Raw genomic sequence first — 127,371 nt, forward strand, 5'->3', positions numbered from 1 at the left:
AACTCAGGAAGCTCTGTACAGACCCAGCATACATGTCACTGTGCCATTCTGTCACTTACACCCAATAGAAGCTGACTGTTAAAACCCAACTATGTTAAAACCCAAGTCAGAACATGGCCAGATATTTTAGGAAGCTTTTCTGCCAACTGATAACCATGTGTCTTAGTTTGATTACTATAGAATAAATATATAAACATGATTATGAAATCAAATCACTGCAGTCCTGAAGCTTATGGATACATTTAGTTATAATTCAAGCTGTCACAGAAGCCTGGAGTCGCCCCCTGCTGTTCACACGTGGGAGTACCGCGCTGCCCTCTGCCAGGCCTATGGTGACGTTTGCACGTCTGTGTCCCTGCAGGCCTTGCCGGTATGCCCCATTCAAGCCACCTGCGACGCGGCAGCCAAGGAGGAGAACAAGGAGAAGAACAGATACGTCAACATCCTGCCTTGTAGGTGCCGCCTGTCCTCCTCCTCCTCCTCCTCATGTCCCTCCCTCTCTTTTCGCTTCCATTTCCCTTGGCTCTCTTTTCAAGCGTAGAGCTCTGCGTTTTGTTTGGCCAGATAAACGCACCAGCCTACGTTTGGCTGTCTCCCACCGCCGCGCGCTCGAACGAATCATCGCTGAGCCGGCCTGTGACTTTCGCACCCCCAGTGACTCCCATGCAGTTCAGCCAGTCCGTTCATTCGTCTGAAAATTGTTTGCTTCACCCTTGTGAATTAGCGGAATGTCTTGAATATACCTTCTGTCCTAACTGTTGCTATTTTGTGTGTTCGTGTGGAGTCCACGCATTTCATGTGATGTCACCGGAGCAGCCTATGGCTGCCTCAGGAGTGAGAGCCACATGACTGCCTTCTGCTGATTAGTTCCACCTGTGCTTCTCCCTGCAGAAATTTTCGTTTTTGTTTTCCTAAACAAATGCTCTATATGCTGCTTTCTCTTTTCCTCCTTAGGCTTGTGCTTTTCTCTCTCGCCCACCAGAATGTCTCCGTATTTTCCTGGTTTGCTCTGTGTGTTGTTTCGCCTGCTTCTGCCTGCATCCCATTCCCTCCGAAGGGGAAAGTCCAGGCCCATCCCATAAGCCCACCCCTTCCTGTGTGGTTCCTGTGTTCCTGTGTCATGTGATTCTTTTGGCTGTCATGACCGGACAATTGGTATAGAAGCCCCCCCCCCCCCCCCCTCGGAATGACAGGACGTGATTTAATTGCAAATTGATTTCATTTCAGCTCACTTCTTTGTAGATTTTTTTCCCCTCATTGCTAAAGTTTGTCTTCTTTTGGCAGCAATGAAAATAATTACTACTTATTAGTTTTGATTTTTTTTTCCTGCCTGCTGGGGCAGAGTTACTGTTGGAGACTGGATCTTATTCTCGTTAGAAGTACAAGTTTTTTTTTAAAAATGTTGCTCGCGTTTGAGCAGATCGGAGTCACTCTGCACAGAACCGTACTGCCTCCATGTGCCGCTTTTGCATGATACTCTGTGCCACTAGCGCTAAACATCTGTTAGTACTATCAGGGCAGCAGCCAAGAGAAACATATCGGGATCTTAATTTATTGCTTCTTGTTTAATGGTATTTCCAGACCGAATCTGCCATACAAAGCCCAAAAGTGTCAGAATTTAAGCTGTACAAATAAGAATACTTAATACATCGGCCCAAGTATTCAGGAGTTAAATCATGCCTGCAAAGTGTAGTTTTATCTGCTTTCTCTGGGTGATTTATTCCTTACTCTTCCTCTTTCTAGACGATCACTCCCGAGTTCACCTGTCCCTGCTGGAAGGTGTCCCAGACTCAGACTTCATCAATGCCTCCTACATCAACGTGAGTTCCTCAGGAAATGTGGGGTGGGGGGATGATCTGTGGGCCTGCTGACTGGTTGTCACTGTGGGCTGCATGCTCTTTTCCTGTCATTCATCAGCTCACTGCGTTAATGTGTGTTTACGTTTCTTCAGTGATGAGCAGGTACATCGCTCACAGATACTACATCTAAGTCCCTCTGCTTGGAATGCCTTTGACCTTTTAGGATGTGTGTCCTTAACGGCCATGGTACCTGCTTTGATACCCCTTGATCTACATAAAAACCCGATCATTAATAGTCCTTGATTTTCACTTGATTTACTTCTCGCCACATTGTGTTAGGCAAAATTTATAACCTTATTCCTGAATTGACTACAGGTCCTTGGAAAAGAAGATATAATTTTATTCTTCCTTAATACTGTCTGGTGGATATGCTGAATTCTGGTTGGGAGGTTATGGGTTTATGCTCGTGCTTCTCGACCGCCGCTGCGTGCTAAGGGATTGCATATCGGGTTTTTATACTGAAAATTAGAGCTTCGAATAACAGGAAAAACAGCCGGAGTTCCAGGTCGACTAAGTAAAGCAAAGAATTATATGTTATTGAAGCTGGCTTCTTGTTTTGTGGTTTTACTGCTATGGTTTTTATTTTACTAAAATTTCTCCGCAAATCTCCACCAATTTGTGTTTGATTCACTTGATGCTGAAGTATGGAATTTGACATCTTAATTCGTGGGTTTTTCCTTATATAATTTCTGTTTTTGAAACTTCAGGACTAACGGGCTCACTGAATAACACTTTATAAGAGTTTCCTTTTATTTTTTTAGATAGATACTTTCTTAAACCCAAATGAAACGGCAATTTTAGGCCAACGTCCAACTTATGTAACTGCCTGAGGCCAGACCGCTCTTATTATGCTTCTGTCTGATAGCTGGGTGCTTTTTCACCTCTCCCTGTCCTCTCTCTTGCTTGTACAGGGATATCAGGAAAAGAACAAGTTCATCGCTGCTCAGGGTAAGTATGCAGAGCAGTCATGCTCAGCTCGCCCTCAGATGTGCTCATCCAGGGTGATGTTGCTTCTTAAAGGTTAACGAGGACAGCACTGTACCATGCATTAAAAATGACCGTGCATATGATTTATTAATACAAGTGCTTAAGTAAATTTGTCTTTTGGGGGATACATGTTATCCCAGTTAAACCTGAGGTTTGGAAGTCTCTTCATTTTGATTCTTGATGTAACTGAGCAGAGATTACTAAGTAACATCTAAAACCCCATTATTCAAATCACGGTCCTTCGAGGTCCAAGCACTGCTGATTTTCCAGCCTTCCTTTACCTGTGAGCCAGGTGTGAATCCTCCAGCCAATCAGAATCAGTAGTTATTAAACTAACTACCTAGGAGACCTGAAATCAAGGCCTGGATTTGGAATCAAGGTCCAGATTTGAAAAACCCTGATCTAAAGTGACACACTACACTTGTGAGTTTATATGGCTGAGCACAGCCTGGGACTGCAGACTCGCTGTGTTCCAGGCTGTCATAGTAATTCAGCTGCATTGTTCAGGTTATGGGGCTCACTGGCCAACCAGCCGTCTGTCTGTGGTTTTTTTTTTTTCTATTTTAAAAACGATGTCTCTGTGACCCAGGACCAAAAGAGGAGACAGTGAATGACTTCTGGAGGATGATTTGGGAGCAGAACACTGCAACCATCGTCATGGTGACCAATCTGAAGGAGAGGAAGGAAGTAAGCTAAAATGTGTTTTAAGTAAATGAAAGTAAATTTACACATTTAAAAAACTGCAAATGTCCTAAACAAAAATGTATGTCCTCTGTTTACTTAGAAATAATCATACGAGACAGAAAATATACTTTTTTCTTCTTTTTGGGTAATAAAGTAAAACAAAATAATTTCTTATTTTTCTATTACGCAAAAAACAATTTTGAATATCTTGGAAAGCTTCGTATAGCCAGTATAATGCCAGCACACTTGCTGGGCTTTTCAGAAACCATGACTTTTTAAATATATAGCACAGTGTCAGCAATGACTCTTAATGAATAATGGCAAACATACTTTATCTTCAAATAAACATTTAGCTAACTGTAGTTTGGCTGTGAATAGCGGTCCCTCAGATTTTGAGTGACCTGTTGATGGTTAAGCGGCACATGGTCTACTAGCGATGCTTCTCCATCTCTCCCAGTGTAAATGTGCCCAGTACTGGCCTGACCAGGGCTGCTGGACATACGGAAGCGTCCGGGTCTCCGTGGAGGACGTGACAGTGCTGGTTGACTACACCATCCGCAAGTTCTGCATCCAGCAGGTGCTGTATGGCCGGACCGGGCTCACTACGCTACATCCTGCCCTCTGCCATTCCAGTTTGTAAAGCCGCCCCTCCCCAGTGTGCCAGAGCTAGCCACATAGCGGCTATGCTGTCTAACCTGCCGGTATAAAATAAGATGCCCCCCCTTAGTGAGCCAGAGCTAGCCACATAGCGGCTACGTGGTCTGTAACCTGCAGACACCGGGGGTGGGTGTGACTTCGGACTACCTCTGCCCCAGGTGGGAGACGTTTCCGGAAAGAAATCGCAGCGTCCTGTCACTCAGTTCCACTTCACCAGCTGGCCGGATTTTGGGGTGCCCTTCACTCCCATCGGCATGCTGAAGTTCCTGAAAAAGGTGAAGGCCTGCAATCCTCAGTATGCTGGGGCCATCGTGGTCCACTGCAGGTGAGACTGTGTGCAGTGCATGACTTTGAGCTCATGTGCAGCAACTATGTGCCAAAATATAATTTGATTTTAGATTTTTTTTTTTTATAAAATTGATTTTTTTTTTTAGCCTTTACATCAGTGTAATTTTAGCTTTTATTGTTACTGTTAGCTGTCCGCGTGTGAGCATCGAATGGTCTTTGCATCAATTGAACTTAATATCGCTGTTGTATGTATGTGTGTATGCGTGTGTATGTGCATGTGCTTCCCGCCTGCTTATCTGTCTGTGCCGTGGATCCGTGTTCTTCAGTGCTGGTGTTGGACGAACTGGGACCTTCATCGTGATCGACGCCATGCTGGACATGATGGCAGCCGAGCGGAAAGTGGACGTCTTTGGTTTCGTCACCCGCATCCGAGCGCAGCGCTGCCAGATGGTCCAGACCGACGTGAGTGTTGCACTGGAGCGCAGATCAAAGACCATCCCAAACTCAGACCCATAATCCAATTTGTAGACTACATGCAAGGTTAAGAAACAAACTCTCAGTGAATTTAAATCTCAAGTATCCTCCCATCGGAAGTGGGTTTCCCAAACTTGTGAACTCTCATGAGTTTTCCCCCTCCCTTCCTGTTCCCATCCCTCTGTCCCCCCGCAGATGCAGTACGTCTTTATCTTCCAAGCCCTGCTGGAGCACTACCTGTACGGTGACACAGAGCTGGAGGTCACATCTCTGGAGTCCCACTTGGCCAAGCTGTATGCCCCTTGCCCCGGCGCGGGCTGTGGGGGCATGGAAGCTGAATTTAAGGTCCGTGCTTCTCCTAGCATCCATGTCTGTCACTGCTGACGTCTGTGTGTCATGTGGGTCACATAATTTCTTCTCGGGACAGTCGAGTGTAAAGCTGTCACCTGTCGGCACCTGTGCGCGTGTGGAAAAGCATCATTGTAGCAGCTGCATCACTAACACCTGAACGCTGTCCTGCCTCGCAGAAGCTCACCTCCGTTAAGATCCAGAACGACAAGATGAGGACAGGGAACCTTCCGGCGAACATGAAGAAGAATCGAGTCCTGCAGATCATCCCATGTGAGTCAGCCAGTGGGCGGGGCCTAGTGCGGCCTGGTATGTCAGAGCATATGCGTTTCGGTCATCACCTCCGCTGACCACGTCCTCGCCATCTGCTTCCCCTGCAGACGAGTTCAACCGTGTCATCATCCCCGTCAAGAGAGGTGACGAGAACACGGACTACATCAATGCCTCTTTCATCGATGTGCGTGAGCTCCTCTACCTTGGCAATGGCGTGTCGTACGTCGGCCCGATTCTGGAATTGTGGTGTTCATTTGTCGTTTGTTTTTTAAAGTATCCAGTGTGCACCTGTTGCCGTTCATTTAACCCAGCAGAGACGAGCTAAACTATGACCTTGTAGCGTTCAAGTGAACCTCTATTCATCATGATTAGACGCCTTTGACCATCGCTGGTTCGGAGGCAGCAGCCTTCCACAACTGTTGCATCTTGAATGGTCAAGTTAACTTTCCCAGGGCTGAGTTTATCTCCTCATTTATGTGTGGATTTTTGTATACTCTGGAATAGACTTAATCAATAGTACATTTATAAGCGTTCGAATGGTGGGTGGTTGTGGTGGCGATGGGGGTTTGAGGCATATAGGTGTCGAGGTTTGAATGGGTTTCGATCCCCCAGGGCTACAGACAGAAGGACGCCTACATGGCGTGCCAGGGCCCCCTGCAACACACGCTGGAGGACTTCTGGAGGATGATCTGGGAGTGGAGGAGCTGTTCTATCGTAATGCTAACTGAGCTGGAGGAGAGAGGACAGGTAGGAGGAGGAAGAGCTGGATTTCGGGCAGAGACGGACTAGCTCCCTGCTTTTACGAGTGCCGACCCTCATCCAATCATTCTCCTTGCAGGAGAAGTGCACGCAGTACTGGCCCACTGAGGGCACCCTGGTTTGTGGGGACATGGCGATCGAGCTGAAGCGCGAGGAGGTGTGCGAGAACTACACTGTGAGAGACCTGCTGGTCACCAACAGCAGGGTGAGTGCTCAGCCTGGACGTCTCGTGTGGCAGCACACATAGCGCTCCTGCTGACACGTCCCCCCATCCCCCAGGAGAACCGGTCTCGTGCCGTCAGGCAGTTCCACTTCCACGGCTGGCCGGAGGTGGGCATCCCAGCGGATGGGAAAGGCATGATCAGCATCATTGCGGCGGTGCAGAAGCAGCAGCAGCAGTCGGGAAACCACCCCATCACCGTGCATTGCAGGTAGCCCCTGGTAGGAATGTGGAGGGAGGCGGCAGCAGGTGCTTCTAGATCCTCTCCTGTTACAGGACCCTTAATAGGGCTCATGCTGTCTTTCACCTGATCCTGAGCCAGGTCCCAGGGGGTCTGGTGACTGTCCCAGACAGCAAGGGATACCCTGGACTGGGCTGTCTTCTCATATAGACACACGTCGCATATTATAGGTAGCTTTCTAAATGCTGCTTAGCTGCTTGTGTTTGGGCTGGGAGAGGAACCTGGAAGTACCCCAGAGGAAATCCGTGTGAACATGGGGAAATTCTGCACAGACAGACCAGAGGCAGGGTTCGAACCCCTAGCACGTGTGAGGCAGCAGTTCTGCCCCCTGGGCCCTGTATCTTACATGTTGACTTATGTGTCTGCTAGTGCCGGGGCGGGCAGAACCGGAACCTTCTGTGCTCTAAGCACGGTCCTGGAGAGGGTGAAGGCTGAGGGCATCCTAGATGTCTTCCAGACGGTCAAGAGCCTGAGACTGCAGAGGCCGCACATGGTCCAAACACTGGTGAGTCTGTGTTGATCTCATGTGGCGCAGACACTGGTGAGCCTGTGTTGATCTCATGTGGCGCAGACACTGGTGAGCCTGTGTTGACCTCAGGTGGCGCAGACACTGGTGAGCCTGTGTTGACCTCACGTGGCGCAGACACTGGTGAGCCTGTGTTGACCTCAGGTGGCGCAGACACTGGTGAGCCTGTGTTGACCTCAGGTGGCGCAGACACTGGTGAGCCTGTGTTGACCTCAGGTGGCGCAGACACTGGTGAGCCTGTGTTGACCTCAGGTGGCGCAGACACTGGTGAGCCTGTGTTGACCTCAGGTGGCGCAGACGCTGGTGAGCCTGTGTTGACCTCACAGGACTGTAATCCAAGCTTCTCCCTCATTCTGTATATTGCTCCGTAGTCGCAATGATTCCCATGAAAAAGCCTTCACTGTTTCATGCTTGATATTTTAAGTAATATCTGCAGTTTGACCTGAATAATATATGAAGTTGCAAATATGAACTTGTCTATATACTGATTTTCTGTTTCTGTATGACATCACTAACTACTGACTAAAAATGTTTTGCGTTCCAGTGTGAACATTTAATAGTTATGAAGTTTTTCTCTTTGTGGTTCTTCAGTCTGTTTTAATACCAGTATCCTCTTGCCATGAAAATAAGATAGATCTTTATTGTCACTATTACAGAAACAGCGTAGCAGCATAAGTTGCATGGCGTTAATTCGACAGATTAAATTTGCTAAGAATTATCTAGCATAAATTTCTAATATAAATAATTAGTGAAGTGAGGATAGTGCAGCTGTTTAACACCTACTGGGTGACGCCTTATCCTGCATTAATTTCAGGAAAAATTAGTCATGATGTGTGTATGAGATTTAAATTTCTTCACGGTAAAGTAAGCTGACGCTCTGCTACTTTTTGGGTGTATTAATATACGTTTAAAAACGAGTCAGCCTGTTATATCCAGACACCACCACATAAAGCATTACACCAGGAACTGAACTCCAGCGCACGGAATGATTAATGGAGACTGCCGTTCTCCAAACATACATGCCGTTAGGTAGCGATGGAGTTAGATGCGACAGAGTGGGTGGTGTGGTGCCCCCCTGCATATCACCGTCCTTCTCTCTTTGTGTCGCTGGTCTGCAGGAGCAGTATGAGTTCTGTTACAAAGTGGTCCAGGAGTACATCGATGCCTTTTCCGACTATGCCAACTTCAAGTAGGACGCGGAGCTCACAGACGGCCAGGTGGACCCCATGGACACTGGCTGCACACGACCTCGACGCACCGGCTTACCGCAGGGGGGCGTTTGTCTGGAACAGAGACTGAGCTGTTGGTGTTGGCTTGGGGAGGCAGGTGGAGCTTGTCCGCCTTGGCGAAGCTATGCTGGTTAGTGTGGACACACTAACCCGCCACGTTTGCTGTACATAAGGCTGGCTCTGCGTTTCATGTTTATTTAGTTTTGGACAGTCTGTGCAGTCAGACTGCAGTTTTACCCATTCGAGCATCTGTTTTTACTGTGTCTTGTTCATTTGTGTGTGTGTGTGTGTGTGTGTGTGTGTGTGTGTGTGTGTGTGTGGGTCACTGAGTGGCTGTGAGATGGGGTATTTGTCGTTAATGTGCCAAAAATAAGACCAAACGAAGCAAGCTGCCCCTTTTTAAGGGGTTTATATCTATGTTCAGTTGTCCACAGGTAAAAAAAGAAAACACACACAGGATTCCATATGAATAAGTGAATCCACTGGACCAGCAACTGTCAGTTTTGCCAACCATTGTCATCACCTTAATAAATATGCTCTTTAATGGAAATCATAACTTTTTCCGACACTTTCCAAAAAATAGGAAATAAGTCTTTCTTGAAGTGGGAGTTCTGGTGTGGCTCTGCAACCAGTTTACTAACAGCAGCTTGGATGCTTTTGGACATGGAAAGGAAGTAGGTATTGATAGTCATTCTTGGGGGGGGGCATTCAGATTAGTTTTGTGGCTGACGTATACCTTTTGGCAGGGTAGCTGTGCTGTTGTGGAAAAAACAAAAGATTTATGAGTGTCAGGTTTTTATGTCATCAGTTTGGGGTGGGGTGGTGTTTATCTCCAGGGTTGGACAATGGAGGGGGGGGGGGGGCATCTGGACCGATGTTTTTCAGGCTGCTGTCAGTCCTAAAGGCTGTTCGTGGGGCATATTGTCTTTCCTTGTATATGCGTGAGAGACTGTGGTAGGTGCATCGTGGGTTAAAGGCCGTAATGACTCACAGCCCCACACCTGCCGAAGTCACCACCCAACACACAGTGGCCCTCAGAAGAGGAGCAGCTCAAGGCCACGGCGTGTTCTGCACATGCAAGGCGTCTCCGCCTCTGTGCAGGCTAAGGCCGCCCAGCCCACGGGGTGCAGATACTGCGCGCCGGTCTCATTGCTGCATTCACAACTGTGTGTTTCTTTGCCCATGTTACCATTTCATTGTTTTATATCCTGTGATATTGCAAGGGATCAACATTAATCATAAAATAATTGTGTGTTGGGGGGAGGGTTAGGAAAATGCTAAAATTCCATTGTATGAATGAAACATAATTACTCTTCTGCATTAGTTTACTGCTCATATTTTTTCCAGTATGTCAGTTTCACATGATGTATGATCATATTCCCTTATAACCAGTACTAGTCTAGTGTGTTACAAACTCCCAGGTCAAATGGGCTCTGATCTTCTGCATTCCGGATTGGGCCTGTAATCGTCAGCCCCAGCATGTGGCCCATTCAGACCGGGGCTCTGTATCTCTCCACACACACAGCACCCATGTGTAGACCTTTTGTCATCGTCGCCGTGTGATGATGTCACAGATTCAGTCACCTTGTGTCGTTTTTTCAGTGCGGCTCACGTAATCACATGGGATACGGCGCTATGGGTCCCATAGCGACAAGTGAGAAAAATATTTGTGAAAATTTTATTTATTTTTTTTTGCCCTCCGTCGTTATAGATGTTTACTTAGCTAGCCTAGCTATACTAGTCAGTGCCGCTCATGCGTTTTCAGGTCTAAAAGACAAATCCAAAATGCTGTAAAACACCAGTACAGTATGTTCAGAGAAAAGGGTTCAAAATAACCAGAACGGGCGCTGCACTATGTGGACATTTAATGTTTTGAGTGTTATTTGTCTAAAACAAATGAGCAGCTCAGCACAGCTCTGACTCTTGCATATTAAGCTTTTTAAATCATTAACGTAGCTGTCATGATAAGCAAGTTTTATGCAAGTTCAACGTTAATTTAATAGCTTAACACATTGAGATTAGTCAGGTGAGTTTTGTCCATAAAATGACTTTTAACGTTTTTGTTTGCATTTAACTTTAGTGTTAAACACTTTATCTTAATAATATGCACTATAGTTCATACCCCCCAGAACTGTACAATTAATTTAAGAATGGAAACATTAACATTAACGGTAACTATGCTGAATCCTTTGCAGGCTAATTATTAGCCTGTTTGTAACATTGGCACACCAATGCAGAAGACGAATTCAGCATGAGTAAGTTATTATTAAGTGTAATTTGAGTATTATACTGCAAACCATTTAAAATATATATTGGTTTTATTAAAATCAGACAATACTAAATAAAGAAGGAATAAATATATATATAAATATATATACACAGCAGAAGTTTATACCGACTACTGTGGACCATAATCTGAGGGGATCCAGTTTATTTTTCAACCTGCTTGCTGCATGGTGAAATGAAAATGTAATTTTGTTAAAGTGTGCAAAGTTGCAACCCTGTTTGGTTCAACCATATACACATACATACATACATACACACACACCCTGGCCTACCTAGCTCTATTTATTTGAGGATTGATACTGATTAAAAAGGGGGAAGACTAAAGATGAAGTTCGGTACGTACACAGCTCCCTAAGCACCCTGCCAGAAGAGGGGGAAGTACTGATTGGTTCATTGAGAGATGATGGGGCTTAATCAGAGTGATTCCAGTCTGCCACCATTCCGCTCCAAATGCAGCTATTACGCCTCCAGCCTCTTTCAGTGGTCTGTTCCATTTCTGTCTCTCTCAAGCTTGTTCCGGACACCCCCCGTGTCCACATCGGGAGTGGTTTCGCCGTGCCGTTTTCGGTGTGGGATCCGTGGGAGGTGCTGAAGGGCGCCTGCACAAATCCGAGAGCGTAAGAGTGACGTCTGCAGGGGAGCCGTCATTGTCGTCCTCTCAGAGGTTGCCCTTCTTTTATGTGTGTATATAAATTCCTCCAAAAGCTTTATTTTTTATTTGCCCTCTTTTTGTTCTTGGTTTTGCATTTGTTTTTAATGCAGAATATATAAAGAATGTCAATTGGTCTTTCTAAGTGGCATACTGTCCATTATAAAATTGCATAATAAAAGATTTTATAACTGCTTTGAGTTATTTTACTGTGTGTGATCGTCAGCGTGTCTATGATGTGAGCCATTGTGAGTATCGAGAGAAGATGGGGAGGGGTTTCGCTTACTAAAAGGGCAATACTTTTACACCATAATCACTACACTTAAGGTCAAATCACTGGTGGAAGGCAGTGGTGCTGAGAGCCTGGGAGGATTTACCCAGCTACTATTGCTGTTTCTCCAGTTACTACTGTGTTTCAGTCCTCTTGTATCCCTGCCGGCCCCTGGAGGATGGGCTCCCCCTTTGAGTCTGGTCCCTCCCAAGGTTTCTTCCTTCTTGGGAGTTTTTCCTTGCCACTGTCACCTTTGTCTTGCTCACTGGGGGCTTTGGGTGCGGATGCTGTAAAGCGCTTTGAGACAATGTAATGTTGTGATAATGCGCTATACAAAAATAAATTTGCTTGTTTGTTTGTTGTAGGGAGAGCAACCGTATAATTCTCCTAACCTTTGCTTTAAAGTATAACCATGTTTCACATTTTACACAGCTGATGTTTTTTCACATCAATTCGAAGTTACCGCTGGGCAAAAAAAAAAAAACACTAAGCATTGGCCTTTGACAGGAATCCGACACACAAGAGTATCGCCATGATCATGCAGCAGCTCTTCAGTATTGCGATAGAGGAATGGATTTTTTAAATAGCACTGAGGGTATTCAGCCACCAGATGGCGACATTAGCTTTTTTTTTTTCTTTCATAGTGTGATTTTCATACTTGCCACAAGACGACCATCTGCTGTATATTAGTAAGCAATAGCTAAGGTCAATATACTATTTCAAGGGATTTATACCCCTTAACAGGAGTTCAAAGCTAGACAAAATAAAGTATTTATTTTTCATTGTCAAAGAAATTGGTATCCTTTGTGGTCGTGGAATTCCCTTGGCTTAACGTTGACTCCGCTTATGTTCCAAAGTCGTTATGATGTTTGGAGGGTGTCCGTGGTCTGATAATGAAGGTTTCAGCTTCTTCTCACAAGATAATGTGATATTTGCTATCTGGCTGATTTGTGAGTCACTGGCAAAGTTCCTCAAAAAAAAATCATGGAAATTATGTCAAAAACATTTAGTCTTGCAAAAACAAATGAGTCTGAGCGGTTATTACTCTATAGTATGAAGAATAAAAATAATGAAGGAGATATTGATTGGGTTTATATAACCCTGAATCTGATGTGCTTTGAAGAAGGTTTGACTAACATCATGATCCTGTTTAGAAGCAATTAGATTTTTTTTTCGGTCTGTCGCATATATTTCAATGGTAATTAGCCATTCATTCAGTTGTAGTATTTTATCTGTTTATGGGTTGCTGTGATCTGAACTTAGAGTGACGTTTAAGGTGTGGAAACCCAAGCAAACTCTTCAGATAAGAGCAGTTGCTGTTGGAAACTCCACTTCTAGAATTATCGAGTTGTAGCTTCAGTCACTGTGCTGCTGTCTTCATCTATTAACGGCAATTGCTTCCTTTAATTACTCATCAGCAACGGTAAATGTTACAATCTTAAAGTAAATTTAACGGTCATGTAGTATAAGCTTCAGTGCACAAACGTGCTGTAGCAAGTCAGTGAGAAATGCAAATTAGAAAAACTTACTTTATTCTTTAGCACTGACTTGGAATATAAGCCAGTCTACTAAGTGGGCCTTCAGTACTCGAATGAACAAAATAGTGCTTGAAGACAGTTTACCATTGAAGCATTAGCTATATTTGTAAAAGAAAATAATAGCGGCATTTTCATGTACCAACAGGCAGTTGAGGTGGTTCGGGCATCTATCTGATGCCTCCAGGATGGCTTCCTGGGGAGGTGGTTGAGCATGTCCAACTGGGAGGGGGCCCCGGGACAGACCCCGGATATGCTGGAGAAATTATATCTCTCGCTGGCCTCGGAACACCTTGGTATTCTCCTGGAGGAGCTGGTGGAGGTGACTGGGGAGAGGGAGGTCTGGGCATCCCTGCTTAGACTGCTGCCCCCTAAGCCTAACCTGGATAGACGGGGGTGGGTGGGTGGATGGATGGATCTAAAAGGAATACAAGACAAAAAAAGCTGTTTCAGGTCCATATCCAAGTCCACTCACATCAGGTCAGTCCAAATCTTCTAGAAAGCAGACATTGGTTTGTCAGACATTTGATGAATCTGAAAGAAATTTGCAATTTTCTCAATCACTGACTAAGGTTATGTCCTTTAATAGACTAAATCTTTATATAAAATATGCACTCAAAGCATAACATTTATGATCACATACACAAACAAGCAACACAAAGTGGTACATGTGTGAAATCTTGAAAGCCCAGTCCCCTTTCTGTGTCCTGGTACTGTAGGTAGAGTTTTCAGGTTAAGGGAGTGCAGTAGTGGTGAGTTATGGTGAGGGCAAGTGTCTGTCAGGGATAATCACATGTTGCACCTTGGCAACCTCTAATGTGTTTATGTCTGTTTATTTACTCTGCCCTAACCTGAACTGACTCGCTGTGGGTGGCAGCTCTGCGCATCCTTTGAGCTTCAGCCAAACTCCAAACAGCTAGATATTTCCAAAGCATGTTTCTAAATCCCTGCCTCTTTTAGTGTATGTGCCTTTTGGGGTGTTTGTTCCTTTTTGTGACTTATCTTTTGTGGGTTGGCCTGAGCCCATCCGAACCAGCCAGAACCAATGGGGGTTGCTGATGATCCTCCTTCTGCCTTTATTTTCCGTCCTATTATTGATAGATCGAATTTTTAAGCCGGATATTACCTTCCTATTGCCCTGCTGTTCAGGCAGCTGTTCGGTTGAAGCTGATCAATATTTTATAATTGAATATGAAGTTCTAGATGCTCCTCATCACCAAGCTGAAAAGGAGATGGTGAGTCTGAGGACTGAGGTTCAGAATATATTCTGATGCAGCCCATACATTTCCATCCATCCATCGTTCAAAACACTTATCCAACGCAGACAGGGTTCTCGCAGGTTCCTGCACTACATTAGAAAACAAAGACATATCTCAGTCACCCAAGAATTATGTGAGGGTACAATGAATTCATATGAGCCACAGTTTAATGTAAAAGAGCTTTAAAAACACCAGGTGTTATTTGCATACAGATTTTCTGAAAACTGAGAACAAAGGCAGCACAAGGAATAATATCCCCATTTATTTCCTTATTTACTAATTAATTTATTGTACCAGAAATAATCAGTCCTAAATTATACTACATAATGATGTACTTTGATGGAGTTTTTTTTACATTCTTTCCCCAGGGTATTTTTTCCCTGAATCTCCCCTTTGTCATTTTACTTACAATATCAGCTTACAGCCTCCTTGACATTTTCCTCTGTTGCTTCCTGCTCTGTGTCCTGCCGTTAGTAAGCAGGCATATGACTTTCCTTTGAAAGAGATAAAATCACCCAGGTGGAATCTTATTTTCCCCACTCCATCAAAGAAATCTTTTTCCCTCCCTCTGCCAGTGTTGCCTGAGAAGCGTGCCTAGACACAAATCCAGAAGTAAACCCCATAGATCTTTTAGGACTTCTCCCCGCACCTCTCCTCCTGTCCTTTGTGGTCGACCTTAACCATCCACGTGGTTCGTCAATATTCTTCAAATTCTTCAATTCAGGTCCAGAGATCCTACAGTAGCCAGCTGTCAACCACCAGACCAGGTCAAACAAAGTGAAGTGAAGCATTTTGCCTTTGTTCCAAACACCTTTACTGTTCGCTTCTCCATAGCTGAGGATTTAATTTAGTACTAAGGTACCAAAAAGAATTGCAACTGCGGGAAGGTTTACATGGTATTTAGTCAGACATTAATCAGTATGTTTTACTCGTTATGTATTTGTTATGTAAGTGGACTGAAGTGTTTAATTTACAGACATTCAAAGGATTACAGAATATAAAAGAACACATCCACCTGTACTTAGAATAAGTGTATTTGACAGCATACTGCGACCTCGTAATGCAGGGCTGGGGAACCTGCTCCATGGAGGGCTGGTGTGGGTGCAGGTTTTTGGGATGATCTCTCAGTCAGCCAATAATAAATCCATGGTTCTCAACTCCAGTCCTGATTGAGAGGCCATCCCAAAACCTCACACCAGCCCTTCATGGAACAGGTTCCCCACCCCTGTCGTAATGGATAAGCAATTGGAAGATGAAGATACATTTATGGAAATTTCACAGGAAAACCTGGGTTTCATTATTGATCACAATCATGTTACTGAAGTATTGGAATTCTTCGATCTTTTTGAACACTTTTCACTTGCGTGTCCCCAGATCGAATCTCCCTGCAAGGCTAACAGTGCCAGAGGGTTGCCTTTTTCGAGTGCCATCCCCCAATTTCATGGGGGCGGGACCTACCGACCCTCCATCCAATCAAGTTTCTGCCCGGGTTATCAGGGCTCATGCCACGCATGTTTAAATGATTTTATACTGTCGCTAACACCACGGTGATGTCTCAAAGGCTTAAATAATCCATCCGTCTTCCACCCTCATAACCCACTCAGCGTTGGGGGCACTTGGGCCTGGAGCCTATCCCAGACAGTATAAGGATCAAGGCTCCATACTCCCTGGATGGGGTGAGGTTGAAAAAATGTAATTTACTGACACAAACTGGCATTAGAGTGCTCACGCTCGCTAAAGAAAGCCATCTATAGGGAGAAAGCGAACAGACATTTCAAAGCTCATGATCCCTAACTTATGCTGTTGTGTATTGAATGTTTGCTCTGGCTGGCACTAAAACTTTCATGTGTGCTCGGTGGGGGGGGTGCCCCCAGACGGACGCAAGGGTCCGATGCTGTGTTTTCGGGCCATAGAATGCACCGTCTCCACGTAGCTTTCACCGCTGCATGTGGTGGAATTCTTTTGCCTCCATGTTTATCCATTCAAAGTGCTGCGGCCACATGTGGGAGCCCTTAAATCCCTTCTTAAGCTTAAATACTGGATCGGGCCATGCCTAAGATTTAAGATGGAAGTATAGTGTGCTCTGTAATTTCATTCCAGCTTCTCTGAGACTTCGGTAACTTTACTGCAGCACTTGTAGCCATTTGCTCAAATTGCATTTCCCTTCTCAAGCTAGATTATATAGATGTCATTGTAGGTTAGCGCAGACTGTATGCACGGCGACGGAAAACTCCCAGCCATCTTTAGACGACTTCAAGCGGACGTGTCTTCATCAGCCTCGCCAATAAATGCAACTCACTCTCTGCTTCCAATGCCAGCCCACAGCGTCCTGGAACTGCACTTGTGTATGGTGGCGTTCAAGCCAGGGCCGGCCCGCCCTATATGACGACATAGGCAACCACCTAGAGCGCAATTTGATTAGGGGGCGCAGAAGAGCGAGTGAAAAAAAAATCAGAAGAAACACCTCTGGTTGCATTCTGTGACATTACAGTTATTTACACTAGTTTTAATATTTCACTAGGAGGTACTTTAACAGCCAGATACCATGTGCTATTGGAATGCTTTCAATATAAATGAACTAACAAAACTTCTGCTGGCCTTTTCTGTTGCTCAGGGGGGCAAGGGGGAAGTCAACTGAATCTCGTCGAGTAGCAACCCGACTGATGGGGCAGGGGACGTGGAGGCTAAGGGAGGGGGTTCTCAAAGCCTTAAGCACATCCAGATGATGGCCCAGTGTGTGTGGCGTTGAGAAAGGTATGGCCCGCGTTAAACGCACCGCTCGGAGGAGAAGAGTGGCGTGGACAGGGCGGACGTGCACAGATAAGGCGGCTCACGCTTTGCCGGACTGAAAGACGCACTCTGGGCCCTTGTACTCTCATTGCATCATCTGCAAAGCAGACGGCAAGAATTTCCTCAAGGCAGGGAAAATGTTTTTTTTTTTTTTCTTTCGCTAGGTCACCCGCCAAAACCACAGATAGGTTGAAATAACAACTGAAGAGGCTGATATCACGTCCTTCGGAGCAGCAGATGTCAGGCTTTGTCGGAGTTCTGTTCACCGGGGGGATTTGGCGACGTAATGAGACGAAACACAGAAAACGTCTCGTGATCCATTTACGTGATGAAAGAAAGGGATTCACTTGGGAATGATAATCTGTAATCTTAAAGAGGCCAGTTCTCAGCTGTGATGTGAATTGTCTCTTCCCCGTAGAGTAGATCTGATAATTTACTTTTAAGTGCATTTTGTTATCCTCAATGGTGATAAGTTACCATGATCTGGCTAAACCTCTATCGACATCTGGCAGAAAGAGATCTTCGATATAGATATAGATGGTTATACACAGGCAGTTCATATAGGCCATGTGGATGTAGATCTCTCAGTACCGCGGTAAGGTAAGAACCTTTGTAAGGTGGAATGTTTAGCCATGTAAATAGGAAGCTGTGGAATATTTTGAAGAAAGACACTGTAGCGGGAGACAGCTGGATTCCTGGAGGAGATGCAAGTCGATGATGGCAGCAGGATGAAAGGGTGAAGGAGGTTTAGAGTGTCACCAGCTGTCAGCTCAGCCCTGGGGAGGATCCCACAGGAACTCACCCTGTCTCCCCAACCCCCCCTGGAGAAGCGGAAAAGTTATAGGAATGCGGGTTACAGGTGAACATGTGCCCCCCAGGTGGACTTTGAATGACTGATAGGTGGGGGTGGGGTGACACTGCAGAGCACGACCTCTGCTGCCACATAGAGGGGGCTCTGTGTGTGGGATGGGGGGTCTCTGTGTGAGGTGCGCTCAACAGGGATTCTTTCTCTAGTCATAAACGCCCCCCCCCCCCGGAGGACATCATCATAAACCCTGGGCCTAATCTATTTTAATACATTACTTTTGTGCTCATAAACCAGTTGGAAAACATTATGGGATGTGGTACAATATGTTTTGTTTTTGTTTTTTTTTTTTTCCGTATTTCAACTGTTTTAAAAGGGAAATTGGTTTAACAGAGTTTCCCAACTTTTAATGGCAAAAGCCACATTTAGTACCGGCAATAAAGAGAGAGTTTTACACTAAAGGGTGTGAGCAATAGTCCCTATTTTGGAGTAACTGAACTCCTTTTTTCCACATCAGAGTCCATGCCAGGTGCCTCGTCCAGTTATTTGAAGGTACAATTTTAGTGGTTCCCCCAGGGCCCGACACCAAAGGCTTATTTTCTACACACAGAGCCTGCAAAACTGCTTGTCTTTCCTTTGGCTGTTAAAATTATTATTCCATCCCACCCACAGTTAAAGTGCATTAGCATATTTTTCATTTGCATAGCCATTCATTGTGATTACTGTTGCTCTATGAATTGTAATCCTAAGAAACTTTCCCTTTCAAAATTTCCCCCAACACTCATTTTGCCCTTAGGGCAATAAGGAATTACATTTTTCATGCAGGTTAATTAACAATGTAAGAGAAAAAACCTTCAAAGGATTGCACTTATACAGATAACTTAATGCTCACTGACAGCTTCACACGGGGGTGTGTTTGTTTTTAATTTGGAACAACAATATATTATATTGCATGAGGTCATGCATCCTTGCCGTAAGGCTCCGTATCTGCTCAAATTCTCAGAACACCTGGCAAGATACATTTATGCAATATGTATTAATCTCCTCAAATAATTTGAGTGTTAATTAAGCAGATGTTTCTCTTGAACTTGGCATAATAAGCTAATGGAAGCGACAAGAAAATGCATTACATCATGTCATAACATTCCAAAAACACATAAGAACATAAGAAATTTACAAACTAGAGGAGGCCATTCGGCCCATCAAGCTCGTTTGGGGAGAACTTAACTAATAGTTCAGAGTTAAAATCTTATCTAGCTCTGATTTAAAGGAACCCAGGGTTTTAGCTTGTGCTACACTAGCAGGAAGACTATTCCATACTCCAACTGCACATTCTGTAAAGAAGTACTTCCTCAAATTCATTTTAAAATGTTCTCCCGCTAATTTCCACTTATGGCCACGAGATCTAGTTTTTAAATTAATATTAAAGTAGCCATTTGGCTGAACAGCATCCAGACCTGTTAGAATCTTATATACCTGGATCATGTCCCCCCTTAGTCTCCTTTGCTTGAGGCTAAACAGCTCAGCTAACCTCTCCTCCTAAGACATTCTCCTAAGACCAGGAATCATTTTCGTTGCCCTGCATTACATGCATTCCAAGGCAGCAATGTCCTTCTTAAGGTATGGTGACCAAACCTGCACACAATATTCTAGATGGGGTCTTACCAAGGAATTATATAATCGTAGCATCACCTCCCTTGACTTAAACTTCACACACCTAGAGATGTAACCCAACATCCTATTGGCCTTTTTTACACTGGTGAGAGTGGGACATGGAAGCATCAACATACAATCTGAGGTCTTTCTCATAATCAGCTAACTTTATTTCAGTGGAACCCATAAAATATCTGTACTTTATATTTCTGCTCCTTGCATGGATTACATTGCATTTATCTATGTTAAATTTCATCTGCCAGGTATTAAACACCACAGCAATGCGTGGAACAAAAACTTCCCATCCCTTCAAAATCGTACATGTTAATTTTATATATTTTTTTCTTAAACTAGAGCAATGAAGAATCTTCTCAACGTAAAAAACTGTATTAATGTCATATCCAAAGTGAAGGAGATGGATCTGACCCCTTTTCCTCTTTTGTGCTTGACATTATGAGAATGATCATAGTAGACAGATAGGTACAAGTTTTGTTTTTTTTTCCCCCTTTTTGATCTTAAAGATTATATACGCTTATAGGTTCAGGTTACACAGAGATGGTTTGGCTGATAGGAGCTCCTGGATCAATTGAGCACCTGGTATGTGATCACAAACGATGGGCTGACTGAAGGTTCGTGCACAGCGGCCGCAGAGAAAATGTTAATATTATCATTTTCGCAGCGGAGGCACGCAGCTCCTGCCAGAGAGAGGAGAACAGCAGGTGTCCCAAATGGGATTAAGGTTTGGGAGACCGCAAATGGCACGAGCCAGTGACCAGAGCCGAGTCTAAGACAGTCTTTTGGTTGGGGACCAGCTGTGCACAGAGCCAAACATCTGGCAGAGGAGTGCTAACATCTGGCAGGAAGGGTCAGTGGCCTGTCTCAGTTAACACCCATCATCATGACTGACAGTTAGATAAATAACTTTCAAAACCAAGATCAATCAATAAGTCCCCCCTACCTTCCTTCTGACTTGCCTGTTTACAGGAATACATGTGGTTTATGGATTTTTGGCTCTAGGAATTACTGTGGTTTATGGATTTAAAACTTGTTCTTTTTCAGTATCCTGCTTTTTTATGAAGCGGTCATCCCATGAACGGCTGGATATGCCATGACTAGACTTCCTTGTATTGCCGTCACCCCAGTCTGATTCCAGATGAGTCTCATGTTCTGTGTTTTTCAAATCTGTGCATGCGTCTGCGTCTGTGTGTTTGTGAGCCACAGTGAAAATCCCAAAAGCCTTTTTTTTCCAGTAAGGACTGCGATTCTCTCTTGCGTACCGGGTGTGTGAGGTTTGAGTGCTGAACCATCGCTTTACATGGGTCTGAAACCCAGACGTGTACATGCATTTAAATAACAGCCTCTTAAATTTCGAAGGGTTGGAATGGAATGTCTGAAGTATTGTCAAAATATTCTTCAAATCCCCAGTCCATCATTAAGTGAACTGGACCCAAGGGACATTTGTCCGAGATATTTTTTTCTTTTTCTTTGTTTATCTAACTATTCTATTAGTGAGTTTGAGCCTCTTCCTGGGAAAACTACATTTTTACATAGGTTTCACCTCAAAAGCGACTCTGAACACTGCCATGGGGAATGTTCAGACGCTGTTGATTTTGTCAAGGCTCTCAGAATGATTAGCACCTAAGGTAAAGTACGCTGGTCTTACCTCCACCTCAGTGTGCAACCACAGAATCAAGGGCCCTCCCAGCGGACCCCACCTCCGCGCACTGCACGCTTTCCCCGCCTTCTTAAGGAAATGCTATTATGCTGCACTAACTTTGACCGAATTCTCCGCCACAGAGTAGACCCTGTTTTCAATTACTTTCGTGAAGCAAATCGGAACATTATGCTTCCATAGTGCCAGCTCACTACCTCCAGGAAGCATAACAGACATGACTGGGCCACGAGGAAAAATAATATAAACATTGAAGATTACAGTTATTCTGCGACGCCATAACGATCTAGTGGCATTCTATGGCGTCCTATGGTTGGAAAGGGAGTTCTGTAAATGTACTTCGCATTATGATGAAATTAAGCCTTTGCTGAAGGTGATGAAAGGAAAGCGTGAAATTAATGGCCAAAAAACTGATACAAGTTGATTTTCCCTTAATGTTTCCACCTGGATCTCCTGTCTGTTTTTTTCTCCAAAACTCCTGATTGTGCAGCTTAATGTGAAAAGTATGTCTGGTACATAAGTTGAAAAGCAGCAAAAATGTGAAACGAGCGATTTCTGCCAATATTTCACTGCAACTCTCCAAGCGAATTGGCTGGCTTTAAGTTGTCGCTCACATGCATGATGTAAGGTTTAATAAACACAAAAGGGAAAAAAAAAATAGCTGTGCACCACACTGCAGTCGATTTAGGGAATGTGTGGGGAGGAAGATCAGAGGAGGTGTGTGAGTTCATGCTAGTGGCTGTTATGCTGGCAGGTGTTCTGGTGACTAGATTTCCTACTTCATAATAATTAAATGGAATGTGAGTAACCAATTCAAACCTCATGCTAAACGTAAGGAGTCCAAAATGTTGTGGCCCTATTGAAAATGTTTTTGAAAAGGAAATAGAAAGACTTTATGTTTGGTATGGGCCTTTTGTTGTTTTATTTTTGTTTTATTTTTTTGTCCCAATTGCTCCTGATCAGAAATGAACAATTGGCCCAATCAGAGGTCTCCCTCTCATCACATGACCCCCATGCAAACTTGGGTGTCATATGGACCAGTGCTGCTCTGCAGGCCTCATCAAGCAGTGTAACACCCATGGTGTTTAGTCCTGTGAAGCTCCATTCCACTCATAGCTCCGTAGGCATTCAGCCTACCTACAGCAGAAACTGAGAGGCCTTTCAAGGGGATCCTGTCTAACTGTACAATATGGGAGCCTGTAGCTGCAAACTGTTGATTTCTGAGCCTCCTCATCACAGACAGCTGCTGTGGTGAAGCAGGAATCCATGCCAGGCTCTCACTGCAGGAGACGTCTTATTTTGACTGGTGAAGTCCTGAAGGCCTTTTTGCAATATATAAGAATTTCTTATATTTCAGCACAAAACTGTAGAGGTTGTTGCCTTATAACGCTTTCTTGTGTAGTTAAAAAAAGTCATTGATTTATGGGTGGCCAGTACTTAGTGCTCTTTCCTTACACCAATAGGGTTGTGGTTTGAATCCCAACCCTGCTTTGTGTATGTAACTGGTGTCTCTACATTGCGATAGTGTTTCTGCCCAGTGATGGCATCCTGCCCATGTGGTACCCTGCCTAATGCCGCCTAGAATCTGCTCCAGTGACCCTGACCAGGATATGCAGAGATGCCAGTTAAATATGTACATTTTGATGTTTTGGGGCTGTTTAAAAAGTTCTCCGTTGCTGCATTTCAGAGCAAAATGAATGGTCCCTTGACCCTGAGCAGCGTAAGAGGTTGGAAAATGGCAGCCGGAATTTAGCTTAGCAGGTCAAAGTGACACGTAGCTCAGAATTGTGTAGGTTTAACAGTGTCCTTGGTCTGGGCAGATTATAGACAAATCTTCCACTGGAACGTTATTGGTATGGCCATATTTGGGTATAATGTGAGATAAGGCGGGGTTAGACTGTGCTCTTTGGCGAAATTCGGCGAATTCTCAATCATTAAAACATTTCAGTTCATGTTGACTGCTAAAAAGCTGTACCATGCTTACAAAATCAATTTTGACACTCTCTCTCCTCATATTTTTGAATTTGTCCAGGAGATAAAAAAAAAACTGAAGTGGATCTGAAAGGCAGCACAAATTTGAGAGGCAGTGTCAGTTTTATTTTTCCAAAATGGCCATGAGATTTTCCACCACTAAACGCCCGTCTTTATGTTTGAGGGACACATAGCCTTGTTTCCCAGATACTGTCATAGCGACCTCGATGGAGAATATATGAGATAAAAAGTGAAGGACTTAATCTATGATGATAAATGTCACAGAGGAAGGACAGCATTGTGATACTTATATAAAAGTAATATATTCATTATGTATGCATCCATCCATACATCCATATTCCAGTTGCTTATACGGGTCAGGGTGGTGGGGATGGTGTAACTTGGTTAAAGTTACATAGACTCCATGAGGTGGGATCATTGTTTAATTATAAATTAGACAAATAGTTTGCATCATGTCCTGGGTGCATCTCTGCCATGTGCTGTGTGTCTAGTAGAGCCGCCCCCCACCCCCCAGGCTCAAGGATAATCAGTTATAAATTGGATGGATGGACACATAGCTTGCCTCATCGCCTTTTACTTTGGACCGTGTAACTATTCCTTTGCTGTCTATGACATGCATTGTGGTTACGGATCCTGTGGCAAATTGCACCACTTTTCCCGTTAGAATTCTGTAGAAAAATGTACCCATTCAATTTGGCTTTTTTTTTTTACTTACCAGAATTTACTCGCTCGAGAAAGTGCACAATCAATTATTACTTTATACAGCACAATGACTAAGCTTGAAAAACTCCAGTGTTACATCAACAAATTGAGGTTTTATATGATACCGATTATCAGATCCATAGGGAAAAGTTGAAGGAAATGAGCCCTTTTTCTTCCCTTACATTGTAATGCGGCCCTGGCATACACTCCCTCATACTCTATTGTGTGTCTACGAACCTTTCACAACTTTTCCAGTGTTGTTTCCATTCAAACATCATTGACAACAATGACTAATCACTAAATTCTATTTCTCTCTGACCAGACACAAACAAACCTTCCCTATATTTTCCTCTATGCCACAGATGACAGAGTAATTTTTATAATTTCTTGTAATCTCTGAAGAAATGATCTCAGAAAAAAACACTGCTCCAAAAAATTATCCGAAGAATGTAGGCGGGTGATGGGGGGGAAGCATATTTATGGTCTAGTTTGAGAGGATCTGTAATGAAGACTGTGTCTGCTCACACATGCTGGGAAGGCAGCCTGAAATAAATTGCTTTTGGCTACAATTTAAGACATTAGTAATGTTTTTCCAGAGCAATTCTTGATATTTTTTTGGAATTTTCACTTTTCCTTAAACTGTAATACATAAGATGTAACACATTTACTGGGGTCTCTTTTACTACGAAAGTCACATGTGGATTTGCGGTTTGAAGCTGCATCTTTGGAGTCTGGAGCTCTGGCATGACTAATGGCGTGCGATGCTGTGCGTGTCGTTTATATCCAACCTCGACTTCAGACATCAGGAGAACACGTAGTACTTTGTCAAACTGAACAAATAACGTGTGTAATGTCATTACTAATAATCTCATGCATAAATAAATGCACCCCAGCTATGTAATGATCTTTCGGGATAGCAGAAATAACCCCTTGCAGCGGGTGGGGGGCAGGGGGGGTTGAAGATATCTACTATAAGCGCCATTTTAAAGAGAACAGGCTGTAGAATCAGCTTGTTTAAATATGTATGTAAGTGGGAGGAGCTAAATGGCCAAAGTGACACCAGTCCTGTTCTTTATCAGGGTTTTTCTTGGTGGCTTTTTCTCACAGCAACAGTGTCAGATTTCATCTGCCAAATGACAAATACCCAGCTTTTGGCGAACTGGCTCACCTGTAATTCAGTACCTGTTACGCTCTGCCTTTAAAGGGACACAGCGGTTATTCGGGTATTGCCTGGCGTATAATTGGCTGGATCTTTTCTTTCGCTATTTCTTTTGGCAAACAAGACGTTGTTGGAAATGCTGCAAGACAACTGTTGGCTAAGAAGCTGCAAAAAATATTAAATATTAAACTATAAACACGGTAGTGGGCTAAACCTGTACGCATGTGATCGAAAGATTGGTGATTCGAGCCTTGGCCTCAGGAGAAAAGTTACGGCTATGTCTGTGGACCCTTGAGCGAGGCCCATAACCCCCTGCTATATGCTGGCTGACCCCCAAGCTTGCTCTCACCTGCATATGTGTCTGTGTGTCTCATGGAGAGCAAGATGGGATAAGCGAAGAGAAGCATTCCAATGTACCCGTACTTGAGCAAATGGCAAATAAAGCATCATTTCATTTCCTTTTAAGGCCACAGGCCCCACAGACCCACTGCCCATAAAGCCATCTTGTTGTCTTCTCCTCTCTTCAGGCATCTCTGTCCCTGTCCAAGGTCTCAGAAAACTAACGGAGAAGGACAAAATGGGAGAAACATTATCTAATGTTAATGGACATATTCGGTCACTTTTGAATGGCCTCAGTCTCAAAGCATCCTTTTTCATTGGGGGGGGGGGGTCCTATCCCAGAGGCTACAGGCACAAGGCAGGGATCATCTTCTGTAGTATGTATTTCTTTGACTTTGAGTTGTCATGTATGTCTATAATTTAATTATGTAAATACGTGGCCAATTTAGGTTGATTTCTGTGTCTTGTTTTTGATTGTGATTGGTGTAGGTTGTTTTTACCCAGTGTTCTGATTACTTCTTGCTTGTCTGAAACTGCTAACTTCAGTACATTCCATGGGGGTGGTGTATCAGCATTCCTGGCTGGGACTAAGTACACACTAGACCATGAGGTAATAATGTAGCGCATTGCGACAGAACGACTTTAGTTTCCTGATCCATCATTTGGCTCAGGTAAATTGGAGTTTCAGTAGTTATGGTACATCATGTAGTGAGAAACTGCTGTGCAGCCTCTGAGTCAAGTCAGTTGGAAACCCTACGGCCCCTGACCTCGAGTGATCAGATAAGCTGAGTCTGTGTAGACTCTGGCCTGAGCCTCTGAGTCAAGTCAGTTGGAAACCCTATGGCCCCTGACCTCAAGTGATCAGATAAGCTGAGTCTGTGTAGACTCTGGCCTGAGCCTCTGAGGCGAGTCAGTTGGAAACCCTACGGCCCCTGACCTCGAGTGATCAGATAAGCTGAGTCTGTGTAGAGTCTGGCCTGAGCCTCTGAGGCGAGTCAGTTGGAAACCCTACGGCCCCTGACCTCGAGTGATCAGATAAGCTGAGTCTGTGTAGACTCTGGCCTGAGCCTCTGAGGCGAGTCAGTTGGAAACCCTACGGCCCCTGACCTCGAGTGATCACATAAGCTGAGTCTGCATTCTTATTTTAAAATATTTCCTCATACGTTGTATCCATTCTTATTTATGTATTATGGAATTATTCCTTTACCATCATCATTGTTCTTGCTGTATATTACAAGTGTGGTGTGTTAGGGCACTGTGCCTGTGATCGAACCAGGTTAACAGACTAGATTGCTTACTTTAAAACATAAGATTAAAGGTTAAAAAGTTATGCAACACACTTTAAGTCCACAACACACTGAGTCCAGTCACCCCAGTCAAGGCCTTTAATGCAAACACCAGAAAATAAGCAATTTTCCCCCACCCTTCCTGCCTCAATCAGAAACAATCCTCACGTCTGTAATTGTTCATTATCACAACTAATGTGGGTTGAATTTACCAATTCTTAATTATAAACATTGTGAAGCATTTAATCTCATCCTTTAATGATTAGCCATAAATCATTTCAGAGCTTGGTGGGGTAGAATGCTGAAAGACCCAGAAATAGCTGTGGAAAAAAACCTTCTTGGATAGTCTGCCTCACATAATTCCTATTAGTTCTTAAGAAATGGTATGAAACAGAGTGCAAACTAAAGTAAACTCTCACTCGAGAGGCAGGAATAAATCAGAAAGGGAGAGCGCTGAAAGAGATTAGAATGTAAATCTAATTGTTCTAACTGAGAACTTCAAATCTGGCAGAAACTAGAAACCATAAATAAGGGAGGCATGGTTTTCCATCCAAATGTAGATGCAGAATGGAGAAATAATTGAAATTACAAATAAAGTCGCTGAACGTCTGCGAGCAATATAAGAGCTTTCATCTTCTCTGACTCAATTGTTTCATAGCTCACTCCAGATCTGTCATAATTCATATATTTGCAATTACGATGACAACATCTCAAAAAAAAAAAAAAAAACAGCCCTGAGGCCACCTGCTTGTCTGGAGAAATATTTATTCTTTTCTAATTCAGAGCAAAATGTCTGTTTTCACTTTTTAATAAAATATTTCATGTAAAAAGTAAGCAGGACATGTGGAATTCAGGGCTGGCGTGGGTCCTTGGGTGACGTTAAGCACACGCTGGATTCTGGCTGGCCTGCATATCCCAACTTATCGGGAAAGTGAAACATTTTCAGACTAAGGCATGAGCTCCACATTTATACACATTGTATTCCACTGATGTATTTGCATAAATATTAGTTATGGCTACAATTAATCACACCTTCCGGCTTCTCAAAAGGCTCAGTGTTATACCTCCTAGGCCAGATCTTTCTGGTGCTAAAGTGTCTGACAAAAGATGCTTCCTGTAGGGTAGATGATTTAGGAAGACACTACTTCTCTGTGCTGCGAGTCTCAGGTGGTATAGTGGGTGGAAGAAAAACTGGATTCCTGAAAGGCTAAATGTTTAAACGGGAACTGCTGTTGTACCTGTAGCCCAGTACATGACCAAGATAGTTAAACATTGCGGACATGTTGGTGATTAAATATAGTGCTTTTCTTTGTTGAATTCCCTGCCACCCTCGGGATAAGTTGCTGGATGAATGGGTGTTTATTATACATCGCATTAAATATGGACCTCCACTGAAAGTGGTTATTGGGGTGTGCAGTACAGAAGGAAAACCCAGTTTACAGATGTTGAAGATTGCCTTGTGAAAACTCCTGCAGTATCAGCCTTAATAAACACTCTCAGGCAAGATGTCAGCAGAGATAAGGCGGCAGGTTAACACAGACTGACATGTAGGAATGCAGAAATATTTCACAGCCAAGCGCACATTTCAGTCTCTTTCTGCTGTTCCTGTTGGCGCAGGATCGCCTCGCACGGGCAACACAGTGATTAAATAACACCCCTGTGATGCTGTCGCCCCTTTTCCCTCCTCTTCATGTGGAGGAAAGAAGAACAGCTGTGCTGTCATGGCAGCCATCCCAGGTGGATGGGGGAGTGGCTGAGGAGGGGGTCTAGTCCATTCTCCAGCAGCATGGGCTCCCACACTAATGTGAGGTCGGAGGTCAGGAACTCATTGGATTTGATCTCTCACCTCCCTCTGCCCACCCACCTGAATGAATGACAACTGAGAAACACGTTATTAATGGTGCTGTGTATATTAGCATTATCGGTAAATGCAACATACTTATTAGCATTACTGATGTCTACAGTATATGTAAGGTTTGCGGTTTCCCAGCCTGTTAGCACACCACTGCTTTCAGATAATATGGCTGTATTTTCCTATTTCAGGCTTGGTATGTTGCTTTTTATTAAATATTTAATAAATATTTTATTTAAAGATTCAAAATCTTTTAGTGACATATTTAACACAGTGGAAAGTCTGCCTTTCCCTGACATAAGCATGTGTGAAACTGTGATCAGCTCTACGCCTTCTGCTGTGATTTGTGACTGCTACAGTACATGTAATTTATCAATTGAAAAAGTAAAATACTTATATAGGCTTAAATAAAATCTCTCTCTTATTTTCCTCATGTTAAAACTCACTCATTTATATCAGATAGGCACCGCATCACAATATTTTTATTTCATGTATATCACAATGCTTCATACTTCTGTAAACTAATATGTACAAATTATTGTCATTCTAATTCAGCACAGTGGTTCAGTGGGTAGAATTATCGCCACAAATCTCCTGCTTCAGACCCCCGTAATCCTGACAGGGATCCTGAATTTTCATTCTTTTGTGAAATATTTGCTTTTCGAGCATCTTTTCGGTTACTATAATCTTATAATGCCGTTCATTAATCGTCAACACTCCTATAATACTGTCAAGTACTCGTCAGCAATGTCTCAGTGTATCTCCAAATAGGGAACTCGTGTCTCGTGAGCATCGTGTCTGCTACTGTGCTTGCTCGGTTTGCGTGTGCAGTGATGTTCAGAGATGTTCCCCTTCCGCTCTTCCTTACACTCGCTTGGAACGTCTCCCACCGCCTGGGGGAGCTTCACCATTGTTCTCTGACACCTCGATGTGTTGCTCGACTTACGATGGGCGAGATGGCGAGATATCCAACGGGACTCGGCATGTTTGACAGCTTCACCCGTCAAAATAAATAAATAAATCAATTTTAATAATAAAAAAGACATATCCTCAAGGCAGAGAAAGTTTGTCGATGGACCACCCCAAAATTTCGGACGCAAAGCACTTGCAAAAATGTCCAGAGACAGCAGGGCAATACCAGCTGATTTCGGTGCAACCAGAGAGTGATTGTCACCTTCAGATTGTGTTACCGCGCAATGTGTTCAAGTTCTTCGCATGTTATGTTGATGCCAAAGTAATGCATCATTTCTCTCGCAGCTGTTTCCCCCGCTTTTATCTATTGCTTAATTCAGATAACTCTCCCCCAGGGGAACCACGTACGTTTAACGATGCTTTTCGTTTTTGTCCGCAAGGGTTGTTCTTGGTTCTCCACATACGCAGCCTGCGTACGTCGCCTCCATATTTGCGTTAAGTATTGCTCCACCAGAAAAATCGTCTCTTTTCACTATATTGCATGAACCATTACATTACATCAGTGGTTTAACCACTTAAGAACAGCAGAATGTTTCGGCAGACTATGAAAGTTAACTAGAAACTGATGTGGTCCCCCGAGACGTACGTGTAAATGCCATAAGCAATTCCGAATCAAGGCCGAGCTGCCTCTAGAGTCACTATCGATAGGACTATTTTGAAGCAAATCATTGGCCCACAATATAGAAGTATTTTTCAAATAGATGTATTAAAATCATCTTCGCGTCTAGTTTAAAAACACATTTTATTAATAAAAAACACGACTATGAAAAAAAAACGTGGTGAATTTGTCTTCGAATAAACTAATAAAATTCACAAGCGGGTCTGCAATAACATAGATAAAATCTATACCAGTCATATCTTAAAAAATATTACATAAAATCACGTCTTGGGCTGTATATCCTAGAGCTTTTATATTAAAATAGAACCTGATTATTTGTTATATGTTCACAAGACTTTCTGTAGAATGTATAGATTGTCAATGTGTACTAAATGGCATTAACCAGTGTAAACTTCAAAGTGCAGCTATTTAAAAAAATGAAGAAGGAACTTATGAATGGATGGATTGATATTGTCACCTCCAATCGTTTCCAGATACCGTCAACAAAGATGTCAAAGGAAGAAGTTCACTCGGTTCGTTGTCGAATGGGGGCTGTCATGGGGGATTTCTCCCCCAAGCACTGAAACCTCAGATGAATGAAGCTCGCCCACTCCGTGAGCTGGGTAGTTGATTTAATTCTCAAATCATCGTCTGTTTTTCTACAATGCTTTAAATTACAAGCCAGTCCCTGGCATGAATAGATGCGGTCACGGGGTGTTTTCGTCTCTTTCATCTCGCTTTAAAGGACCGTGAGATATTCTTGTCCCTGACTTGTTGTTAGATTTGACAGCAGACCCATTCAGTGTGGAATTGGCCGCAATTAGAGCAATTATGCTGATTCGCACTTGTGTTAGTGATGGAACAGAGTTTTAGCTGTGTGTTAGTGTGTGTGTGTGTTCCATATTGGGCCTGCTTTAGGGTTACTACAGGCAACAGGAGAAAAAAACACACAGTCAATTTATGAACGAAACGAACACATGCAGACTAACATGATGGCTAATATATTATTACAGCGGTAGTTTCACTTATTTAGACTACCGGCGAGAGTAAAAATCAGCACTAGTAGGATATTTTGACTAACTGCAGCTGTCTGCAGTTGGATGGCAGATGCTTTATACCCATAGAGCTATTCCGGTTTGTTTATTAATTCATCAAGTCGTATAAAAGTAATTTAACACGTCGTCTTTGAAAGTCTAATTTTATATATAGAAGGCTTTGCACAAATAACTCATCTGCAGATAAATCGGATGACACAAAAATACACACTGAAAGGACATAAAAGGTAATCGACTTACATTAACACCAGCAACAATAATCGACTACGATTTTCTTCAAAGCTTCTATAAGCATACAATCGGCAAAATATTACATTTATTACGCCTCCTATGTTATTTGTAGCGTATATCTATGGCATTTTGTGTTTTCAGCACGAAAAACAGCTTACAAATGAACATATATGAAAATATAAATAAAATGCCACATGTAAACAATTGCAGTGAATGGCCAATGTATATGAAATCCGCATTTCTTTTTTGACCTCTGAACTGGATTTTAACGTAATTATTCATTCAAAAAAGCCATGCATGTGAATACAAATTCTGCTATATTTTACATCAGTTAATTCACTAACGAAAGTTAATCTGATATAAGCAGCGGAAGGATTTTAACAACACTGATTGTTTACAAGGATGCAGAGGTCATGTTTTTGAAACGCGTCGCCTTGTTTTTCACCCAAACATCAATCGCAAACTTCGCTGTCATTGAAGAATCCGGTGGCCGAAAAGCCGAAGAGCGCGGCACCTTAGAGCTCCGGTGGAACAGGTATGTCTCTAAGACCCTGCGGAGCCCCGCGGAACTCCGCCGTTAGTTGTCTATACTCTCCTGAGTGTTGCTAGTTATTTGGGAGGAGGCGCTGTAGCCATTTCATCACTTTAAAGGGAAAGAGAGCAAGGATCAGAGTCCCGGAGAAACAGTGTAACCAGAGAGCTGCAAACATTCCCACCACTCTCCGCTGAAACTGAGCACGGCTGAGGCGAAGGATAACTTCCAGCAGTCCATGCGGGGCTCCCTAAAAACGCAGAACAAGAAGCGTCTAACGGCGGTTTACTATTGCATTTTGTGCTTTTTTGTCAATGTGTAACGACCGGAGAACAGGTCTATGAGATTCTTGATCTGCCGTGAGAAGTTTGGTTGTTTGCCTAACTGGAGGTGGAAGAGAGAGGTTTGTTAGGGGGAGAACCTCAAAGCTCTGCAAAAGATGGTGTGGAGCATTGCTTTGAACAGAGTGTTTATGTGCGTTATCGCGCTATGGCTGGGATTTATATCGCCCCTGTGCAAAGCTCGGATTTACACCAACCATTGGGCTGTGAGGATAACTGGGGGTCCTGGCTTTGCAGATAGGATAGCGGACAAATATGGCTATAAAAACATGGGACAGGTACGTCTTTTCCGATTTAAGAATTAAGTTCTTTGAACGTGTTGCTTGCTTTGACGTTTTACTGTGGCTGCATTTTAAGTTTGCCCCCCCATTGTCAGACTTTATACTTTATGCTTGCCAGTGCGATTCACTTTTGAGTGCTTTCCAAAGAATATGAATGATGTACTTCCCAGCTGTGCATATCTCACTGCTCTTCGTCTTCTGTACGCATGTACGCATTTCTTTTTTTTTTTTTGCTCGAGTTTAGCTCTTATATATAATTATTGATCATTGTGTCGGTAGCGTGGAAAACAAGTAAATGCCAGGTACATGCACAACAGGTGTTAGTCTACAGAATTAAGTTATTCAGTATGCTCTTCCAGTGCCAGGTATGACTTTGAAATTAACGTCATCTGATATCGGCGGTCAACCTGTAGCCTAACGAATAATCGCACATCGAAGTTGCGCTAATCCGACGTGAGTCGCCTTGTTCTGAGATGTTGCATTATTATTGGGTTTAAATGATAATCTCTAAATTGGCTAGTGTGTTTTCATGTCACGTATCATAATAGCGATTAATGGTTGCAATACTCGCAGTGTCTTGCAGGTTGTTGGTGGGGATCCGGGTCTCTCTTCTGGATGTTTGTGTAATTGTCAGCAGTCCTCTTATAAATATGCACGCCTATCTAAAACTGTCCCCAGGGTAGTGGAGAGTATGTCCCGCTGAAGGAGGTCATCGTCTCTTAATGCAGTCTGTCAACTTCCTTTTTTGTGTCCGTGAAATGATTATCCTACATAGACGCCACAGTGGCTTACTACAAACTCCCCGTTTCAAAAATAAGTTCAGTTTTTAGCATGCCCTTTTCTCTTTGCCCCCTTCATATTATTTTTGACAAAGTTATTTTGTTTTTATGTCAGAAAGTTGACCCCTTCTGTAGATCTGTTGATATGTTTTATTTGAGGCATCTGATGTAGTGTAAATTACCTTTCCTTTCTACCCATTAAGTCGGTGCCAGATAATGTCTGCAAAGCCAGACCTAGGTTGTTTTTTGTGATATCATATTAAATGGCTGGGGATTTTTTTTCAAATGTGTTTTGTCATAATTTATGGCTGCTGCCTTGACTTCATCAGACTGGTCTCCTACATCTCCTGCTTTTGTCAAGCCACAAAGGGCTATTTTTCATGCTACACTAGGAACGGAACAATAGATGACTTTTGAAGTTTTTCTATTCCCAGGGCTTGGCTCCTGTTTTGGTTCTTGGCCTGTTGGTAGATGTAATGTGGTCAGGCGAAGGCGGGGTAGCCAGAAGTCACGCTGGATGACACTTCTGCACCTTGCCCAGGAGAAGGGAATTGAAGTTGGGACCCAAAGCTGTTTTCTGCCGGTCTGCTTGCGTGTGGTACCTGGAATGGCATATACCCAGCGGGCTCTATAGAGTTACTCTGCACGGACTGTGGTTGATGGCCGGCACCTCGTCACTGATGAGAAAGCCCATAATTAATACATGCACGTTTCTCATGACTGAGCTCAGACTCCACACCCTCCAGTAATACCAGTCTTCGGCATCCGGTGCATTTCCGCGTCTTCCCTCAAAAGGGGCAAGAAGTGAGAGAGGCAAGGTGTGAGAGTCCCCCAGAGCCTCCGTGTCCCTCCTGGTACTGTTATACTCCCAGGTCCAATGCAGATCTGTCACCGAACCTAAATTAGTAAAAAAATAAAAAGGTTGTTTTCCTCGAGCTTTGAAATGTAGATGCTCCCTGAAGACTGTCAGCAGTTCTATTTTAATGGGGGCGATGGGAAGCAATTAAGGAACAAAGGGTTGAGAGAGCTTTTGTTTTTATAATAGTTGTACCAGTGGTGATATTATTTTGTTGTTGTTTTATGTGTTAACTTAATAACTGAACAATGACTGTGGGTTTTGGGCTGTTCTATTTAACACTCTAGCCCATGTTGATTGTGATGATTTAATTAAAGGAAATGTGCATATTTCTGCATAATTTGCCTGATGTCAGCTTCTGCTAACAGTATGTTGCTATATGTGGCCAAAGGGAGAGAAACGTTGAACATTTAAATATCTCCCAGTAATATTTTGTAAATGACAATTCTAATTGTTTTGATTAGCTTTTAATGTGTGAATTTCAGAACAGTGTAATCTATTCCAAGCAGCCCCCCCTCTCTGTACTCTGCCGCATTGTTTAGAAAGATTTGAGCAATTCTGCCGCACATTGAAATTTGAAATGTGGACCTCCACTGAGTCCAATTGAGCGAATCCCGGGCCTTTTATGAGGTTAAGTGCTAAACCCCGGTGTGATTTGCATCTGAATGTTTGTGCTCGTTGTACTTTGACACTTAATGGGGAAGGGATTCCTTCACTTCCTGCTTGTGTCAACTTGTTCAGAGTGTTTTCCCTGGGGGTGATGGCTCCCTGTCACCCTCTCTGACCTTTGACCCCCTTGCCAAGTGTTTGCTGTTGGGGGGAAAACAATAAGTATGAATCACATTGATAAAATGGACGGTTTTCATGGTCGCCCGGTGTCTGAGTATGACTAGAAAAGGAAATGTATGAAATGTTGTCACGTCAGTCGGTCCATGGGGGTTAGGGATTTTCTCATACTTTTTGATGATTATTTATTGTGTGAGATGAGATGTGCTTCTTCTTATGGATCTGCAACCACAATCAATACGTGGCTCGGCGGTCTGGCACTGGAGGAAGCTCCTGGCCTTCTGGGATGAAAGGGCTGCTTTAGCTAGCTCCCTGGGGATCCTTCCCCCGATAGCGATTGCTGCTTTAATGTGTGGGCCGGGGCTGATCTCTGACGATAAAGTGAGCCGGAGGGGGGGGTTAGCTTCAGGAGCACGCTTTCATCTGGGGATAGCTTCATTGGAAGGTCTCTGCAGCTGTGCTGGGCCATGAGACCTTGAGGGTGGCATTCCTCACCTCCTCGGAGATGCCCCCTCCACTGGCTCTGGCAGGGCGCAGAAAGGGCTTGGGCCATGTTTGCCCGATTGACCAGATGGGGGCTTGGAGACTAAATTTATATCATTACGCCTTATAGGAGTTCTATACACAGGCCAGTTTGACCTCTTTTAAAACAGTGATTGATATTCAAAATTTTTTTAAAGTTGGGTGTGAAGGGATGTCGATAAAATGCCATTGGGAGGGGGGAGGAACTCTGGGTCGTATGCAAATAGGCTTTGAGTAGGATGATAGTTGGGGGCCCTTTTCTGCAAGCTGGGAGGAACGTCTGACCAGGTTGGAAGCCTAGTGCAAAAACATCGCACGTGTCTCGCAGTTTGTTGGGAATCTTCTCTTGTAAAGCCTAGAGCCTGCTTTGTAGGGCAGACCTCTCATTTCTCTCTGAAATAAAATGCCACTGATCATAACCCATTTGGCTCAACGTATCTGGTTCTTTCCAGTCTAGTCTTTTTCTTCCCCCGCTTTTAGTCTTTGCCAGAACTAAATGCTACTGTGTACTGACTCAAGGAATGTAATGAAATTTAAAATCCCTGCCTGCCTCTTTAAATTTCAGGTTTCATACTGTGACCTCAGCGTCATAAAGCCCAACAAGTGGCTGTACAGTAGCTGCTGTACGGTTTCAAAAGGTGCTTGAGTGACATTAGACCCATAGACACGCTTAATCACTCTTATTATCCGCAGTTGGTAATGATCAGACCAGCGTGTCTTCTGTATGGTCACATCCATCAGAGATCTTCCTTTGTGCTGATAAAACTATGGAACATTGAATATACCCCCCAAAACAGTATAAATATTGCTCAAAAATTAAGAAGCACAATCGCAATTTCGAAAACATTCCAGATCTGTATGAAGCAAATTTTTAAGCCAGTTTTGTTGCCGAATGACAGTTTCTTTGGCTGCACGCTTTGACATATTTATAGCGGTGATGTGTGAGCTGGAGTTTGTCCTGGAACTGGCTTGTTTTTTTGTCGTCAGGCTCTGCTTGCTCGGTAAAAAGAGCTGAGGCGCAGGATTGGTTAATTATCCAATGAGTCGGCTTCTCGTGTTTCGCCTGCTTGAAAAATGATCAGGATTCTAATGTGGCATCTTCAATGGCTTGCTTCAGTGGCGGATACATAATTTATGCAGCCTCATCAGAGACTTAACGTCTTCACAAAGTCTTATTACGTGATAGTTTGATAACCATCAAAGTATAAGGAAGTCAGAGGGCAGAATGTAGAGAAATGTGTTCCAGTTTGTTGTCAATGCAGAAGTTTTATTAAAATATGCTTTTCCCCGTTTTCTTTTTGTAGATCGGCGATTTGAAGGACTACTACCACTTTTTCCATAGCAGGACAATAAAAAGGTCAACACTGTCTAGCCGTGGTCGCCATAGCTTCATCTCAATGGAACCACAGGTAAGGAGATCCAGTCGGCCTGGCTGGTGAGATCTGCATTATTGATATGATATAGGACACTCTAGAAGGCTGCATGGAACTAAATAATCTCTATCCCAGTCTCTATGTTCCCATGTCCCTACTTGAGTAGAGCCCTCAACTTGATTAGACGACTGACAATCCCCCCCTATGCATCTTCACCTTTCCCTCAAAAGTATGGGCAGAGTGGCCTATATCCCACATCTGCATGCCGGTGTGGCATGGTGAGGATGGAGCTCTGCTTTCTCTCTGGGCAGAGCGGCCTATATCCCACATCCTCATGCCGGTCTGACATGATGAGGATGGAGATCTGCTTTCTCTCTGGGCAGAGCGGCCTATATCCCACATCTGCATGCCGTTGTGGCATGATGAGGATGGAGCTCTGCTTTCTCTCTGGGCAGAGCGGCCTATATCCCACATCTGCATGCCGGTCTGGCATGGTGAGGATGGAGATCTGCTTTCTCTCTGGGCAGAGCGGGCTATATCCCACATCTGCATGCCGGTCTGGCATGGTGAGGATGGAGATCTGCTTTCTCTCTGGGCAGAGCGGCCTATATCCCACATCTGCATGCCGGTGTGGCATGATGAGGATGGAGCTCTGCTTTCTCTCTGGGCAGAGCGGCCTATATCCCACATCTGCATGCCGGTGTGGCATGATGAGGATGGAGCTCTGCTTTCTCTCTGGGCAGAGAGGCCTATATCCCACATCTGCATGCCGGTGTGGCATGATGAGGATGGAGCTCTGCTTTCTCTCTGCGCAGAGCGGCCTATATCCCACATCTGCATGCCGGTCTGGCATGATGAGGATGGAGCTCTGCTTTCTCTCTGGGCAGAGCGGCCTATATCCCGCATCTGCATGCCGGTCTGGCATGGTGAGGATGGAGATCTGCTTTTTCTCTGGGCAGAGAGGCCTATATCCCACATCTGCATGCCGGTCTGGCATGGTGAGGATGGAGATCTGCTTTCTCTCTGGGCAGAGTGGCCTATATCCCACATCTGCATGCCGGTGTGGCATGATGAGGAAGGAGCTCTGCTTTCTCTCTGGGCAGAGTGGCCTATATCCCACATCTGCATGATGAGGATGGAGCTCTGCTTTCTCTCTGCTACTCGAAGATAGCTGCTGCTTTGTTCGCCTTTTCCTGGCCTGATACTCCTCCCATGCCAGGGAGATTACAGTATCGTGCTTCAGTCTTCCGAAATAATATCCAGCTGGAGTGACGACCCGGTTTTTGGATTTTAGCATGGAATGTGCGCAAGAAGTTAATAAAGATTGCCAGCTTCAGCTTTAGTTCCTGCAGCCTTTCCCTTCCCAGACCAACCCACCTTGGTTGGCTGTCAGTGTGTGTGGTTGATTTTAGAGACCTTTCTTTTGTTTGCTTTTATGATCATGGCTCATACCCTGCCTTAAGTACTGTCTGCCCATTTATCTGAGTTAGCGGATTTTAGTCCTCTCTATTGAACCTGATTCTAGATTTGTAACTGGGAGAGAACATTAATTTAATTGCCATCAACAAACAAGGTTTTTTTTTTTCTTTGCTAAACAGATTACGTCAAGACGCGCAGCATGATTCATCGGTAATCTTGACCCACCCAGAATTCCTCTTGTTTTAACGAGCTGATAGTTTTGCAGAGGGCAGGCTTCGGAAGTCGTCCTTTGACCTTGGTGATACCGCATTGTCACACTTCAGCATTTTTTCCCCTGTTTCCTTGGACCTACTGCATTGACCTGCTGGCTGTAAATTTTGTTCATACAGTGCAAACTATTTTGAATAAAAACGTTGTCGCTAGGGAGGCTGTTAGTCACGCTTTATGGATCTTTATGACTGTCCTGGACAAGGGTTCAGGGCTGGGCTGGGTTCACAAGGAAGGCCTCTATTACAGGTGAACCGGTGATATCATCACCCGTGGTCTAGAGAAGCAGAGGGGTGCCAATTGTGACACGATGGTTAGAGTGGTGGAGTAACGACGGTTCAGGGTTTTAGCATGAGGTACGCTTAGCATTTGTTCTGTGTTGGGGTTCGTCTCCTGATATCGGGATCAAAGCCCGTAACTTGCAGTGTCATAAATAGCAGCTGAGAGACTCTGTCACCTTGACTGCTCTCATGCTTATTCTATTCGGAGCCCCCCTGCACTCACGGGACATGGAGTGTTTATAAGGCAGGAAGGGGAAGGGGTGTCTCTTCATAGGGGAAGTTCTCGAAATATCACAATATTGCAACTTGTTAGAGCAAGTTCATTGCTTTGACTTGGTGGGGGGGGGGGGGGTGTGACTGGACTGTTTGTAGCTGGTATTTATTTTGAGATCTGAAGCTAATTCTGCTCTCTATAAGCCAGTGTGCACTCTCTATAAATGATTTTAGTGGTAAGTAATTTCGAAAGGTTACTTTCACTTTGATGTGATGATAATCACAATGTGTGCTTTTTCACAAGGTTAATTACAATGTTTTTGATCTGGCCGCATATGGAAGTATATCATTAGGAATCGAATAAAGTCTCGCTTTTGAATGGAACATAATCCAGGAATAGTTCCCAGAAAATCAGCCATATTAATAGAAAACTCAGAAATAACAATTTTAAATAGTTTAGGGGAATGAGCAAGCGCTAAGAAAATATAACAAATGTTAAAAGATAACAACATACTTTTGTTAATCCTCCTTCTTCTGGTTCACCTACCCAGCTGGTAGAGTCAGGTGTGTGATATCACACGTCCTCTTTATTGGTACGAGCTTAGCGTCAGCAGCATGTAGCAACTAGTAGCATAACCATTCTTGCATGCAGTAACTCCTGATTGTGTTCTTCCTAAAAGCATTAGCTGTCGGAGAGGCTAACATACTGCTGGTTTGCGGAGTGTGGGCTCTTCGTGGAAGGAGACTGTGGTTTGTCTTGGAGCAGGACCTGTGTTTGTGGACCATTTTCTAAACCCTCTATTGGATAGATAGGACAGTATTCTGTTCATAAACTCTGACGGCCTGTTTGAAGCAGGTTCAGCTAGTAATGACATGCCTCCGACATTCTCAGATACTAACCTATTTGCGTGGTTTTCCTTTGTTTGTTGTCAACGCGACGACAAACCACACCCTTATACTTGAGTGGGATATGATGTGCGGTGTGATTTCATACGACTCCTTGGTAACTCTGTCCACGTCGGTGTAAGCTGAGGGAGTTCTTGCGGAAAGAAACGCTCTGCTATAGGTCACTACCATGCAGAAAATGGCATGCAAACTCAGCCAATGAAATCAGGTGTTACAGATCACAGGTTTTCAACATTTCTGAAGCAAAATGAAAACAGACCAAAGCTTGTGACCCCCTACCACTAATACACGATTACATAAATCAGAGCTGGGAAAGCTTCAATATTTCTTCAGAATTGCTTTCAAGGGTGTACCTTGCTCTGAAACGTTTTTTTTGGTTTTCCTTGAATATTGAACGTTAATTGAACGAAAACGCTGACATTTGACACATCTCTGTGGACCTCCTGCAACTGCTCTGCAGCCCAGGCTGAAAATCCCTGTTATAGATCAACGAGATAATCATTACCAGAAACACTTCTGATATGCAGAAGTGGCGTTTTTCATGCAGCACAGAAAGTAGAATTTTGCATCCTCCTCTGCTAGATGGTAACCCCAAGTCCTTCCAACAAAGTTACTTAAAGCAGAGATGATAAATGACCGTTTTCCCATCAAAGACCATGTTAATACTTTAAGAAGTGAACCTGAACCTGAGCCTGGAATTAATTAGGTGTTAATAATCCAATTAATGTCAGTTCTGTATTTTTCAAGTACCGGTAATGGCTGAGATGAAGTGATGGCCTACGGCGGGTCAGTGGAGATGGATCATAATCTCATGGTCCGCGACTCGCACGCTCAGCCCCCATAGGAGTGCTGGATAAACTCGCCTTATCTCCCTCCATCCCACCCCTCGCCCCCCACACCAGCACAGGCTAACCTTTGAAGACTGTCATTCACTTCGCTCCAGCCAGTCTCTGCTGTGTGGCAAATGGCGGCCAAATTAAGCGGCGTGAGTGACAGGTGGAAATGCCTCTTGTTCCTGTATGGCATTAAACTGAGTGTGAGATCGTACACCATGGTGTCCATTCTTCACTGGCCTCTGGCGGGGCGCGCTCAGCATTGTGATTTAACTCGGCACTCCGTCTCCGTTCCTCAGGAGACGATCCGGTAGCAGTTGTGCACTGGGAGGTTTGAGGTCTGTAATTTGGAGTCTGGGTGAGCTTGGCCCAGGTGACGTATAAATGACACTAACAAGAGCCCTCAAGGCAGCATCTGAGGGTCCCTACCTCCACCAGGCGTTACCCTGCTACCCCCCTGCCCTGAGGCACATGTCAGGCTGAAAGCCTCAGTACCTACTGTTTGCAGCGTTTCCTTCTATGAGAGCGGGGGTGGGCTGGGTGGACATTGAGAGCTATGGTGATGACTAGTTTATTCTCTTTTGATTGTAATGGATTCCTACGCCTGAAGGCAGCATTGTCCTATAAATTTAGCAAATGTGCATTTTCTCGTGCATCCATGCTAGAGGATCATGAGATCTGGCATGAAAAACAAATGAAAAACAAAAAGCAGGCACCTCAGGTTTGCTTCAATATATTTGGTTTTCCTCCCAAACTTGGGTTTGTTTTTTTTAATTTGTTTATTTTTAAAAGCCGCATCATTTTTTTGGGGCGGGGGGGTGCATGAGTGTGTGTTTGTAGGCTCATGATTATTTTGTGTAGCTTAATTCCTTGGAATGGAATGGCATGTTAATTACTGCTGTAGCCTTAAATTAAGTAGTCTGGTTTGTCAATGAACCTGAAGTATTTTTAAGGAGGGATTTAAAAAAATGACACTCTGCATCTCAAAGTGTCGTGTCCCTTTTGTTGAGTGTCATCTCTTTTGCTAGTTGGATTCTTTTCAGATTGCTAAGACCTCCTTTTATGTAGACCATGGCTAAAAGAATGGGGGCGGGAGATTTCCTGGGTATATTCTGGCCATGAGTCAATATGCTCTAAGCTTGATTCAAAAGCCATGAAACTCGCCGGGGTTTTTGAGCGCCGCACGATTAATGTATTCATTGTTGTAACGGCATGCTGTCAAGCTTGCGTTGTGTGGCACAGATAAGGAGTGAATCTCGCCATGCTCCCTTCTCCATTTGTGAACTCGGTTGTAAAACGTTCTGCGGAGACCTTTTGAGGTGTAATGGGCCTTTTCGCTGGTCCCTGTTTTGTTCTGCTGTCCCATTGTGACTCAGAAGGTTCGTTTTTGCATTGTTACATATAAAAATTTGAATTCTTCTGATAATTCCTGCCGAGTCTGCAGGACAGATATAACTGTGAACTGAACTTGTGTTCTTTAGGAAATGGACGCAGGAAGCTCCACACCGATGGCTGTCAGGGCCTTTGCGGACTCGTGATTCCTGCGCTATGGTGTCTTGCTCGTGGTTGACCTCGTAGCGGGTAGTGCAGGCTGGTTTAAAGAGCACGCAGCATGTCGTGTGTGGCTGCTTGGGCAGAGTGACAGGTGATCGTCGGCCCTTTTTCACCCAGGATTCTTCTTCCCGATGAACGCTGATCTTCCATCACTGATTCTGAGGGCAGAGGTGAGGTAGGACGAGGCAGCAAGCTGAAGGGCAAGTTCTGTATTGATGTATTTGCATATTCATTATTCACAAACAGATTATTGTGTTATCCAACACGCTGCACTCTAAGGTTTTATAAATGAGGAAATGTGAACTTTGCCGTAGCTATTGCATACAACAGTAACCGTAAGAAATATAGTATCTCTGTTGTCTCCTGTATGCAAGAGTGCTGGGGAGAGTTCGATAAGGGATGGGGGGGGGACAGCTTAATTTAAATGTAAAGGGCTATTATCTAGGGGGAACAAATTAATTCAAAATAAATATTTGGGGGTACACTTCTCCCCCCGTCACCCAGGTTCCTACGCCCCTGCCTGTATGAACTCTATTTCTGTTTTAATTTAGTAAATTCAACACCTAAAATGCTGTGCTGCTCTTCATTCTTATGCCTAAAACGTGTGGCTTTGTAGCTGTAATCGTAATGCATGTTAGACACCAGAAAATCATGCTGAACGTGCGTCACTAGTTTGACTCTTAGAAGCTGCTTTGAAATGAAATAACTGGCTTTCCAGTCCCCTTCATGTCATTCGTTTCCTTATTTGAGGATCCGTGTTCCTGAAATTGATGGCAATTAATGCCTTCATTTTGTTTCATTCCCTTTTCCCTAACTTGTCTTATCTCTAATGCAGACAGAGCTGTTTATGGCCCCCTAAATTAAGGGCCAGTAATCACAGTACAAGTTTACAAAGCTAGTTTGTGTGTGTGTGTGTGTGTGTGTGTGTGTGTGTGTGTGTGTGTGTTTAGCAATATTTCTACACCCTTGATTGTGAAATGCCGCAGTTTGACCACAGGTCTCTGAGTTGAAAAGACATCAGTGCCCAGGGTTTGTGTGGCCTGACGTCGGACTGGGCACGTCTGTGGCCGGCTCTTTAAAAAAATCTGTGCCGAATCCGAATTTCCTCACAAGAGGGTAGGAAACCACAACCGCACTATTGTCATTCCATTTGGAGACAATGGTCCAGAAAGTCAGTTTCCATAGTTTTTGTTCCGAACAAAAACTCGTTCATTATTTTTGTTCCTTGTGTTTCATAGACTCATTAATTTCATGATTCGGGGGCTTGTAAAACCACACTGCTCAGCTCGTCCTTAGAAGAGAATAGTATCTTAAACTTAATGCCTGTGATGTAAAACTATTGTGATTGATCCCCACAATTCAGCACAGTTTGTACATCCCAAATCACCCTTTTATAGTCTTTTTAGTAATAAGCCCGCAGTACAGTGCGTTTCACACTAAAACATTATTATCGTTTTTTTATTGCCTTGTTGTACGTAGCATTGTTCTTGACATGACCAGGCTCTGCACATCTCTGATTTGTGTGTTTGAAAAATTTGGTATCCTCACCTTTTTTGTCAGTTTCCTTTGCATTGCATTTCGAATAATTTGCATTAAATAGATGCAGACAACCTGGGCTTTCCCAGTGTTTGCTAATGCGACAGTAATCACTCTGAGCTCAAAACCGATCGCATTTAGCAAAGGGTTATGACAGCTTAAAAAATACCAGCGTCTGGGTAAAACAATTATAGCATCAATGCCAGTAAAATGCTAAAAAAAGGGCCCTTCATTCTCTCATGCCTGCACCCTCTGAGCTTATGTTTTTAAGTTGGAAACCAGCCACGACAGAGACACACTCTGTGCCAGGTTTTATAAATTCACAGGCATGAGACAATGACCGTCAGCTCCTGGGAATCACAATCCATGTCTGCGGTGTGAGGTCTGATTTTGGGAGGCTGGCTGACCACAGCATGCAATCTCAGTAATCTCTGGGGGTTTGCCTGTGATCAGCTTGCCCCTGGCACTAAAGTATGGTCACTGCATCGCTAACTCATCCAGGCTCTTGCCTCTTTTTGGCGGCTCCTAAGACAGACTGTCACCTTTTATAGCAGTGAGACCTGCTCCTGCTCATGCTGATTGGTTCTGACTCGGAGGTTGAACGGTGACACAAATCTTACGCTACAGTGTATTGTCCTCACGGCTGGGAGATTTTGAACAGCTTTTGTTAACGAACTGCAAAAGTGCGTATCATCACTTCCTAGAGAGTGTCCAGGTCGGGTCCAGCCGCTCTGATGGCCGCGTCGTCTCGGGCCATCGTCCTCACGGGAGCGAGGCATGGAGATGGGATGGTGCAGCAGCTGACGAGATGAGCTTCATTTCCGGGGTGTCCGGAGGGACCCGTGAACTTGGGTTTTAAAAACACATCAGATATCGTCAATGTTTGCCATGGTAAAATGCATCCTGACATCCGGGAACAAATGGGAAGTCCCAGTTGCTTAAAAATCACAATGTGCAATGAGTAATTTTAATGTCTGAATTTATTTTTTATTATCTTAACAGAAGCTGCAGGTACTGCAAGCTTATTATCTGAGTAAGAACACTAACTCCATGCTCTGGTTGTGGACGCTGACCCCCCGGCCCCACTACTAATCCGACAGATAATGAGTTTCCCGTTTATTTTTGAGATTGCTCCTTTTCGCATTACCGTACTCGCTCTTTGGGTGACTAGAGGCCTCTGCCCTCGCTTTGTTTTTGTCTCTGCTGAGCTGTGATTGTCAGGTTTTTGAATCGGTCACCAACTGAAGGTAAAGTGATAACTTTTTAAAACGGCTGGATGTTCCGTAGTTCAGCACTCGGCTCTGGTGACCCAGCACCCATCAGATTACCAGTTAAATGGCCTTAATCTCTGCTCTACCCCTTTCCCCTGTTCCAAATGCTTTTTTTATATTAACAGCCTGTGTGTGTTGTAAGAGTTTCAGTAAAGCACTGACTGACTGGCGAGATATGTGCTTGATAACAGAACCGCATGGATAAGGCTGCCATTAAGCTGCCATGGAAGGCGTTGCAATGTTGGCTCTGACAGCACCATTACTGTAGGAACATATTGCTAGCCGGACTGTTCTAATTGCTCTCTAGTGAAATTTCAAGCCGGATATTCCAGTAGAATTCATCTGCCATTTATTGATGTACTGGACAGGCATCACTGATCTGTCGGTGTGGGCTCCTATTGGTAACTGTAAAGTTGTAATGGTGGTAAAGGCAGTCTTCTGGTGAGAAATATCTGTTCTGTTCCTTTTGGAACCCAGGAAGTACAGCATTTTTCATCTTGTCTGCGCATTTGAAAGCGGAACCCATTACCCACCATTGAAAGGGTTTACCTGGAACCATTGTGCACCTCTTTGTGTGCAGTCGCGCCCAGCAGAACCAAGTAACGCTCTTCTTGTCTCCCCCAGCACAGCTCCCACTCTCGCAGTGAGAGCCGGAGTCCCGTTCCGTACAGTGTGGCACTTTTCTGTTGTCTTTCCCCTTATTTAACGAGATGCTGTACAGAGTGGCCGAGTGGGAATGTGGTGCGGTGCAGGCTGGTGAATCTGCCCGACTAGCTGGTGATCTTCAGTCCCAGGAGTGGAGTCCAGTTTGCCTTCGTTTTTTTCTTGGCAAAGCCAGTCTACCTGATCCTCGGTTTTAGGACTCGGACGAAGTTCTAAACAGGCTTCTGACCCCTTCCCGGCTTCCGAGTCCTTTTGCGGGTGCGTGGCCGCTGGCAGCCCTCGCGCTGGTCCTGGAGTCACGCGACTCTTTCTGGTTTCTCTTGGCAGGTGGAGTGGATCCAGCAGCAGGTGGTGAAGCGCAGAGTAAAACGGGATTACAAAGCTGGCCCTTCCCAGTCCATCTACTTCAACGATGCCAAGTGGACCAGCATGTGGTACATCGTAAGTGTCTCTCCTCCACCTGGACCGCGTGTGCATGCGTGGTGACAGGGGCTTCGGCAATGTCTTCGTTCTCGGGGGGGAGCAGAAAAAACGACGAGTTGGTTTCCTTGCGTCGTCCAAGCTGTGCGCTGCTTTCTGCGAAAGAGAGGCTGTAATTTCTTCTGGGCTGCGGGAGATCCTCCTGGAATGAGTTTTCAATTTTCTTGCTCGGACTATGTGGACGGACTTGCGAAGAGGTGGTGCTTGTATGTGCACAGCTGAAATTTTTGTGTGTGTGTGTTTTTTTTTTTTTTAATTATATATAAAAAGAGGCCAGGGCAGTCAGTAATGGGAATTCCTGGGATCATTCTGGGTCAATTGTGCCACAGACCTCTGTGTTTTTTTTTTTTTTTTTTTTTTAAAGTGGTATAAGGAAGTTTGGGGTCATGATCCTTTAATGGGGCGGTAAGGTTGTCCCAGACGTGGGAGCAGCCTCCTCCTGGATCTCTCAATTCCTGAGATGGTTCACGCATTCCTCTGTAACGAAGACATTGCCGGTCGCTCATTTGCCTCACTGCCCTCATTCATGTGCTCGCTGTCCCTCACTCTTTCGCTTCACTCCTTTCTTTGGCCTCCTCATTTACTGATGCATCTGTCATTGGTCTTATCCTTGATGTGGATAGATGCACACGTTACTTCTGCTCTAGTGGGGAGCTGTAGGTGGGGGTAGGGGGGGAGAGGGAGGGATCTCCTTCGAAGGGGATTTGTCTCCCAGTGAAGGGCACGGCTATTCATAAGGCACAAAGTCAGCCCCAATCAAAATGAGGATGGGCTGCTGAAATCACTCTGAGCCAAAACCTTCACCTTTAAAATCAGACGGCGGAATGTGAAATAAATGTAGCAGCTTCCGACAGCACTGTTTATTAGTGTTATTGGGGCACAGTGATAGGTAATGAAATAGGAAATTGGTTTTTAGTGACTGTGAATCTGCAGTGCTGCCCTCTCCAGTTGAAATCAAAGGGTTGCTTTCCCCTGACAGTCTGTACAATCTGAACAATCATTAACGCACACATTCCGGTCAAAGTATGAACCTCATGTTAAACGTACAAGGTGAACAAACTGCTTGTTGTGTTTTAGGATTTGGACTCTGAACATGTCTGTTGGTTATGTACACAGTGAGGCGGCCGGACACATTGGATGGATCCTGACATTTCAGTTCGGGAAGCAAAAGTTCAGTAACTCTGTAATGACTGAGCATTACTAGAAATGACCGGGCTTCCAAAGCAGCCAGAATGTGCCGGAGATGGTCTGTCGGGCGCCCTGGTTATCGCAGGCTTAGATGTGGACCCTTTAATGTGATTTCTGTTTTTCAAAGGAAGAGTAGAAATGAATATTGAATCTTTTTTTTTTTTAACAAGTATGCAATGTATCATCTGACATTTTGAGAACGGTCATCTTGTCAGACTTTGGGTAAGAGTCTAAAGAATGTTCTGCCTCAGCTATAAATCTCAGTCCCAGAACTAATGGAAATAAACCACTGTGGTAATTAGATTTATAGGCTGAGCTGCTTCGCTTCTTACTCAAGTCAAGAGAAGCACAAACACACGGATTCTTGGCTACGTGTGGGAACAGAAACACTTTTTATTTTTATTATTTTTTTATTAAACTAAAAAAATGTATAAAGCGCAACATGAAGCGCACAAACACATCCTAGTGGGGGTGGGGGGGCAGTGTCCTCTCATACATCAGACTTGAGAGGTTCTCCAGTACCTGAACCTGTGTGGCTCAACCCAATGTGTCACATTGACAAATGGGAAGAATTATGGACATGGAATGACAGGGTGTGAATCAAACAGTTTAATTGTGTCCAGCCCTATTAATGTGATGCAACCATGACTGTATGACAGATGCCACATAGCATGTTATTCCTTTCACTATCTTTCTGGTTCCTCACATAAGGTACTTTCACGCACGCAGGAACTTTTGTCAGGCGCCAGAGGAAAATGTTCCACGAGAAGTAGAAGTCTGATTTATAAAACCTTGCGTAAACCACGGTATGAGACGTATGGATTATAAATCTCATGCATCAGACAAACATTTGCATATCTGCTTGACTTAGAGGCTGGAGCGTTCCCGCCCACTAATCACCCCACATTAACAATGCAAATTAGCCACGTGTACATATAAACACGCACATCCTACATGTGCGATGCCATTTCAGAGACAACGGAGCTCCAAGCAAATGGATTTCTCACCAAAAAAAAACAAAGCCCGATAGCAGCATGTAACTGCGGATGTAAATGCGCGGTCAGTTCAACCAGCCGAATAAAGACGAAAAATGGATTTAATATCAGTTGAACCAGTGTTCCTCTGTTCTATGAGGCTGGTGAAATGGGGGTGATGTATGGATGGCTACAGACGTTTTGGTGCTGATAATTCGACTTTTCAGTACATACATATCCAACCTAGGCCTAGATTTCATGCAAGAAAAGTATTTGTATAAAATTCATTCATTAAAAAAACTAATGCTGAATGTTAATTGTGTATCAGATATAGTAAAAATGTTTTTGCATTTATGAATGTGCTTTCCACCAAACACTAAAACTAACTGTGAATGCTACTAATTTCTATCTGACCTCTAAATGTCATTCTTTTGTTTCCTCCAAAATGTTCTTACAACTGCTCCGGACCATTTGTATATGTGAGAACTTTTTCAGGGTTCCGTTTGCTTATGTTGTGCCTTTATAAATCCAAAAATCTGCGTATCCAAAATGTGCGTAATATTTTATTGGCACAAAGCCAATTATTAATGAAGCCCCATAAACTTTTTCAGAAACTTCTATTCCCACTACAGGAACTTGACCTAATTTGTAGTTCCTCAGTTGCAGTGAAGAACCTTGTTTTAGTATCTAGAGTAGATACTTTTCTCTGACCAAGAACTTTTGTGTGGGTCTTATAGCTATAAACTGTGCTGATAGTGCTGATGCTTGTGGTCAACCAAACTTGGAAGTTACGTGGGAAAAAGAGGTGGAAGTAGTGGAGCAAAAATTGTTGTACCTTATTCACATTTAATGCATTAAACCTAATTAATGCAATTCTTATTCTGTGGAAAGCAAAAGATCGATCTGTTGGCCAGATTTAATAATGAAATTTTCTTTGTTTTTGGGTGGTGGTATAGTTTTTGTTTGAAATTACGAGTGACTTAACTTATGAGCTTTTTGCATCTCCCATGCACATTAAGCAAGGTCACAGTTCCTGTTGTCCAGTGGGAAAGCAACACAAGAAAGTGGTCAGGAACTACAAAAGTCGAGTTGACCCAGGAACTAGGAACCAGAAATCTGAACTTCAGTGGGAAAGTGCCTACAGGTTCTTAGACCCAATGCTGTAGTACAAACATCTATTTGAGTGTTTTGCTTTAACATATATATCTTTACCTTTTTATTGCATGCAGTGTGCTAATAATATGTGTTCAGCTTTGGGTACAAAACCATCGTCCATAGATGTTTTATGTAGATAGTTCCAAGAATGACCCTCATGTGTCTCTCAAGTGCCACAAACACAGCTGATTTTCAGTCTTGGATAACGGATAATCCAACACAATCTGAACTTTTATCTTGGATAAAACATTGCTGAGCCAGTTATCTTTATAAAGCATCTGAATCCCCCCATAGAAGTCCCAGGACCGTGCAGGTAAGAGATCTGCCCAGAGATGGCCCACTTTGCCAGTCTAGGGTATCTCTTCAGAGATGGCTCTAAGGCATTCTCCTGCTTTGATTCGTGTCTCTGAAATCTCTTGGTCTGCTTCCAGCTTCATTCCTCTGATAGGCTAGCTGTGTGATCTGCTAATGTGTATGCATTTAATCCTTTAGTGCTTTTGTGGTACATGTCTGCTTCTCATTAAGCATTGTCCCCGCATTCCCCCCTCTGCACCCACAGCACTGCAACGACGACATCCACAACTGCCAGTCGGACATGAACATCATGGGGGCCTGGAAGAGGGGCTATACTGGAAAGAATGTGGTCGTCACCATTCTGGATGATGGCATTGAAAGAAACCATCCTGACCTTGTGCAGAACTACGTAAGTCTCGAGCTGCCATGTCGGAGAATATTTTATAATTTTTTTTTGCAAAAAAACACTAACTAAATGGGGAGCTGCTGCACGCTCCACCTTTATTAAATTACTTTATTTTTTGGGTCCTATCATTTGGGACCCTATATCATTGCACCTGCTTTTGCTCAGCCTGCTCTGATAGATTTTCTGTGACTTTGTGCTTCCCCCCCGTTATCCGCTTTTGCTTCTCTGCTGCGTCAGCCAATCAGGAGCGGCACACGGCAGCCCTGAATCCACTAAGCACCTTGCGGTGCGGCTCTTCCCATTTTTCATTTTTGTGTCTTCGTGCTCCAGCCTCCCTCTCACGAGGCCTAAGTTAAGTGCACACGAAGCTGATTATTATCCTAGCTGTCCGCGCACCTCCCACTCGGCTCTGTATGTTCCCAGCTCGTTTTCTACCATAGCCTATCCAAGGCTTGTAGTGAGGAAGACTCCGCCCCCCAGTTTGGGTACACGGGGAATTTTGATATCGGCTTTTGCATCCCTCAGAAAATGCCGCCTGCAGTTCAGTTCTTTTAAGTCCCCCGAAGATGCACTTAAGGTTTTAGGACTTTAGGACTTTGCGTTCTGGAAGAGTTTGGTACTGAGGAGTAGGAATGTGCTGCTTGCTGTGAATCTAATGGTAGCTTTTAATTGTGATTTATGAGGGCTTTATGCTTTATTTTTGAAAGGTGTTAAGATGTAGCATTTTGAGTTATTACATGCTGCTTCAGTGCTTAAATAATATAGTTTCGGAGACTTGAGACCTAAAATGTTTTTCAGTCTGTAACAATGAGAAGTATTCAGCAATTTATGTGTTGAAAATTGATTTAAGTCCGTGCAGTTGCTGGCTGCGGGTCTCCTTTTGAAAGCCCTGCTTCAGCAAGCGAGGGACCTCTTCAGAATTTCTTCATTCATGATACTGCTGCTTAAAAGGTGTGAAAGGGGAGTTTTTTGTGCTGCATAGAAGTCCTTGCTGGAGGCTCAGCGGGTGAAGGGATTCCTTCTGACAGCTTACTGATTCCTGTGCCTAATACTGCAGCTGTGAGTCTGGGGGGGGGGGGGGTTCATCAGGCCACCAGCCCTCCAGGTTATCTTGGCCAAACCGAAGGCCACATTTAGGCACCTCTGAGTGGACTTTGATTCTACAGTTAGAAGCTTTCCAGTCTGTCTGCTCGGACTCAAATAGCCCCTGCCTGATGGGCACAGCCACATATGCCGACTGTAGTGTTTCCAGTACATTTTAAGGTGATTCATACATATTCATAAATCACATTTGAGTCATTTGAGAATAATAATGGGGAAAAATGTGAACGCATTACAAATTAAATTTTCTGTGTTGAAAGAGTTTCAGATCCTACCCCCTTTCCAAATAGGGCTAGGGGTCTTTGGGCTATATTATTGGCTGGAGTGCGCCCTTCCCCCCCCCCCCCCCCCCCCATCCCTCCTCTCCTCTGCCCCTCCCATTATAACCTTCCATGTGTTTCTCTGTTTCAGGACACACAGGCCAGCTATGATGTCAACGGGAACGACCTGGATCCAATGCCCCGATACGATGCCAGTAACGAGAACAAGTGAGTCCTGCCAGAGGAACGATCGCAGGCTTTCTAGAACGTTACGTAATGGCCACCGGCCGGCTCCCCCACTGCAGCGCACTGGACTCCGCTACCCTACCTGTCCGGCCAGCGCTGTCCTCTGCTGCGGATCGCCAGGGTTTGTGGGAGAAGCGGCCGGCCTCTGACCCATTGCGTAACTCGGTCGTCTCTGTGTGAGGCGTATCCGTGAAGCTGACCGGATCGTTTAACCTGATGCATTTTGCAAGTCTTTCTCTGAATGCGCTTTTCCCTGAATGTGTTTTTATTACGGGAACATAGCATAAGTTGTGACTGCAGCTTCGTCCGTTTCTCTGCTGTGTAAATGTGGCCAACTCTCGCCTTGTGAGCCTCTGCCAGTTTGGCTGTTACACTGTTTTTTGGACGGTTAGGGCTGAAATGCTTTGGCACGCGTTTCATCCCTAATAGCGCTATGTTTTCTTAAAGAGACAGGCCTTTTATAAATATGCCATGTTGGAGATGGATTGTGGGCAGCCCCCCCCCCAGTTCCCCCTCTGCCTTTCTCTTGCTGCTGGTATTTATCCTCCGTCACGGTCCTATCATCTGAGGTTCCTGCAGTCGGGCTTCTTCTTACCCAGGCATTTCTGTCACATTTATCAGTCGCATGATTATCGTGGTGGATTTTACGTTTGACAGCCCCCCCCATCACACACACACACACACACACACACAAGGTTCATATCTCAGCGATTTAGCTCCTGTTCATTTATTTCTCTTGTTTCATCTGACAATGTTTTTTTTTTTATTTTCCCCCTGAAGTTAATTGGATGATATTTTCAAAGTGCTTCTTTCCTTTTTACATTGGATTTGTCCCTGAATTTGTACAATTTCTGCTAATTAGATTTTGTTTAGGGTTCTAGTTCAGTGCATTATCGTTCCTACTGCGTCCCGCTGAAGTATAGGGTTGTAAAATAATGTCTCTTATCTGTAGCTACTTTTTATTTATTTTTTTTATTTTTTAACGAAGTACAGATTTCGAGTTTCTTGTGTTTTTCCTGGCGAGAGAATTTCCGGCATTTGCTTGAAGGTGAGCTGTGGATGAAGTAATCTCCCACAGTGAAATGTGCTTACCCCCCCAAACTCTGTCGCTTCAGCCTAATTTTTAGAAACTGCTCTCTGGGGTGGGGAGGGGGTGGGGAGGGGAGGGCTTCTAATTCCTTTCATGGCTCAAATATGCAGTGGCCTTTGCTGATTAGATATTATAATTCGGCTAATCCTTTCATATTCAGACAGGACAATTAACGATAAACGTGTTTAAAGAGCCCAGCTGTAAGATCATGTTATATATTGTACAGATTACAAAATGGTACATTACATCTTCATTCCTTTTTAGTCTACGTTTCATGGAGACATTGCGTATAATACCATTATTATATTATTATTATAATAACGTTATATATATAATAACAGGGCAGCATGGTGGTGCAGTGGTTAGCACTGTTGCCTCACACCTCTGGGACCCGGGTTCGTGTCTCCACCTGGGTTACATGTGTGTGGAGTTTGCATGTTCTCCCCATGTCGTCGTGGGGTTTCCTCTGGGTACTCCGGTTTCCCCCCACAGTCCAAAAACATGCTGAGGCTAATTGGAGTTACTAAATTGCCCATAGGTGTGCATGTGTGAGTGAATGGTGTGTGGGAGACCGGAGTACCCAGAGGAAACCCCACGACGACATGGGGAGAACATGCAAACTCCACACACATGTGACCCAGGCAGAGACTCGAACCCGGGTCCCAGAGGTGTGAGGCGACAATGCTAACGGTGTTATTATTATAACATTATTATATGCTAATTAGACACCCCCACCCCCCCCCCCAAAAAGAACAGAATGTACTTTCTGGCATTGTGACTATTTCTGTTGTTGGCTTGTTAATGTTTGAGTGACCACAGTAGATCACACTATTAATGTTATAGTATTGCGTCTGTCGGTTGACCTTCTATATGTCAGGTGCTTTAGAGCTTTGATTTGGGGGGGGGGGGGGTCGTCGAATCATTACAGCCAGCCTGCACAACCACCCCCTCATTCACAGATCCCTCTGCAGGCTGCAGGAGGAGGAATGGGGGCACAGGGAGAGCTTGTGAGGGGGGAATTGGACCTGCTTGGCCATCATGCTCGAGGTGTGAAGCTGACACCATCACCGCGGTGACCTCTGTGCGGTCTTCTATCATTCTGACATCTCTGTGCCAGAACTTTGCCAACCTGGCTGCTGATTTGGATAAGGAAGACCCTGGAAAGGCTGTAGAGGGGAATTTGAAACACATTGCCAACTCAGTCATGCCACAGAGTTTCTCAGCCTTCCCCAAATGGAAAATGCCTGCTGACTTGTACAGTATTGTGCTTATCCATTTCGAAACCTCTCCTAAAGTCTCCCTAGCAATTGCCCAGTACATCAAAATATTTTTTGACTAGCTACTTAGTTGTTTAGCTAATTAAGTTAATTGATTGAGCTAGTGGTGAAATTTAACAAATACATGGAATGCCTAAGGTACCCCTGAGGAGAGGTTTGGTAACCAAAGCAGTGTTCATCTAATCATCCAACAATATTATCGGTGACTTTTTGGAGAACAAAAGAATTTTTTTCCCTCTTCCTGTACATTTGCATATGTTCTAATCTTAAATTCTGTGCAAAGATGCACTTCCTTCCCAGATAAATAACCGTAAACATTTTCTTTAACTGTTCAGTCAGCTTTACTTGCCATATGAAGTACAGTACAAAGTGTCTTGTGCAGCCACTTTGTTAATGAGCAGGCTTTGAGTCTCACTTCAGCGTAGTGTGTGTGTGTGTGTGTGTGTGTGTGTGTGTGTGTGTGTGTGTGTGTGTGTGTGTGTGTGTGTGTGTGTGTGTGTGTGTGTGTGTGTGTGTGTGTGTGTGTGTGTGTGTGTGTGTGTGTGTGTGTGGTATAACGTTCTGGTTGGTGTCGCTGTCCCCCACGGGCTTTTGGAAAGACTCCCGAAATCGACTTCCTGGGGATACAAATGTTGACGTGTTTTCCCACTTGAACTGTTGTGAGGGAGCTCCATGTGTCTACTCCCCTCTCCCATGTCGTATTAAACGATTCCCGAGCTGTCATTTCGGGGGGACTGAAACAGCAGGGGGCCGTGACGAGAAGAGAAAGGGTGGATTTGGCCCATGGTGGACGTGCGGGATGGGGAGGCCAGCGGGATGCCGGGGCTACAGCAGCCGCCCAGTGTTTCCAGTGATCATAATCGAGCAGGAACCTTGGAAGTGCCTGCATGAAAGCGTATTATCCTCTGCTGGAGATCGAGTTGAAGAATACACACAGTTACGGTCATTATGTATTATCTAGGACAAAAAGCGTACTCCTGGCTCCGGAATTCAATTGAGGGTTGTGAAATAACCTCTGGCCACTTGGCGGGACCTACTCAGCCCGTCTGTGTTTGTGTTCGAAGGAAGATTGCTGGTTGTCACGGCAACGTTGACAGTCGTCACATACGCCAGGTCGTCTCAGCTGCTCGCTGTCGGAGGCTGTGGTTTGCCGTCGTCTGGCCCGCTCTCCCCGACTCTGAATATCTCAGCGGATATGTTTAACCGCTAACGTGGCGAGGCCGCCGCGTGCAGCCCCTTGTAGATATGGATGTTTTCCTTCATTTTCAAAATATTTATGCGAGTGTTTCATTTTTGCCGCAGCTGTTTTCATCTGCCCCAGGATAGGCCTCTGCAGACTTTCCCCAAGCACCCTCAAGTATCCTTCCAAAGGATCTTTTTACGTGAGAAGTTTGTACTACAGAGCGGTAAAGCAGAAAATATGGTGTTCTGTGAGGAAAATACTTAACTTGGATTAATTCAGTAAATATCTGGTTGTGTAACACCGACAGCGCAAATAGTATGGACTGTAACTTGTCCAAACTGCTTCAGATAGACAACATTCACTAAGCAAATAATGTAACAATTATTTTCTGTGCAGCGAATGATGTGTATTTTGCAATACTGTTACTATGTTGATTTAATCTTTCTTGTGATTTCCGATTCGCGACTGTTTGTTCGTTCTCGAGTGAGATGCGAGCCTTGTAGCCGTGGACCATGGTGACGGTCTCGTGTCAGGCTCTCGCATGTACCCTCAGATGTCCCGGGAACACAGTAAAATACTTTATGGCTGCTTTCTGACGACAGTGTGAAACCGAGCCGAAGGCCAGATTCACAGGTTCTAGTGCAGGCCTTCAAAATGGATCACCAGCCTGTTAATACCTGTGACTATCCTGGGAACGCAGAATTTCCCATAGACTTTCAGCAGTTGTGACTTTAAACAGCCCCATCCTCATTATTAAGCATGTTTCAGTTCACTGTAGTCCTGAGTTAAATAAGCAGTTGCGGGAAATGGATGCTTTAATATTTGGGGTTCGTACTCTGACTTGTGAAAAGGTTCCCCGTTCTGCAGTAATTGTCCCGTCTCACATTACTGGGCATAGATGTGTTCATGATTTGATATTCCAAACAACCTAGGCGAGTAACGTGTTTGCAGATCAGAGCACAGCTGCTCTGCGAAGGTGAGCGTTTCCTTCAGTCAGGCAGGAGCTTTATGCGGGTTGGTGAGTTTCACCAACGGAGATGGTGATGGATGTGCACGCAGCAGACTAGCAGGGAGCAGTCTGCAGGGAGGTGCGCAGGTCTGCAGGGAGGTGCGCAGGTCTGCAGGGAGGTGCGCAGGTCTGCAGGGAGGTGCGCAGGTCTGCAGGGAGGTGCGCAGGTCTGCCGCGCTGAATCTAAATGCATGTGTTGAGGCATGACGTGATTTTGTAGCAGCTTATTGTAGATTATCTTAGTTGTGGTAGCAACTTTAATCTAGTTCTTTTAATATTTATTATTTAGCTTTCCTTGCATTTTCAGGGATTGTTATACAGCTTTTAAATCTGCATATATTTAAAGAAGCATAATGGATAAATGTGTAAGAATCTGCAAGATTAGAAGAAATTGATTTTTTATTTTTAACTAATACTGTAATCTTGTTTGTTTGTTTATTGAGGGAAGTGGTGCTGGTCCCCACTTCCTGAAATCCCCACTGCGTTACAGTTAGCATTTTGAGTTCACATTCTACATGTTGGCAGTCTGCATCGGCAATGTTGATAACCTGGTGGAATTAAAATGGGGTGACAGTGACAAAGTGATTGGGTGTAGGTTTATATTAATCACTTGCAAACTGCTTACCGAACAGTAGTTTTGGTGAAATGTGACGTGGCCGCTTAGCCGTAAAAGACTGCAGGAGGTATTATGGCTACCTGCACCATGGGGCAGGCCGAATGTGCACTGTATTATATCTTCGGAATCGCCCCCCCCCCCCCCCCCCCCCCCCCCACATGTTGATATGAATGCCCTCTAACGAGAGCATAATGTCTTTGGAAAGGGGTAATGAGGCCCCATGACAGGTGCTAGTATGGCGGTGGATGGGCCTGGAGGGGGTGCTCACAATGAGGGTAATGCCATTGCAAATGACGGACTCTCTTGTTCGTCCTCAATGGGCAACCTCTGAATAGCCCGTCAGGCCACCCAGTACACATACATACGCACACACACACACACACACACACACGCACACGCACACACACACACAGAGATCCACATGGGTGCTCCAGAGCTGCTGAAGCTTAGCACCGGAGCTGCGTCGCTGAGATCAAAGTGTCTCCTGGAATCCTTGGAGTGTGGTGCCAAAAAAAAAAAAAATTTTAAAAAACCCACTGGAACGGAGCTCGTACTGTGTGGTCTGGAAAGTCTTCAGGCTTCGGCCTTGTCTCCAGCAACCCCAGTGGGGGTTTCCCATCAGTCAGTGGTCTAACCCAGCCCTCCCCTCCCATTGGGTGGATGTCTCATAATCGTGTAAAAGCTTTGCCAACCTTTGACCTCATTAAGGAAGCTTTTCTCCAGAGTCCCCCATAGTTTTAAAGAGTATTAACCCCTTGTTAAGCAATGTCTGTTAACGAAAACCGCCGTTTTATTGAAGGAGATCTGAAAAGGGCCACTCACACTTTATATTTTTAACTAGCGCTGAAGTGGGAGTATTATCCTTTACTGTCGTGTAATGTCTAAAGCAGGGAGATGATGGCTGCACAAAGCTTTCAGGGCAGGTGGCTGATTGACTGAAATTTGCTCTCTGTCTGTCTCCTTACACCAAAATAACTGCTGTTTAAATCCCCTTATAGTCACCTGCGCTGCTTCTCTTGTGAAATTATCACATTATGCTAAGATGGTTGCAATATGTTCTTTGTTCTGTCACATGATACTGGCACGGTCAGTCCACCCACTTCTCCCCTCGACTACCATATCACCTTCCTTGTCGCCCACCAGGCACGGCACTCGGTGTGCTGGGGAAGTGGCCGCTTCAGCGAACAACTCGCACTGCACCGTGGGAATTGCTTACAACGCGAAGATCGGTGGTGAGTGTTTTTGTACTGCAGTACCCTCCCTGCTCTCCAGGGGGAGCCTGCTGCTACTTGTTGTCATTGAGAACCAGGCAGCGGGTATCTGTCTTGATGGAAACGGATCCCTGGGAATGGAGAGTGACCTCGCTGACCGTGTCCTCCTCGCGTAGGTGTGCGCATGCTGGACGGCGACGTGACCGACATGGTGGAGGCCAAGTCCCTCAGCCTTCAGCCCCAGCACATCGACATCTACAGTGCCAGCTGGGGCCCAGACGACGACGGCAAGACCGTGGACGGCCCCGCCTCCCTCGCCCGCCAGGCTTTCGAGAACGGCATCCGTATGGTACCTGTTTGTTCGCCGTTCTCGTTTTTCTTTCCGACCGTCTGTGTCCAGCGTGCTTCCCGACGTGCAGTGATCCGTCAGACACCCAGAGAATGCTTAGTGTGAAAAGTAAACCAAGCTGCTTGGAGTCCTTTCTTCTGCATTCCTTCAAGTGGTCGTGTCTGGGAGGAGGTTCTGTGAATTTTATGAGGTTATATATTGATCTCTCAAGGTTCAGCAGAGTCTGATATTGTTCCTCTTTAATACTTCGGCAATATGTCCAGAATCACATGTGAGCGAGTACAGAAACGTCTCCAGAGAGGTGAGTTCAGCCAAAGGCAGGACTGTATGTAGCAGCACATCTTCGTTGCTCTTCATTAGCAGACAGGCTAGACCGATTAACATTTTATTACGCTGTATTTTAAATGACAGAAGGTTCGAATTGACCCAAGAAAATGGTTGGGTACTTCAAAAGCGTGCATGTGTCTTTAATGAGAGGAGGTGTGAAGCTGGAAAAGGTGAATTCTTTCGGGGCTGTGTCAGACTGTTGTCCCGAGGGTGCAGGTAGCGTGGCGGTTTCTGTGGAGGTGGAGGATGTTGAGGAAGCCATACATTGCTGTTTATGTTCATATGTCCACATGCTGCTCCGGTGGCTGCAGAGGTGAGACCCCGGCTGAGGTGACTGGGTTTGACGAGGTCAAACGGTGGAATTCGGTGTAACCAGGTATCTTGAATCCTGATATCATCACCGGTTTCACAGCCTTGTTTTTTTTTTTGGCCTTTGGTCATCTGTGGTGTCTGATACAAAGACGATGACATGCACTGTCCATGCTAATTAAGCTAATGTGAAATGTCACTTGATCCCAAAGGCATTGTGGGATTTTAAACTGCATTGTGAAAGTGCAGTTGCCCTTGTGATCTTTTTCTTTTTTTATGCCTTTAAAACTGCTTTCAGCACAACTTCTGCATTTCGCGTGAGCATAACGTAGATGATTTAGGGTAATGTACGTACATTTATAGGGAAAACATAAATGTTCTGCCCCCGCTGTTGAGAGCTCAGGATTCAGTTGTTGTACAGTCACATCTGGGAACCACATGGTCTAGAGCTTCGCCTGAGGTTCCGAAATACTGCAGAGTACAGCAGCACCATGTTTGGTGTGTGTGACTGTAGGTACGCAAACGTGTTTACTATAGATATTATGCTCACGCGTGGCTCGGCTTGAGATACACAAGTGCGAATGAAATACTGTTGAGTGTCGTTCTTTGACATGGGCAACATTTGTTTGTCAAAGCTTTCTTTTAGCAATTATTCACACTGCAGTTGGAAAGCAAGACGTAGAGTACAGAAAGTGGAAATCACTCGCCATCTTTGACAGTGCGTGTCAATAGAAAGTCTATTTAGTCAAGGCTGATTTCGTGTGATCTGTTATACAAGCAAGGTGTTGCAAAGCACTTTGAAATGAATTTTGCCAGGAAGTATTAAAACTGGGATCCAAGATGGAAATAAAAATTATATAGAACAGTGAAAATTGTCCCCCAGAATTGAAGAAGGTAGGTTAACAGTGTGTAAAATTAGCAAACAAGTCTAGACGGTATATAAAATAGAGGTGATCCATGTGTTTATGTGGACAGCTGGAGCCGGGGGTCCGTGGCTGCTGGAGGCAGCGTTCTGTGCACAAGACGGTCAGTACTGGATTGTGCCAGAATGTGGATCCCTTCCATGGACGCTGTTGCAAGCCGGATGTCTGGGTCCAGTTGATGATATGTTAGCTCGGCCAGATGGCCCCAAGGGGGAGACAGAAGGGAAAGTGGAGAAATGGCCCAAGTATTTTTTTTTTTTCTTTTTAAAAAAGTTTTTTGATGAATAGGTTATACTGAAGCTGACCATGTGCAATAATGAATAACCCCAATGAAATATGTTATGGTAGAGTAATAAAGAGTGGTAGGCGATGTTCCGTCCTTTGCATGAGATGTAAAACCGTGGTCCTGACTCTCTGAGGTCATAAAAGATCTCTGGGCACTGTGGCCCTATCAGATCTGACCTCCTAATCGTCATATAATCCAATTGGTGAATTCTCTCCTGCTGCTTCACCACCTTAGCTACTGTGTGGTGAGCTTACTGGTGCAGAATGACTGGTGTCACATCTTCGCATCATCTGGTTGGGTACTACACAGTGGGGGTGGTTGAAGTGGCTCCCCATTGGCTCAGTAAAGCGATTTTGTGTCATGAAAAGCACTATATAAATCATTCATTCATGTGTGTGACCACAAGGGAGACTTGAGACGGTCATCACCAAAACGGGCCGTGGAATAGCCAATAGGATTAGATCGTGCAGCAGTGGAAGGGTGTCGTCCTGCTGTGGCCTGTGCTCAGCGCCCGTAACTATAGGAGGCTTAACCAAACAGGCCTTTATTCTACATTTTAATGTAGACAGTGTTTGATTCTGAGGCATGAGCAGGTAGATCATTCTGTATAATCGGACCTCTATATTACAGGGCTTTGCTGACTTTAAAGTAACGAGAAATAATTTGAAGTAAGTTCCACGTCGTCTTGGTAGAAGACCTTTCAAGGCTTTTGAAGTGAGAGGTAATATTTTATACTTTTCCTCTCAATTTGAAAAGCAGCAGGAGTTGGGAGGTCAGTATGGACTAATGTTCACATTTTCAGTTAAACAAGCTCTCGCAGCTGCTTCCTGAACCCTCTGGGGACTGTTCCGGAAAACACCTGGAACGGCATGGACCGGTGTGTCTGAATCACTCAGGGATGGTATATTTCTAAGGAGGCTTGCAAAATGAGAAGGACGTAAAGAATTTCTTATTTATGAATGGGAGGTTCTTCTCGGTTGTCGAACCGAAGTCTCCTGACTTTGTATCCAAACAGGCTCAGCTTAAGATTCGGCTTAATCGGACAGTGTGCCAGAATAATTTGATGTGCATGTTGTTCTGCAGATGCAGTAACAGCCGTCTTGTCATATCGGAGTTTGGCAGAAGGAAGTTCTGCTTCATCCGGTCCCTGATGTCCTTTACTCGGGTGTCGGCTTACCTTAGTTCCTACCTTTGCCACATTGTCAAGAGACCATTGAGGAGCTTGCCTTTGTAAGATGCGTTTCCTCACACACTACCTGGGAAATGTCATTCCTGTCATGTAGAAAGCTTAGCTTGAAAAATGGCTGCATGGTGTTCGATTTCAGGATATACCAGCAGTGTGTTCTTCAGCTCTCATTGATGTTTAACTTCTAAAATGTAGCCTGTATTTTCTTGAAAGAGTCTGTTACTCAATTTGTATTATGATATAATCAGATACCTTAGGATCCTGTTACCAAGGAGGATTTATACGGGTGGAAAGAAGGGATGAGATAAAAGGAAACTGTTCCAGAAAGGAAACTTCATTTTATGCACTTTTTTAAAAATTAATTAAACATCCACAGTGGTGTGTTTCTCTCTTTTCTTGCTCTTTGTTTTGAGAACATTTCCTAAGAGGGCGGCATGCAGCAGTGTCTCCTGTAGCAGTCGCCGTCGCAGGTCCAATCACGCCTATAACCGTAAGCTCAGGGGTCCATAATAACCTTCCGCTGTCTCCCCTGGTCATAACAGAAGTTTATCATCACCCCACAGGTTACTTTCACATTATGAGGAAATTTTGAAGCAAGATTAAAAGATGGAAGGAAAGCCGTGAACTTGTGAGATGATAATAAGCAGCGACTCTCGCGTCAGCGGGGCGGCTAAACGCGGCTTCTGCGTTCGGCTGCCTAATTTGCGAGAGTCGCGTACGCTGTGACCTTCCCCTGCAGTCAGGCTCGTGATGCGCCTGTTTGAAGATGGGAGGGTCTCTTGCGATGATCCCCAGAATTGATGGCAGGGGGCTTTTTCCGTCTTTGTTCAGCTGGTTAGCCAGTCCCTGCGAGCCTCCCCTAACGCCACGTGCGGTCGCACAGGCGTGTTAAACCGGCAGCGTTTACATTAGCATAATATATTTTTAAAGAGCTTCTGAATAAGCGACCCGGAGCCAGCTCACGACAAGCCTGCCTCAAGGATCCGCATACATTATTGTCTGAGAGTGCCAGGCAGCCAGCACTCAAGGACGGAGATGACAAAGATCACATTCAGCCAGCGTCCGCATAAAACCTGGAATGAATCGCACTTTGAGGCCTTTGTGAGGGACGTGTTGTGCGAGGCACGGAGGGATCCATCACTGGCCGGAGGAAGGCCTCACCAAGCCATCCCTGTCAGCCATGTTGGCTACATAACTGCGTCGGAAAGGTCTTCATAGGCATCTCCCACCAATAAACAATGAAGATGATATGTTCATGTCTTACTGAGCTTCTGGATTGGTAGGTCTGCTCTTAAAGTTTCTCACAAGCGAATGGCAAAAGGGAAATAGTCCTTTTGGGTGATTGAACGATTACTTCACAGCTGTTTATATTCAGTGACCCGAACAGAGTTGCAGCTTCGGAAGTTTTCAAGGTCCGGATCCTCGGTGATCTGAAATATTGAAGCACTAATTGTTTTACCGTTTTTGTGTGTGTCATCTTGAACATTCAAGGCTGTTACTGGTTCTGTCAGCCTCTTTCATTGTATATATCTGTTATCACATCTCTGAGAAGTTAAAATTTCTCTCTTGCTCTCTCCCATTGAAAAATGATTTCTACCACAAATAATTATTGTGAAAATTTTGATTTGGGTTCAATTTGTGTGTTTCAGTTAAAATGTTTAATGTAAATTGCCTCTAGGGAGCAGAATACGACCGTTCACCATTTTGGCCAGGAGTTACAGATGGCAGCTCAAGTCAGACTTCGCACTTTTATTGTAAACAAGCAAATATTTGTAAATCAGGTAAAATTTACTGAAAAATGAAATGAAGTTAGAATTTGGCATAAATTCAGTGCTAATGTGCAGGGATAGGTTTACATATTTTTAAATATGTGCCCAAAAAGAGGTTGGGTAAGTGTAGAGAGACTTGTACAAGTGGGCAAATGTCAAACCTTTATCTTAATGGCACTTTTGTGGTACTTTTAATGGTACGTCTGGCATTGGGACCAAATTGCCTATAGTACTGGTTGCATCTTTAAAGAGGTTAATGTGTTTTCTGTCCCCAAGAAGAGACTACCGCTTTGATTTTCATTCGCTATAATTATGAGGAACATGGTTGAATTGTTATAAAAAATACTTCAGGAAATAGGCATAGGAACTTCATGTTTATACATGAATTATCCTGATCATCTAAGAATGCAGCTCGTAAACTGTGTTGCAGGGCGTTTGCACAAGATAGCAATGCTCTTGTGTGCATTCAAATTCTGTGGGATCTAAGGGTTTTGACAATAGGCGGAGAAAATTGCTTTTATTGAGGAGTTGTCATCGCCAGCTGTTTCCAGATCTTAGTCATAAGGCACGTCTGCAGTTGATGTCAGTCTCCTGTAGAAACTCAAAGGGGTTTCTTGTGCAAGGTGTGTGTGTGTGTGTGCGCGTGTGTGCGCGTGTGTGCGCGTGTGTGCGCGTGTGTGTGCATCCCGTTTGGATCGAGGTTGTGTGTGTGTGTATGTGTATCGGCACCCCATCTGGGCTTTACCCCTGCTCTGTGCCCTACACTGCATGGGATTGTCTCCAAGCCCAGTGAACTACAATGAAAACACTGAGACCCATGGGAAAAAAAAACCTGTACAATGTGGAGAAAACAGTGAGCCATCAAAATAAAAGTGGGGTCACCTTAAATTTATCAATGGAGGGAGTGGGGTTGGTGGCAACGGTTTAAAACTGTCAAATTTCACTACACTGAAATTTTGGTCCAGGCTCATGAGATGGTAACATGCACTAAAAGAAAATTTTTAGTCTCACGGGTTCAACCCTGAGTTTCTCTCCTCAAGTCTCTTTCTTTATTGGGAATTAGTTCTTATCTCCAGTTGCAGCTTAGTTGGGTTTGAATCCGGCTTTCATTGCTGGTTTCTTGGGACCGTACCCCCGAACGCATGTGCTTTTATTTAGCCTGGAAGTGGATCCCTGTGTGTTCGGGTGACAGATGGCTTTTATGTATGGATAGTTAGGGCAGGCTGGCTGTAGGCACCTCCTAGGCTCTCATGGCACTGACATGTACAGTTCAACACCGCAAACCTGGTGCTGTCGTCTGCTGACAGGGACGGAAAGGCCGTGGCTCAGTCTTCGTATGGGCATCCGGAAATGGAGGGCGGAGTCGAGACCACTGCTCCTGTGACGGCTACACCAACAGCATCTACACCATCTCCATCAGCAGCACAGCAGAGAGTGGGAAGAAGCCCTGGTACCTGGAAGAATGTGCCTCCACCCTCACCACCACCTACAGCAGCGGCGAGAACTACGACCGGAAGATCGTGAGTTTTCCAAAGTGATGCTTCTTTTGCGAAGTGGATTCAACCAAGTCCCGTTAAAAAGAAAAGAAAAAAAAAAACGAAAAGAGAGCCTCAAGGTAAATCCTGTTTAGGCTTAAGGAAATGACATCAGCACCCAGAGGTTGTAACTGCTCATATGACAGCTGTTGTCTTACGACATGGTAAGAATTTGAAGTTTTTAAATTGGTTTCAGACGATGGCAGCTCAAGGGTGAAAGCCAGCAGTGGGGAACTTCACAGCTCGTAGTTCAAGTTCCCGCAGACGTCTCTGCCTGGATTATAAGATTCTTGCATATTCTTGTAGTCCATGACCATTTTAAAGGCATTTTGTATTCGCCTTTCACCGAATCTGTCCTCGCATTATTAATGTATCACATCATAACATCATAACGGATTCCTGCTTTCATGACGTGCTGCGAAATTTTGTAGGAGTGGCACTGATTTCCTTCATGTATTTAACTGGTGGAAATTTATGCGTCTTCAGATGCGAGTCGGTTCTTCCAAAATCAAAATACTCGTCCTGAAGGTGGACGGACAGACCTGGCCCTCAGTCCCTTTGGCCCTGATGCTGGAATGGGCATTGCGATGTAATGGAATGACAGACAGTTTCACAAACGCTGTTGTCTGGTGCTGGAATACAACTATTAGAGCTAAATTCGCTAGGCAGGAACAATTAGCTTCTCCGATATTATCATTCTACTGTAATCGCTTTGAACTAGCAGAGCATTTTCCGTGTATTTTAGTAAAATCCCAAGCATTTACTTCCCCGGTCATTTAGCTGTGTGAACGGACGACCTATGCTGGCAGTGGCTCATATCCGCTGTTTTTTTTATGACTCATTTAATGTCGTTGAACTGGCCAAACCCTGAGACCCCCCCCCCCCGCCCCCCCCCCCCGCTTTAGGTCTGTTAGTAAATGGCAGACTGCCCTATGAGTGCCATCTCCCCCATCCAAGGCATCCTGACAGCTAGCCCCCACTCATGTCTCTGACTAGGACACCAAATTCCACATGAAGGATGAAAAACTAGCTGTTCCTTTTGTATTTTTGTGGAGGGGGGGCGGGGGGAAAACCTCCAGGGACCCCCCCCCCCCCTGCCTCGTTTCGAGTTTTTGGAAGTTCATCTCATCTTTTAAGGTTGTTCTTGACACACGTGAAATTGTACTTCTCCGATTTTATATGGAACGGTGGTGCTGAACTCAACATTGTGAGGGGGGGGGGTGGCGGCAAAAAGCAAGTTGGCACGTGCTGCCAGCTCTGTTTATCTGAAACGGCGGTGAGAGCTCGCGGGCAGTCAGGGCTCCCCCAGTCTCCCCCAACCGCAGGTGCCCTACAGCTGCATTTGCCGCCTCACCTGAGAAATGCTAGTTGCTTCCCTGCACCACTTTCATACGACCCCCAGCATGATTAAAAATGAGTTGCCCGTTTTTTAAATAGTTTGTTTTTGTTATTAGCTACGTGAACAGTTCATTTTTGACCCTTTTTTAAACGTATATTTAGTAGTATAGAAGCACAAGTGTTTATAGATTTATAGATTTAAATTATGTATGTTAATGCAACTCTTCTGCTGGTGATATCCTAGTGTAAAAACGGCCTGACGTTTGGCTTTTTCCCCCCAAAGGATTTGATGGTCCCAGCAAGAGGCCTCTCTCTTTGTTCTCACCCCTGTACGCTTCGTCTGCCTCCACCTGCAGATCACGACGGACTTGCGGCAGCGCTGCACGGACAGTCACACGGGAACGTCGGCCTCAGCCCCCATGGCAGCTGGAATCATCGCCCTAGCCCTGGAAGCGAAGTGAGCCCCCCTGCCCCGCCGGGTCTCCTCAGGGCGCCCGCGGATATCGCAGGCTCCGGAAGCCGCTCGCTTCAGGCCTGGGCAGCCGATACTGTGGCACCTGGTGACAGACCACTGCAATGCAGTTCTTTGGACCTCGTCCTCCTCCTGCTTATTAAACAGGATCCTCATTTGGCAGTGCTGTTACATCGGGGATATAGAGAAAGGTCGTGACTGTTGAGAAACCATCCATTAGCATTTCATATTGGAAGTATCGTCCAGCATAAGTGGACCTCACACTTTAATATCCTAAATGTGACAAGTTTCACTTTTTTATTGGAGTCTTTTCCCGAAAAAAAACAAAGCAAAACCCTAGGAGGTTTTTGGACCCCTATTAAATCCCTGCCCTTGTACCAAAAATTAATCTTTTTTTTGTCACTAATCTTTAAGACCCATGAACAGGAGTTGGAATCACATGAACAATGTCAGCATCGTTTGGTGAAACGGTCTGTTTTTGTGGCTAGCCTGCTGTCTGTGACCATGTGGATAGGAGCGTGGGGCTTCTGTCTGAGGAGACCAATGACATGCCTGTCAGGCTGCTGAAATGATACCAGCTCTTTTCTCCCAGGAAGTGGGGGCTGGGAGAGCTGGGAGGGGGGGGATATTGAGACAGAACACATGGTGTCCCCCATATCCAGCACTCTGCAGCTGAGCGGATGTCACGCTCTTAAAAGTGGCCGCCGGCTGAATCCCCGCAAGAATTTTTATTAACCGATTCTGGTGTGACAGTGGTGCGTGAGGCCAGATATGGGCGACCGGCTCTGCTTCCGAACCGCAGCTTCCAGACACGCCAGTGAGGCTTATATGCCGACCTGCATTTGCGGCTGAGATCTAAAGTACGTAGAATCCAAACACTTCCTGGAGTCCTTGCTGTAATTTTCATGGGTACAGCGCATGCCTTGGATTTCTCTATATATAGGGGCAAGGAGTTTTTAGACTAAAAATATCGGCTGTCTGAATAAACATGCGCAAACGCACAAACACTGCGCACAGCATGACATGATGGTTTATTGTGTAGTAGCTCTCAGAGGGAAAAACCCGTCGGCCTTCAGAAAATAATAAATTAGTGTGCATATTAAGAAGGTGGGAGCCCGTTTTTGTTTAGTTTGTTTTTAGAGTTTTTGCGACACCGAGCGGGAAACTAAGAAGATGGACGTGGTCCTGTGTGAGGGGGAGGGAAGAAGGGGAATCCGGGCCCAGGGTCTGGATTATCACAGCTTCCTGAGTGCAGGCCGTATATATTCAGTGAGGCCGGCTGCTGTGGCAGCCGAGCTCGTATCCACACGTTACTCCCGCCTGACAGGCTGTGTGCCCATGGTCCAGGGCGGGGTGGGGGGTGGGGGTGGGGGGGCGCAAATAACACACAGCCTGTGCCATCTGCCCAGGACCGAGCCAGCATGCAGCGGCAGGACCAAGCAGAACATGAGGCTCTCTGTCAAGGCACTCACTCACACACACACACACACACACACACACACACACCCCAGTCTCTCACTGGTCAACAGTGGCCAAACCATGCAGATTAACAGACACACATGCATAGTGATGATTGCACAGACACACACACACGCATGTCTTTGTGGGAACTCTTCATTTCTACAGGAAAAACACTAATCCCAACATGACAACTTAACCCCTACTCAACCCTAACATTAACCATAAGTAACCAAACAAAACATGAGACTTTTGAACCTGAAAAATAGTCCCCACAACATCAGAATAACAAGTGTTTATCACATCGTGGGGGGCATTGTCCCCAGAATGTAATATAAACATAATACTCACTCACATTTTATAAGTATGCATCTGCCCCCCTCACTCAAAAGTCTTATTCCAGGTCTGCCCATACTGAATTATATTGAACAGGAGATCTTTCTAGCTTTCACTGATTAATTTTGCCAGCAATAATGCCCTTTAATATTACAGATTGCTTGGGTATGCTTGGGGGAAAAAAAGAGCCTTTGTATAACTTGAATAATCAGTATGCACAAATTCACTCCATATGTTGTTTCTCAGAACTGGAAAGAGGTTGATTACTCCCGTAAAATGTGGAAGTAAGACTAAAGAAATTTTCTTTTGAGTCTCTTATCTTAGGCATATTCTGGATTAAACAGTAACTGCGAAATTTGTCTGGATTCATTAGACCATCTCTCTTCAGAGCTGACTTGTAATCCAAGTTTATCCTGCCTGCATATCTGCTTTTCTCCTAATAACCCCTGGAATACGCAGATTGCCGTCTGAGAAGCTCTTAACTCTGCATCTGCTTTCACAGTTAAAGGGTCTTTTTATTTTTTATTTTTGATGTTGGAGCGGCGTGTTCCTGCTGATACTCCGGAGCTTTACTTGGCACTGATCAGTCCCCGTTATTTCAGTGAGGGAGCAGCAGTCTGCCGACTGTTCAGAACTGCCCTAGAACAAGGTCTATCTCCCTTTTTATTAGAACCGTTTGATGTCGACGACCAAACGGTTCACAGTTTTGAGAGCAGTTTTGAGAACTTTCCGGAACTCAGTAATCGATAATGGGACATACTCATACCTGCACTCCTGGGATTCTGCTCACTATTCCCTGGTTGGCTCATTGTTTTAAACTAATAATATGGTACTTAGTTGGAGGAGCTGCAAAATGCGCAGCGTACCTCGGTTCCCGGGTTAGCTGTTTTTTTTACTATTTATTTGACCTCTTCTTCCCCTTTCTTCCCCCGTCTATCACAGTCCCCTTCTAAGTTGGAGAGATGTTCAGCACATCATCGTGAAGACCTCTCGCGCTGGCCACCTGAGCGCACCTGACTGGAAGACCAATGCTGCTGGGTACAATGGTAGGTTCTTCTAAACCAGGGGTGGCCGATCATATCCACAAAGCGCCAGTGTGAATGCGGGTTTTCACTGCAACTCCACAATTAAGTTACTAATTTGAGGACCAATTGGCTGAGGAGCCCTCACACCTGGGTTTGAACAGCGGATATATAGGTTATCCCAAAAACCTGCACACACGCCAGCCTATTGTGGATAAGACTGCAAAACCCTGTTATAAACGCTTGATGTCGTTTGATGTTGACATCTCTTAACCTTCTGATATGTGTGTTCTGCTACGTGCTGGATGCTTCGCCCAGGTTAGGTCCTGGGCCTCTGGTTTCTCTTTCTGCTCCGTGTGGTGCCGCTGCCAGCTGGGATGGATCCAGTGCTGCCTCTGTGTGAACACAGGGCAGGTTAGCGAGACGAGCTGGAGAGCACTGTAGGGACTAACTGCTGCACTAACTGCTGGACTTTACGGGCCTGTGTTAGCGTAGCCTCAAAGGAAGGGTGGCGCTACTGCTCCGAAAGCCTCGCGTGAGGGGGGTGCAGCTACTACCCCCGACCCCCCCTCCCGCTGCTGGCCGGCTCTGTCGGTCTTCCCCCGCGACTCTCCTTCTGAGGAAGCGGCTCGCTGCTGGCACTGGGCTGTGGTGTGTGGACTGGGCGGCAGCCAAGCCGCACTTCAGACCTGTCTGGACCTGATCCAGCAGCCTCCACTTTCGAGGGATAGAGAAAGAGAGAGAGATTAAGCGGGAGGTATTTGGGGGCTGGGTGTTCATGCAGGGCCTCTGACAGGCACAGCAGAGAATGCCTCGCTTAATTACACTGGGAGTAAGACCTTTCACTCCATTATGCTTCTGTTGCGTGTGGAAGAGGCCTTTTGGTGCCGCTGTACCTGACGGAGAACTTCCCATGGCCTCCGTCTCGGTCCTCCTCAAGATCTGACATTTGTTCCATTTGTGGTCGTTTCATTTCCTAACAGACCTCGTCCTTAGATAAACCAAAAACTTTGTAGAGGTTCTGTCACAGATGTGCTTTTCCTGTTTTTACTTTTAAGATATTTGTGTGTGCGTGCATGTGTGTGTGGGGGGGGGGGTTCCTGCTATGTGGAGCCCATACTCAACACCTGGAGCAGCTCTTTGAAGTGTAAACTACACAGGCAGGCAGCTAAAAAAACGGTCCTCTGGAATCCCTCCATATGGGGAGCAGAGCTGCAGCCTGTTCCTCCTGGAGAGTAGTCAGTCTGCCGCATTCCCTCTCTGCTCCCCCCCCTGCCTGCACCTCTGCTCTTCGTAACCCTTCACTTGCGGACCCCCTGCCACAGTCAGACGTCCATCTCTGCTCATGCTCCTCAGGTGCCTCAGCTTGCTGGGGAGCATCTGCGTTCAGTGCCTCGTATTTCTGCTTCTCTACTTAATATAGTGCCGGTTCCGTAATAGCATTTGGCAAGTGACTGAAATCTATTGGCAGTTTGTGGAAAATGGTGTTAAAACCATCAACAGCTTTTGAGAAATCACAGCAGAATTCTACTTAATCAGATGACCCAGAACTTACGGTGTGTAGGAATGACGGCATGCATATTACTGGTGATGGGTACTGAAGAAGACTTGAGTTAAATCGCATGAAGCTGGTGTACAAGTTATGAGAAGGCATTTGTACCAGACTACAGGGGATCGTTTCCCTTTGCCGGGTAACGCTCAGTAAATATCTGCTGCTAAAACTGTGTCCTTTAGGTCGTCCTTAGCTGGGTGGTCGGGCCCTGAGGACGTGTTAGGTGGTGCTCGGGTGGAGCTTGCTGACCTTTACCTTCTCCTGCTCCCAGTCAGCCACCTGTACGGGTTCGGGCTCATGGATGCCGAGGCCATGGTGAAGGAGGCCGAGCGCTGGAGACAGGTTCCCCCTCAACACGTGTGTGTGGAGAGTGCCGACCGCCAGTTCAGGTATTCCCGCCGCCCCGAGGAAGAGCCTCCCAGAACCTTCCCTGAAACCTGTCAACGGTTTATTAAATTTTCTGTCATCCCACCATGCTGTTAATAAATCTAGAGTTTGTGATGCGCGTTCCATCGTGGGTCAGTTTCGGCTTTGTCCTTTACCATCCCCTGCACCTGAAGCATTCCAAGACACACACTCCTGCTCTAGCTGTTGTATTTCCTTTCCAAACAACTAGTTTCAAATTCAGACATACATTTAAGACTGGATGGTGGCGATTACTGTGTCCATGTTTATATCGCATTGCATGTCTGCAAAGATTGTTGTCTGGCGTTTTAAAGGGTAAAATACAGGCATGTTTGCCTCTGCTCAGGAACAGGTAATATTTTACGGTGAATTGCCTTTGTACTTTCAGATGCAAGTGTTTTTTTTTTTTCTCGAGTAAGTTGATCTGTAAGTTGGACATGAAAACAAAGTGAGTTTTACCCCAGGTGGGGCTAAAAAAACAAGCATCTGAAATCTAAAGGTGTTTACCGCGCTCAGTGCAAGGTTTTCTGCATTGCAGGGCTGCCAATTAGGAGGACTGAATTGAAGCAGGAAACCATTTTTTTTACATTTCTGTGAGAAAATGTGCTACAATTAACATGAGCCGAAATCTCTTATGATGGGTTACATTTGGGTGCCATTTTGACTGATCATTTCAAATGCAAAATTCAATGCCATTTTAATTTTACAGTGGTGTCTGACTAGTTCTCTTTGTTACGGAAATGAACTTTGGTGAAGCGGTTTTGTTTTGAATTCTTTGCTTACCTTTTTTGTCTCTAGGTGCAGTTGACATTGTGTGTTGTTTGAAAGGACATTTTAATTTAAATTGTCACACCAGTGGACCCTGACTCTTAAAGCGCAAGCAGCTTCTGTAGCGAGACGAAGGGTAATTTATAGCTGGGGATATAAATCATGGTGGAATGAAAATGTACACAAACACAGGTACAGGACGGTGGGCCCTTGGTGTCACATACACACAGGTACAGGACGGTGGGCCCTTGCTGTCACATACATACACACAGGTACAGGACGGTGGGCCCTTGGTGTCTCACACACACACACACACACACACACACACACACACACACACACACAGGTATAGGATGGCGTGTCCTTGGTGTCAAACTGGGTTTGGAATGTCTTGCAGTACCATGTTCTGTCCACTTGGAGTATCGTGGTTCATTGGGATGACTGGTTCAAGCCAGTTCCACATGCACAGGTCTATAGGTGCACCAGAGCCTATAGTTTGGATGCCGGAATGTTCTTGCAGTCTTGCTGCTATGGGGGATCCCATCAGCCGTGTCGTTCCCAGGACCATCCGGCCGGAGCACGTGGTGAGGTCGGTGTACAAAGCCACCGGCTGCTCTGACAACCCCAACCACCACGTCATCTACCTGGAGCACGTGGTGGTACGAATCACCATAACCCACCCGCGCCGTGGGGACCTGTCAATCAACCTCACCTCCCCCTCCGGCACCAAGTCCCAGCTGCTGGCTAACAGGTAATGTTTACCCGCTTTGTCTCCCTCCTCCATCCAGGCTGCATGTGACGTAGCCCTCCCCCTCTCCCTCCCCTCTGATGAGGGCCAGTGGGCGCTGTTGGTCACAGCAGCTCCTGGCTTAAGAAGTCCCGCCTGCACTGGTCAGTGTCGGTCCTCCGCCACCCTAATTGGTTCTCAACTAAATGTTTCTGGGGGCTGTGAAAGTCAGGAGGATATGTGGTGAAATGCAGAGAGCGCCTGCCTCTGCTCTAATTGGCTGGACCAATGCGCTGTGTTGGCATGTGGGCCACGGCATTCATGTGTTTTTTGTTTTTTTTTAATTGGAAGCTCTGCAGCTAGTGTTGGGGAGGAGTCTGAGGTACATATCAACCCTTCAGTGCACAGGCGTGCCTGGCCTTTCACACATGCATGTGGAAATGTGGAAGGATGCCAGGACTAAAGGAGGCCGCTCTACATACTGTGCCACTTCCCTGGGGCTTGACTGCCTTTATCCTCACGGAAAGGGGTTATGGTTTTGTTTTTTGGGGGGGTGGGGTGGGGGTGGTTAATTTAAAAAAACCTCCTTTATCAGTATTATCATGAGCTCCTCAAAATTCCCAGAACTTATCGTTCTCGCTGGAGTCTTGCCTGGTGCTTATGGGGCAGCTGGCAAATTTGGACGACTGTAGCGTGATGATATACATATTTTTTTTTTTTTCATTTTCCCCAGGATCCCGAAAAGACAAAACTCCACCTTTTCACACAAAAGACAGTGCACACCCTGCTCTCACTCTGAGTAATCACAGCCAGATAGATCTCAGACCGGAGGTGTGATGACATCCTCAGTGGGCGATTGGTCGAAGCTGTGTGGATATTCTCCATACTTCTCTGGCTTCCCTTGGAAAAGCTTCTTTCTGTCTCAGTTGCCTAGAATGCTGGGAATTGTGTGTTTTCCCTTCAGCTGTGCTGTGTAGGCCTGTTTGGTGCCTTGAGGGCACAGAGCTCCACGGCTGCCCTTGATATTTTTTAAAGTCAACACCCAGGCCAAACCACGTGTGAAAAGAATTACGTGCGGTGTACTGGTCGGCCATTTTGTGTAGCTGGGAGGCTGATAAACACGCGGGACGTCTCATGAATAACGGTGGCGAATGAACGGTGTAGGTCATTGGGCCTTACGTGTTATAAAAGTGCACTTTCCCAAGTTTCGTGTTCCTGTCTTACCATCTATGAATCAGGTTCGCTCCGTTTTTTTTCCTCGCTCTCTCCTCTCCTGGCTTAGTTTGTTCATGTGTCCCTTTGCAGGTTGTTTGATCACTCCATGGAAGGCTTCAAGAACTGGGAATTCATGACCACTCATTGCTGGGGTGAGAAGGCAGCTGGGGATTGGGTGCTGGAGATTTATGACTCACCATCCCAGCTGAGGAGCCAGAAAGTACCAGGTACTAAACCATTTTTTTATATATATATAAAACACTACAGAATACAAACTCAAATCAGTACTTCAGCAGTAGCCAATACCTCATATTGCATTGATTGCAGTGATCATTAAATTCATTTTGCTTTTTGCTGTATTTACAAAAGTACAGGCAGGTAAGTGGTGTATCATTTTCAACCCAGTACTCCAATGACCCAGAATCACCCACCACGCAAAGTACTACACCACAGTATTGATGCAGAAATGGCAGTATAATACAAAACAGCCTCCTGCAGCTCTTGGCTGGTACCAAGAAGGGTTAGTGGTACCAGCTTGGAGTGGGATAGGGACTAACTTATACATTTAATTAAAACGAGAGTCAGAAGGTAGAGATCAACAGTTAACCCACCAGCGGGATATCTGAAGACCATTCCCCTGCAAATTCATATGCCAATGCACTGCAGCCTGCTTAGCGAATCATATTAGGCTTAAGAATAGTAAAAGAACAGTAATGCATCTAGCACGTTGCATGCTGCGTATTCTGCTTCTTGCCATGTCATCAGATTCATTCTTCCCAAGACTAATGGTCATTTCTACGGCAATATTCTCATCATCTGTAGGCAAACTAAAGGAGTGGTCTCTGGTCCTCTACGGGACATCCGTCCACCCCTATTCCTCCCTCCGTTACGAGAAGACCCGCTCTGCCGAGCCCCCAACTGACTACGACCTGCCGGAAGAGTACAACGGTGAGCTGGTGTCATGGGCCGGTAGGCACCTCTTTCTTGGTGTTCCTCTTGTCTCGTAGGTTAAGCGTGTGCCAGCCACTGTCTTGGCTCTTCGTGCTCCTCTTAAATCTACGTTAAGGACTCTGTGTCCTACAGCAACAGAACCGAGTATCGTTCTCATGCTGGGAGTGATTTGCCATATTTAGTCATTTTCGGTAAAATCGCTCGCCATCTGCTAATTTTGCTGTGCATCGGTTTCTGCCAGGACTCTGTCACCCGGAGTGTAATGAGAATGGTTGCGAGGGTCCTGGACCTCATCAGTGCATCAACTGCTTGCACTACTTCCTTAAATTCAAGAACAACACCAGGTGAGAGGCAGCTTTACGTTACTCTGCTAACACGTGTGTCTGTAGGGCAGGGCTGCCCAGTCGGGCTCCTGGAGAGCTACCACCCTGCAGAGATTAGGTACAGCCCTAATTTAACACACCTGATTCTGATAATCAGGCACTTCAGTATCACCTCAGTATTAGTGTCAGCTATGTTGAAGCTAAGCTGGTTCTGCTGTACCTAAGCTCTGCAGGGTGGTTGCTCTCCAGGGGCCCGACTGGGCAACCCTACTGTAGGGTTATGACACAACACTCTTGTGGAAATCTTTGAACATTTAACTGTAGTTAGTGTGTAGCTAGAGTATGGAATAGTCTTCCTGCTAGTGTAGTGCAAGCTAAAACCCTGGATTCCTTTAAGTCAGAACTAGATAAGATTTTAACAACTCTGAGCTATTAGTTAAGTTCTCCCGAAACAAGCTTGATGGGTCGAATGGCCTCCTCTTGTTTGTAAATATTTTTATGTTCTTATGTTGTTCTTATGTAGCAAACCAGTTTTAAGATTTTTGTATAAGGGTGAGGGTTTATATTTTAAGAAGCAACAGTGCACATCACAGACAGAGGTGTTGTGACTATTGTTATTGCCGTTGCTTTTCTTTGATGTCCCACTGGGAGTTTGACCCTGCGACTGGCCTGGCTGTGAGATGTGGAGTCAGGGAAGCAGAGCTCATTCTGTTACCCATTAGACCCGGATTCCCCTTAGGCTAAAGCCCACATTTCCACACGGCTGTCTCCTTTCACCTGTTGACTGAGGGAATGTTGTCTTGTCAGTCGCAACGTGCGTCTTCAAAGTCTGACCCCCTTTCAGGGCCCGAGCGTGGGACTCATACGCGTGACTTGCTTCCAAAGCCCAGCCGCCAGGATCAAAGGCTGCAGTCACGAACGGATGTGAAAAGCCGGTCTCTCCCATCTCTGTAACGGTGTAAATGCTTGAATCATGACCCCGAGTAGTGTGGACAGCAGGAAACAGGCTTGCGCATTTCCAAACCTCGAAAGTCATTCCCTGGCCTGCCTGTTAAATCGTGGACGTGTGCCATAAGAACCGTTGAAAAAAGCCGTGCGCGAGTCCCCAGCTTGGGTGTTTTTTGGGAACCTTGCTGATTTTTATGGCTCTCCTTTAAAGCAAAAAATATAATAAAACCCAAAGTCACAAAATTGAAGTTAAACTTCCAGCAATGATCCATTAACCTCAGTCACAGTTGAACCCCTTTGCCCAGATCTCCAAGCGTGCGTTCAGTCCGGCTCTTCACGGGTGCCGGCGCAGGAGTTGCTGCGTGACAGGTGTAGAGGCTCGGCGACGGGGCGCTCAGCACAGAGACCTCGCCGATAGACCCGCATCTCTGCTGTAATGATGCCAGCTTGGCCCTGGGGCTCCGAACGTGAGGTCGGCCTGTCAGAAGGCTTCCATGCGGCTGTCGGGGCCCGTCACTCGCAGCCGTGCTCCTCCGCCAAGGGGACAGATGGGAGGGTGACATCCAAGAGGCTCTGGCCCGAGGCAGGGGCGGAAGCTCTGTGAAGGGAGGAGGGAGGGAGGGAGGAAGCAGAGGGGAGCCTGGCAAGCGGGAGGTCAGCCAAGGGAGCAGCGGGAGGATCCGGTCCTCACGAGGCGTCTAGGGCAGACCGCTGTCCGTGGTGCACACTTAAACTGCACTCCGTAACAGGCCAGTAGTAGGTACCGCGGTGAGGAGGGGAACAGGCTAGGAGGGGTCACCTGGAAGGTCAGATGGGGGGGCATACTTCATTATATGGATGTTGGATGATGCTACTGTTTGCATGTTAACTTCCCCTTGGGGAATAGTAATAATGTTTATTAGGGCTGTGAATCGATTGAAAAAATTTACTAGCTAATTGCATGTTTTCTGTGATTAATCGCAATTAATTGCACCTAATGTAAACATTCATTCGTGTTAACTGAATGTTTTAATTTTATCTCTGAATTCTGGGTCACAACCTAAACTCTCCCATTCTTTACAACCAGCACTGATTATTATAGATCTGTGCTCCTGCTGTTCTCCCATTTGGGTAACGAAGTACCTCATGCATTAACGCGATCAAATTAATAACATATTATGGCTTTAAAATTAACGCACTGCATCGATATGATACATTTCCCTGCCCTGATTTTTATATTCCTGCACGATGTGCACATTACAAGACCTGCCATTTTCCTGCAGGATGTGCGTGTCAGAGTGTCCGTCCGGCTTCTTCCGCGACGATAAGCGGCGCTGTAAGAAGTGCTACTCGCTGTGTGAGAAGTGTATGGGCGGCCGCAGTGACCAGTGCACGTCCTGCAAACCTGGGTACCACTTGAATGAGGGAACCAACAGCTGCGTATCCAGCTGTGCGGACGGATACTACCTCGATGACGGTAAGTGGATCCTTCCCCTTTACTACCCACCCATGGTCATGTGACATGGAGCGCAATAACTGCTGTCATCATCTTATTATTATTATTATCCATCCATCCATTTTCCAAACCGCTTATCCTACTAGGTCACAGGGGGTCCGGAGCCGTGCTGGGGCACGAGTCAGGGAACAACCCAGGATGGGGGGCCAGCCCATCGCAGGGCACACTCTCACACCATTCACTCACACACCATTCACTCACACATGCACACCTAGGGGCAATTTAGCAAGTCCAATTAGCCTCAGCATGTTTTTGGACTATGGGGGGAAACCCCACGACGACATGGGGAGAACATGCAAACTCCACACACATGTGACCCAGGTGGAGACTCGAACCCAGGTCCCAGAGGTGTAAGGCAACAGTTCTAACCACTGCACCACCATACCGCCCCCATTATTATTATTATTATTATTATTTTTTTTTTATTATTATTATTATTGTTATTGTTATCATTGTTATGATATGTGGTGCTTTTTCCTGTCAGTATGTAATATATAGATCTTTTGTTGTGTATGAAATTAAATATATGCAACTGGATGAAAAATGCGTTCCAGTATTGCCATGCGTCTCACTTTGACGACGCCTCCTCTTGGGTTACAGATGCAAACGTTTGCCGAAGGTGCAGCGAGAACTGTAGACGTTGCACTACTCCCAGCATCTGCATAGAATGCAAAGCAGGCTTGAGGTAAGGAGCCCGGCGGCCTTTTAAAGAGCCCCAACGACGCACTGAGACGTTCGGAGAGAGGACGTCCATGAAATCGGGGCTCATGTGTCAGGCAGAAGGGAGCTCAGAGGCTCTGACCAAGATGGGTGACTGGATTGAGCCGTTTTCTGAGGAAGGTGTAGAAATCAAAAAAATATGCTCATTTAAAAAAATATGCTCATTTTCGAGAGACTTTTGACAAGAGAAGAACTGCTGCCTGTGCGAAAGCAGGCCGGCGCTGCCGGGCGGCTGGAAGCACAAGCTGCAACTGTTGCAGCTCTCCCAGCTGCATCCCGCTAGCTGCTTACTGATCTCACCGACAAGCCGGAGGACCTGCCTCGTCCCTCCATTTTGGTTTTTGAAAGTTGAGTCCCGGTAGTAATTAATTAAAATATTTACGTTTGAAAACAATAACCCCCCTAATGAAAAGGAGTAAAAATAGTAACGTGTCTCACGCACCCTGCTGTAAATAATTAACGAGTCGCCTTTGGTCATCGCTGACACTGCGCTGATCTTTCCGCACTCTGTCCTGCATTCTGTCCTCTAGGATGTGGCCATTTTCAGCCTTCATTTGTCATCCTTCCCAACTCCCCCTCCCCTCTCCCATGATTCTAAATGTCACAACATACAGAAATTGACATTTATATTCCATCAACGTGTGCACCTGGCTTGTGAGAATTACCCACCCCCCCCTACTATGATCTTTCTCACTCTTTTCCTGGGGTGTCCATCTTCACATGTGTAATCTGTGTTTACTGACTGCATACTTTCACTAGCCCCTCCCCCCTCCAGTGCTCCAGTGCAGCACACGCTCCTCCACTGCCCACTCCCGCTGCCTCAGAGGCACATTTTTGGCAGACAGCCTCTGCTCAGCTGCTGTTGCTTATGTGGCTCGTGCCGCTGGTGTATGGCGTCCACGTGCTCCGGGTTCCCAGCCCGTCTGTTTGACATCAGCATTTCCGGAGTTTTACCTGCTCCCTAACAGTTCCGCTCCGGTTTTCCAGCTCCCAAACCGCAGCTGGTGCAGTGACCCTTCGCACGGAATGAGAATGGCCACTGAGATCAGCTGCAGGAGCTGCAGAATTGCCCCAGCAGTTGAGGAAATGATTGTGGGCTTAACGTGATTTAATTCTGCATGGATTAAGTGGATTCCTAGTGGACGGTTCAGATGAGGATGCGGGTTGCGCATGAAATCGTAAAACGGTTCTAAATGGAAGGAGCTGAGAGGAGCCCGATTTTCATATTTAATTAATGTGATGGTTTTGTGTTTACGAGACTGCAATGTTCCAGGAAGATAGAATGTAGTCTAGAATAGGAACATCTGAATGAAACTGATAGTGATCACCTGAGAGTGACTGGGTTACCTCGTTTATCAGTATTTGCTCTGTACTTTTCTGTTTTGTTTTCACTAGTCATTTATACAGAACATTTTTGAAAATTCTCAGAATTAATGGTCGGTAAAATTACATTGTTGGAGTTTATTTTTCGTCTCTTAGTACTGACTCTCTCTTCTCTCTCTCCCTCTCTCTCTCAGCCTTCAGGGTAATAGGTGCCTAATGAGCTGTGAAGCTGGCAGTTACTATAACGGCCACCGGAGGACGTGTGAACCCTGCCACCGAGCCTGTGCTACCTGTGCAGGTGAGCTGGGGCTGCAGGCTTATCTGGGAGGGCGGAGCCCCAATTCCCGAATCGCCCCTGCCGTTAGTTAGCCAAGCTCTTTGCCTGGCAGATGATGTGTCCATATGGCATAGAGGCTTGGTCTCCTCTCACAGGTCTGGCTTAGGAGAGCGTGGCATCGATCCGATCTCAATTAGGGCCAGTTCATTCATGTATGTGCACATGTCCGTCAATCTGCCACAGGTACCGGCATAGAGGCGTGCACCAAGTGTGCCAGTAACTACTTCGTCGAAGAGTGGAGATGCGTGTCCGCCTGCAGCATCGGCTTCTACCTGGCTGAGCAGACCTCGGAAAACGTCGAGACGCAGAAGGCCTGCAAGAAGTGCGTGAGACTGCATCGGTACCCACAGGAGCGTTAGATTTGAAGGGCTCCAGGGGCTGCACAAACTGCCGCATGCTGCGCGAATTCTCCAGGCAGGCCGGTGCACTTGTAACTTGACCCGAAAGACTTAGATTATGTCCATGCGGGCAGGCCGCTTGCGGAGCGGTGCCATAAATTGAGTCCAGATGGACGGTCCCAGATGATGCTGACGTCAGTGATGGAATCTAGCGATGTGTGAATGTTTCATGCGGCCTAGAGCAGGACCACACAGATTGCGTAGCGCTCATGTTTGCACACTGTAGACACCGACTTGCTGTCCTGGTCTTAAAAGACACAGACTTGCAGCATAACTGATGTTAGCCCCGTCTGGCAGTTGGCCCGGTATACAGAACCAGTGTGGCCAAGGTGTCCAGCCCATTAAAAAAAAAAAAAAAAACCCAAGTTCATGCAGTAGAAATGCGCTGCTGAACTGCTGAAGAAATCATTGTACATGATGAAAGAACATCTGCATTCCAGAGATTCAGGCAAGAATTACAGTGTAAGGGAATTGAAAATACTTAAAGTGATTCATTTATGCATCCATTTGATCCCCAGACTGATCCCCTGACTTATCATTCCCCCCCCCCCCTTACATGTTCCCCGTCCAGGTGTGACTCTAGCTGCTACACCTGCTCCGGCCCGGGGGACAGGAACTGCACGTCCTGTGTCAACGGCTACAACCTGGAGAGGGGAGTCTGTGCCGTCAGCACCATCTGCAAAGATGGTGAGTGTGACCCTCGCCGGCTCCAGGTTGCTCTGGCCCCCAGATCGGCATTATGGAGGAGAAGTGATTAACTCGTACCGCACGCGAGCTGGCTTTTCAGTGTTCTTCAGAGGTTGCCTGCGGTCAAATTGGATGTGAGGTTTTGGCACACGGGTGTGATATAGAGAACTGACTCAATGATATCCCAGTTAATTAATCAATATCAAGATAAAGACTGAATGAGTATGTAGCTTTGGCTCTTTTACTGCGTCTCAACCCAGATACCTTTACAGGTTGAGGGGAAGGTCAAAGAGCGCAGGGTGATTTGTTCCTTTCTCATCTCAACCCAGCATATCTCAACAATGGTGGAGGCCTTGGATTATATTCTTATTATGCTTATTTTAGTTATTTCTGACAATCTGGGCTTTAGCTGGCTTACAGACTTCAGAAAACCGAGGGCAGCTGCATCAATGCAGCATGGATGTAGGATTGGATCATTCCTTTATACTGCTGGGATTCCTACTTGCGTTTCCTGTTCTCTGTGTCATTCTTCAAAGTATTTGTACAACTTACATATTTACTGTCATGGTTCACATTTTTCAGATGAAATATTTCCTTTTTGTCTCTCAAATATTTTGCCACCCCCCTCCTTTTCCAGTAACAAAATTATGAATTGGTATAAATGATTCTTGAATGTTATAATGTTTTTTATCCAGTTGCACTTGTACAGTTTCTAATTTCTGATGTTTTTCTCTTTTTTTCCCCCAAAATTTGTTCTGTCTGTCAATGTTGGATTCCAATCACTTCCTGCTGGACCACAAAATCCCTTCCTGTCGACAACTGTTACTGTGATGGATCAAAACCTCTTTGCTGTCACCTGACCTGGTCACCTGACTCCCCCTATCTGCCTGTCTGACCAATCAACTTCTTCTCCTTCGATTCCACTGTCTCTTATTGCCTGATCTGTGGAAAGCAAATGAAGAATCTTGGGCAGAAGGAAGCTTCTGCGTGTTGGTCAAAAAGAACAATCTGTGTCAGCGGAAGGTCCTGCAGCAGCTGTGTTGTAGAACGTGTTCTCTAAAAGGGTGACCGGACGTCCGGGGGGGTGCTGTGCTTCTGTATGCATTTATAGTGATAATTTATATGAAAATCTCTGCCTCCTCCACTCCAACTTTTCTAAGGGAACATGTCAGAGACTCAGTGACAGGACTACAACAAACCTACCTTTTTCTGTACTGCGACGTGTCGTCAGCGTGGAGCGTGTGGAGTTTTTGTCAGCGTGTCGTTATTTTGTGACCAAAGCATCAATGCCAAATTGATTATTACCTGTTCAGAGTAGGATTCGCAGTTTCCTGGGGGGGCCATCCTTACAGTGTTTTACTATCACTGTCCCCCCCACCCCCACCCCCACCCCCCTTCTCCTCCCTTTCATGATTGTGGCGCAAAGATGAAAAGCTGTTGAATGTTTCCCATGTACTGTAAATAAATACGAAAAACTTGCTGATTAACATGAATGTTTTGAAGCGGGTGCATTTCAACGTGTTTGTTTATAATCCGCAGCTGTGAGTGCGTATCTAGTGAACTCCGCTACCCCACCAGCATCCCTGTTCCTCGGCTTAGAAATGTCTCCCTTCTCGTTGAGTGTGGGGACTCGGACTTATCGTTTCAGATGGAAATGTTTTATTTTAGGGGCTTTGACTTGTGTGGGCTGGGCAAGGGTTAGGGTTGTTTTTTTATTTTATTTTATTTTTAATTTTTTTGCTGCTCTTGTTTTAACCTTGATGTTGGAGGCCTGGGTCATGCACCGCGAGGGCTGGTGTTAATTTTGTCCCTTGCACATTCACACTAGAAAAACGGACATTTTGAAAACGTGACACCCCCCTCAACGCTAATGAGTGACCCGATCCTTGCTCTTTGTTCATTGATTGACACAGCGCACGTGTACACACACACACACACACACACACTCACGCACCCAAGTTTGCCTGCCGTGCAGCTCTGGGTCTCACAAAGCCGCTCTGTGCGGAATCCTCGCCCGGCAGAAACAATTCCAGTACTGTGCGATTCTCGCAGGTTACAAACCGCAGAGTCTTGTTTCGCTTCTGAACATGCTGGAATAGTCTCATCAGTATCGGCTTTTCTTGCCCATATGTTCAAACATTGATTTGTGCTCCTCATAACCATCAAGTTTTTATACGGTTATTAATAAAATGTAAGGTTTTAAAATTCATGGGGCTGCATGGGAATGACAAAAAAATTTTCAATGTACATTTGAAGTTTATAGGACAACGATTGGTTAACCTGAACAGTCCTGGGTCACCGACAGGTCAGGAAACCTTCATTGGCCAATGGCATAATCGGGTGCTAAAAAAAATCTTTCACATGCGGATCTCACTCTCGTTTTTGTCTCTGCTTCTGAGCCTTCATTTAATGTATTTAATAAATATTTAGTAAAAAATAGAAAAAGATTTAAGTTCAGTATATGATCTTCAAAGATAACTTGCTTTGCTTTTTAAATGTTAGTATTGCTGTCTGTTAGTGATCACGGAGTGTAACTAGTCGGTGTAGCTTTCATTGAGGCTGATACCATTCTGCTTCGTCAGCCCACAAAGCCTAGCTAGTCCAGCACAGGCTAAAGAGAAAACGATATCGAAAGATCCAAGTAAGGAAGCAAATGCATAACTCTGTCATTCAGCCTGTCATCTCAGAGTGTAGGCATGAGAAGTTCTGGAGAAGCTGAAGGAGGCTTTGCTCCTCTTGGTCACTGTTGGGTATGAGAGTGCAGGTCATGCTGCCAAACGATGCTTCCCTTGCTGTGCTTCACGGTTGAAGCTTGACTTCATTCTATGTAATCTCACAGTTGCTGTGTTAATGCACATAGTTCCTCCTTCAGGGCCTCTGAAAGCTTATGTTTGCAAGCAGGGGTGTCTTTGGGCCTGTTTTAGAGGGGATACATGTTTTTTAGCTCCCCCCCCCAATGAGTTTTATTAGCTTGAATGAATAGTTTGACATCAGCCCGCCACCCCCAGTAAAGACTCAGCCGCCCCTATTCATTCATCTCTAACGATTCCTGTTAGGAACCTACTCTACTCCCTTATTTTTAATTGAGAACCCTTCAGTGTGAATTTATGCTTGGTGGAAAGTTCCTAGTTTTACTCTGGTACTCTACTATGGTGTAATCGCAATAAAACATTGGAAGTTTAGTCAAAACCAGATAGAACCATGTGGGGAAAAAAAGAAGCAGATACTACAACGTAAAAGGGGAAAAAAGATGGGTGGGGAGGGGGGCTTTACATTCAGGCTTTTACCAGAAAGACAGTGTGGTCTGCAGCTTTGTAATACTTTATAATAACTGTCAGCTTTGAAAGTTTTTTTTTGTTTTTATTGTTTTGTAATAACACCTGAGTTTTGTTATCGGTCACAGCGAAGTAGTGTAGCTAGAAACAAATGTTTTCTCCAAACCATTCTTTGCATGAAGTTCATAGAATTATTGGCATAGTTAATAGCAATAATTGGGTTCGCTTGACTTGTTTGTGTGTCTCGAAACGGTGTGGGAAATGTAATGAAACCTTGGCAGAGGTTCGTATCAGTTTATCGTCATCGAGCATTTGGAATCGGTGTGTAGAAGGGGCAGAGCTATAGCCAAGATGCTAAATAAACTATTTTGTCATTGTTACAGTGTTAGGGCATTTTGTCTATTTTTAAAGCATTCAGAGAAATCCACACATCTGTTATGTACAAGCACAGCACCCTGCCCTTTTCACAGTGGTCCCGGTGACACGCGCGGCTCGCTCCGTTTCGGCGCGTTCCTCAGCGGCCACAGCATGCGGCCGTTTACGGGCTGCGCGGCCCGCTTGTCTTTGGAGAGGCCGTCCCAGACAACGGGCATTCTAGACCTTTGACAGGTGCTAATCAGAGTCTGAAAACGCTGCTCCAGCATTACCTCATGTACTCGCCGTCTGTTTCTATGAAGCCACACGCACACGCGGACACGTCACTCGGAGGTGGGACGGTACGGAAACATATCATGGGTTCGCTTGACTTGTCTCTCAGAATCCACTTCATCAAAAGGCTGGAATTGTCGTCTTTTCCTTACTTTTTTTTTTAATTATATATTTCATGAATCTTGGACACATGATCATTAAATCACAGTTTTCACATTTTCATTCCAGTTGTAGGAATTAAAATTAAATCTTTTCTTAAAGGATGTGAGTGCTAGAAGCCATTTTTATTTATACAGGAGATTTATGATGTGTGATCTGTTCTTACAGAAGGTTCTGAAATTGTGTGGTACCATTTGAGTATATTGCTGCCTCATTTTATATCAGTTTTAATTATATATTCATGATTAAAATATTATGGTTTGTAAAGATTATGTGCAAATACATGCAAAGTCACAAAACTAATATGTAACTAATTATATACATTTATCATTTGCTTTAGGGAAAAAATGTTTGTCTTTCTGTCAAATTAATGTACATTTGTAAAAATCAGTCTACATGTAAGATATTTGAATCCAGTTGTAATTGATAATGGCCAAAAATTGGTGTTTCATATGGGGAAAAAAACACTTAATTACTTTTTAACTATTCAGTCTAATATAATGGTTTCTTTGTAGCTCATAAAATGTATTCAAAAAAAGTACAAATAAGTCTCAGTTGTCCCAAGATTATGGTAGTTTGATAGTGAACATTGTAAAATTGAAGTGATATAAATACCTTTTAATAAAATAAAAAATGTGTATTTCTGAAAAGCTGCCTACACATTTAATGATATTGTTTTATTTTAGAAATCCTTCCTTTGCTGTTCGTGCAATTTTCAGGGTGCTACAAACACTTCATAAGGTTCGAATGTCACATGTAGTTAGAAAATGAATTTTCCATCGTGTGTTTGTGTCCTGTGCATGACCCAAATAAGCGGTTAGAAGGTACATGGATGTTCGTGTCCAAAATATGAGCAAAATGACAGCTTCCAGTCTCAGAAAGCACTTCAAGGTCAAATCATAGCAAATTCTGTTTACGCCGATAGTCAGAGCGTGTGATGGTACATTTTAATGTTTAATTAGTGATTTTTCTGTGCTCATAGCTGAGGTGTATATAAATACATTGTTTTTCCTCATTTAATTAAAAATAGTTTATTAATGAGTTGTGTAATGTGCTCATCACTATGCTCAATGAACATGACAGGTGTTCCTCCATTCACACTCTCTGCAGTTGGTTTTGTTTGGATTATTTGGAAATGATGGACTCAGTAGGAGAATGGTACCAAGCAGAAATCCAGTGTATTCTATACCAGTGGTGTCCAAACTTTTTTTACAGCGAGAGCTACTTTTATAAAGGAAATACTCTGGCGAGCTACCAGATAGCAACCACATGCTTTGTTAGCCAGGGTGTCCCTCTCTATATATATTTTCCCAATGGGGGGGGATGATTGGAAGTTGAATCGCAATCGACTACAGATGTCTTGCCGATGGACCTGTGACAACCACTACTCTAGAGCATATGGTTTACGGGGGGGTCATTGCAGGGGTGGCACTATAGATTTTGGGCCCCAGATAAGACAATTTTTGGTAGAGGTTACTTTCTTGCTGAGGTGCAATGCCCATCAATCTTTGTTCAATCCTAATTAAAAGATCCATCGGCTGATTAGAAATCAGGCTGCCACATGTTGGATGGTGAGGAGCTCAGAAATGAACAGCGTTTGCCCTGGAAAAGTGACCCTTAATGGCCGTCTCTGGCAAAACTGTTAAACTAGAAGTCCCTGTGACTAAATTCAACCAAAATATGTGTACCCTCTTGACCAGTGAACCTGTTTTGCTCCTAGAAATTTGAGTTACAGCAGTGAAATGCGAGAACAGATTTATGGATTTAATCCCTGAAAGAAAATAACATTTTTTTTTTCTTTTTGCAATAAATCCCGGATACATTAAGTTGGACTACTGTAAGACAAAGGGAGGTTGGCTATATCTTGATGTTAAATTTTGTTGCTGTGTGATAATACATGTCAATTATCAAGAGATATATGATAAAAGCCTGGCTGGATTTATGTTGTATCACTTTTTGGGGGGTGGGGGTGATGTTATAGCAATCAAATTGATCTTCTTTGTGCTTTTAGTAAGCAGCAGTTGCACAGTTATAGCAATCACTGCTATTTTCCAATTAATTGTGTGTTCATAGTGTATTCCTCTAGCAGCTTTGTTGCTTGGCAATGCTACAGTGTTTGTGTAACTTGAGAAAGTTAGCATTCATTTTTCCAATATAATATGTGTATACCTGATTACGATGCTTTACAGTATTTATCACGTTTGTTTGTTTGTTTGTTACACCATCACATTGGATCACTTGGTCGTGTGACTGAGTAACTGTTCACTATCATTATTGCTCAGCTCCCTGCACTATAAATTTGACACGTTACGACTATTTTGACATCTCTATCTTGAAAATGCAAAAAAGTTAAATTTGATATTTTCTTTAATACTGTCACATAAAAAAGTCACGTCGTAAACACAGGGTCTCAGCACTGGGGTTGGTTGTCACAATATTTCAAAGTATGTTTGGCAGGTGGTTACTTTTTGTTGAATTAAGCAACCAGGATGCTAATTTTTGCCTTCGCTTAATGTCTACACGACTCCGGTATGATGTGCTGACGCTCAGAAATTGTCCCAAGTGTGAGAAACATACCTAGGCTGCCCTGTGCTGTAGTACAAGGTATTTCATTTTGCCCACAAAAAAGATGCTTTCGGTACCTTTGTGTCATCAACTAAAGTTGAGATCTCACTCCCGCACGATTCTGAGAGCCTTACTGACCGAGAAATGGGCAACAAAAATGGCACTAATTCTGGCTAATTTGTACAGGGCTAGGATCATTTGGAGCTTTTGAAATATTATCTCTATGATTGGGATTTTGGCAGTTTGAGCCTCCAGTGCTCATGGTTCTTGTATCCAGGGTACATGCCTTTGTTTTTGGTTTAAAATTTTCCTGTCTCACATGGGCTTATGGGACCATTATGGCAGATCGATAAAATGTCACTGAAGGGTCCCTCTGTGTAAAAATCAGACTTGTTATGTCTCCTGCTCACTCTGTGAGTTTGTCTCAAACAGACCTCAGTTTAATGAAAAGCAGCTGTAACATTTGAAATGCGTACTTATAAAAATGGAAAGCTCTGAATAAATGTAATGGTGCTTTATTTCTTTAATTTAACACACCTTTTAAGTTCTCTACAAATTTCCATTTCCATGTTTTTCTTGTCTGGTGGATCATATTTTATTCATTCGTTATAATGTATCAATATGGACATGTTCAACATCATTTATACCCACAGAATTCTAATATGCTATCCTTCGCTACACAGAAAATATATTTCCCCCGAAAACCTTTATCATGAAGTTTTAGAATTTGACTAGATGTTCTTACATCTGCAGATTTTTTGGAGAGCCCTGAAATAAGGGCCACTTATTGTGTCCTTCACGTCAGATTTTAATATGGTGATAACAAGTGATCTAGCATCCCAGGTTAGCTAGCACCCATAATCTACTCCAGGAACAATGAAAATTGCCCCAACGTGGAGATGACCCTTGAGAGGGAATGAATAGCAAACCTTTTTACAGCCCAGTCTCTTTTAATAGAGGATTATTCAGATCATCCCAATTTGATTTAAACAGTTGGTATTATTCTGATCTGCAGCTTTGCATGCAGGTTAACTTTGTCCTTTAAGCAACCCAGGGGATTTAAACTCCTATATCGTCGTCGTCCAAAGAAAAACATCAATCTCCCAAAATCCATTATTTCAGGAGCATGAAAAGATGCAGAAACTACTTCATAATATAAACTTAAAACGACGTAACGAGACGCCACAGATGGAAACCTATCCTTACCCAGCAGTCAGTGAACAGTTTCCGGTTTTACATGGAGTTGCTTGGATTGTTGTCTGCGAGGCAGATATGCCAGTGTCAACAAGATATAAACTAATCTGGCTTTATATTCCCAATTAACAATGATGACAGTAGGACCATGTCATGGAATGGGAATGTTGTGCTAATAAATGTATCTTTTGGTGAATGGAGGGAGAGGCTAACCATCTGGGGCTTACAGAAAGAGGTGGCCTGTTCTTTTTATTCATATAAAGTCTGTCTAGTGGAAATGAGTATCTTAGGCATACCAAGAAGTCTGGATGAGTGAAAGAGTGTGGTGTAACGCTGATCGAGCCTGACCTCTGATGATGGCTTTGCATGGAAGCCGTGGAATTTTCTGAGAGAGTTTCTCATGTACAACAGTCTGCCACTGGGTTGAACAACATCACCGTGAGCAAACCCAGTCTGTTCGATGCTCCATTACAGCTCACAGCAGGGTCCGGTCACGCCACCCAAACTTAAACTCATCCCCTCTGTACTTTCTTACTCCCTCTAACTGTCTCTTACTGAACCGAAAAGGCCACAGAGGGCGAGATGAGCTCTACCATTACTTGCACTCCTCACATAAGCGCCGAACTCGCAGCTATCCAACATAATCAGGATTCTTCATCTCAAGTAGAGCGATGCAGTTTTGGCTCATGGGTGCGTGTGAATATGACAGATTCCATACGCCTGCCCCAGAGTGGCACACACTGGGTAACTGTTTGAATGAAGGGGTGGTTCTCTCCGTCTCTGTCTGGCAGGTGAGTACCTCAGTGGTCACGGGAGATGCCAGCTGTGCGATGCCTCATGTCTCAAGTGTGTCGGACCAGAGATCATGGACTGCATCAGCTGTGTTCAAAACAGGTGGGTTTCAAATACCATCCATCCATCCATTTTCCAAACCGCTTATCCTATTGGGTCGCGGGGGGTCCGGAGCCTATCCCGGAATCAATGGGCACGAGGCAGGGAACAACCCAGGATGGGGGGCCAGCCCATCGCAGGGCACACTCACACACCATTCACTCACACATGCACACCTACGGGCAATTCAGCAACTCCAATTAGCCTCAGCATGTTTTTGGACTGTGGGGGGAAACCGGAGTACCCGGAGGAAACCCCACGACGACATGGGGAGAACATGCAAACTCCACACACATGTGACCCAGGCGGAGACTCGAACCCGGGTCCCAGAGGTGTGAGGCGACAGTGCTAACCACTGCACCACCATGCCGCCCCCGGTTTCAAATACATGGCCCCAAAACGTGTACGAACCATAACATAAGATCATAACAACATAAGAACTATACAAACGAGAGGAGGCCATTCGGCCCATCAAGCTCGCTTGGGGAGAACTAAACTAATAGCTCAGAGTCCTGATATCATTTTCTGCTTGATATAGAAATATTCTGACTGGATGTTCTAAGATATGTTTATTTTGTATTTTGTAAGTTCTTTTTCTAATCTTGTAAAACTTAGATATTTATTACATCAAACATTTTCTACATTTTGAAATGCGTGCACATTTTCATTTTTAGGATGATAATATGGAAATTAGGTCTACATTTCCCACTCTGCAGTTTGCATACTTTGATCATAAGTAGTCTTCCTTTTTTTTGCCAGTTTAAGAAAAATGTGAAAATGGCATTTCAGCCTCTAGCAAAAGCAGATTTTAATGAATATGAAATTCAATTAACTCTATCGTGGGGGAAATAAATGGAGAAAAGTCATAGATAAGGAATTATGGGGGGTAAGTGGAACCTATGAGACAAAGGACTCTTCTGAATGTCATGCCTTTTGGTTCCTGTTTTCTCTATTTCTCTTGCTCAGGTACTTTAACGACGGTCGCTGTGTGACCCGGTGCCCTGCTGGAAAGTACAGCTTCGCCGGCCAGTGTCACCTGTGCCACCACACTTGTCAGGAGTGTAGCGATGCAGGTCCTGACAGCTGCACCTCCTGTGACAGAGGTGAGACCACCCCCGGCATTCGCTTAAGGGATCGGCTCACGTTCGAATGAATTGGTCACTGATGAATCTGTGACCTTTTCCTCCAAATTGCCCACAGAAAATTAGGACTATTGTGTCTTGTGAATCAAATCAAGATTCTCTGATACAATGAAATTAAAGTACAAAACATCTTGATGTATGACATAAAACTTGTTATTGGACAGCTTGAAAACCATTCAGCTAAAAATAACCAATCATGAGACCTCTAATGTTGCCCCCCCGTTTCAAAACAGAAACTTTGAGACTTTCAAGGGGATCGTCTCATTTGCGCCCTCGATCCACCTTTAAAGTGTTTTAGATCTTTTAATTCCTCTGGATGTCAAAAAAATTTAAGTGTTTCCTGAAGAATGTGTGGGAAACAAATAAAGATGCTGTGTTCTTCCTTTTAAACACGGCAGACATCTCAACATCTCATCTCCACTCATCTTTATGGTGGTTCATTTAAACCGATCCTCTTCAGAAGATGAATATCACTGGACTAGTGCACATTGTAGAACTGCGCATATGTGCAAACTAATTGTTCAAGGTGAACAGTATTATATATCTTAATGGAAACAAGTAGCAGATGAACTTAAGGGATCAAACGTACAGTGTAAACTGTATTTCGGCTGAGCGTCTGAATGTCAGGCGTAAATATTAACGTCAAGGAACCACGAACATTGGCATTCACAGCATAATGATCACTGTTAAATACAAGCTGACTGTTTGGCACACAGATAAGTTTGGAATGGAGCGATACCTGTTTCGAGGCCAATGCCGAGAAGTCTGCCCCACGGCGTACTACCACTCCCCAAGCAGGACCTGTGAGGCATGTGCACAGAACTGCGACTTGTGCACGGCGCCAGACAGGTGCCTCAAGTGTGCCTCCCACTATTATCTGGAAGAGGGCTCATGCACCAAGCTAACATGTGGAGAAGGTGGGTGTGGCATTCGGCTGTGACCCCACCCCTATTCTAGAGCTGGGCGATCCCTGCTCTTCCTGTCCTTACCCTCCTGGCTCCAGGCCCATTGCTTTCTGGGGGCTGTCGAGCATGAGCGTATTCCAAGGCGACAGAGACAGTGTGAGAGATCTACTGTGGCATTTTAATAAAATACAAGGCACTGTGGAGGAGAGTAGGACTGCAGATACAGAAGCGTTAATGAAGATACCAGACACTGCCATGCACCTTTAAAAACGCAGAGGAGAGCACTGGTGCTGAGCTGGTCAAGGAGCGAGCAACCGCTTCTCCGCGATTCAGGACTGATGCATCCTGTAACAAGAAGTGTCGAGCACTGCACCTGTAAATACTTCGATTGTGATGCATATGGACAAAAGGCAGAGCAGGCACATGACTTTTGCCAGGAACAATTAATTAAATGACAAATCTTGTTTTCCCTTTCGAGTTCCTCTCTCCGGTATTAACGCTGAAATTTGAGAGAACTTGGGTTTAATACTTGACCTTGCTGTTGACTGTCTATTACCTTCAAGAACGTTCATTAATCAGACTAACCGTTGAGAACATTTGCCACTACAATCACGTCTTCTCTTAGGCTGAAGTCAATGCAGTTGGATTTTCTTATCTCAGGAAGAGGAAATAAAAATGAAACCATTATTCATGTTTGACAGAAAGAACTTCTCAGTCCCCAGATGATAACACTTTTCACTGTTTGATTGTATAAAAATTACTGCTTTATTATTCCTACAGTGAAAGATGAAAATGAAGTGGGAATGACTAATATTTAACAGTCATTTTTATCTGTATTAGACGTCTCACAATTATTTCACAGTTGCCTCTGTTGAAGCACTAGGATAGATCGATACACAATGTAAATGTCCGATTTATTGTCCGATTTCTTATTTATATTAAATTCTCAACTCTGGCCTGTTTTTAAATGGGTCTGACTCAGCTGCTGAGCTGTAGTGGTTTCTGCTATTTTCTTTGGAAATAGACTGTGGTTAAGAAGATTGTGAGGGAAGTTGTGCAGTGGGGTAAGTATTGTAGGGGACCTTGAGCATTATTTTGGGTTAGAATCTCGGAGGGTTAATGGTGATTTACTCCTGAACAGGGTTCCAGTGTATAGCAGTGGATATGAAACCTGCAGGCAAACCCATATCTGCTTTTATCAAGATGCGACTGTAAAACAGTCCGTTCCTCACTGTCTGTAGTCTCATTGCTTCTCATGTCGTCTTCTTCATGCTGCTTGTCAGATGAGGCAGAGAATTCCATGTACGACGACTGTGTTCCCTGTGCAGAAGGATGCAAAAAGTGCCTCCAGGGTGAGTCTCCTTGTGTCACTTGACACCTGCTGACTCTTCGGCGACCCCTCCTCCCCCCCGACCCCCCCCCCCCCCCCCCCCCCCTGACCCCTCCCCCCCCCCTCTCCCTGCCCTGCTGATCTTCACCCGTAACGGTGCAGCACTCGTATCACACCCTCTGGATGCATTAAACTCTGCTGATTTTACTGTTGCCCATCCCGATGCTCCGCATATACCAGACGGTCTCAGCCACCTGGGAATTTTCCGGCACATTGATTGCTGTAACAACTGATGGCGCAACAGGGAAACAGAATAAAACACAATGGGACACATGATGAAGAGGTGACTGCTGATAGTGTTATTGTCAGGGATCAGGCCAGGAACCCTTCAGGGGGTTGGAGCAGGGTGGCTTAGCTCTCCGGCCATTATCTGCTTGGCAGAAGGGGCATCCTCGTTGCCCTTGACAGTGGTGCTTCTTTTAACTTTAGGTGAATGGAAGGAGATTATCCACACAAAGTACTAAATGAGCAGTATTTATGTGTGTGTGTGTGTGTGTGTGTGTGTGTGTGTGTGTGAGTAAGTGAGTGTGGGTGAGGGGGTGATGGCTTTCCATCATGCCGGAGAGGCGGATAAGGGTTGCAATGATCCCGTTGATAAATGCTTTTCTTGGGCTTGATGAAAGAGCTCATAGCCAGCTCCCACCTCCCAGCTCCTTCAACTTGTCAGCCTCCAATAGTCCACCTCCGCACTCTTCCAGCCTGCCATCCTCTGACAGCCCACCTCCCAGCTCCACCAACTTGTCAGCCTCCGATAGCCCACCTCCCAGCTCCTACCTCCCCGCTCCTCCAGCCTGTCCTCCTCTGATAGCCCACCTCCCAGCTCCTCCAGCCTCTGATAGCCCACTTCCCAGCTCCCCCTGCAACCACTCTGTCACTCACCAAGACCAAATGTGCCTTTTTTGTCCTTCTGATGTGCTTCATGGAGACAGAGGTGTTCCATGAGTCTTTGCAAAACCTCAGCATCCTGCAACAACTGAGGTAGCAATTGAGAGGACCATTAGTCAAACGTGTCAGTCTGGAATGAGGGTCTGAAAATTATCCTTCCTTCCTTCCCTCCCTCCATTCCAGAGAATGAGGATGAGGCTGATGTAGACGGAGACACGTTTAGTCCCCACATGTGCTGTCCCCAAGCAGTAAGGCTTGACCATGTAAGAGGTGTGGTCAGAAAGCCCACCACAGCGTGTGAGATTCACCTTTCAGATAAGACAATGTGTCTCCTTCCGCTGAGGTTTTTTGAGAATTGTGTAGTCAGATTTCTTTGGGAATGGGGAGGGGGGGGGGCACTGTTGTCATGAATACTGGGCAAAACCCTGAAATAGCTAAGCTGCTATTGTGTCACTCTACATTAACCTCGCTGCTGCAGCTGGCATCTCTCCTCGCTGCTGGCTTCATGGATGTACTGGGACGTTCCAAGACTGTGCCGGCTCTCCTCAGGAGTGTGAATATTTATGACAGATTTTTCTCATTCAAAAAGTCCAGGCTTCCAGACAGGGTTGCTCCACCCCCCACGATTACCTCCATAATAATTAAGCTCACAAGAAGGAACTTGCTCGACAGGAACTACACCTGTGTTAACGACTGTAGTTTAATTGCCTGAATATGCAGTGGTGTGGAATTCAGTCCTGAATAATTCTAAGTGGAATTGCCTCAAGGCAAATCAGAATCTGCCCCCATCCCCCCCATCTCAATATTTAACACTTTTGATGTATGACTGAGCAGGAACAACAAAAATCAATCTTTGCGTTACTTTCGTTACTCAGAACAACATAGAAGTACTTTGACTTGGCTAGCTGTGAGCAGGATGTTTGTGGAACGAAGCTGCCAGATCAATGAGTTTTATGGAGCCCCACGAATCTTACACTGTCTAAGCACTGCAGTTTGTAGTCTTTGGAGTTATCTGATCAGACTGCAGAAGTATTCTAGCAAAAATGTGAGAACGGCAGACAAGTGACCTTGATAATCAGAGATAATCAACTATCAGGTTGAGCCAACCTGGTCAAAGAGCACATAGATAATCTCTGTACAGTATACACAGCATGGACATACATATTTTATTTATATAAATTTATACAGTGACCTTGATAGTCAGACCCTGTCAGATAGCAGATCACATAAATAATCTCTGTACAGTATAGATAACTAGAATGCTGTCCCTAGTCTATAAAGACGAAGCAAGGAGACGCAGTGCCAGCATTGCAGATTTTAATGGTGAAAGGCTGCCATCTGCTGTTCGACAGCGGAAGCATTTGTTGATGTTAGTGCAGAGGGACCCACTAGGCTGAGTGCATATATAAAGAACTAATAACTGAAACTATGCGGATGATGAGTGGATGACTTTTTTGTATGTAGAGAAACAGAAAGGTAAACGCCGACGTGAATTACAGCAGCAGGTTACTGATGCCGACTGGTGTTTCTCTGCAGGAAACCCCAAACATTGCATCTCCTGCATGAAGGCCTACTACCAGTGAGTCCACCGCATTTACTGCATCTGCCAAGAGGCGCTGTTTAAAAACATGCAGTGTGTTGCTTTTAGAAATCTATGTCTGCTTCTCATATATGATTATTTCAGATTTTTACAATTTTTTTATTTCTGTGTATAATTTGAATACAATATGCTTCCGTATCAACTTGTATCTTCTTGAAAGTGTCATTTCTTTTAATCCATGTTTATTTGCATTTTGGTGTGTTGCGTTGATGTCTGCACTATAGCAGCTTACTGAGTACAGGCAGGGCAAAGTCTTGCATTGTGTGTTTGCTAATGAATTAATATGCTGTTGCTGGCCTGCACTGTGACCCACGCTGCCATCTACTGGCCCATAAACCAGGTTTAGGCCAAGTGTTGGATGGAGATGGAGTCTAAAATTGTAAACACATGTTTGTTGTTTGATGATAGAATTTCCTTACCCATCCTCTCTTCACCTTACCCCTCATCACCATACCGTTAGAGTAATGGTACATTCTCACCATCAACACAGAATAGATGCATGCTTGGTTCATTTCTGGACTGGCACATGTTGCCTTGCCACGGGGGATTTTAAGGTTTCTTTGCTTTGTCCCATGAGGTTTGAATTTCAGTGCTACAAGAGCTGCCCTGATAAGATGTACGGCGACAGTAACTCAATGACGTGTGAGCCATGCGGTGACCGATGTGTAAATTGTGATGATTCGGCTTGCTTCTGGTGCGAGGATGGCTACTTCCTGTCCGGTAAATGTAATTCATGCTTTTCACTTCCTTTTACTCCTGAAAAAGCACTAAAATACCAAAAAATGTAGATTTTTCTTTCTGTATATAAACATACACCATTAGGGTGACCAGATAATCCATGTCGGGGGGGGGGGGGGGGGGGGGGGACACTTTAAGCTACTCCAGGTTTTACAAACTACATTAAAATTGAAAGACTCCTGTGTTTGGTTAAATAGTTCAGTTCTTGTGCTTTGACTGGTTTGTTTCCTTGATTGAAAGACTATGACACACGCATGATTATAGGAGACTGACCAGTCAGCACACAGCAAGAGCTCAGTTATAAAGTGAAATCGAGGTACTTTTAATTAAAATGGTAGTTTACAGATCCTGCCCTTGCTCAAACTTCATTCTTCTCTAACCTCTCTCTTTAACAAGATGTTTTCACCCCCGGAAATATCAGTGACTGGACATTTGTTTTGTTTACTGCACCATTCCGTGTTAAACTGCATGCACTGTAGTGCGTGAAAATCCGATGAAGTGGCTGTTTTTCAGATGCTGGAGCCACCGTGTCTGGCACCAACAATCATGCAACGATAAAATCACTTAGATGAGATGTCGTAGTCATTATAATGCTTAGCTGCACAATAACGGAACCTCTTGACCCTGTGTGTGGTGAATGTGTTGAGTTGCAGCCACATGCTTTGTTGCTTGGAGAAGGATGCTGCTTACAAGCAGTAACAAGCAAATTTAGCTAATAAACTGGCCACTGAATGTGTAAACAATTAAAATTGGCTAGTTTTGAGCTGCATGAAATATCAATGTTCTTATCTGATTGTCCTCTAGCTGGATTTTCTGTGCATAATGATCAACATGCGAATGTATGGAAGGTGTGATCAGGCTAAGGGCAATATTACCTGTGTTCTACCTGCCGCTAAGGGTGTCACAGTGACATTCACACACGGTCTTGGGTTCCTTCGCTGCAGATGACAAATGCGTGCAGGAATGCGAGGAAGGTTTCTATGCCGATGAGGAGAGTCAGGAATGTGAAGCCTGCCATGAGGATTGCGAAACATGTCTCGGGCCCAACTACGATGACTGCAACTCCTGTGACGATGGCACGCAGCTGTTGAGCGGCGAATGCGTCGCCGAGAGTCAGCTGTGCAACGAGAACAGCTTTCTGAACAGTGCGTTCATCTGCCGTGGCCTACGCACCTAATTAACAACGCCCACTATTCGTGTGCTAGCACGTTCACCTCCCTGATACCCGTTTGCCGTCCATGCCCTCCCCCTCTCAAACACGTCCTCACGCTCTCTGTGAGCACCCCTACCCCCTCCTCACCATGCTGCTTTAACTTACACCCTGGCTTCCTTCTCAGGCAATGAAGAATGCGAACCATGCCACTCTAGCTGCAAGACGTGCTCAGGTGCAGGGAAAAATAACTGTGATAGCTGTGAGAAAGGTATGCAGATTATTATTTTTTTATTTAAAAAAATAAATAATGGGTGGGGATGTTTCCTGTGTTGCGGCTCTAATATTTGTTGTTTGCTTATACACTATATGACCAAAAGTATGTGGACACCATCCTGCCCACCATATCATTCTGAAACCAAGGGTACTGTTTCAAGCTGCTCCACCTTTTGTAGGTGTCGTTGCCTTTGTTCTTCTGGGATGGTTTTCCATTGCACGTTGGGACATTGTGTGGGATTTACTGCCTTTCAAGTTGGGAATTGATGGTGGATGATCAGGTCCCTTTCTGTCAGCTTGTGTGGCCAACCAATTAGACTACTTACTCCCAGACATTTCCATTTCAGAGTTGCTTTGCTGGGAGTTGATCAGAGTAGCAATTCGGTGAACTGACTAGTTGGAAAGATGGCTTCTTGTGATGGGCCCAAGTGGAAAGTCACTCTCCTGTACAGCCACCCATACTTTTGGCATTATTTGATGCTGCACATAACATAGCTGTGTGCTGAATTATACACCTCTGTCAGCAATGGGTCTGACTGAATTAGCCAGTCCCTATTCCAACACACTTCTGGCCATATAATGTATATTAATGTATAATGTTGATATATGTATAGATGCATGTGTATATGTGTGTGTGTCGACATTAATTCTGTATGAATTTACATTAAAGCATTCACAGGAAGATCATAACTTCCTTGCCTTCACTTTGATTTAACACTTTGTGTTTAAAACTTCAAAAGTTTAGCTTTCTGTGGCTTTAAGGTGATTAACATCCCACTGAACTTTCAAAGCATGGAGTTATCTTGATATTTAGATTTCTGACAGCCAGGAAAAGTTTCATTGTAAATTACTGGGTGAAAGAACAGAAAAAGTTCACAGCTGGTTCTCTGAATCGCTCCTGTCCACCATCAGATCCATGAATCTGCATCTGCGGGCAGATCCTCTCCTTCCAGCGTCCACGTTTCCCACATTCCTCTTTCTGCTCTCCTCTTCCTGAATGTCTTCCTCTTTTTTGCCCCCTGTTTAAGGTCAGGGTGTTTCTGTTCTGTGTGTTGCTGACTGTTCCACCTTATACCTGCAGGACGGTACCTGACTTCCCGTCGGTACTGTATGGAGAAATGTCCCGATGGCAGTTTCGCTAACAGAACTATGGGGAGGTGTGATGACTGTCTCCCGGGGTGTGCGTACTGTCGGGACAGCACCCAGTGCCTGAAGTGTCTCTCAGTTACCAAGAACCGCCTGTACCTGAAAGATGGCCACTGTGTCCACTACTGTCCAAGGTTCCTGTTTTCATATCTCATTCTCAGAAAAAACGTCCCTTCGCAAGTAGAAAATGGCTGCATTATCACAGTCTTCTAACATTTTGATGTGCTTTCTTTTCACAAATGATTGATATGGGTAACTTTTTATTCCATATACGACTCTGGGAAAAAATTAAGACACCACTCTATTTTTAAAGAAATGTGCCATTTTTAAATGCTGGTTTAATCCTGGTTCTACTGGCAGAAAACTGCGCTGAGCAGCAGGTTGCTTCCAGGTTCACTATTTCTGAGACGTCAGTACACAAGCACAAGGTGAAACAGGAGACACTGGGAATGACCAGAAACCAGCCAGGCAAAGGGCGGAAGTGACTTCCTAATGCCAGATAGGATCATTAACTTATCTGGCAGTTTCTCATGAACCGGAGGATAACATCAAGTGACCTTCAAATGGAATGGGAAACATTAAGTGCAGGTGTGAGGTGCACTGCTAAAACAGTGTGTATCAGGCTTCTAGAAGCAGGACTGAAGTCCCATAAAGCATGGAAGAAGCCCTTCATTAATGAGAAACAGAGAAGAACCAGGCTGCAGTTTGCAAATAAATATATATATATATATATATATATATATATATATATACATACATACATTTTGTTCACAGACTTACATCCATAAACTGTGAAATGAGTGAAAGAAAAATGTTGCTGTGGTCTCTGAATTTTTTCCCCAGAGCTGTATATATAATATGGGGCATCAGTAATGGGTCTGTTGTTTTGGATGAAATGGATGTGGATGATCAGACAAGAGCAGGCATACTTAGAAGGGTATGGCCTAAAGGAGGAGGCTCCAGGCTCCTGATCTGGGTAAGTGCTGGAAGGGTGGATGAGAGGGTTGTGAATGACCATACAGGCATTATGTTTCACTGCATATTCTCGGTTTGCTCATCGATCTGGGCTCTCCTCTCAAATAATCTTGAGTGGTCTGGGCCCTCCACACAAGTGGACTTGAATGATTTTGGTCCTCCCTCCTGAGTGATCTGGACATTCCCCTGTCTGCAGGGGGTTTCCTGATGGCGATGTATGCAAGAGCTGTGCCCCACAATGCGCTTCCTGTGAGGGCAACGCCACCTACTGCAAGGACTGCGTGGAGCCCTACATGTTGCATGACCACGAGTGCCGGGAGGGTTGCCCGCCAGCGCACTTCTCCAAGGGGAGGGAGTGTCAGCAGTGCCCATACGCCTGCCAGGACTGCACTGAGCTCGGCCTGTGCAGAGGTGATGGCCCCATCCCAATTACACGAGTCCTCTCCACAGTGCTACTCTGTAGCTTGCTGATTAATCTAATGGGCCATCTGTAGACTCCCTCCTAGTTGGGCGTGTCCCCTTGCTGAGCATCAAAGATGTGGATTAGCACTTTAGCATCAATTGCAGTGGAGTGTTTTTGATACTCTGTGATTAGTTATGCATAGGACTCTCAAGGTGGGCTGGTGGATCACTGGGTAGCAATGATGCCTCAGACCTCTAGGGTTGGGTGTTTCAACCCCCCCCCTCCACTTTGTGTGTGGGAGGTTTGCATCTCCTTGTGTTGTGTGGCTTTCTTCCCCCAATCCATAGACATGCAGCTGGGTGAACTGGCATCTTGAATTTGTTAGGTGTCTGAAATGGACTAGCATCCCATCCAGGGTTGCATTGTGTTCTGTGTTGCCTGCGAGAGGCTCCAGATCCAGGATGAACATCCAGATGAAAGTATCCTTTCATCAGTGTTTTCTGCATGTAAAAACCAGTGGGTCACACAGTCCAGACAAAAAGGTGCATTGTGGGAATGGGGGTGGGAGATTTCTGACACTCTGTTCTCTGAGTAAACAGCCTGCTTTGCATCTCTCTATCGCTCTCACAGAGTGTGAAACATATTACTTCCTGCACAAGGGTGGCTGCGTGGATGACTGCCCATCAGGATTTTACCCGGACATCGAGCAGCGGGACTGTGTGCCATGTCACGCTGACTGTGCGTCATGTGACGGGCCAGACACAGACGACTGCAATGTGTGCCTGGACCCGAGTGCGGTGCGCTACAAGGGGAAGTGTTTGCCTGAGTGTCCTACCAGCACATTCCACGACATGGACATCAATGAGTGCAGGGGTATGGCTGGATTTGCCGCACCTCACAGACATTTTGTTCTGCAGGAGAGCGTAATACCTTATGGTCCCCATGGAAATAGAACTCTCATCGCCAATGTGCTCCGCCCTCTTCCTCAGATTGTGACGAGTCCTGTCTCACTTGCTCTGGCCCCCAAGCCAACGCCTGCAGAAGTTGCCGGTCTGACATGAGATTGGACAACCATGGCCACTGTGTCTTTTCCACTGAATGTCCCTTGCGCACTTACATGGACCAGGAGGGTAGATGTCTGCAATGTCACGCCATCTGCCAGCGATGTCTGGGGCCTGGCAAGGCCCAGTGCCTCAGCTGCAATGAGGGCCACTTTCTGCTCAGTGAGTGCTAACCCATCATAAGAGGCATCTTACAGGCCAGACAATAGGAGACACGTAAGGTGCTTTCATTTTGAAGTTCAGGAACCTAGTTCCTGGGTCCGAGGTCCTGTGCCGTCATGGCCAGGAACTGTTATAGCTCCTGGCCACTGTCATGTGTCACTTTCCCACTGCACAACAGTGACCTTTATGCTAAATAGGTTTTAGAAGATGCAAAATGCTTGTAGATTCAATTTCACACGTAATTTCACACAAAGCTACACCACTACCCCAAAACTATGGAGGATGAACAAGTTGTTTGATTCCTCTTAAGACTAACAAGTCACGTAGTCCAAAAATACAGGAGAAATTGTGTCCCGTATCAATCATTTTATTTACAAAAATTTTATTTGATACAAAAAAATGATTCCATCTGCTCCATTTTTGCGCCACTACTTCTATTTTATTTCCCACACTTCTGCATAACTTTAAAGTTAGTACTGATGCTTGTGGTCAACTAATCAGCACAGTTTATAGCTATAAGCCCCACCCAATAGTTCTTGGTCAAATGAGAAGTACTTACTCCAGAGTAGGTACTAAAACAAGGTTCAGGAACTACCTCTGAAAACCTATAACTGGGCCGAGGTCCTGCGATTGAAATGTGACAAGTTCCTGAATAAAAAGTGGGAAACCACCTGTAATGTTTGAATGTCCCTTTGAATGGTCTGAGGCATCAACTTATTTGGAGTTCTAGTCTGGCTATGGTACTGTAAGTAAAAATATGCCAGTGCTATTACTCACTAGGCTGTGGTTGTTCCTCTGCCCTCCGCAGACCGCACGTGTGTGGAGCAGTGTCCAGCTGCCTTCTACGGGGACATGGAGCAGCGACTGTGCGAGCGCTGTCACCAGAGCTGTGCGTCATGTCGGGGCAAGCACAGCATGGATTGCGTGAGCTGCAAGCCGCACTTCTTCCGCATGGGCAGGGCATGCATGGAGAGCTGCAGCCCCAGGTACAACCACCACACAGGGCGGCGTTTCTGCACAGCCCGTCATAAGCTTCCCCAGTCACGGCCCTTTGCACAGGACCCCAGCCAGCTCACACCATAACCTGCTCTATCGTGGAGTCCAGTGGCTCCCGCTCTAAACCACTTACAGTTTGACAGGATTTCTGCTGTTGTGTCACATTCCAACCCAATCAATATATGAAGCATAATATGGAGTAGTGTTTAAAGTTAGTTATTTCTGAGATCGTACCTTTATATCTCACTGTTTAAACACTTTGGTCAATGGATAGCATTTTGTTTGTTTGTTTAACAGACACTTTTGTCCAAAGTGATGTAGAAGTGAGGATAAAAGAGCAGGCTCAGTGTTCCTCGAGCAGATTGGGTTAAGGGCCTCGCTCAAGGGTCTAACAGTGATGTGATTCTCTACCAACCATGGGATTTGAACCCATGACCTTCCTGTAGTAAGAATTCTGAAGCGCAATACCACACACTGTTCATGTTTAGCCAAGCCAGCATGCTGATGACATCCAAAGCAATGCAGGTGTAAAAAAATGATGGGCAAAAAAAGTCACCGTCCAATATCACCGTTCTGAGGAGACAAACCACCTGCTTTTCTGCCTGCAGTTACTATGCCAACATGTCTTCCATGATGTGCATAAGATGTGATCCCAGCTGCGACGAGTGCGACGGTTCGGGAAACACCCACTGCCGCAGCTGCAGGAAAGATTTCTTTCTCATGAAGCATCAAGGGCGATGTCACCCATCCTGTCCCAGTGGCTTCTATGAGGACAACTCAAAGAATACCTGTGAGAGATGTCATGCCACCTGTAAGAGCTGCAGAGGTACGAGGGCTGGTGGGGAAACCAGAGAGTGAATTCACAGTCTCGTCAGACTCTCTGATTAAGCTGCTTTACATCACATAAAGTGAAGTCTGTATTACGAAGGTCAGAATGTATATCTATATACTATATCTATATATAGATCATTTTCATTTGCCCTGAATCAAGCCCTTTTCTGGCAACTCTGAATGAGCTAATTGCTTATCGTACCTGGTATTCAATCAACCTAGGAACATGCAATGCTATACTCGTAACATTCATGTCCACGTATATTAACTTGTCCTTGTCTTATGATGTTTGGTCATTTTGTTTAAATATGAATAAATTCTGATGTTTTAGGTTATTGACGCACAGTTTTCTTTCTTTGCCACTAACAAAATAATGATAATAAAAACACTGAAATCAAATCACTGTTCTGCCACACAAACCCGACTGGGTTAAATGTTTTCAGTGTTTGAATGTATTGCACTAAGTATGTTTTTACATTCTCAGATCAAAGTCCTCTGTCCTGTGAGTCCTGCTACTTTGGCTATTTGCTCGCTGGAGGAATATGCCAGGCCCAGTGTATGCTGGGAGAATATGCCATTTCCATGGTAACGAATCTTTGTGTTCCACTCCTAATCAGTACACCATAAACAGACTGAATCAGCTTCACTAGTTTGTTCACAAAACCATGTTGCAGTAATAATAACTGACCACTAGGGGAGCTTCCATTCTCCTTTCCTGTCTTCTCCCATAGGCTGTGTCAAATGGTTTGCAGCTCTCTTGTGATTCTTTTCAAACTTATAAAACCTTAAGCTCTTACCGCAACGTGGCCTGTGTTCAGCATTGGTGTGATCTTCCCGCCAGAGCCCCAGTCTCTCTTGTGAGCCGTGCGATGGCTCCTGCACGGCCTGCAAAGGACCCAGCATCTACAATTGCACTGCTTGTCCTGCCTTTGAAATCCTGTCTGATGATGGCCGCTGCCTCACCTGCTGCAAGGAAGTCCAAGACGGTTCCTCGCTGCCGTGGGAGTGCTGCAACTGCACTGTATCGCAAGGTGAGCTGCTCCTCCCCAGCCCGCTCACCCCCTTCCTATAACTGCACTGTATCGCAAGGTGAGCTGCTCCTCCCCAGCACACTCACCCCCTTCCTGTAACTGCACTGTATCACAAGGTGAGCGGCTCCTCCCCAGCACACTCACCCCCTTCCTGTAACTGCACTGTATCGCAAGGTGAGCGGCTCCTTCCCAGCACACTCACCCCCTTCCTGTAACTGCACTGTATCCCAAGGTAAGCAGCTCATGCCCAGCACACTCACCCCCTTCCTGTAACTGCACTGTATCGCAAGGTGAGCGGCTCCTCCCCAGCACACTCACCCCCTTCCTGTAACTGCACTGTATCCCAAGGTAAGCAGCTCATGCCCAGCCCACTCACCCCCTTCCTGTAACTGCACTGTATCACAAGGTGAGCGGCTCCTTCCCAGCCCACTCACCCCCTTCCCGTAACTGCACTGTATCCCAAGGTGAGCAGCTCCTCCCCAGCATGCTCACCCCCTTCCTGTAACTGCACTGTATCCCAAGGTGAGCGGCTCCTCCCCAGCATGCTCACCCCCTTCCTGTAACTGCACTGTATCCCAAGGTGAGCGGCTCCTCCCCAGCATGCTCACCCCCTCCCTGTAACTGCACTGTATCACAAGGTGAGCGGCTTCTCCCCAGCACACTCACCACCTTCCTGTAACTGCACTGTCTGTATCGCAAGGTGAGCGGCTCCTACCCAGCCCACTCACCCCCTTCCTGTAACTGCACTGTATCGCAAGGTGAGCGGCTCCTCCCCAGCCTATTCACCCCCTTCCCGTAACTGCACTGTATCCCAAGGTGAGCAGCTCCTCCCCAGCACGCTCACCCCCTTCCCGTAACTGCACTGTATCGCAAGCTGAGCGGCTCCTTCCCAGCCCATTCACCCCCTTCCTGTAACTGCACTGTATCCCAAGGTAAGCAGCTCCTTCCCAGCCCACTCACCCCCTTCCTGTAACTGCACTGTATCCCAAGGTAAGCAGCTCCTCCCCAGCACACTCACCCCCTTCCTGTAACTGCACTGTATCCCAAGGTAAGCAGTTCCTCCCCAGCCCACTCACCCCCTTCCTGTACTAACCCATCACCTCACAGTTTCTATACATTCAGCAGGATGAACATATTAGTGAGTGAAGCAGGTGCTTGAAAATCTGTGCTTATAGATCACATCTAAAACAGCCCTCATCCATCCATCTATTCATCTTCTCAGCATTTATGTTGGCCTGGGTCTGGAGTCGATCCCAGACCTAATTGCATGCCTGGACTGTGGGAGGAAACCTGCACAACAGACGGAAGACATGCAAACTTTAAACACACACATTTTTGTATTCATATCTTTGTGGGGACCGTCCATTAATTTCTTTATGGAAAAACCCAAATCCCAACTCTAATAACATTAATCCCTACCCAGCCCAAACCTTAACCATAAGTAACCAAATTAAATGCACCTTTTTTTTTTGATTGGACATTATCACAGGTAATTGTCACACAGTGTGGACATTTGGTCCGCACAATATAATATATACATAACCCTCCACCTTTACACACACACACACACGCACGCAGCAGCGGCAGGATTTGAACTCTCAGCCTTAGGGTTATGTTTACCTTTGGTCTGTTCATATGAAGTCATTCATATTCACTGTGCCCCCTTCCTTGCTGTCTCCTTGTAGATGAGTGCATTATGAGTGTGAACTTTGAGTTCCGCCGCGACGAGGAGGACTACGAAGGGAAGCCAGCCCTCTTTGCCACCACCTCCGTCCTGCTCATCGTTGGCATTGGAGTCGCCGTCTATCTTTTCCTGAAGTCGCGCTCTAAGGAGACTCCCAAGCCCAAGCCTGGAGGCTATGAGAAGCTGAACAACAGCGGTACCGGGCCCTACGGCAAACCCATGACCTCTTACGAACCCAGCCGCTCGGAACAGCTGGTGGAGTTCAATGACCGTGCTGAGGAGGAAGATGATGATGACGATGAGGACATTGTGTACATGGGCCAGGATGGGACAGTCTACCGCAAGTTTAAATACGGGGCTCTAGACGATGATGAAGAGGACGAACTTGAATATGATGATGAGAGCTATTCATTCCGATAGTTATACAGGTGAAATCATTTTTACCCTTGTAGTGAGCTCATACTCATTAAGGCACTCCTGACTGGCCCCCACCCCGTGTTTAAAGGTGATGACATGGTCTATTCCAGTTTCCCAACCCAGTCCTCAAGGAACCTGGACCACGTTTTTGCTTCCTCTGTGCACCTGTGCCAGGTATTCAGTGTTCCTGATTGGCTGGGAGCTGGGAGGGAGCAAAAAGAAGGATTGTCCCTGGGGTTTCCCGAGGACTGGGTCTATTCTTGTTGCCTGTCTCCCCCATTTTATTGATTTCTTTTTGACCCATGAAACTCCAATGACTAATTTACATTTAGACCCAGAATACAGTTACTGTCAGTTTAAATCCTTGTAATTTAGACGTGACAGAATCAAAAAATGATTCCTCACCCTCCACGCCACAGTGCCCCCCCCCCCCAAACACGTTTACGTTTTCCACGAGTGACATTTTTCCATTTAGGATGAAAGGAACAATAAGAACCAAGAATAAAAATATTTAATTAGGTTGAGGGATGAATTCTTACATTTGCTTCTTGCACTATTCTATAGAAGTGATGGCGTTTACAAGCTGGATTTTGTCTTATATGTTGATTTGTTTGATCAGTGCTGTTTATTGATGTGAAAGTTACTTGTTGTAAATGTTTCAAGAAATTAAACCAGTACGTTGAATTTTACCGGTGTCCGTGTTAATATAAGGATATTTATTTCCTAGTTGTGTAATTACTCTATGGTACTTTGCACGGCTGCTGAGTGCTGACATAGAGCAGGGTTTCCCAATCCGATCCTCAGGGACCAACAGCAGTCCACATTTTTGCTTGAGCTGGCAGGGGGGGGGCATTATCTGGCAGGGAGCTGGGAGGGAGCAAAGACATGAACCGAATGTGGGTCCCCAGGGACTGGGTTGGGAAACACTGACATAGAGGTTAGACAGAAATAAAAATCCATAGTTAACTGTTAACATGCAGTTTATAACCTTAGAGCTTTTTAAAATGTATTTTCAAAACAGTACCTGCTGCTACGTTACAGTACTTTTACTTAAAATGCTGTCATTTTTGATATCAAATATTAAACCTTTTAAAATTACACTTGACATCAATTAATACAAAGACCATTTATACAGTTTAGCTTAATCTAGCCTAAGACTATCCCCATCTCACAGGTGTAATCTCCATCCATCCACACACACATTGCTGGTAGAGATAGCAGGAGAAAACCAAAGTGTACTGAACTGATTGGATAAAACTAACACATGGTCTGGATTTGTATTTTATGCACCTAATTGTAATCTAATCTAATCTAAATGACACAATTGTAGATTATGAAGGAGAGTGGTACTGCCCAAGTGATTTCTTCCCATGGTGCACTACAAAACCTAGAAAGTCTAGAAAGTATTCCAGGTCATAGCAACTACATACAGATCAACCCCAGGGCAGCCTAGAGCCGGAAACAGGAAGTACAGTACAACGAGGTGGGGCATGCACAAGATGTGATAACAGGAAGTACAGCGCATGAGGTGGGGCATACACAGCATGTAATAACAGGAAGTACAGCACATAAGGTGGGGCATACACAGGATGTGAAAACAGGAAGTACAGCACATGAGGTGGGGCATACACAGGACGTGATAACAGGAAGTACAGTACACGAGGTGGGGCATACACAGCACGTGATAACAGGAAGTACAGTACACGAGGTGGGGCATACACAGGACGGGATACCAGGAAGTACAGTACACGAGGTGGGGCATACACAGGACGGGATACCAGGAAGTACAGTACACGAGGTGGGGCATACACAGCACGTGATAACAGGAAGTACAGTACACGAGGTGGGGCATACACAGGACGGGATACCAGGAAGTACAGTACACGAGGTGGGGCATACACAGGACGGGATACCAGGAAGTACAGTACACGAGGTGGGGCATACACAGGACGTGATAACAGGAAGTACAGCACACGAGGTGGGGCATACACAGGACGGGATACCAGAAAGTACAGTACAAGAGATGAGGCATACACAGGACGGGATACCAGGAAGTACAGTACACGAGGTGGGGCATACACAGGACGTGATAACAGGAAGTACAGTACACGAGGTGGGGCATACACAGGACGTGATAACAGGTAGTACAGCACACGAGGTGGGGCATGCACAAGATGTGATAACAGGAAGTACAGCACACGAGGTGGGGCATACACAGCATGTGATAACAGGAAGTACAGCACACGAGGTGGGGCATACACAGGACGTGATAACAGGAAGTACAGTACACGAGGTGGGGCATACATAGGACGTGATAACAGGAAGTACAGCACACGAGGTGGGGTATACACAGCATGTGATAACAGGAAGTACAGCACACAAGGTGGGGCATACACAGGATGTGATAACAGGAAGTACAGCACACGAGGTGGGGCATACACAGGACCGGATACAAGGAAGTACAGCACACGAGGTGGGGCATACACAGGACGTGATAACAGGAAGTACAGCACACGAGGTGGGGCATACACAGGACGTGATAACAGGAAGTACAGTACACAAGGTGGGGCATACATAGGACGTGATAACGAAGTACAGTACACGAGGTGGGGAGTACACAGGACGTGATAACAGGAAGTACAGTACACGAGGTGGGGCATGCACAAGATGTCAGGAAGTACAGCACATGAGGTGGGGCATACAAAGGACGGGATACCAGGAAGTACAGCACATGAAGTGGGGCATACACAGGACGGGATACCAGTCCATCACAGGGTGCACAGGAAATCGCCACATATAATTATAGATGCCAATCTATGTAGGGCATTTTTCTGGACTAAAAAAAAAAACATATTTTCTGCTTATATGGTTATGATGCACTAATATCCTAACCCTAATACAGTATTAAATAGTACAATAATAACTAACTACTTATGGTACTGTACTGCACCTCAAGCCTATTGTAAAATGTCTTTTAAAAACGTGTGAACGTATACCCAGATTGACACATGCATTGTGGGAGGCATAATAAAAATGCTTAACTAGGTTGTCACACTAGTGAGGACTCTAAGGTCAACAAACTGCTGAAGCAGAGCAGTTTAGGGGCGTAACTTACGTACTGTGTGCGTCCGTAATTACGGAATTTCTCTGATTTTTAATATAATAGGCTTCGTGGCAGTCCGTTCATAAGTACGAGTGGTCCAAGTTGGACGTTCTTAACCCGGTGTCATGCCCGGCTCGTCCGCTCCTCGTGTGTGCCACGCCCCCTGATTACCCACGTGTGCTTCCCTGATCGTCTCCTGCTGTGTCCGATTACTTTGATTAGTCCTGTCCTGTTTTAAGTCCTGGTCTTACCTGTTTGCTCTGTCCGTCATTGTGGTTTCCAGTTCCTAGTCCCCGTTCCACATTAAACCCCGTAGTTTGCCATGATCTCGCCTGTCTCGCTTGCTCTGTGCACGCCTGCCCGCACGATCACCGCTCTCCCCGCGACTGATAGTGACACCCGGGGATATTCCTGTATTTTCTTTCCTTACCAATGTTCAAATACTTAAAATGTAGCATTTCTATGCCTTTGTTGAAAAATTGCTTCTGAACGATTAAGATTTGTGCATCCTGAGGTATTTCTACGCAAAATGTGTTTAGCATTATGACTTGTATAATGGTTTGTGATAACTCTTTTTAAAAGGTGCCTACAGTTTCCGCATTGTCTGAAAAACAAGAGGTGACAAAAAGGAAAAAGTAAGATCTAAAAGAAAATATATGAGGGAATTAACAAGTGAGATAAAAGACGAGCAACTACACTAATTCCAGGTGCATTCATTAAATGTTTTATTTTTAAGTAGACGATTTCTTTACACAGTTGAGTACAGTATTTTTGCTTGAGGAACAATTTTGTATGTAATGTCATGGCAGTGACAGAAATTCCAGACGACAGTCTTAGATTTGCACGAAGGACCTAAGATGTGGCAGCAGAGCCTGACTAAAGCGTAGCTACTTCATAGACCGGAACAGCAACAGCTGCCCTCCGTTACCTCTGCATGTTACATATATAAGCAAAGACGAATACACTAAAATTTACTTTCTGTTCAAGTTGCCTCTTGATTATCTAAAAATAAAAGGCTGTTCCCTTAATTCGAGCTAGGGTGTCTTTTAATTGGAGAGGGAATTTGAAAAATTTGCGCGCCAATTTTCATGCTATATGAAGTTTGAAGGTCCTTCTCCTGCCACATTACACAATTCAGTACAAGTTAATCTTTTACATTTTGATACATCTCATGTTTTCAAATTATGACAACCTTACAACTGACAGACTGGCATATGGTTATTCCCTGATACAGAATTTAAAGTAAAATCTAGTTAATCCAGATCTCTATATGTATATATGATTCACACCGTGAGCCATTCATTCCCACTGTCTGTTGCATACTTCTGCACAGTAAAGTTAGACATTTCTTCAAAGCAAATAAATAGAAACGTGCACATCCCAAGACAAAATGGGAATAAAATGCAAATATAAAAAAAAAGTCCTGCCCCCTTCTTCCATCCTGCTCTTTGTAAACACCCCCTCCGTGAACAAGTCGATTGTGTGTGTTTCATTCAGAGGAAGTGATGAGTCAGCGTGAAAGGTATTTTTGACTTTTCAGAGCACTTGACTTTTTGAGAAAAAGAATCTATTGGGAGTTAAAATGCAGCGGAACAGCAGGAATGTTTCTCTGCTGGAGCGACTGCATTCAACCACCAAGTGACAGAAAGATAACCAGTGTCAAAAGCAGGCTATTGGAAAAACTGTAGGGATTTAGAATTTGGAATTGAAACATGTGCACGGCGGCACATAGGTCGTAAATACTGGCCAACAAGCCAAAGGCATATATTTCCCAGTACTTCTAGCACTTGTAGGAATGAGATTAACCAGCCCCACAGACAAAACAATCCTACGACTCTGAGCACGACGCCAACCCCCTCCCTCCTGACATCAGGCTGGGGTACAGGGCATGTCATTCTGATCCTGAGGTCTTCACCTCATCGGTCCTGGACAAGCCCGCGGCTGTCACTGCGTTGAGTACAGTGGCAGGTTACAACGAATGCTCAGGAGGAATGTGGTGGCCTTTCACCTACAGTACTGGGGTGGTACGGTAAAGGGTGAGAAGATTATCGTACCCATGACAACGCACAGGACAAGGAACAAAGAGTTCCGGATGCACTCACAGTGGCTTCTGATATTGCAGCATGAACCAGCCATGAATGACAAGTAAAACAGATAAAAAAAAATTCTTGTGGTCAATCGTTTTACCCAGAAAGGCTAAGATCGGGAGGCAGACAAGCAAAGGGGTGAGGACTTCGTCATGCTCCACGGTCCCTCGGCGCATAACAGACTGCCGCCTGTCAGTGGCCATTCACGATGGCATTGGTGCACGTCCTGAAGAAGTTGTCCTGCTTTAACTTCTGGTGATCTGGCAGGTCCAGCCTCCGCTCAGCCTCCTCAATGTCACTTTTGATTGCTGCTATCAGTGCATCTGGGAAGAGGAAGCCTTTTCAAAGCTGACAGCACAAGGCCATGTAAGAGGCACCAAACCTTTTTGGAAATATGGCTGAGTGGCAGCATGATTAAATTACGCAACATCTAAAAGGGAGTCCCTGAAGTCAGGTCTGATGTCTACCGGAGTCTTTTTAACACTAGTTCAGAAATGATAGTAAACAAGGGAATGGTTAGGGCCACTACTGCAGGCAAAACAAAAAGACATGTTTCACTACAAAGGGCAGCTGACACTTTTCACCCAGATCAGCAACAGAGTGTAAAACTATCGTAATTCCATGACTATATTTTAAACGTGGCTCTCTGAGACAGACTCACACTAAGGGCACAGCAGTGTTTTAGCCTCCGATTTTAGCAAGCGATTAAGGAACAAGATTTCGTTTATTGTGAAATTTCAAACAGGCGGGCCAGCCGGGTGTAAATAATGTGATGCAGCATGATGCAGGGCTACAACACACCCAGCAAATACAAAAAAACGCCAAGCTAGAGACCCACCACACACGGAAAAGCGTCACTTTGTTTCTCTGGAACACATCACTCATTTTCTCTTAAAATACCACTCAGACAACATACATTACAAAACAAACGCCACACACGCTAAACATACATACATACACATATACTGAACAAAAATATAAACGCAACACTCTTGTTTCTGCTCCCATTTTTCATGAGATGGACTTAAAGACCTACAATTCATTCCAGATACACAATATTACCATTTCTCTCAAACATTTCTCACAAATCAGTCTAAATGTGTGATAGTGAGCACTTCTGCTTTGCTGAGATAATCCATCCCACCTCACAGGTGTGCCACATCAAGATGCTGATCTGACATCATGGGTAGTGCACAGGTGTACCTTATACTGCCCACAATAAAAGGCCACCCTGGAATGTGCAGTTTTTTGCTTTATTGGGGGTCTGGGGACTCAGAACCGGTCAGTATCTGGTGTGACCACCATTTGCCTCATGCAATGCAACACATCTTCTTCGCATAGAGTTTATCAGATTGTCAATTGTGGCCTGTGGAATGTTGGTCCACTCCTCTTCAATGGCTGTGCGAAGTTGTTGGATATTAGTGGGAACTGGTACACGCTGTCGTATACGCCGGTCAAGCACATCCCAAACATGCTCAACGGGTGACATGTCCGGTGAGTATGCTGGCCATGCAAGAACTGGGACATTTTCAGCTTCCAAGAACTGTGTACAGATCCTTGCAACATGGGGCCGTGCATTATCTGTCTGAGTGGCTGGTCTCAGACGATCTTGGAGGTGAACCTGCTGGATGTGGAGGTCCTGGGCTGGTGTGGTTACACGTGGTCTGCGGTTGTGAGGCCGGTTGGATGTACTGCCATATTCTCTGAAACGCCTTTGGAGACGGCTTATGGTTGAGAAATGAACATTCAATGCACGAGCAACAGATCTGGTTGACATTCCTGCTGTCAGCATGCCAATTGCACGCTCCCTCAATGCTTGTGGCATCTGTGGCATTTTGCTGTGAGACAAAACTGCACATTCCAGGGTGGCCTTTTATTGTGGGCAGTATAAGGTACACCTGTGCACTACCCATGATGTCAGATCAGCATCTTGATGTGGCACACCTGTGAGGTGGGATGGATTATCTCAGCAAAGCAGAAGTGCTCACTATCACACATTTAGACTGATTTGTGAGAAATGTTTGAGAGAAATGGTAATATTGTGTATCTGGAATGAATTGTAGATCTTTAAGTCCATCTCATGAAAAATGGGAGCAAAAACAAAAGTGTTGCGTTTATATTTTTGTTCAGTGTATATTCATACACATACATATATATACACATATATTCATACACATACACATATATACATATATTCATACACATACACACACACATACATACACTCATACACACACACACACATACACGTGCGTGTGTGTATGTGTGTGTGTGTGCCCGCGTGTGTATATATGTGTATATGTGCGTGTGTATATATGTGTGCGTGTGTATATATATATGTGTGTGTGTGTGTGTGTGCTTGCCCGCGTGTGTGTGTGTGCTTGCCCGCGTGTGTGTGTGTGTGTGTGTGTGTGTGCCCGCGTGCGTAGATGTGAGTTCTCTGCTTACCCAGGGACTCATAATTCTTCTCTGGACGAATGTAGCCAACCAAAACAACACTCAAAGTGGCTCCGTAGAAATCCTCCTTAAATTTGTGAATCACATGCGTTTCCTTCAAAACAAAAAAGCATGGAGACAAAAGTGACATAAGATTTAAAGTAAAATTAGAGTATAAGCATTGAGATATGAATATGAACAGATTTTTTTTTATTCCCTCCACCACCCCCCCTCTGCGGAGAACTACTTTATTTCTGTTTATTTATTTATTCTTTTTTATTTATTTCCTCAAGAGAGGGAGAGAGAGGGGGACAGAAGGACGAAAACGGAGAAGGGAAATAGAGAGGGAGGGAGGGAAAAGAGAAAAAAAAAAAAAAAGAAGAAAGAAAACCACAGATAATCTGCTTCAATACCTGCTGATGAGAAAAAACAACAACCAACATCTGTACGAATCACAATGAGCATGTTAAGGAGCAACAGCCGATCAAGACAGTGTGTGTCTGTGAGAACCTGTGTGTACACCTGTATGTGTCTGTGAGAACCTGTTTGTACACCTGTATGTGTCTGTGAGAACCTGTGTGTACACCTGTATGTGTCTGTGAGAACCTGTTTGTACACCTGTATGTGTCTGTGAGTACCTGTTTGTACACCTGTATGTGTCTGTGAGTACCTGTTTGTACCCCTGTATGTGTCTGTGAGTACCTGTTTGTACCCCTGTGTGCACACCTGTGTATGTGCGCGCGCTGGTGTTCAAAAGGTTACCCCATGTAAATGTCTAGTAGTGTGTGTGGGGAGCCACAGCCCCATCCCCAAGGACATGAAGCCGACACGGAGGAGGCCCGGACCCCAGACATCCAGAGGCCCCCCAGGGCATGGAAGCCCTCGGAGGACCACCGCAGGGAGAATAGCAGCCCTCACCCAGAAAAGGGCAGAGGAGAGCTCCGGAGGGAGGCCATCCGGCAGCCACAGTGCAGGAGCCCCAGGGGCCGTGGCGGCCGGCCCCACCAGGGCAGACCAGGCCCTGGGCCCAGAGATCCAAGGGCCCCCCCACCCCCCAGCAAGGGCCCGACAGAGCCAGGAGGGCCAGATCCCGCCAGGCAACCGCCGAGGGTGAGCCAGCACCCACACGAGCACCCAGCCCCGGACATCGAGAACCACCAACGCACCAGCGGCTGGGGGCCCCATCCACCAGCAGGGAGTGTGGCGGGGGGTAATAGAGCCCGAGATGTTATTTCAGGTGGAGTCTAGGACCCAACCTGACACATGCGTATAGACAAACAGGCACACACATATACAAGCATACGTTCCCACCCTCATGCACACAAACATTTACACATTCACCCAACATAGAGACACACAGAAATGAACGCTGTACACATACTCTCACTCCCCATATATACTCTATGTGGACCCCATTTTTTCCTCTGGCGAGGAGACCAGAAGACCACCCCGGACCCCGCAGCAGCCGAGAAGCCCACCAGCCCAGACCCCGACCAGACGGCCAGCTCTTCCTCTCTCAGCCCCCAGCCCCAAATGGCGAACGGAGAACGGGGGTGTGAAAAGACCCCATGCCCCCCTTCGCCCGCTCAGATGTGGTGTTGGTGCGTGTTGTTCTAAAGTGCTTTTAAAACAGGTGAAGGGCATGACGCTAACCACCCCCTGCCGACCAACAGCTGGTGTTAGCTCGGCCCCTCACCAGAACCCTCAATGTCTATGTGCAATTAAAATTGAGATGTGGGCCCTGGCACCAGAGGTAAGGCTGAATGAACAGACCGCCCTCTGGATGCCATTCTGTGTGCCCACCCCCAAGGCCCTAAATGTATGTGTTTGTGAGAGAGTAAGTAATGAGAGTGTCTAAGTTGTGATGTATGATTGAGATGCAGGTGGTCGTGAGCGGACAGAGGAGGGATACCTCCCCTGTATCCCAGCAACGCACCTGCACCTCAAAGCCCTACGTGTGTGGTGGTGTGATGGAGCGGGAGGAGGGAGGCACTTCGGGATGGGGAGGAAAGGAATGGGGGGGGCCAAGTCCCCCCCCCCCTCTGGAGCCAGCTCCCCCGCTGACCCCCATAGGCACCTCCGTTCCCTGAAATCCACCCAGGGCGGGGGGCCCAGGCCCATCCAGACCGGGGCCCAAGGCAGCGGCACCACCCAGCCCCACAGAGCCCAAGGCGCCTCACTGGCCCCCACCCCAGAGGAAAAACTACCCCCGCCCCAGCATTCAGTCAACTCCCAGACTGCATAAGACAAAAGACATCCAGGTTGAGTCCCTCCTCCTCCTCTATTGGATTCCCCCCCCCGCAGAATGGATACCCCAAAAGCAGGGACCCCCCGCGGACAGATGGTAAGAACCTCCCCGCCAGCCAAAGAGGCCCCCAGCTCCACCGACGCGCCGAAGGCCCCCGCACCGCATATGAACAGATATTTAACAAATACCAGTATCTCCACTGGCAACTCTCAAATACTCTTGAAATATACTAATTAAACTTTATTTGCATTGGTATTGGGCACAAACTCAAAACATAAATTAGACAATCATATTACTATTATTTCCAAATTTGAAACATGAGGTGAAAAGTACCATGTTAAACCACTTGCTAAGGCTTCAGTGTCATCTTGCTGAGTGTTATCTCACCCAGTCTGGTCAAACGTATCTTTTTTTCCCCACCCCATTTGATTAATAAGGAAGCAATAAGCTATAGTACAGGCGTGGCCAATCTTACCCAGAAAGCGCTGTTGTGTATGCAGGTTTTCGCTGCGACTCCCTAATTAGATTACTAATTAGAGGACTGATTGGCTGAAGAGTCCTCACACCTGGGTGCGAACAGCTGACCTAAAGGTTACCCCAAAAACCCGCATACACATCAGCCCTTTGTGGATGAGACTGGCCACCCCTGCTATAGTAAGTGGAGGGGAAATTGTCTGATGACTAAAGATGGCTTCCACATGTCCAATGCTGCATCTACAGGAGGCTTCCGTGTTACTGTGAACCAAAAAAAAAAAAAAAAAAAAAAAAAAACACGATTTACAAGTTTGGGAAAGAAATATCACACATGAATAATACTACTTCAAAAACTGATCAGAAATCAAAAAAGTCAAGTTGTCAAAAGCAAAGTACATTGTTTTCACCTGCAGGCCATAACAGCTGAAACATGTTGCACACAACCTAGAACGTCCATATTGTGTGTCAGCTAACGAATAACTATTTTTATAACATTAACATATGATACAAAATACTATAAAAATGTTACTATTCACACAGTTATTTTACTAGCACGATGCACGATGTTTTTTTTACTGTGTGGACTTACCAAAGTCCAAAGAAATTAAGAAAATTTTAAAAAGTTCTATGTAAACAGTGAAACATGGGGGTTGGGGGGGGGTAGGCCTTTCTTGGCAGTTTGTGTCAGGATTTAATGTGTAACTAATTTCCATGCTGTTTCAAGAGTTAACTGCCAGACAGAATCCTATGCGTTTGCCAGTTAATCAATCACAAATAAGTTTCATAAATTCATCATACCCATCAAGTAACTAACGAACTCACCTACATGCCACAATAGGTGTAGCCAAAACTGAAGGTGATTTCTCCTTCAACTGCATTTAGCAACATTCCATAGCAAAAACACACCTTTTAATATGAATACCTGCTCTATGCAAAGTCATTTCATTTGACCTTAAAGACCTGGATGAGCATTCAAAGGACTATTAGATAAGACACCATTCATGCATTTTTTTTTTTTATCTCAGCGCCAGCTGTTCTGCCCATGGCGCCGCACGGGATGCTGCCCTGGCGTCCAACCAACAGATGGATGTCCATGCAGCATTCGATCAGCTCCTTAGGACCCACCCCGTGACCCTGGATGGGGACGTGCCAGACAAGCCTGTCCTGTAGTCCATCGTTATGGAAAACTGTGTGGGACTGAACATTTGTTATCCATCCCATGTTGGTGTTACCCAATATGTTCACTGGTTTTCCTACGTAAAAGGGCGTCACACTGGAAGAGACTCAATTCACGCAACAAACCCGCTAAGTTGGACTGAGCTACATACACAGTTAGGCTGTTGATACGCTGCTGAGTGCAGCACTGGAGATGGGCAAACTCGACACTTTTCATAACTCGTTTAATTTAGCAACTGCTATAGAAACACAACAACTGTCAAATAAAAATTAAAAACTAGCCTAGCCTAATCACTTCATATAATTAGTATGTGTTTGTTTACCTCCATAGTCAGAGAGGGAACATGCCACCATAAAACAATAATAAGAAAAATGTGTACAATTTGATCTTATGACCTGACATCTGCATTTCTTTCAGTAGCACCACCCCGCCCCCCCCCCCCCCAAAATTTCAAATGAAATCGCCAATGACTTACTCCTGACTGAATAGTGATCCGTCATTAAATGTAAGCATATCAGCCTGCCAAAGGACTACCAACTGTATCCATCTACGCCTCCACTTGACACAACGCTTGACTGCTCTCCTGTTTAGGTATGATGAGCCCAAAACTTGTCTATAGGCGCTCAATAGCCCAAAACATTATCATTAGAAATATTAGAATTGCACCGATACAACTGGCAATGAGAGTGCTTGACCACCATGAAACCTGCTGTTTTATCCTTAAGGATAATGAATACCTAACACTATCAATGTTAAGGACAAATTAGCTAAAATCAGTCTGACAACTGAATCCTGATCATTTATGTTTCGAAAAGACCATTTAAATGTGCAAGTTTATATATATATATATATATATATATGTATATATATATATATATATATATATAAATAAATAAAATATTTGCTACCTCACACCACAATTATAGGGCTTTTTGTACATAAAACATACAGGCCAAAAGGTAAGGAAAAAAATTCTTAAGATAGTCTTGCCCAAATTCTATAAGAAAAATTATTATATTACAGCTATTTCTATATTGTTTAAATGAATGCATATTTTCCCGATTCACTGTCCCTTATAGATTCTGTCTCTGTACACGCATGTATATAATTAACTACATAAAAGGGTGATTTACCCTTTCACCCAGAAAGCAGATGTGTTTGTCTGTGTGTGTGTGTGTGTGTGTGTGTGTGTGTGTGTGTGTGTGTGTGTGTGTGTGTGTGTGTGTGATTATTATTGATGTCCTGGTGTATAAGAGGTTTCAGGCTGTGTTAGGCTATCTGTTTACCATGGATTTTTTGGTGTTCTTGAAGTAAGGGTTCCAGCCGATGCTCATGACCATCTTATGCACATCCCCATTTCCGAGGCAGGCCCAGCCATAGTAGATCCCAGTGCTGATGTCTGCTGGGAGATGCTCCACCACAGAAGCAGGGAAATTTGCTGTGGGGTAGGACGGAGACAGTCAGTCAATCACACAGTGGAGAAAACGGCTTGGGGACTTGCACTAATGGGACAGCGGCCTGCAGCCTGTGGGAAGATCAAAGTGGATCATAACAGCAGCTACCTTTCCAAGTCCCACCATTACAGTCAGTACATGTATGTACATATGCACTTTAACTTGTTACACTGTTTCATTTCAAGTTATCTTGCGATGATCAACGTACAACAAATGAACAAAACCCTGTCTTACACAACTGATCAGAAAAAAGCCAAAAACATCGCAGTAAATTTCTGTTTTTAGGAAAACCTCGAGTACTGCCAAAAGGACTGGGTTCATGACCAATCTTAAATTTGACTGCTGTTGACCATTTCCAGTTCTTATTACGACTACGCGACCCTTATAAATACATGTAGGCCTATCGTTTAAAGTAAGTTTTATGTCGAAGGTCAGACATGTTAATTTTAAACACATTTAAAATTGCTGTAAAACCGTGGCAGTCAGCTATGAATGCGATGTGCTCTGGTTCTGGGATCCAAGCTTGGTGTCGGAGCAGCCCCGATATCGGATCCATAAATTAAAAATCCAAGCAATTGCTCCAATCAACCAACCAGCCATCCATCCATCTAGAGAAATTTCTAGTTGAACTCACTGGCCTCCAGTAAAATGCGAGTTAGCCAAATCGCCGCTTACCAGTGGGTATTCCCAGCTCCTTGCTCCCTCGTCCAAGCCCTCGAACAACTTCGCCACGACAGAAATATGGGAGACTCCTCATCATATTCACCTTCTGAGACTTCACTCAAAAGTCAGTCTCTAACCACTAACCTCACATACGCCTATTGCTTAACCATCTACTTCCGGTTGCGCTACTACAGAGTTCAACGCGCAAGAATAGCACGTTCTCTGTTCCTACAGCGCCATATAGTGACGAGGAAGTAAACTGCACACTAGTTCTATTTAAATAGGTCAATCTCCAAGAAATCTAATTGGGGGGGCTTTCAGTAGGCAGATGATCCGTAGACACGCCCACTGTGAGAGACAGGACTTAATTGTTTTAGGACGAACGACTTTATTAAAACATTAAATTAAATTAAATTAAATTAAATTAAATTAAATTAAATTAAAAATGGTGTCTTTGGAGGGTGGGCTTCAGAGGGAGGGGGCACAATGGTTCAATAGGGTGGGGGTTCATGGCCACGAATGCCCCCTTGATGCCAAGTCTGATTTTGACACAGGTTGCTATGTCATTTATTTAATAACTGTGTGCTGTACATATTCACTGGCCACTTTATTAGGTACACCTCGCTAGTACCGGGTTGAACCCCCTTCACCTTCAAAACTGCCTTTATTCTTTGTTGCATAGATTCAACAAGGTGCTTGAAACATTCCTCAGAGACTTTGGCCCATGTTGACATGATAGCATCATGCAGATGTTGCAAATTTGTTGGCTGCACCTTCACGATGCGAATCTCCCGTTCCACCACATTCCATAACTGCTCTATTGGGTTGAGATAAGGTGACTGTGGGGGCCATTTGAGTACAGAGAACTCTTTTGCAATGTTTGAGAAACCAGTCTGAGATGATATGCGCTTTGTGACATGGTGCGGTATCCTGCTGGGAGTAGTCAATAGAAGTTGGGTACACTTTGGTTAATAAGCGATGTACATCATCCCCAGTATTATTTAGGCAGGATCTGGCAATTAGATGAACATCAATTGGTACTAAGGGGCAGAAAGTGTGGCAAGAAAATATCCACAATACCATTACACCAGCAGCCTTAATGGTTGATACAAGGCGGGATGGATCCAGGCTTTGATGTTGTTCACGCCAAATTCTGACCCCCACTGTCTGAATGTCGTAGCAGAAATTGAGAGTCATGTGACCTGCCAACGTTTTTCCAATCTTCCATTGTCCAATTTTGGTGAGCATGAGTCCACTGTAGCCTCAGCTCCCTGTTCTTAGCTGACAGGAGTGGTACCCAGTCTGGTTTTTCTGCTAAATCCCATCTGCTTCAAGGTTCAACATGTTGTGCGCTCAGAGATGCTCTTCTGCATACCTTGGATGTAATGAGTGGTTATTTGAGTTACTGTTGCCTTTATATCAGCTTGAACTAGTCTAGCCATGCTTCTACAACCTCTACCATCAACAAGGCATTGCTTATGGGGCAAGTCGTGTTCTGTATCCAAAATGGGACACAGTATTTTGTTTTATGATACGGAATGATCCCATAAAATATAGGACCGGTGGGAACTCTACTTAGTGTAACGTGTTCTTAATTCATTATTATGTGACCCACAGATTGATCATTTGTGTTCCACAGAATAAAAAACAATGTAACGTTATTCAGCAGTGCATGGTCAGCATTTCCATGCTTGTGCATCCATAGCAAATGTCCTCAAAAGGGGCAAAACATGCTCCAGGTAGGTTATTATTAACATTCATTAAAGACCAACAAATCATTAATTTAGCTAGGCCTAAAAACAGTGAAGGAAAGTATTTGAAGTTTCTTTTTATTTTATTTTAGTTAGTATCAGAAACTATATAGAGCCCTGTATGTGGTTTTCGATTACTTCAGTTTAAGAAAAGGTTTAGTTTTTTGTTTTTTTTAGTTCCGTAGGTTACATTGTATCATTGTAACCCTATGTGTTTTACGGTAAATTATCTTTGTACTTCATTAGATATTTAATTTTTTCCATCTTTAGCAGAGATTTATGTTGACCACACCTCCTCATTTTTTTGGACATACGAAATGTCTGGAATCCCACTTTGTCCCATGCTGACATTTTCTTTCCACGGTTGGACTGTTTTCTATCTGCATACTTGTGTTGCTTTTACGTCTCTCTTTACAAAGTTCAAAGAATGCACACCAACTTAGTTAATATACGAGCTATCGCACACCTATTTACCCACAAAATTTCTTTATTCACAACCAGCCTGCCCAGATGCCTTCTTAAGCCTCCCGGGGGGGGCTGGGGGGGGGGGGGCGGAGTTTGTCACGCTCTCCCTCATGAACATGCCAAACTATCAAGGCTTCCACACACATTGCTGATGCTGAATACCACATACTAAAGGTACTTTATCTCCTGCTAATCATGCTCACATCCTGGCACAAGCCCCCAGCTTCTCCCAGTGGGCCTGCCTCCTATCTCAAGCCCTCTGCGTAGGATTGACCCCTCTGGCTCCCAACCCTCGCACCCTGTCACCCCAACATTAATCCTGCCTATTGATTCCATTCCTGACTGCTTGGTTGTAAATAAACTCTGTTGTCTGCAACTGGGTCTCAGCTGAGTTTTCTGTTTCATGGGTACCAGATCCAAACTGGGGGAGTCAAGTATGGACATGGAGAAGATAAATGCTGTACAAGAATGGCCCTGGCTCCAGACTGTAAAGGAGCTCCAGCGATTTCTAGGCTTTGCCAACTTGTACTGGCATTTCACCTGGGGGTTCAGCTCAGTCACAGCTCCACTCCATAATGTGAGCTCACTGCTCTATCCTCAGCTGGACCCCCTAGGCAGAGGAAGCCCTGTGATGGCTCAAGAAACTCATTCGTCCAGCACCTGCCCTCCAGCAGCCCAATCTATCAGGTCCCTTCATTGTGAGTTGGATGCCTCAAAAGTCTTGTCACAGTGACAGGAAGAGATGGGGAGGATGCACCCCTTCACCTGCTTCTTATAGAAACTGACGCCAGCAGAGAGGAATTTTGACATCAGGGATTGAAATGCACTGAAATCTGAATAGATTGAAGCTGGCCCTTGAGGGGTAGCGACATTAGTTAGAGGGCGTGATGCATCCCTTCCTGGTGCTCACTGATCACTGAAACCTGAATAGATTGAAGCTGGCCCTTGAGGGGTAGCGACATTAGTTAGAGGGCGTGATGCATCCCTTCCTGGTGCTCACTGATCACTGAAACCTGAATAGATTGGAGCTGGCCCTTGAGGGGTAGCGACATTAGTTAGAGGGCGTGATGCATCCCTTCCTGGTGCTCACTGATCACTGAAACCTGAATAGATTGAAGCTGGCCCTTGAGGGGTAGCGACATTAGTTAGAGGGTGCGGTGCATCCCTTCCTGGTGCTCACTGATTATTGAAACCTCAGCTAAATACCTTAACCACTTATTCATCAGATTTGAGTTCAAGGTCCCCTACATCAACGGGGTGAAGAACCTCAAGGTGGACGCCCTGTCACGCCGACAATCCCATCTTGAATCTACTGCAGTCTTGTTTCCTGAGCCCGGTGGAGCCTGGACCTCGAAGGAACCCGTCGTAGTGGGCCCACTACCTGCCCTGGGCAAAGTACGCCCGGAACTCCAGTCCCCAGCCATCCTCTGACCTCTGACCGGATTTCACTGTCATTCCATGTGTCACTCTTGAAACCAGTCCAATACAGCGTGGGCCACCCTCAAGGAGGATGTTCAGGGATGTTGAGGTCTTTGGTCCAGAGGAGCAGACTTGGGTACTTGTGGCGGACCTCCTTGACCCCTCACTCATGGTCCACCCCAAGAAGCCTTCCCAGATGTCTACTTCAGTCTCCTGGAGGCGGCCATCTAGGGAGTTCTGTCACGCCCTCCTTCATGACCATGACAAACCATCAAAGCTTCAACATCTGTCTCTTACCTGTAAAACCCCTCTTTCATTTTTCTACGATACATTTGTAACAAACAATATTTAACAAATAAAAAGTGAACAATAATTTGGACACATAGGCTGAACAACAGAACCTGTAAAGGGAAAAACCACTAGATGAGTCACTAAATGAAAAACCACCAGATGTCTCACTTTTTATTAGAATCATTGTAACAGTTCATTCACCCTTTACATACAGTACTCATTCAAAATATTAATACAGCTATAAACCTCTTAATTTACTCAGCCTTCCATAAATCTTCTGACTGTTTATTCTGTTCAGGGCTGCAGGCTTTTTATTTATACATCTTAAGTCCATCCTCCACTTATTAGGACTCTGTGAGTGTGCTGTCTAATTATAATCATACTTTTCATTTCAATTCTACATACTCCATTAAGTACAGTTTTTGCCAATAGCGTTTCTCTCGTGTTTGATATCTTCTGAACTTGTACTGTATAATCTTTTTAACACCTTCATAACTTGTAAATAAGCATTAATTCTAATTAACTATAAAATTCCATACTATTTGAGCTTCTTATTTTTAGCATTTTATGGAAGCTTTGTTCCAAACGGAAGTGGATACTTACGCAAGATAAACAGCTTCATTAAATGCGAACAGGTCTGTGAATTGCTGCTCTCATAAAACAGCTTAACTGAGTGCTCTAACAGTAATGTCTTTGACATTTTCTGTATTTCAAGCCTAGACAGTATATATAGCTTGTTAGCCTCCCCGCAAAATGGAATCCAGTCTTACTAGAGTAACAGGTTGTATAAACCTCTGCTGTCATGTTCATGCTATTTGTCACCCGACCTTGTGACCTTGAGTCTTCAGCTATTCACAATTCTGTAATGGGGAAATATATTTCACATTCCACACATCACTGTTTTGACACAATTGTAAACAATATCAATAACTAATAGTTTGTAACGATGCATCACATTTTTATACCTAGGGAGCTTCAGATCTTGTATTTTGTGGTCTGGGTCACATTTACATTTACATTTACATTTACAGGATTTGGCAGACGCCCTTAGCCAGAGCGACTTACATAAGTGCTTTGAGACTCTGCAATGAATTTCCAATGCTAGCTCAAGATGAGACTTAATGATGAGACATGAGACTTAATTGTCTGGTATCAGTAACAGACACCTGCCATTCGACTGACTTAATTCATAATTAATTGCATAATGAAAAATGATAACCTTAAAAATGGTTTAGTTCATGTTAAATGGTCATTGGAGGTTACGCATCTCAAAATGATCTTATTCTCACACAGCGTGTGACTGCTGACAAGTGTCTTTTAACATTACTGCCTTGAAACTGAGCATTTTCTAATTTTCTTCACCCTTGTGGATGGCTCTTGTGCAGAGTCTGTTGTGATGCAAGGGCTACAGACCAAGTCTCCTTGTTTAGTCGAATTCATATCACATCAGAAGCACCACCAGCAGTAGTAAACACCATGGTGGATGATTGGATGGATGGATGAATTGCTGAGAACAACAATCAATGAAATTGCTATGACTGTGTGGACCCACCATTGGAGGGAGGGTCAGACAGTTTCCAGTAGCTTAACCACACCGGGGAAGAAACTACTTTTCAGTATTGTGGAGTATGAGAAAATTTATCTATAATGCTTTCTAGAGAGGAGCAATTTGAAAAGCTGATGTGCAGGATGGGCAGGATCCCTAATGGTGCTGAGCGCCGTCTTCCTACATCTAGAAAGAAAGAGGTTCTTAACTGCTGGCATACCACGCTGTAACGTAGCACATCAGTACACTTTCCATGGTACATTGGTTCATGGGAAGGTCCCGAGGCAGCCTCGCTCTCTTTAGCCTCCTCAGAAAACAGAGGCGTTGATGCACTTACCCAATAGCAGAGGAGGTATTTGCTGCCCAATAGAGGTCCTCGGTGATTTTTACCCACATGAATTTAATCCTAGAGACTGTCTCCACTACCTCCCCATTGATGAGCACTGGACTAAGATCAAGTTTCTTCTTCTTCCTGAGGTCCACTACAATCTCTTTAGTCTTCTTGGTGTTAAGGATGAGATTGTTGGTGGAACACCAGGCTGTCAGGTTTTGCACCTTATGCCTGTATACAGTCTCGTCATTGTTCATAATCAGCCCAATGACTGTTGCATCATCTGTGAACTTCACAATGTTGTTTAGTCGTGTAGGCAGTCATGGGTGAAAAGAACAGGCAATAAAGGCCTCTGCACACATTCTTGCTCTGCGTCAGTCTTGAGGATAAGAATGGAGGATAATTGCTTTCCTAACCCTAACATTCTGGGGGTGGTTGGTCCCAATTGATCCAAAATCCAACTGCACATGTAGGCCCAAGTTGTGAAGTTTGGACACCAGAGCAGTGGGGGTGACCAAAAAGCATTCTGGCATATGCGTTCGGCTTTTCCAGGTGTTCCAAGGCAGTGTGGAGAGTTAGGCTGATTGCAACTTCAGCTGATCTGCTTGCCAGACAGGCAAACATTTTGCTGGTCCAATATGGTAGGAATGGAATGTATAATATGTGCCAGATCATCTTTAACAACACCT

At 44.9% G+C, this 127,371-nt stretch overlaps 4 protein-coding genes and 1 long non-coding RNA gene across 13 annotated transcripts in view; 3 read left to right on the forward strand and 2 right to left on the reverse strand.

The window, feature by feature from the left end:
* The window catches only part of LOC125709603 (receptor-type tyrosine-protein phosphatase alpha-like), a 24,650-nt gene extending 12,975 nt beyond the window's left edge, over nucleotides 1–11,675 (forward strand). For 2 of the 3 annotated variants that reach the window (XM_048978214.1, XM_048978230.1), the window contains exons 9-23: nucleotides 362–452; nucleotides 1,744–1,820; nucleotides 2,771–2,807; nucleotides 3,436–3,533; nucleotides 3,988–4,107; nucleotides 4,346–4,512; nucleotides 4,802–4,937; nucleotides 5,145–5,294; nucleotides 5,477–5,570; nucleotides 5,678–5,754; nucleotides 6,183–6,317; nucleotides 6,409–6,534; nucleotides 6,609–6,760; nucleotides 7,160–7,295; nucleotides 8,435–11,675. In XM_048978214.1, coding sequence (XP_048834171.1) covers nucleotides 362–452; nucleotides 1,744–1,820; nucleotides 2,771–2,807; nucleotides 3,436–3,533; nucleotides 3,988–4,107; nucleotides 4,346–4,512; nucleotides 4,802–4,937; nucleotides 5,145–5,294; nucleotides 5,477–5,570; nucleotides 5,678–5,754; nucleotides 6,183–6,317; nucleotides 6,409–6,534; nucleotides 6,609–6,760; nucleotides 7,160–7,295; nucleotides 8,435–8,509 — 1,671 coding nt within the window. In that variant the 3' untranslated portion in view covers nucleotides 8,510–11,675. The remainder of the gene's footprint in view (nucleotides 1–361; nucleotides 453–1,743; nucleotides 1,821–2,770; nucleotides 2,808–3,435; nucleotides 3,534–3,987; nucleotides 4,108–4,345; nucleotides 4,513–4,801; nucleotides 4,938–5,144; nucleotides 5,295–5,476; nucleotides 5,571–5,677; nucleotides 5,755–6,182; nucleotides 6,318–6,408; nucleotides 6,535–6,608; nucleotides 6,761–7,159; nucleotides 7,296–8,434) is intronic. The other variant, XM_048978220.1, reaches the window with a different exon arrangement.
* LOC125709642 (uncharacterized) lies at nucleotides 7,348–7,701 on the reverse strand. Of its 2 annotated transcripts, none has more exons than XR_007382790.1 (3): nucleotides 7,636–7,701; nucleotides 7,456–7,563; nucleotides 7,348–7,419 (listed from the first exon to the last, which is right to left on the reverse strand). It is a non-coding gene; the product is annotated as an uncharacterized LOC125709642 (long non-coding RNA). The 2 variants fall into 2 exon arrangements; XR_007382789.1 differs by having other exon boundaries at nucleotides 7,456–7,599.
* A 20,600-nt stretch (nucleotides 11,676–32,275) lies between the features above and the next one.
* Nucleotides 32,276–107,924, forward strand: pcsk5b (proprotein convertase subtilisin/kexin type 5b). 6 transcript variants are annotated; one of them, XM_048978165.1, is made up of 37 exons: nucleotides 32,276–32,802; nucleotides 37,053–37,157; nucleotides 46,392–46,505; nucleotides 50,421–50,564; nucleotides 52,074–52,150; nucleotides 58,487–58,575; nucleotides 58,731–58,903; nucleotides 65,011–65,223; nucleotides 66,933–67,033; nucleotides 69,785–69,888; nucleotides 71,688–71,805; nucleotides 73,152–73,340; nucleotides 74,622–74,758; nucleotides 75,354–75,500; nucleotides 75,724–75,826; nucleotides 78,016–78,209; nucleotides 78,849–78,933; nucleotides 80,486–80,589; nucleotides 80,812–80,950; nucleotides 81,598–81,713; nucleotides 90,346–90,448; nucleotides 91,412–91,548; nucleotides 92,304–92,504; nucleotides 93,776–93,844; nucleotides 96,304–96,346; nucleotides 96,945–97,087; nucleotides 98,050–98,250; nucleotides 98,443–98,526; nucleotides 99,613–99,811; nucleotides 100,849–101,063; nucleotides 101,686–101,928; nucleotides 102,045–102,278; nucleotides 103,087–103,264; nucleotides 103,883–104,100; nucleotides 104,590–104,690; nucleotides 104,947–105,136; nucleotides 106,822–107,924. In XM_048978165.1, the coding sequence occupies exons 1-37, from the start codon at nucleotides 32,623–32,625 to the stop codon at nucleotides 107,238–107,240; spliced, it is 5,610 nt and encodes a 1,869-aa protein (XP_048834122.1). In that variant the 5' UTR covers nucleotides 32,276–32,622; the 3' UTR covers nucleotides 107,241–107,924. The 6 variants fall into 6 exon arrangements, with proteins under 6 accessions (XP_048834122.1, XP_048834130.1, XP_048834139.1 ...); XM_048978173.1 differs by having other exon boundaries at nucleotides 75,354–75,479; XM_048978182.1 differs by lacking the exons at nucleotides 101,686–101,928; nucleotides 102,045–102,278; nucleotides 103,087–103,264; ... (2 more) ...; nucleotides 104,947–105,136; nucleotides 106,822–107,924 and adding an exon at nucleotides 101,403–101,586.
* Nucleotides 107,925–108,570: 646 nt separating this feature from the next.
* Nucleotides 108,571–110,067, forward strand: LOC125718817 (uncharacterized). Its single transcript, XM_048992931.1, has 3 exons — nucleotides 108,571–108,583; nucleotides 108,856–109,378; nucleotides 109,424–110,067. The coding sequence occupies exons 1-3, from the start codon at nucleotides 108,571–108,573 to the stop codon at nucleotides 109,863–109,865; spliced, it is 978 nt and encodes a 325-aa protein (XP_048848888.1). The 3' UTR covers nucleotides 109,866–110,067.
* Nucleotides 110,068–111,041: 974 nt separating this feature from the next.
* rfk (riboflavin kinase) lies at nucleotides 111,042–121,114 on the reverse strand. The gene is made up of 4 exons (XM_048998703.1): nucleotides 120,892–121,114; nucleotides 120,049–120,200; nucleotides 114,876–114,978; nucleotides 111,042–112,750 (listed from the first exon to the last, which is right to left on the reverse strand). The coding sequence occupies exons 1-4, from the start codon at nucleotides 120,974–120,976 to the stop codon at nucleotides 112,620–112,622; spliced, it is 471 nt and encodes a 156-aa protein (XP_048854660.1). The 5' UTR covers nucleotides 120,977–121,114; the 3' UTR covers nucleotides 111,042–112,619.
* Between the last annotated feature and the right edge of the window lie 6,257 nt (nucleotides 121,115–127,371).

The sequence above is a fragment of the Brienomyrus brachyistius genome, chromosome 2 (assembly GCF_023856365.1).
Source record: "Brienomyrus brachyistius isolate T26 chromosome 2, BBRACH_0.4, whole genome shotgun sequence".
NCBI classification, from domain to species: domain Eukaryota; kingdom Metazoa; phylum Chordata; class Actinopteri; order Osteoglossiformes; family Mormyridae; genus Brienomyrus; species Brienomyrus brachyistius.

What these genes read in the sequence shown, in the direction of transcription:
- rfk (XM_048998703.1), bottom strand. Translation starts at nt 120,976, where the DNA reads ATGATGAGGAGTCTCCCATATTTCTGTCGTGGCGAAGTTGTTCGAGGG. An exon ending in GGAGCTGGGAATACCCACTG is followed by an intron (nt 120,201 to 120,891) that starts GTAAGCGGCGAT and finishes CCTACCCCACAG; the next exon opens with CAAATTTCCCTGCTTCTGTG. An exon ending in GAAGAATTATGAGTCCCTGG is followed by an intron (nt 112,751 to 114,875) that starts GTAAGCAGAGAA and finishes TCCTCTTCCCAG; the next exon opens with ATGCACTGATAGCAGCAATC.
- LOC125718817 (XM_048992931.1), top strand. An exon ending in TACACAGGACGTGATAACAG is followed by an intron (nt 109,379 to 109,423) that starts GTAGTACAGCAC and finishes ATGTGATAACAG; the next exon opens with GAAGTACAGCACACGAGGTG.
- pcsk5b (XM_048978165.1), top strand. Translation starts at nt 32,623, where the DNA reads ATGGTGTGGAGCATTGCTTTGAACAGAGTGTTTATGTGCGTTATCGCG. An exon ending in CGGATACTACCTCGATGACG is followed by an intron (nt 78,210 to 78,848) that starts GTAAGTGGATCC and finishes CTTGGGTTACAG; the next exon opens with ATGCAAACGTTTGCCGAAGG. An exon ending in CAAGCTAACATGTGGAGAAG is followed by an intron (nt 92,505 to 93,775) that starts GTGGGTGTGGCA and finishes GCTGCTTGTCAG; the next exon opens with ATGAGGCAGAGAATTCCATG.